The sequence below is a fragment of the Cololabis saira genome, chromosome 12 (genome assembly GCF_033807715.1).
Source record: "Cololabis saira isolate AMF1-May2022 chromosome 12, fColSai1.1, whole genome shotgun sequence".
Lineage (NCBI taxonomy): Eukaryota > Metazoa > Chordata > Actinopteri > Beloniformes > Belonidae > Cololabis > Cololabis saira.
The window spans coordinates 28,191,192-28,335,370 of NC_084598.1; the positions used below are offsets into that span (position 1 = coordinate 28,191,192).

General features: G+C 38.8%; 1 long non-coding RNA gene across 1 annotated transcript; it reads left to right on the forward strand.

The window, feature by feature from the left end:
- The first annotated feature begins 13,819 nt into the window (after positions 1 to 13,819).
- LOC133457292 (uncharacterized) lies at positions 13,820 to 115,560 on the forward strand. The gene is made up of 5 exons (XR_009783854.1): positions 13,820 to 14,019; positions 15,593 to 15,649; positions 49,726 to 49,785; positions 101,353 to 101,400; positions 115,440 to 115,560. It is a non-coding gene; the product is annotated as an uncharacterized LOC133457292 (long non-coding RNA).
- Positions 115,561 to 144,179: the final 28,619 nt, after the last annotated feature.

Here is a 144,179-nt window from a genome sequence, read left to right on the forward strand (position 1 = left end):
ACAAAAGCGCCTATTCCGAGGCTCATAAATAACTGTTCACATTTAATACATTTATTGCTTTTCTTGTAATCCCTGGAGGTGGTGAAAGTCAGACTCATTTGACTTAAGTAAGGGGGTTGGTGGGTTCAGCATTGATATAATTATTTATTCAGACAAGTTAAACAATTTGTCCTTCCTATCTTTGCTGATCAGAGCAGAAAAGCCTAAGAAATTCAGAAAACATTGATTTCCCAATATGTACTTGAACTCACCGAATAAAGGCACGTGCCATCAAACGGGGCAAGGTGTGCTTGTGCACACACATGCTTAATATTATCTCTTTTCTTTTCTTTTCATGAGCATTTATCTTTAGCAAAGCTTTGGGGAATTCACTCTGCCAATCTAGAAAAATGTTATTCATGTGTGACTACAGGGAATAGCGCTCTATCGTTTATAGATCTGTTTTAAATTATTCTTGTCATTGAGCCCCAAATTTATGCCGTCATTGATCCAGCAAGGAAAATATGAAACGAATTGGGGTTGCTATTTGATGACCCGCAGGTCAAGGAGATTTTAACATTGGTATTATTGAGCGTGGCATCTGTCGTTTTTCACCTGGGCTGCTGCCCTCTTCACTGTCCCTGCTCTCTTCTGCCAGAATGAAAACAAACGTCGCGTTCTATGGCGTGAAAGCTCTGAATCTGTCATTTGCAAGGTGACGGTTGTGGTGCCGAGTCTGCACATTACACTCAAGAAGAATCTCAGTTTGTGTGAAGCTTATTTACTGATGTTGGAGAAAGTTCTGCACGTCCTTATGTCCGTTTTCTCTTTCTCTAATCAAGAAGGGTGCTTATTTTCATGTTTTTAAAGACGTGCAGTATTTGAAACGTAGGGAGAAAACTGGTGTAAATCAGATCAATAAATGAGGATATTCATGTGCTCAGCTCTACACGATATATCACAGCTCCACCACTTTCCATTATGCATATGGTCAAGTTTCCATATAGGAATTTGCATGACACCGTCAACATGAAGAGTGGATCCTGTGTTATCTTAGAGCAGTCTATTTTTTTTTTTTCATTCCGATAGCCTGACTGTGTCATAGCGTCTCCACTCTGCCTCAGAGCTCCGAGCAGAATGAGCCAGGTGTTGCGGTAACAGACTTCCCCTGTGGCCCACTGATGAAGAACATCTGGAGCACTTCTGTTCCGCCACTTCTTTCCTGTCCCCAATATGACCAGGCGATGTAGATAACAGTGCGATACATGTCGACACATGGCTCCAAGGTCCCTAGATAGGGTGTGAGATGCTAAGATTTTCTTTCCTGACAGGGCAGCCCCATCGACACACGGTGAACTCTTTCCATATGTGGGGGTGCTGTTGGGTGCAAGGGTGCCGAGCCCAGTCAAGGGAGCCAATGGCAGTACAGGTAACTGCTTCTTTGTGCCTGAAAGGTGCGAAACAGAAGTGGCAGAACAGAGGTGTTGTCTGATAATGTGACAGTTTGTCACCAAGGTTCAAAGTGAATAAAAATGTGTAGCGGAACGTGTGTGAAACTTCCTTGAACTGCTGCAAAATGTGTGATGTGACACATACTTTGTGCTCATGTTTGATAACTGATTGTCTTGTTTTCGAGTCAGCATTTTTTCCACTGATTTTGCAAAAGAAAAAAGAAAAACTGTCGTTTAATAAAGTTCATCTGGTTTATCTCACGTCTACACAAATCACATTTTTTAATTTGATTAAACTGCAGCAAACATTGTCGTCGCTCGCTATACTTTTAAAACGGTCTACCTACATCCAATTTGACAACCAGCACTTACAATAAGATTTACCGCCGAGAATAAAAGTCAAAGGACAAACTAAGTAATGCAATAATACAACTTTTCTTTTACAGTGCTGCAGTACCATCTGAGTACATGGATCTTAAATCATCACGTGCCATTCACTGACAGGTGAGTGGAAGCATTTAAAGTCAGGTACAGAATCAGTTGGACACCTTCACAAAACTTTCAAATACTGAAAGTTTTCTGATTTTAAACTTCGTCTGAAGGCAGGTTGATTTGTGTACTCGTGTGTACTCCCTTTAAATAGTTTAACAGTAATACATCTGTAAACACCTTGTCCTATTTTTCTTCAGAGAAACAATGCCCCGCATCGTCCTTCTTTCCTTCTCTTGACAGCTGAGACAATAAAAGAGTCAAATTTGCTGGAACCCTGCCCTTGCGGCCAATTGAATGGCAAGTACAGTGATCCAAAACACCCGCTGAAGAAATAAAACGATATATAGAAATGTGCAATAGTGGGATTTAATTTTCGCACCACCATCCATTTATATATTACTTGAAATGAACCTCAAATTAATTTCCACCGAGGCTCTAAAGTAACAATGTAATCTCGGTGTTATAGCACAGTTGCAAATGGATTTCTGTCTCTTGTAATTTTATAAGAAGCACTCTAGGGGTCACCTTAAAAGATGTCGCTATTTTTTAAAAGCACAAACTATCCCCTGGCCTGTCAGCAAAAGGGAATCTCTGCAAAGCAATCTGTTTTGTGCCATCGATTTGTCTGGTGTTGCGCCTCGTCACATGGTTTGCCTGTTAGGTTTGCCGGTATTGGCAGAGATGACTAATATTATACCCAGATGTCTATAATAAAGTGTGGAGTATCTGCTTACTTGTGCGGAGTCTGGTCCTTACAACTTCCTGACCAGTGCAGAATGTCTTGAACTCTGCTAAATGTTAAGGGAACAACATTACATTACATGGCACAGCAAGAGTGATGGAGTGGGGTGATCAGCAGAATATGATGACACTTCTATTAGTGTCTTCCTGCTCGGGACCTGGAGCAGAATTCTGCAAATTACTGGTCAAAACTCTGGATTCTGACACCTCTGAAAATGAAATAATTTGTTTTTGTGTGTTTTTTTTTTTTGTCTTAGTGGTTGGATATAAAGACTCAAGGAAAAGAGTCAAAACAAAAAGTGACACTGAATAATAAAAACTCCAACGAAAACATCTTAAACTGTGTCTGTTTTCTGCTTTAAATGGGGCTTTATTAGACAAGCAGCACCTGTCGTGCTATCAGTCACTTCAGAGCTCTTGCCCACAGCCATAATGTGCTCCCTCTTGTACTCAAATCCTCTCAACATTTCCAGACATTTTCATACGTCACACGAGCCCACCCAGATATTTTTCCTGGGCTATAACTCAGGACCTAAATTTAGGCAATATGTTAAGATGCGTTCCCTTGGACCTGATTGTGACTCTCTGCCTTTTTTTAAGTTGCAAAGTGCCGCTTTTAACACAGGCAGCGGTTGTGTGGTGCTTAGTTTTGAAATGACCACAAAAACTGAATGAAGGTCACCCAAAGTACACAGTGGTGTGATTTCAAGATCATTTTCACGTCAGCAGTGGTTCAGGGTTGAATGCTGTCCAAAGACGCCAGGTTTTACAGCGCGAAGAATACAAATACATTAAAAACAGTGTAATTTTTGCTTCGTAGACCTCAGGAATGTCATCAGGGAGTCGCTTGGCCCTGCACGGATGTGGATCTGATTAAATGTTGTCCAAAGCTGTTGTCATTTCCCTTAAACGGCTGAAATGTTCTCTGATGACTTTGTGGCTCGTTCATGTCCTAATTTCATACGGTTGCCACTGCGTTCTTGAACAAGTTTTCCACTGACTCCCCCCTTCACTCTTTGACTGTCAGCGTTTTCTCTGAAGGAGGAATTTAGAGCTCAGAAAGTTTATAAATAAGCCTTCTATCAAGTTCCACAACAGGTGTGACCCCAGTGTCCTAAAACTGAACACTTTCAGTGGCTGGTAGCTATTTGGTAGAGAGGAGGGCTTGGACTGAATGCCTTATCTTATAACAACCATGTGACAAGTTGCTTATTTTTATTTATTTATTTAACTTTGTCTGTGAATTATGACAATGTTTTAAAACACAGTTCATGTGCAGCTGTAGTGAAGACAGACATGTCAAGATGTGTTCCTGCCAGGGGAGTTTGAGGTATTCAATAAAGCTTTCAAGGATAAACACTCTATCAGGTGATATACTGTAGCCAACAGCTCAGAATGACACACTGAAAAGAACGCAGCTTGTCCTCGCGGTGTTTCAACAAATGCAGTAGAAGGACGTGTGCAGGGGTTTGGTGGTGAAATCATGAGGGACTTTCTGACACTGAGACTCAGATTTAATAACAAACCTGTTTACTGCCGCTGCTGCTGCTCGAGTCGTAAACAGGCAAAGAAAAACTAAAAAGAAAAAATCTAAAAAAACAGTTGAGCAATTTTTAAGCTGAAGCTAAAGGGAACTGCAGTATCATGTGAATGCTTCTCCTTTTTTTATCCAAGCTCTCCAAAAGCTACAATCTCAAAGGAAACTATAAAAAAAAACTATTAAAATCATAAAAGAATCTTATCTCAAGAAGGAAAGTTAAAAACTTTTACATCCTTCGGGGATATTTATGGTCAGTGGCAAAACGGTCCCCACATATGAGACAAACATTTTGATAGATCTTACACTGATGGTTCAGATTCCATCTAAGTAAAGATGCTTGCTCATGCAAGACTGATATGCTATAATGTACTATTTTAAACCCCTTCAGCTTATCACTCTCCTGTCATCAGTTAGCATTTTTCTCACTCAAGCTAACGAGAAGTGGGACGTATTTGCATAGCATGCGAGTTGTGGAGAAAAAGAGAACTCACTACTACGAACTGTTACTGAAAATATTTTGAGGTTTATTGTCCATCTCACATGAAGTGACAGCAGTGTTGCATCTCAGGTTGTATATATAGATAGATGGATAGGTTCTTTTTATGTTGCTCATATTACTGATTGCATGTCTCAAGGTTTTTGGGTGGGGCGGGGGTTAACGCACCATTTTATTTACCACAACATCACTTGCTAAGATCAGTTGAGAAATAAGAGACGATGGGTAATGGTGGGTAAAATGTCCTCCTCCATGTTACTCCCATGTCCTTAAATGTCCCTCGTGTCCCCTGTCAGCTGAGAGTCGTCTCAGAATTAGGAGCAGGTGAGCCAAGAATGAAAGCTGGCCAGATTACTTTACATTATTTCAATCAATTATTCAAATGTCCCCATCGCCTTCATGATGGCTCGGCGAGGCATGCCAAATAGGGTTGCCTGCCACGTGCCCACAAGTTGAGAATGCGCACCTACAAGCACCCGGCCGAAGATGAACATGCACAGGTAGGCAAACAAGACCAAAACACTAATTTCAGTCCTGTCAACCCATCCGCAAGAAGATGTCTGGGCGACCTGTGTGAGGTCAGCACCGGTGGGTAATGGAGCTGGGGACGTTTAATGTCTCTGTCACCGGGCTCACAGGAAAGCAGCTGAAGCAGCACAGTGCGGTGGGGGAAACGAAAAAGTACAGCCAGACAAGTGCAAGAGGAACAGGGTACCCTTTGTCCCAGACTGCGCCTTTAAAGAGTGTTAAAAGCTAATAAATATTTTAGAATAAGGTGTGTGTTGAGGGCAGACCTTCTCTATCAGGCGTCTGCTCTGTTTACTCTATCAGGGAAACAGGTGCAGCCACATGAAAGCAAATTTCATTTCAAAAATAGCATTTAGCATTTTACTCCTCCTGAAGGCCTTCTCTGGAAGAAATTCTCATGTAATCATACACCACGGTGACTGAAAACTTCTGAAGTTGATCCACTGGGACATATGGTGTCTTAGGGAGAGAAGGACTACGGGAGCTTAAAGGGTGTAAACAGGATTTAAACTGGGTTTGGTTTGTCATTATCTACAAGAGGCAGATTTTATGTAACAGCAGCAGCAATCGATTCACTTTGCTTGCTCATAATCTAAAAAAAAAAAGAAAAGAAAAGAAAATCTAAATTAAATTCCTTTTCAAAAATCAAAAATACCTCAGAAACAATTTTGTAACATCATGCTCTGTATAGACTCCCAGATTACAGAAATGTAACATTTCCACCATTTTTCTGACATGTCTTCACAGTGAGGAGTTCATCGTTAGAGGAGCGCATCGAATTTCAAACATCCAGGTCCAGTTTGCACTCCCTTTGAGCCTTTCCATTTTACTTTTGCGTTTTTTTTTTTCTCATTCGCGTCATCAAATGCTGCCTGCAACATAATGAGAGATGCGGCAATTAATTTTGTTTTAATCAAGGTCGAAATGAAGTAAATTGGTGCAGCTTGGCAAGCCCTCATTTTCTATTTTTGCAGTGATGCAAAACAAATACGATAAAATTATGGCCCTCCTCACCTTCTGTAATTAGAAAGCATGAATGATCACAGGGAGATGATATGTGCTATACAGTACCTCCGACTATGCCTCCCCCCCCAACCCCAGAGATCAGATTTCAGCTCTTTTGAAACAGATGACCATGTTTTCCTCCCCTCGCCTCCCTTATTTGTCTGTTCTTTTTTTCCCTCCGCTGGAGTTACAGACAGAGGGAGCAGCTCAACGTGACATTGCCTCCAATGTTGTTGTAATGCCTCTCAAATCTTATTAAAAACGCAGCTGTGGAAGACCTTGCTGACTCCACACATTCCCATTAACTGTGTTGTTTCAGTGTTCCTCCAAGCTGATTAGGAATTTATTCAAATTAGATTTTACCTGCTCATCTTATCATCAGCATATGGTGCGCTGACCAGCACTGTTGACGACAGCATTTGTTTTTAGTTCAAACCTGTGAATGCTGCTTCTGTAATTATTCCTGTGAGATATCAGCTCACACAATGAACTCTGAACACAGGTATAAAAGGTTTTCTTATTTGAGAATGTGCAGTTTGTGACAGGAAAAGTTGAGATTGTTCTGATACCGCAGTTTTCATGGACGATCCACACCTTAATTTCCTGTTGGAAGTGATTGAGGAAGTAGCCACCTACCTCTTATTGTTTGCTGCCTAAATATGTAAATATCTTAGATGGAGAAATCACATTGCCTGTTAATGAAAGGACAAACAACCCTGTTGAGAACTTTAAAAAACATCTGTATCTGAATGTTTTATTTATTATTTCTTATCATGTTTATCCCCCACAGAAAGGGTGATTCACTGGTTGAGACGTTACAGCCCCTTGCTCTCTGCTGCTCATGTGCTGCGTGCATCTGTCACGCCAAATGTGTCTCTGTGCGGCCTCAAACACTAGATGTACACAGTGTTGAAATGTACTGGAAAAATATATACAAAGGCTTGATCGAGCGTTAGCTCTAAGTCAGCACAGTGAGGTGGGTATGGCGACAGCTGTCCGATCTCCCCCTCCGACCTACCCCCTCCTCCTCGTGCACGCCACCATCACTTTTCAAAAATGCTCCCTGTTTACCATACATAGGCAGCTGCCACCACTCTTAACTTCCATAAGACAGCCACCTGCTAAAGGACATTTGTACATGTCTTTATTTAATTAAGGCAAATGCCAGTTCATTGGCTCACTCATGCAACGTGACTGAAAATAAGTCGACCTTGATCAGCCTCCTGCAACTAGACAGTTTTGGAGCTTGTGGACGGCATACGTCTTCTTCACTGCTCAAATTATTGTTTTTGGTACGAAGATGTTGCACTTTCAAGTTTGTTTTTCCCTTTACTAAACAAAACCAAAACTATTTACAATGTTATAGTGTAGGAAAGGTTTTTTGATAAAGCATAAACCAGTTTGTTATATCACTAAGCCACATCAATATTTAACATGTTCTTGTTGCTCATGGTATCACCTATTGTAAAAAGATGATAATTTATTTTGATTTATCTTTCATTCAATTGGAATTTGCGTTTTTTGTTTTTTTATGAGTGATTCCTGAAAAGCTGTTGGATGGTGCAGAATTTTACTTTCATAAACTCTCCCATAAAAAATTATCAAGAAATCAACAAGCAACACTTTAATTGGAATTTAATGAAATATTGAAAAATACATATACATATTTTTCCCTTTCTTCTTTTTTGCAAACCTCAATGACTATGGGAGTGTATTGGTTGCAGATTTCAGCACCAGGTATTTGGCATTAGGTTCTCAGAGAAGCAGCTTGACATTTGGAAAAATACCTACTTTACAATTAGATCACATGTTTGATATCAATTTCAGATTTCATAGATCTAGACTGGGTGTGTTTAGGCTGGCAGTGAGGGTGCGTTTTACAGGGAGAGGCATAAGGGTGAGCTTCCCTTTCCTCCAAAGTATAAACAGCCAGTCTTGTGTCTTCATGAAGTGATGCTGCTATATATTTATGCAAGCCAGGTATGCTATAAAAATACTATTTTCAGGCTCTTCCACTCTAAAAAAAAAATTTTGTATTTATTTGATGGCATTAGGCAGCCAGTTTCCCCTGCAAGTATTTTCACAACCTTTTGTACTTAACATGTTCTAACAAATGTTTTAGCTAGAACATAATGTTAAAACTGTAAGTCCATTAGGTGTCAAGAGGAATCACATGATTAGCACCAAATCCATTGAGGGGCATTGCCCCTCAATGGATTTGGTGCTAATCATGTGATTCCAACACCCAAGAACCATCAAGAAAGGAGGGGCTCTAATGACAAGAGATACAAGGAGCCCTGTAAAAGATGCTGTGACCTCCACAGAGCACTGATCCAAACATCATGATATCAGTCTGGGATTGCATGAAGAAACGGAAGTAACTAAGGGAATATCAAAGTCGTTTTTTTCAGGTTAAAAGGTCAACTTTTATGTAATTTGAAAAAATTGCTTACTTTCAAGAGGTTTCATCCTACGCCAAAAAGTTGTACCTTTGAGTAACTTTGGACTCCTGATCCAAGCAAAATAATATAAAGCTGCAATTCATACGTGACCTTTTTGTTTTGAGTGACAGCTGCAATTAAGTCTATGGTGTCAAACAGCTGTCATCACTTTAGCTACTTAGCTTTTTTGGTGAATTTGACATCTGAGCTGTAAATGAAAAGCTAAGAGTAACTCCTTTTTTGAAGATAGGGCTTGTTTTTTCCCCTATGAATTGTAAATCAGAGCTCTACAGGACATAGTGTGGGAGATGCTTTTTTCCCCTCTTCTTTTCTTGTTCCATCCTTTTCTTACCCAATGAAATGATTGCGCTGACCTTTTGGCTGCGACCTCGGGCACCCGTCTACCCATGTGTTATGTCGTTTGTTTGTTTTTGGTTTTTTTGGACGGCTGTACAGGAAAGTAATTTTGTTGTACCGGGACGCTGGCTCGATGACAATAATAAAGAATCTGAATCTGAATAACAGACGACCAGTTGTAAGGTGTCCTCAAAAATTCCGAGGATGAAGGCCAAGTGGCTTACCGTTCATTTCCAGTTCAAGTTCTCCTTCAACTTCGTCACTACTCAGATAGGATACTGCTTCGGTAGCAACGTCAGAACAGAGCAGAGATGGACAATCGCAATGAATGTAAGGGGATGCTGATGAAAATCATAGGTTCCAACTGACTCTGAAGAACACCTAAGGGTGACATCTCAGAGGGTTTGTCCAATTTTCTTTTAACGACCTATCGCTTTAATTGAATTCAGTTCTCCAAAGTTCCAGATACTGCATTTCAACCCAAGCAATTGGTGCTGCAATGAACAGTCCCATCAATTATTAACCTACTATATTACCTAATTTAGGTTTCCTGCACTTTTTATGAAGTTACTCGTGTGTCTCTTCTAACCTTGGACTGCCATGTGATTAGCTTTTACTGTTTCATAATTAGTAGTACCAGTGGCATAGGAGTCAGCAGGGCAGAGGTGGGGTGGGTACGCCCTTGAGAGCTACCTTATGAATAAACGGCTGGCGATAAATGGACTGGATCATTACTGAATCAAGTGATCTGCAGAATAATCTATTGATTTTCTGGTCTTTCTTACTTCTTTATTATTCTGTATCACAGTATTGCAACATCAGGAGGAACCCTCTGATGGATGGGACGCTCGGACCTCTGCAGTGACCGTGGTGGGATTGTTTAAGAACATCGTATAAACAACACATCCCTGAGTTGGGGGCATGAAATGCATTCCAAAAAAACAGTAGATATACATCTCGTGTGATGTATTTTTCTGTAATTTATCACTTGTTTCATACTGTAGAGTCACAGACAATGGAAGATGGATGTGAAGTATGATACACTCCTAAAAGATTTATCTAACATTTTTTGCAAGATTTATTCAAATTATATGTGTCAGGTGATAAATGTTTTCCACTCACAAAAGAATGTCCAATTAAAACAACAATACCAAACAAAAAAGACAACCTTGATTGAATGATCCTAAAAAAAGTTATTGAAAATTATCAAATTAGTTGTAGATGAGTTTTTCCAGGTTCAAATGATGCACAAAATGTTTTTCCAGTTAATAAGAAATTATAAAATAGTAATGTGATAACAAATTAATCAACTAAATAGAGATGAGCTAAGTAGTAGTTTGTGATGCTTGAATCCTGAACCTCAAAGGTAGAGATTAAAGAGCACTGTCTACATTTTCAGTTGACTTTGCTATTGATTCTCTTGATTCTTTATTATGTACAAGAGGACACATTACAAAACTGCTAATTGGCAATAATCTGTTTGTCAATAGTTCACAAGAGTCCAGAATTTAGATAAGGAAAGTTCAAGTTTAAAATACATTATCAAAGCCCCACTATTCCTATGGGCTTTGGTCCTGGAATGGCGTCAAGGAGTCTCATGCTCAGAATATTTTACAGTAAATTATTGATGCATGTTGGGTGGAAGAAAAGGTGAGAAGGAAAGAAAACAAACAGCGGAGGTGACATGAGTGTTGAAAGGTAAACTTTAAATGAAGCATAGTAAGGATTAATTTGTAGCTTTTTTAATTATCTTTATTGATATTTTTTATACTTCTGATTCCACTGCTTTTAACCGGCGTATGGTTTTTCGGCTGAAACCACTGTGAGGCCTTGTTATAAGCAACAAAGTGTTCTTGTACATTTATGGGTTTTGTTCAGGGGCTCTAATTTACTCTTCAAAAAGGATCAATTTTAGGTTAAAACGAGTCTGTATTGATCATAAGTGTGAATGTGATTGTTGCGGTTGTTAGTTAGTTTGCCCTTTGATGGACTGCTGACCTGTTCAGGCTCTACTCCACTTGTTGTCCAATTGCAACAATGTTATTAAAGTCACTGGAATCTGACCTTGGATTGCTTTTTTAACGCGTGGGAGCTGGCTGAGTAAAAATGTTAAAAATCTACAGAAATTTGTACTTAAACTGATTTGGATATTTATTTATTTGTTTAATCAGCACTGGGATCCATTTAAATAATCTCTACAAAATTTTAAGGCAACAGAACATGTTTGAAAATGAACTCCCTACTTTGGTACTTTTTAGAAACAGTAAACTAATATTTCAAGTCTGATTTGCAATTAGCTAAAAAGGTCAATGGAAGGTGAAAAGTTATTTAGCTTTTCAGCTAGTACGTAATACCTGTAGAAATCCTAGGGCGGAAAAGCCTTTTGTCACTTTTCAGTATTGTTAGATCACTTTTCTCATGGATTTGTAAAATTTTGCAGATCTTGACGGATTAATTTCTGCAGATTTAGAGCTAGCTACTGGAAAACCAACGTGGTTTAATGGCAAATTCTTGAATGTTATACTACTATAAAATTATAGTGTTGTTTATGCAGTTAGAAAGATACATTCAATGGATTTTTAAATTCTAGATGTTAAAAATCCTGTGTACTGAACGATTCCCACAGTCTTATAAGATCATTGCATCTCACATTGTAAGATTTGCACCTACTTAATCTTGGGTACAGACATCAAGAATGGTATGTGCAGCCTGTACGATGATGTAACCTCCTAAATTGTAGGTCACGGCAGATGTAGAATGGTGTCATTACCGTGTGCTCAAGGTGAACAACCAATAATAAACAATACAAGAAAATGAACCACACTTAGTTGCACCGAGATTATTACAGACAGTGGAATCTGACATTGTATGACTTTAATGTCAGGGATCTGGCTGAGTAGAAATGTTAAAAATCTGCACAAATGTGTGATCAAACTGATATGATAGGCTATATATGATATGACTGATATGCTGTTTTTTTCTGGATACAAGAAGAGGCTTGTCACATTATTTCATTTGTCAGTTCATGTTGCATTTCAAATTGACTCGTCTGTAGATAAAGTCAAAGGATTTCTGACACTGTCAGAAAAGTTATTCCAAGGAATCTTTGGTTGCAAGACCGTTGATATGCCTGTTATCAAACCATTCACACTGTACAACTCAAAACAACCAATTTTAAACTACGACAAAAGATATTTCCACAATTTTCTCATGACGATCATATTTTGTCTGCAACGGATCAAACTAAGACCGTGTATACCAGGCAATTAGTATGATGTTCCAAGTAAGTAGTGCTAATGAGGCTAACATCAGGAATCAGGATAGCAGCATGCCCCGGTGCATGTTGGAATGAGAGTGGCATCTTATTAGGAATGCTATCTATGCCTCCACACTGGTGGACACTCTTACTCATCCAGGTCACGGTAACTCTTGAGCTTGAAACAAGGCAACTGGACTTCCTTTTCTTTTATTCTTGAAGAAGTTTCATCTTTTTATCCAGAAAGCATCTTCAGTATAATTCTTTTCTGAGGATGCTTGTGGTACCTGTGCATCTGTGCTTATTGTCGTTTTTGTTGGTTAAGCTTTGACTTGGCAGGGCTCAAAGATTCACCGAATTGACAAAACCTGGTGGAGAAGAGGAATGCCAAATACATGAGAAGAAACCTTCAGGAGAGACATTGAATTGGCAGCCAAAGAACAAAATAAACAACACAGGTCCATATGTTATACCAGATTACTGATCACGATGCACAGCTTCTATTCAGATTCCCTGCAAACTATGACCATTGTCAAAACCCCATACTATGTACTGTACATACAACGTAGTACAAAGTATGTACTTGGTAGTGGTTCGGAAGTTGTCGTTAGCAGTTTGACACTGTAAAACCCACTACTACGGCACGAATACAAGCCGGTCATGTGACTGCTCTGACTGGCTTCTATTGCAGTGACACATTGCATTAGGGTCAACTGGACGTTTACCCACTGGAAAACCATCTGGGAGCGTTTTGCAATATTGTGCACTGCAGGTTGTCAGTGAGGTTTTGTGACACAAGTGTAGTTTAAAAACGTTAATCCTAAAATTCTCAAGGATAGTTTTACATTGATTCATTGTAGGATGTGCTTATTAACAAGACCGTGTTCGTTTTCTGTAGATTTAAGTTAAATAATTATGCTGCAGAACTTTCTGATACATCCAAGAACGCAGTTGTTTTCTAAAGTTGGTGGTATTAGTCACAATAATGTTAATAGGCTACATATTTTCTATGACCTTGTTAAAAAAACGTTATATTTGTTTCAGTGGAGAGATACGTTTATAATTTTTCCAATGTAATTCAAATTTCACTTTGAGGTGGTTGCAGCAAACTCAATTACCCAACATTCAATGCTGCCTAAAAGCAACTTTTTATCAAGTTTTTAGTTAATTGGACATTGTGTTCAGCTGTGTTTATTTAGCTTAGCTAACTAGTAATTAAAATTAACTAGTGATTTTTTTTTTTTTATTAAAGGCGACTTTTAGAAGGCCTTTACCTAGATAAATCTTAAAATTATATAAAATCTCCCTAATAATATCAAATTCGACGGTTTTATTTAATTGTAAGCTTAAGGCTGATTTATGGTTCCGCGTTAAACCAACGCAGAGCCTACGGCGTAGCTGCGTCGATTTAACGCGGAACCATATATTCAGGCTTTAGACGGAGAACTCCGCTGAACTCCAGTTCAGGTTTTCCAAGCAGCAGCCACAAAGCGAGAAATTCAATTAAGGACTCCTCTTCCCACTTGGTGCCGGTCTCCAGGGCAGATCTTCCGGGCGACTCGCACCCATAAGAAATTAGAAAATGCTACAATAAAACCCGAAAAACAGAATAAAAAAAAATAAAAAAATGAGGGAAGTAGTTAAATGATGAAAGCTTCCCAGTCCGTCCGCCGTAAACACACACACACGTCCCTTCAGCGAGAAGTCCACGAGAGACAAGCGAAGTACCACAGGTAAGAGTTTTCCTTTTCCTCTCAACTAACTGCACATGCCCATTTCATTTCAGAAACACGCTCTGCTCCACAAAAGCAGATCAAAGTGTGTTATCATGAAGTATTGTGTAGCAGTTTGTAATGTAACTAAGGGAGAGATAGAGATCTGATGTGAGGACTGCCAGCAGCGCTGGCGGCAGCAGCAGGTCTGGAGCGACTCATACAGCCTGAGCCAAACACACTGTACCTCTGTTAAATGCCGGCGACAGGACCGACCGGGCTTTCACTAAACTAACACGCTTCACACAACCTAGGAATTAAAAAAAACTAAACTAAACTAAAAGCACAGCAAACAAATAAAAAAACAACTACAAAAAAAAAAAACACAAAAAAAAAAAAACAACCCACAACCTTCAAAGAGACCGAAGGGAAACTGCAAGCGACCCGACGCCACCAGCCCCTCTGCAAAGTTAAGACAGAAAGGAATAACTTTTTTTCTATCCTCTGTTTTGTACTTTTTCCACAGTTCGGGACGAGCACACACGCACCTTCCCCGCTCCGAAAATATGAAGCACACAAGGCGACGTGAAAACACCACTAATGCCTTGTTGTCTTGTTTGATTGAGCAGCGTGGACCTGGAGTATACAGTAAATAGGCTGCTGCAAAATTGGAGAAAAAGGGAAAAAGAAAACGGCCCAAATGAGCGACTTTGGGGTGCGACTTTAAACACCGAAAGTCCCACTTTTAGTCGAGAATGACTTAGGGAAACTCCTTTGGTTATAAACAGGTAGTAGCTTTCATACAGTATCATTTACTGTAAATAGAGGAACTACTATAAATGTAATCAATTTTTTCATGAAATGCGGAAGTTCTGCTGTTGAAGATTTTTCCTCTAAGGTTTAAAAGGTTTAAAAGTTTTTATTTGTTTTTGTTTTTTTTTAAATCTTTCACGTGCAATCGTGGGCGTCTTATAGTAGTCCAAACAGAAATCCCTTATATGCACAACTTAATTAAAAATTGTAGCCCACAGTATTAACCCTATTTTTTTTATCATCAGGAGTTTTTGTTTTGGAAACTGGTACCTCTCTGATATCAAACATGCATATAAACTGTTTTTTGCTAAATATATAAATACTCGGTGTGGGTTATAGTTTAACAGCCCCTGCCTGCAGTGGCTTTCTGACTTCCTACAGTAGCACAGTCTGATAAAACACTGTGAACTGAGCACATTTGGTAGTTGTGATCACTACAAAACACCACAATGATGTGAGATTTAATTTAACAGGCTTTTGTCAAGGATCACCGTTTGTTCTCTTGTACATTTATAAATGTCTGCTGTGTGCGTTTCTTTTGGTTTGTTATTATTCTCTGGCATGAAGATGAAGACAGGAATAGATCACTGGCACTTTAAGCCTGGATTTCTCATATTCTCGCCGGATCTTTCTCCTTTGCTAATTATTGTGTTGTTTTCAGAGCAAATATGTCATATCCATGGCGACCAGGCAGGTTTATTGTCTCTCCTGTGCAATAGCTCACAAAAGTAATTAATTATCCCTTTTTTCCTCCCTCTCCCTCCTGTCTTTGGTTAAACAGATCATTCAAGGAAAGCCATCTTCTACATTAAAAATGTCACTGCTGGTACAACACAAGGTAAACATGAAAGTTTTTTTTTTGTTTTTTAAGCTTTTCAGTTTGATGTCCCTTTTGTGCTTTAATATAGGTTTGTATTACAATCAGTTGAAGATTAGCTAATTTTATCTTGGCAAAAAAAGGATGCATTATGCTCACAGAGTGGGCTTTTGAAGTACTTTTTCATTATATCCTCATGATGCAGCAGCTGTTCAGCCTAACTGTTGCAGATGTATTCATGCATGCAAAGCAAGCACACACTCAGAACTTAAACACACAAGCTCAAAAACACGTTTAGACATGAAATAGCTTGGATTTGTGTGTGTTTTTGAATAGCAGCCATTAGCCAGTCTAAAGGTAAGTTTGTTCTAGTGATATCTTTTATTTTATGAGGTCACCGAAATAATAGCCAGCAGCAGGTGACACTGCAGGGAACAACAGTTCACCTCAATTCACTGCAGGGGCATTGTACATACACCTTTATACTGCGCTCCCTAAATAAGTTGTAAAGTGGTCAGTTGAAGGAGTTTCCAGCTCCTCATACTGTATGCTCCCTGAAAGTAGCGCTGGAATGTGACGGTACGTGTCTGCTGTCCAGAGGTCCATCTAGCTGGACACCAGCCAGCCTTCCCTGTCAGGCTGGTGGTAAAGGTCCTCATCTCTCTTCAACAGTTATGAGACACTGCAGTATCCATCTGTCAAACATACTGCTCCTCTTTCTCCGCTATGCTTCTGGCTGGCCTCTCTGCCTTTTTTCTTTTTCTTTTTACTGTATTTCCACAGTAATTATACTTACTGTACAATTTCAATAGATGAAAAAGCTTAAATGTGTGTATTTATTTTGTTTGTTTACTTTAGTTCAGTTTTTTTGGTGGGCTCTGTTGGGGTTCAGCTTGTTTTTCTCTTAAATAGACTCTAAATGTTAAAGCCTGTGATGCTTCATCTCTTGTTGGCTAAATTGGTTAAGAATCTCATTGGTTAATCGGTATGCAATGCCTCTAACATTCTTATTACTTGCAGCCCTATCAGTCAGTGAAATGCCTCATGTCTCATAAGTGCCATGTGCATCTGTCAAGGGGTGTGTTGAATTAAACCCAATTGTATCCCTCCTCTGTTTGACCTTGGCTGTGGACCTCAGGTCTTTGATGTCAAATGAGCATCAAAGCATCAGTTATCCCAAGCGGCATTTGACAGGCTTCAGGAGCCATTACTTTTGTTTCCACACCACATAAGCCTTATCAATTGCCCTCGGTGTAATGATTTTGTATACAAATTCATGCTGCCACAAGCATGGTGTTTTCCTTGTAAAAATATACTGCCTTTAACACGTACTGTTATACCAGCACAAATAGCACACATGTTTTTTTAATCATCATTATTGTTTTTATTTTAGTGCTGAGGAAATGTCCTTTTCGCATGCTTGATCAGCCAGTAGAGAAATCCAATATAATGGAGGTTCAAGGTGAATTGCATCCAGTGCATTCACCCCACCACCCCCCTCCTGCCCCCCACCCCCGGCTGTACGAATATTCCAAAGCAAAATAAACAAATCACACAGACAACAGTAATATAGGGTTGATTTTGAAGGCATGAAATAAGTATCGATTAAATCCTGCAGTTCATAGATGAAAATGGCCTTTTTGGTAATTTGTCCTGGGTCCTTTCAATACGATGAGGAAAGAGAGAGACAGAGGTATGGACTGCTGAGGAGAGTGACTGCAGACAGGGTGGAGAGAAAGAATAGAGAGAAGAAGAATAAGACAAAGTAGAGCTTTTGCAGATTTGAGAAAGGGACAAGCTGCCCATCTCCGAGCTCATTATCATTCTTAATAAGTCTTAAGGAAAGAAGGCGCATTGAGTGTAAATGCACGGTAATCCTTACACTTGCCAAGGTTAGGAGGGACGTCAGCACACGCGCACCGTTCCCAGCTGGCCACTTTGGGACAGGGAACACATTTAAGGATAGATGTTCAAGGAGAAAGTGAGGACAATTAGACAGTGTTTAAAGGTTATGGGCCCTTTACCCCAGCCTGTAGCTTTTCAGTGCCTGCACCACCTGGTATTTAATGAGTAAACAGAACAGCATCAGATTAAAAAAAAAAAAAAAAAAAGGAAAAAAAAGGCAGTAAGTCTGAGTGCAGTCAGTTACGAAAAGGAATAACTGGAAAGGTGAGAAGTGCAAGGTTTGATGAAAAATCTAAGTGGAAGAGCTTTGCACAAACGCAAGAGATTCAGCTTTCTATTTGTACTCAAAGTAACTGTGTATGCCCAACTCTTTGGGTGTGGTCCAAAAGCAAGCCTTAAGATGAATTGGATGAAGTGGTGACCAATTAACTAATCTAACAAATTGCCAGTCACTTGTAGTGGTTGTTCAGCCATGTTGCTTTAATGGAAATTCAATGCAGTATTTATGTATATACTGTACTGACTTTGCCGTCCAGTGTTGTGTCACACTCGCCCATACATTAAACAGTGTTAGGAATATTAAAGTATTGCTCTTCATTAATCAAATCAAATCAAATCAAATGTGAGAATGTCTGCTAGATCAATCTTAGTCTCGAGCAAAGCCGTATTAGAAGGTGTATTTTATACTCAGAGTAAGAAGCATAATGAGTGTCTTTTACCATTGCATTTGGAAAAACACTGCAGTAGCAAAACCCTGTGTTTTAAGCCCTATTTTAAAATGCACATGTTTGAATTAAAGTGCACGTGATAGTTAATTACAAAGGGAGTAAATGTTAAATGAATAATATAACAATATTTGTTTTTTGAGAAAAACATTCTCTGTCCCTCGAGGGAGACTGTTGTATTTTTCATAAATATAGCATACGTAGTCGGGTTTGTTTCCTGCTTTGATGGGACACGATTCTATTCTGCTAAGCAAAATGATGTAAGCATCTGGATATTCTTAACGCACATAAATCCTTAAGAATATCTTTTTAATAGCAAAATGAATACAATACAAAAATGGTAAAACTAGTTTTGATAATCAAAGTTTGCAGTGTGTGCACATTTTAACCTCCTGCATAATATTTCCAGCATGATAAAAAAGAAATGTATTGCATCAATAGAGAATGGTCTTTTTTGTGTTGGATCCTTATAATTAAAATAAGTGATGATGAAACATATTAAAAATTGCACTGTTTGCAGATAGTGGACCTCCTTATTAAACTGGTCACTGCAAAAACCAGCCTGAACTGTTATGTGGTTTGTTATATCGAAATGTCTGAAAAGGCCAGGTAAGTAAGAATTTGCAAAAGGTTAAGCCCTTTAAAACAAGAAAAATAATATCAATAAAAACTTAAATTAATGGATGACGCATCTAATACTATTCATCATCAAAAAACTTCAAAGAATCAGATCAAAGAAGCAACACAAGGCAGGCTACTTACTGAATAGGAGCATGCAGGATGATGAACAGGATGCTTATTGATCCAACTCTTTCTTTCTTTCTTTCTTTCTTTCTTTCTTTCTTTCTTTCTTTCTTTCTTTCTTTCTTTCTTTCTTTCTTTCTTTCTTTCTTTCTTTCTTTCTTTCTTTCTTTCTTTCTTTCTTTCTTTCTTTCTTTCTTTCTTTCTTTTCTTTCTGGGGGAGACAGTGGAGTGTTTTATTCTATAACCAATTCTTAGCTAATACAATTCTGGAAAAGAAAGCAAACTAAGGCTATGAGGCTTTAAAAAGTATTTTTTTCCCCCCAAAAGTCTATGTTGTAAATTTTGGAAGATACTGGGATTCTCTAACATTGATCCAATACTTGAAGTGTTTGATTAATTAATTACTGTAAGTTGATGTTACAGGGTATTGGATATTTGTTATTTACTAAAAAATGACTTCATACATGAATTTAAATGAATTAAAACTACTTTTCATACACTACACTGGGGAAGGAGCTACTCTATGCCTCTGACTGAGAGGTTATCATTATTTAGAGGTGAGGTGATTTCTTCTTCCAGTGCTGTTCTGGCAGCGGTGCTGAGGACTGTAGTAAATGTACACACTGTAGAAATAATAAAGTAGAAATAATTTCTATAACTTGAAGCAAGCTGTAATTGTATGCTTCCAGTTGTAACTATATTGTCACATGAAAAGAAGGCTCAGATGTGACAAGATTCTTGAAATAGAAGTTGAAATTTGATTAGAATTATTATTATTTTTATTTGTCTTTCTCTCTTTGGCATACCTTATGATTCCAGTCTGAATCTTGCATTTGCATTTGCATTTATCATTTGTTGGCTAACTTGTCCAACAAGGTTATGACAGTGAAATAAGCAGATGAAACTGGAGCTGATGGTGTCGTGTGGGTGTGCCTTTTTGTCTTCTAGCTCAGTATAGTGCCATGTCTGTCCCTTTGTGTCAGGCAAAGATGATTTACCAAGACACAGATGTTTTCAGACCTTTGCTCATGAACCTACATAATTTTGTTCTATTTTTGCTCTTTTAAAGGTTAGCAAGTGAAATGCTTTTCATGAAACATGTCTGGCTCTTTTGACTGCTTTGGTGTCAGTTTCTCTGTTCAGCTGCATGAGTTTAGATACTTCAGTTTTAGTGGACTTAACTCTGTCTGGCCTGTCATGTTACACACACAGAAGAGCCTTGTCGAAACAAGGTTTGATCTATATTCTTCTCCATTTGACTGCATCTTGTTTGAGGCATGGCTGGAAACCTGCTCCCTTACTGCCCTCTCCTCCCAATCACCAACCATCCAGCTCACCTCCAGGGAGCCTTCGAAGTCAGAGCGCCATCACCATGGTGATATGAACACAGATCCCGCACACACCGGTCCACAGTGACTGGCGTGTGCTGAGGTGAGAGGGAACAAAATGCCACAGCAACAGGTTTTTTCTGTGTTTTTGTTTTTGTATGAATCCTCAAAGGAACTTCACTCAGATCCACTGACTCGGTCACACTGGAGAGGCTGCATGGAGAGGCGGTGGGATTTAAGGCTGATTGGGGAGACAGGGGCAAAGAAACTGGAAATACAAATAAGTCTATGTTTTTTGGGTTTTATTTCTCTTTTCCCCCCTGTGGAATGTTTTACATCAGTGTAAAAGTATAAAAACAGGGTCACTGTCTCTAGAGCGTGTTTGGCACTCCCCACCCAATGGCAAAATGTTAATTTTTAAGGTCCTTCATGGCCCAGTGTCTTGTTCTGCTATAGTGCAGTGCTATGTCATTAGCTTGTGATAATTCCCTTTGAGCATTTAGTTCATGCTGCCCTTTGATCCGTCTTGATCCTGGCATCAAACCATAGGCTACACACCTCGGAGATGGAAGAGTCTTTTTAGGGCACTGAAAGGTTAGCACAGCTTTTGCCCTCAGCCCTGAGGAAGATGTGGACTGTGTCCGATGACAGGTCCAGGATTGCCCTCAGTCCCAGAGGTTGCGAGAAGGGGTCAGGCTGCGCCAGAGCGCCCAAAGGTGACTTCAGACATCCAAACGTAATGTCTGGCCCTCCTGCCCTCTCTCTCAAGTAAGAGGCCAACACATAGCTTATATATTATTAACTATTTAGCTCGTACTTGAGTTATAACAAAAGTATATGTACTGTACAGTACAACAATTTTTATTTTTGGTTTTAGGGTCACTGCTCTCACTCTATCTTGTTTTATTATGCAAGAAACAGAAGGGTCATTAATATCTGTTGATATGTTGCCTTAGCGATCAGGTTTTTTCATGCCAAGTCTGTAAGAGTCTGCTGCCTCTGCTCCCTGAGCAGATGCAAAGGTGCTGATCCTAAGAGATCCTTTTATGTTTGGAAACCTCTCCTTGCTCCTTTGACTGCGACCTCAACCAAAGCACCGCTCTGTCTCAATCTCTCTTCTGTAATCCCACTTCAGAGTTCCTCTTGGCTAAGAGAGTAAATAAATTTTTCAGCATTTATTAGAATAAAGCTTGCCAGAAGGGACTCCTTTCTCCTCTCTTATTGCTGCTCCAGTAATTAGTAAATTGATTAGGAGAACTTCAACACACCTCCTTGGCTCTTATCTCCCTATTCTAAGACAATATTGCTGTGCCATGGGATAGTGTAAATATTTTAAGGGAAACCCTCAGCGAATCTCATTAAATGGCTCTGGGGCAGAGCAGCTGTCTCCTGCCAAAGGTCCCAGCCAATTTTCTAAACTATGATTAAAGAAAAGTTTTGGATTATTTAAACATGCCATGTCCTGTGGGTCTTTTTCAGTGCCACTGTAGACCTGTGTGATTCCTTCACCCGTCCGTGCCAGGACCGCTCTTCTCCCGTTGGATCTATTAGTTTGAAATCATTTGGGTGATGACTCTTTGAAAGTGTTGGTCATTTTGGGATGCAGGATTCAAATGCATTGCAACAAAGACCTCTCTTTTGCACTAATGCTAATTAAAAATTTTAACCCCCCCCCGATCCCCAGGCAGCAGAGGGAAAGACTTGGTAGCAATTTGGCAGATAATCAAATTGCATTTTAAATGGAGCTGTTTAAAGATGACTGAGGTCTGCACACAGAAAGAAACAGTGGCACAAATTAAGCTCAAATACACTGCTATGTGCACTGAGGAGCAAGGCAGTATGATTCACAAACAATAGGCGAATGCTTCTATGTAAATAAATAACATGCAGTATTTGATTTATGATTTTTTTAACTAGGTAAACTCAGGTACACAGATTTGTTTTCTCCAAATGCATGCATGCAGAAATTTTGTTTTTCTTTTGATTATTATCTTCCGTTTACAAAGTGCCATCCTTTCATAATGTGTCTTTACAATCTGACCAATTTCAGAAAAATGCTAATAAGACATGATGTGTTAAAGGATTTGTTACCTTGGACAAATTTTGTCCTTAATTTAAAATTTTTAGCCTGACAGAAATAGCAAACTGGGTGGAAAATGTTGTCAACAGCTATGTTTGTCTACAGAAATATGCGCTTAGAAGCTGTCCCCCCACATTTGGTATACATCATTAAGTTTTTCGTGGCCAATCAAACTGTCTGTTCACACAGCATTCTAGTACATATTAGTGACATCTCATTAGCAGAAAACAGAAAAGTGACACAAAAAATTTGGGAAAGAGGCCTGAATTGTTTATCTCTCAGAATAAGTTAAAAGTGTGATTGCCACGAAATGATGGAATTGGATCAAACTTGCAGCTTCTCAAAGGTCTCTGATTCTGGCTTTTTGTATCTTACAAACTGTAGAGGCCGCTTTTTTTCCTTGCAGATCACATTTCCTGGAAAGTTATCCATTCATCACAAGACCAATACTGCCATTGCAACTGGTCATATCCATAAAACCCCATTATGAACAGCACAACAAGTGATGCTTGACTTGTAAGTTTAAAGGATTCTTAATTGGCTGTGATTTGCTGTCTGTACAGCAGTGACTGTGCAAGTGGCATAATGATCCACTGTGGATGATACATGACTTTTCAGTCAAATTAATGCCCCTTAACACTGTGTGTACCCGTAGTCTTTAACTCAGGTGTTACTGGCGTCTCACCATCGTAGCACACTGCAGGTTGCACACAGATAAGTAACGGGGGACTTCCTCCTCTTTCTTCTTCAGAGATTGTCACAACACAGACAGTCAAAAGGAGACATAAAGATGGCACAGATCTTTACGTGGCCCAATATTTCAGTTTATTTTTGGGATTGAAGAATATAAGATGAATATTTTTTTACGGAATTAAGAAACATCAAAGCAGCACGGTGTCAAAGGTTAGGTTGCTCATTATTAAAGCATATATGCACATTTATGAATGAATGATTCTAAAACAATTTAATGTCTTAGAACATATTTTACAATAACTAAAGGACACATGAAATCTGAAGGACACGTGTAGCATCTCAGCACCAATTTTAATTTCTGTATCTACTCTGCAGGCTTGTCAAAATGTGTCTTCCTTTTGTATACTCACAAAAATCTTTATCTTATTTTTATTTTCAATTAGCATATACAGAACTCTTAACTTGAACAGCAGGATTGCCATCACATGATGCTGATTGACAAATATTGTTGCAAAGTTAATGACACAAGAAGGATTTGATTGATCAAGTGGATGACTGATCATAAAGCTGCAGTCAATATTTGGCTGCAGCTTTATTTCCTCTCTGAACAATATTGTACCAGGACATCTGACATGTGTGGCTACACAGACGGTGATAGCAAAATGCATATTTACACTTTGTCTCGCCCCGATGCTGCCTCTGTTTGCCACAGAGTACATAATATTCCATGATGCTAAAATGAACAGTGTTAGAATAATTATTCAATTGGAGCAAAGGGTATTGGTTAAAGCTGACCAATTTTAGAGCAGTTGGGATGAAAATCTCTCTCTAATTACTGTTCTGTGTGGATCCTTTGGTCCCAGTCGCACTGATGGTATTAAGAAGTCTCCTTTATTTATTGAAATAAAAATTTTGCTTCAGAGACAATAGGCGAATTCTGTTTTACGGTACAGCGGACTAACTTTTTAATAAAAATTCCTGACTTGGTGAAAGTTTAATTAATAAGGGACTTAAAGCTAGGAGAATGAACAAGGGAGTTGGGTCTTTAAGGGGGTACTTATTTTTCCATCTGGGCTATCCTCCAAAAAAGTGTCAATTAGTGCATTAAGCTGTAGAGACAAAAAATGTCATTAGTTCTTACGAAAAATAATAAAGGTTTAAATGTTGTGCTTCAGAGGAAGACCAAAAGCACACTGAGTCTTAAGCATTTCTTACAATTATCAGAGTTTGAAGAAGGGATTTATGTTTTAAGGTGCATTTTTGAGGAAGTAGATACTGTGGGTTACTATCCTTACTTATCATCTACGGTAATAATGCTCTGAAACTCTTCAATATAGTTCTGCTTAACAGAGCCCACAGACTCCTGTCACTCTGGATATCCAGAGTTGGATTATTTTACAATCTGTTTAGAAAGCTGAGAGGAAAAGGCCTTGCCAACCTTTGTGTGGCATCGAGCCTTGAATGGAGTATTACAGGATGAGTCTGTTGTTTGACAGAATTTAAAAAGAAGAAAGAACACATTTTTTCCACTTGACAACATAAATGATACACTTGTAAAGTGCATCAACAACTTACATTTGACAAGTGGAAAGTAAACTGACTTGCAGTCATCAAAGGTGGGTTGAATGTTGTTAGGCGGCCTTTTTATCATTTCACCTGCATTCATCTTATGATCATTTGCATTATTTACATGGTCTGTGATGTTAAACTGTGATTTTAAACTATTTCAAGCACTGAAAATAAAATCTGTTTCACCTTGAACAAGCACTTGTGGTTAGATAATCCGTGACTGAGCAGGGTCCATTTTGTAACGAACTTTCTACCTTGACCGTGGCTGTTTTTAGAAGGCTTTTTCTGGAGGAGTAAAGTGTGACATTAGCACTTCAACAAAGCATACATTATTGGTCTTAGTGAAAGAGGTTTGACGGAGGCACTGAGCCCAAAATATGTCACTGACTTGTGCCACACACAACAGGAGATGGCTTTTGCATCACAGTGTGAGTGCTAGTAAATGATTGGTTACAGGAGATCCTCCAATAAATTAATTGTTTCCACTTCATGGTTAAGTATGTGCTACTCTTCCAAATCGAGTGCTGGTACTTGGTTATTACACTTTAATAGCTTGCTTGCCAAACTAACGATATATTACTCCATGTGCTGGCTCAGATCAGAGAAGATGAATTGGCTATTAATTAGAGTTGCACTGAGAGGGCACAGGGGAGAGACTACTCATAGCCTTGCAATCAGTGTCAACGGGGGCCCTTTTCTGCCTGGGACAGCCAGGGCAGGCCCAGGTCACTGCGTCGCATCGTGGAAACCACTGAATCTGTTGGAAGAAGCCGACTCAAACATGGCCATCATCTTGTTCAAGTCCAACAGAGGACAAGAGAGTTTTAATGTGAAGCAGCTGCAAGTTGATTCTGAGTACTTCAGTCGGGAGTGGGGACAGGATGGCAGAGATGTGTGGGAGGTAGTCTGGCTCTGTGAGGTTCCTTAACAAAAGCCTCACGTCTGAAGGACTTTGAAATAGAAAGTTATGGAAGGAAATATTTGACGGGCAGAGATGATTTGTGGGGAATATTATTGTTTGGCTCACTTTTCTTGCGCAGACTCTGAATTAGCCCTTTTATCACAATTAATTAAGCTTGCCTATAGGAGATGTTCCATCTTGAGCTCATCCACACAGGATAAATAAGTCAAAGCAGCAGGATATATGTCCTTTTATTGGCTGACTTGATCTCAGAGGCATCTGTAGTATGAGGGGGGGCTGTCTCTGTGGTGCGACTTTGTGGAAGAGTCTTTGCCATCACTCACTTTGAATGCTTCTTTTATGACTCGTTTTGTTAAAAACCTCTTTTTTTAATGCAAGGTATCAGGAGTTATGGCCTGTCCATGCAAATTAGGAAATTTTGACACTTTGTTATTCATGTCATCGCCTTTTTAAACACTTAAAGGCAGTAAATTTCACCGTGACAGACTGTTCCAAAATTGCCACTAAATATTATTAAATATTTTAACAAGTTCCTTGTAAATATGCCTTAAATGTTTGAATGATGAGCGAGAAGAAAAATGGCTCTGCATCAACTTATTAGAGGCTATAAAAATGGCAGTGATTTATCATAGATGTGGAACAACTTGGGCCATCCTTTTTTTGTTTTGCTTATTCGGGTTGGCTCGCTTTGTTCTGATGTGCACATAAAAGATAGAAACATTATGTTAAAAGCCCTTCAGTTTCACAAGTTGTGAAAATGATAGCGGCAGATACTCCTGTATCTGCAATCCTTGAAAGACAGGCCGATGTGATAACAGCATTTTAAAATTTTAAAGCTTCTTGTTTACAGTTAAGAGTTTTTTAAGTTGTAGTGTCACTGACTATCACACAACGCGTTTATTTAGTAGTCCAGATGATTTGACGTGGTGTAGAATTTGATAAGTCAGGCTTTTAGATTAATTACTATAATCATTGTATTTGAATTAACTTTTTGGACTATTCAAAGTGAGCATAATATGTGTAAAAATGAATAGTATCTGCCGTTGTGTCCGTATCTTTCACATTGTAATGTAGATTACACCTTTTACCAGATAATCAGAATCAGAATAAAATTGTCTGTTGTGCTCTTGTATATGTATAATAATCATTTTTTTCTCTACTGTAATAGAGTGAATCTAATGCACAGTTTGATCTTTACAATTACGAAATCAAACTTGGAACAGCCTTTAAATCAGTTGTGGCTTGTGGTGTATTTTCCAATTGGTTATGTTGTAACAGCGTCCAAGGTCATTTAGAGTAACAACATTATGATAAAGTGAAAAGATGCATTCCTTCATTAGCACTGATCCAGATTTTATGACTTGAAGTGTTTCTGCTTTTTTAATTCACGGTGCTTCATGTATGAAGTTCAACATATCAACACATCATCAACAAAGCTTCACAGCAGGGAGGTTCCCGGTTCAACTCCTGGCAAGAATCTTTCTGTGTGGAGTTTGCATTCTTGTGCCTGGGTAGGTTTTCTCCGTGTGCTCCGGCGTCCTCCCACAGTTCAAAAACATCTATGTTAGGTTGATTGATGATTCAAATTTTTCCTTAGATGTGAGTGTGAGCGTGTATGCTTGTCTGTCTATATGTGGCCCTGCGATGGACTGGGGACCTGTCCAGGATTTACCCCTGCCTTTTGCCTCTAATGAGCTTGGCTACAGCAGACTCCCGTTACCCTAGGATTAACTTAGTATAGACAATAAATGAATGAATGGATGAACACACACTTTTGACTCTATAAGTACCATCAACTGTGGAGTAAAAAGGCTCTCTTGGTGTGATAATCAGTGAAACAGATATTTTATTTTACATGAGGTACAATAAAGTGAATGTATAGATTTTAGTCTCTAGTATGAGACAAAGCAACTATACTTACCATGTTTTCACTAGAATGCACACACATAAACAAGTTGCTAATACAACAGGTAGTTTACTTCCCATTTGTGATTCAGACTCAAGTTTCTAACGTTGGAAAAGCAAACCTTCAGCGTTTATGCTTTTTGAAAATCCTTCTGTGTACTGATCCTGGTTCACAGGACACTTCCTTGTTGTGAAAAACAAAAGCGTTTGCTCTATTGTTAGCTCATTAAAAAAAGAACATCCATTGAGGCATGATCCGATAACTTTTCCCCTCAGCCAAAAACACATTTGTATGGAGAAATTTTGGGTACAAAAACAAAATGGTTGATAGCAAGTGTTTGCAAAAATATAACTACTGAAGGTATTGATCTTGTAGACCTGCACTGCCTGGAGGATTTGACCAAATATGTCCAATTTCTGTGATGTTCTTACCTTCAATCCTAGAAAGAAAAAAAAAGTTCTTCCTGAAAACTGACTATTTTTTTTGCATGGAAACACTACAGTACAACATAAATTAGCCTTCCTTTTTGAGCCTCTGGTCTCATCTAAGATGATAATTCATTGCAACAACATTGTAGACAATTTAGAAAATATGGAAAAGTATAATAAGGGTAATTTAATTATCCTCAGCAACCCCAAACTAAAGAAAATAGAAAGATTTGATTGATGTGAAACTATTAGACACAAAGCACAATTTTATTAATTTTATTTTCCATTTGTTTTCAATACCACTAGACCTGTGCAAAACCTAAATATTGCAAACAAAAACCTGTAATGGTAACATCTGGCGTTAAAAAAAACTGTCAAATGTCTTTGAAGTCTCTGGATGTGATGTAGTCGGTCATGTGACCAGATCATATGACCATTTGAATGACGTCTGCTGCCTTCTTCTCCTGTTGACTAAAGTAAAGATGTTCCCATCTATCTTCCTCAAATCAAGATCCTCTTCTTTGTTTTGAGGATGAGTCTCGCAGGTCGAGATTATAGGACAGTCAGTCATAGAAAGAAGTTTCTTGGGATGACATTTTATGAAAATGTTTTATTTGCAAAACACTATTCAATACAAACACTGGCCCTCCTCCAGCGCAACTTTATTGCAATTTCAGGATTGTTGCTTTTTTTTGCATAAAGATGTAAATGAAATCTACCTAGTGCTTAAAAGAAGAAAAAGCTACCAACATTTTATATGGACATTTTTTACAGGATATGCATATGCTTCAGTGGTGCTTTCACAGTAAGACAAGTAGCTCATTATATGTCTTTCATCTACGTTCGGATGCAGTTGTGCAAATTTGACTGACAGTAGTTACCTTCTTCCTATTGTTAGTGTACAAGAGATGAGCATCAAGCATAAAGACAAAGAGCTCAGAACAAATGTGCCTTCTAACTCATCCAGAAAATGAAAATTTGATTAAGGTTTTGTTTAATTTTCGAGTTATATTTTGATATTCTGGATTTAAATGGCAAGAATGGTTGTGTGTTAAGGCATAGCTGTAGCATTATAGTATGGAGGTATCAGTGGTTTTGTATCTTTAAATTAATGATTAGACAAGCAGCAAGACACAGGATGCTTCTTTATGCTCATTTTTGTGTATAAAGAAGGCAACTCAAGGGACAAATAATCCACTCACAGATTTGGCTTGGAGCCGCTACAGTAGGCTATTCTACAAATCTCAGTGCTGTCTGCGCTCATCACTCTTACGGGTTAGTATGACGTGACGGCTGCCATGTCAGCAACATGGCACATCTCTGTTCTCCTTCTCTGGAGCCCTCTGTGAGTTTTCCCTGGGGTTGGCAGAAAACAAGTGCCTCCCCATGTCTGAGTAGCTATAACCTTGCCATCAGCTTGTGTGTGTGTGTGTGTGTCTATTTTTTTCCCAACTTTAAAGACTTGAACAACGATGACTCAAGCCACGCAGAGCACACCTCAGGGAAAATTCAGTGGAAATAAAAATAACAAGTGGATTTTTGACTGCAGCGGGATGTGAGCGTGCTGGCACTGGGCTAAAAGCTTGAACAGATCTTGCCCCCCTCCCACCTCACTCCCCACTCCCCCAGTTCATTAGATTAGGCTGTCTCGTGTTCAGGAAGTGCTGAAAGGCACAGCAGATTGTATCTGCACGAAATGCCATCCTTACGTCCAGAGACAGTTGCCAGTCTCGGTCTTTGAAATTCCAAAGTAGTTTTCAATCCAGTTAAGGCTCAATATTGTGGTTATCTCTTTGTGCCCTCCCACTCCCGCTGAGGGCTCCTATTAGAGGGGTTAAATATAAGAAAGCCTGTGTTGGTATTTCTGTGGTTGCTCATCTGCGCACCGCACATGAATTTCTCTAAATTATTTATTTTCCTGACATCACCATATGGTGCTCTAACTTGTTTGTCTTGGAGCATACAGGAGAAAATGCAAGAGCGAGTTGGAATTACTTCTTGTGTGTATACATGGGAGACCCTCTTCAAACAATACTTGTTTTTTGTTATTTCTTTTGCTGGGTGGGCTTTGTTGATGCAATTCTTTGCAATGTGCTACAAGAGTTCTCTTCTCATTTACTTGAGAGCAAAGAGATGATAAACATAATTGGGCCAAAATGTGGAGATGTTTCAAAGAGAGGCGCACAAACTGTTGCCACTGGTCTGCAGTGGATGGGGCAAGTGTGCAAGACGCTTGAAAGGCCCTGGAAAAATTGGGTCCTGATCTTCTTTGAAATGCCACAATTAATTGCTATGCGCTGTCCCCAATGCACGGATGATTAAATATGCTCCTAAACTGCCCTGATTTGTGGGGGCACCTTGCCGATTTTATTTGCCACTGTTAACATTTTCATTCCTGCATTATGCATGGTGCTGTGGGGTAAGAAGTGCTGCAAACAAATGGCCTGAGGGATCGCTGTAAACACAGTGCTCCATCAGGGGGAGAAGACTAACAGTTCAGCATAGCCTCCCTCAAAGTCTTCACTGACAAAGAAGACACTAACTAGACACCGATCACCGGTGAGGTTGTGGTTGTGGATGTTGGTTACCTCAGATACTCAAACAAATTGACTGAAATTTGCTGAATGCAAATGGAGAATGTAAGTACAGGGTTTGCATTTGAAACAATGGAACATTCTGTCCTGTATCTTTATTAATCAACAATGATTCCACGTCTGGTTGTATATTTCTATCTTACTAATTGAATGTGATTCCTCCTCCTTCAGCATGTATAAGCCGAGGTCACTTTCACTAGTTAATTCTGACAGCCAATGCAATGTGGTGCTGACTGCTTTGTGTTAAGGGATTTTATTTCCTCATTGCAATAATCAGTGACTGATGGAAGCCGTAGTGTTGTATGAAGGCATGCCAAATGACATGAGCTCCCTTTTGAACATGAAACACTACAGAGTAGAAATATGAATTTTCACATTAAAGGCACATTAAGTCTCTGATTAGGATTTACTTGATCTGGGATCTTGGCTGTTAGAAGTGCAATGCTGCACACAGGGCCTGCCTGAGTTGTCAGCTGTCATGGCACTGGCCCAGAGCCGTACACTTGGCAGGTCTCCACCCTCTCACCTCTGGCTGACAATGCAAATACAGGCAAAGTATGTGTAGCTGCTGGACAGCTCAGTATACGCTCATGTAATTCCATATGAAAGAGAACTTCAGTCTGGTGCAAGCTGGTCATTATAATGATGATCTTATTCACAGTGGTAATCTACTGTTTTGACACTGGAATCAATTCGTCATTTCAAGTCATAAAGCAGTCTCTCAAGTTCTTGCCAGAATGTGCATGCCTTTTTTTTCTAACTTAGCTCCATGCCATCACAAAGTATCTAATGCAATAGACACAGGAAAGAGGGCATATATTGTTTTTTATAACCTGACCTTTGAAACATTATTATTATTTTTTGATGAATAACTGTTTACTCTCAAAGCGGGTGTTAAGCAAGTTTCCTTAAAGTTTTGAAGTCGTTTCCACCGTCAAGTGAATCCCACTGTCAGAGAAAATGGAAACTCTGAGAGGGTAGTGTTAAATAGATGACAACTGGTTCATTAGGATGTCTTTCAGAGCATGAAAAATGACCTTTTCCTTTGTAATTGTAGTTCGAGCTCATATATAGTTGACTGCAGCGGGAGCATACTGCTTGCTGACAAGGATCACTGGAAACGATTAGCATTGTATCTTACTCGTCAGCCTGCAAGGAGCCCTGTTTTCGCTTTATTTACACCTTTGCGCTCAAATGCCAGTCTGATTAGATTTCATGCGGCAGAAGTAAAGCAAACAGGAATGATGCAGCATTTAAATATTTAAGCATTGAATGCATGCAGGAGGATCATGGTGGTGCACTGGTTCGCCTCACTGCGTGATGTTTTCTGGTTCAAAATCCCCTATGGGTCCCTTTTGTGTGTGGAGTTTGCATGTTCTCCCTGTGTCTGTTTGGTTTTTTCTGTAGGTACTCTAGCTTCCTCCCACAGTCCAAAAGCATGCATGCCAGATTGATTGGTGATTCTTAATTGTCTGCTGGTGTGAGTTCGAGTGAGCTTGATTGACTCTGTGAATGGCGACCTGTGCATAATTCCCTGCCTCTTGCCTGATGAGAGCTGCTATCTATCTATCTATCTATCTATCTATCTATCTATCTATCTATCTATCTATCTATCTATCTATCTATCTATCTATCTATCTATCTATCTATCTATCTATCTATCTATCTATCTATCTATCTATCTATCTATCTATCTATCTATCTATCTATCTATCTATCTATCTATCTATCTATCTATCTATCTATCTATCTATCTTATTTTTGATTTATATTTTTGATTATAACCATCTTAAGGGGAGATGTTTCACACACTTACTTAAAGTTAATTCTTTCTTAATGATCTAATACACCAACAAACATGTGCAGCCAAAGTTCAGATGGCCTGTCGAGCATTCACTGCCATAAATTATGGAATCTTTGTGCCGTTGTGAACACATATTTATATTAAGAGCAGTAATGTGTGGTTTTCTGTAAGTTATTGGCAGTTTTAGGGATTTTTCTAAAATGTTATATCCCACAACCGAACCACAAATGACATGAGTTAACTTCTATCCACGATAGTTTCAAAATATTGTTTGTGCATCTTTGGTTCATTTACAGTAAGTCATGATATTTGCAACTTGCTCATTACTGAGGCTTCATATATCCAGGACTGTATTGAGGTAACTGATAAGATTGCAAAGGGATAATATGTTCAATGTGTATTTTCTTTCTCAACAGCTTTTCCATAATCTGGATCTAAATGTAATGGACACGCCAATCAAAAAAATGCTTTGAATATAACATTGTAATGATTACAAATATAAATACACATATTGAGCATACAGTATAACTATGATAAAGCATTTTGATAATTCAGGGTTTTGTATCAGTTTTCATCTTTTAAATCTTAAGTTGATCTCACCATCAGAAACTTCTCTCCCATTTTGTGGTGTTTTGATAAAACAAATGTGTTTGAAGAGAGCAAACATTTAAGATATCTGCAAGTGTGATGCACATCTGTCAAACAGCCCAAGGGTGAAAACCAGCACATAACAAGGCAACAAATGCTGATCTGGGAGTTCTCTGCAGCAAAATAAAATATGGCTCAAGTTTTCATTAAGGTGCTATTGATTAGCTTTTCCTGGCAATGAAATATGGACGACATTAAATAAAAGGGAAAATATTTTTATGACTTTGCTTAGGCCAAGCCAGATTCCCCCTTTGCTTCTTGTATGCTCCCTCTGACAGGCATTTTGTTTTCTCTCAAATTCTTCTGGCTTTTGAAAGATCAAGATTAAGTAAAAAAGTTTTTTTGATTTATAATCTTTTGAAAATTAAATACTTCTATAATTATTGGATGCATGATTTTTTTCTTAAAAAAAAAAAACAACTAACATGTTAGCTTGTTAAAGGTGCAACTGATATTTTTCAGTCTCTTCCTGTCAAAAATGTCCAGAGACTTATCCAGTTAGGCCAGTTTTGAGGCACTCTTTTGTGTGTTTATTATTAAACCTTTATATATTCATGTAAACATTTAGAATATATGTTTTTTTAAATTACCGCTTGTACTTGCCCAGAGTGCCCAGAATGCCCAGAGTTTCTACCATGACTGGTAGAAACTCAGTTGATGCATTGGCGCTTTACTTAGGCTTTATAGAGGATGTAGTCCAGCAGAAACAAAATGGTTATGAGTGAATAAAAGACACTGGCCAGAGAAAACAACAGAGACAGTAAAATGTTTGCGACCACAACTCTACAATGTGTCTACCATAAAACCTAACTCCCCCATGTTAATCGATCTGCGTCATTCTCAGCAGAAAGCTTCTGATCCAGAGACTGGAAAAGATCTTAGCATAAGTATTTACTATAAGTTAAATACCTTTTTAGAGTGGCTGAAGACTTGTACTCCATATTTGCACACAAGCCATGATGTTTTGAGTGTAAAGGCAGAGTTTTAAGGAAGAGTAGTCTGATATTTGAGCCTGATAACAAGAAAACCAGTTCTCAATACAAAATAATAAACTCTTGATAATAGATAGTGACATATCCTCATATGATATATCAAAATTACATGCATCTTCATATTTGGAGATGGAAAAAATACATTGCATGTCCGGACTAAAAGTTTGAAATAGAGGTCATTGCATATTTCTTTTTATAAATTCAGGTGCAATGAAGTATCTTGGGTTAGTGAAGAAATATCTTCAAGTCTATGGCAGAAAGTTGTGTTGCCTTGAATTTATTTATCCTTGGTTATACTTTTAAGTGTGAATCTTTGTAGTCCTTTTCAACTCTTTAAAAACTGCTGTTATATGTATATGAATCTTAATCTTGCTGTATATCTTCATGACTTGCTGCACCCCATGAGGCATCAAACCGCCTTTCAAGAGCATCTGTTTGTCACAAATGCTCATAACCTCCTGTACTGTATCTAAAGTTAAAGCACTCTGTTGGCCAAGAAGAATGACATAAAGCATGGTGACACAGATTTTGCTCCACATTGCCTTTTTTGTTCATATGTCTTCTTCCTGCCATGTGTGTTGCATGTGGCAAGTGAAGCTGTTTGTTGCAATAGCTGTTACCAGATGCTTCCATTGAGGGAAATTGAGGGGTCACCGGAGTCATTAAATTTGAAATTGTGACACATAAAGTGAAATATGGTTGTCATCAGGAAACAAAAAAAGGGGGGAACAAACACACACACACACACACACACACACACACACACACACACACACACACACACACACACACACACACACACACACACACACACACACACACACACACACACACACATTCTGGATCTACAATGCACTGCTCTCTTGGGGCAAGATACAAGAATAGGTTCAGCTCAGAGTTCTCCTTCTCTGCCCCGAGTCCCACAGCCACACAGACCTCACACCCCAACATCAGGAGGCAACTCTGAAACATCCTCCCCAAAGCTACTTTTAAGTCTCTGCCGGTCAGGTGAAGGGGAGCTCTAGAACCAAGACAAAATCAAGACTTCAAGTCCAGACGGGGGTCAGCCCCAGAGTCCTGAAGGCCTGCGATGACCGTCTATTTGAGAATCTGCAACATTTCCTCAAATTTGCCTGAGCCAGGAGGACATTCCAGTGCTGTGGAGACATCCTGAGACATCCTGCCTTGTTCATATACCTACCCATATACCTACCCTTCCCCCCCAAAAAGCCTTATCCATCTACCCTCACTAACTGTAGACCAGTTTCCCGAATGTCCCACATTCTGAAAATGATGGAGCAACATTACTTACCCTGGTAAGCAAAACAGCACCTTTCAGGATCCACTACAATTGGAGTTTAAGATGCCGTCATCTTTGTAGTTCGCTATGGACAAAAGGCAGAGGTACACCTTGGACGGGTCGCCAGTTGTGAGGATCAAACTCACTGATTTCTTCATTGAGTTTAACATGATCTAGTCTCCACTACTGTAGAAGAAACTCCAGAAGACACGGATGGGTTCCTCCACAAGTGCCTGGATTACTGACTATCTGACAATCAGATCAGCAGATATACTGAAATGATTCTGCTGTTGTGGGGTGAGTCATTTAGGACTGGAGGCTGGGGACAGAGAACTGGTGGACCTCATTGTAGCATGGTGCAGCAAATGATCATCCCATCTTGAATGTGAGTAAGACAAAGTGAATGATAATGGATTTTAAGAGGAATAGAAGTAATAGGTGCTTTATGCTTCCATGTCTGTGGTAGCTGGGAGCCTCCTGATGTGTACTTCCCCAAGAAATGTGATTAGAGAGCTACACAAACAACAACAGAAAAATTGCCAACTATGATGTAGGTTCTGTACAGTGGCTACATGTGTAGTTGATGTGTAAAAAAATAACACACACTTGAGCCACACCTGAATGTTTACCTGGACAGCACCTTGACACTGGACTAGAGATGCAACAGTCCGTGTGGTTACATGCACATCTAAATCAAGCTATTGGTAACAATCTAGCTTAGGGTTAAGAAAGAAATCTAATTATACATGCGGGAGAAGACAATCAATTATTGAGGGAGGTGTGTTCAACTCTGCGATGCTAGGTGGCGCCACACGCACTTTTGCGTTGGTGTTCTTCCGGTTCCTTCTTTGTTGTTCGTTTTCTTCTCCTACTGTGTTGATATTCTGGCTTTCGTGGTGTCACTTACAGAAGGGGGAGTCCCGGGGCAGTCAGTAGCTCGGCTAAGCGTCGGTTGCGTATACATGCCGGAATAACTCGAATTAGGACTGCATTATCTGGCACTAATAGCTCTGATCTCAAGAGCTTCAGTTCGGTTCGACTATAGCACGGCCTAGGTGTATACATCGCTTTTAAAAATTCGATAGCGTCGGATTAAGCAACAATTCGATTCTCTGTTAGTGCATGTAAACGTACTGAGTTTGAAGCTTCTTCTGCTCTGTCACAATAGGACCATGTCAGTCTTGCTCACCAAAATAAACTTACATTATGACTCAACTTCAGTTACTTTGTTTTTCTCTCATTATTAAATCATTTGTTTATTTCAATTTACTTTCTTTCTTGTTTTAGTGATGCACCGAATGTTAACCGAAATTGTTCGGCCGAAAATAGCAAAAAAACACTTTCGGCGTTCGGTGGAATAAGTGGGAAAAAAACCCAAACAATTAATAATGGCGTGTGATGACGCAATCAAACAGCGAACAACGTGGAATGAGGGGTGTGCGGTGTTAAATGCAGCAAACATGTCAGCACGCCAGATCATTAGTTGGTATGGGGAAAAAGCAAAGGACACAAGAAATGATCCAGGCTGAGTTGGATTTGGGAAAGCGGCTTGGTGATAGAGACGGTCACGGGACTGGGCAGGAGATCGGGGAGAGAGCGCAAAGAAAAGGGCCCGTACTACCAATGCAGTGCGCGAACCCTCACTGTCTGATCCTCCAAGAAAATAACCCAGATTTTTACAATTATTATACAAGGCTTCAAATTGCAGAGATCAGCCCCGCCCCACCGCGACTCAATTAATTGGATTTGAACGGGAGAAAATGAAAAAGGATTATGAGAAAAAATACAATAAGTACAGTAAGACAAATTGTGACTGGCGGGTATTTCACTGCACATTTATTTGATTTATGCAATGGTGAAAAAATTGGCAAAATAAATGAAAAACTGCGAAGAACCATTGTTTGGTATTATTCGGTTTCGGACACAAATTTTCATTTCGGTGCATCACTACTTTTTTTGGCAATTTTTTTGTTGACTGTAAGAAATTAATATCCTTGTGGGAACTCTTGTAGGAGCAAAAGCGTTGACCATCGCTCAGCATATGCAATTTTGCTCCAGTTTTGACATGTATCACTGGTATGTACAGACTCTCTGTGAGGCTGAACACTTATTAGAGTAATTTGATCCCTTTACAGTAAACAACCGTTCAACCTGTCTGCCCAGTTTTGTGTTCTTAAACATGTTTTATCTTTCTGCTCATAAATTGCCTGTTTTCTAAACGGCGAGTTGAGTTGCAGGGCCAGTTTTCTCAACTGGTACATGTTCTTCTCTTCAGTCATGTCCTGATTTATTGCTCTAATCCATTGAATGCTAGTATACTGAGTATATGAGTATGTAACACGTGGAATTTGTTAAAAAAAAAAAAGTCAAGTTTAGGTTTTGGGAATATAGAAGCTTGAAAAAAAAGATGACATTCAAGTTGGGGAAATCTGATATTGTTTCGTAAGCAAAAGTGCTATTCAGATATTGGGTGTATTATATACAAGCTTCCCAGAGGACCTTTTCATCTGATGTAAATGTAAAAATAAATTACAATGGTTTCAGGTGCATGTCTGAGAATGAACATTCCAGTCATTCTATTCGCTTGGATACTGAAGGAACAGAAGACGTGTAAAAATATGTCCTTGGCCTTTTGCGTCATTGAAAAAAGAATCCTGTACTGTTTTCAGATGTACAGGTAATAACACCCTTCTGCAAGATGGGCTCATAAAAAAGTATTTTCTTCCTCTTTTTTTTTTTTTTTAAACTGTCGCATTCATTAAGATGAGCACACTCGCCGACCTTTTTATTAGGTACACATAGTATATGAAGTGGCTGGTGAGAGTAAGAAACGTGCCAGACAAAACTTTGGCTCCTTTATGTGCGGTTTTGTTTTTTAATTGACAGAAATAAAAAAAATAAACAAAACAAAACCATTGTAAAAAAAAAACAAACCAGCGGACCTTGTTCAGGTGGAACATACTTTACAGGTAGATGTACTTTCTGTACTGCTTCTGTGCCTTCAGAAACCAAGCAAACATGACAGGAATGTCACACTCAGACATGCACCACTGTATTCTATTTTTACATTTACATCAGCGTCTTCTGGGAAGCTTGGATTCACAGAAATATGTGAGTCGCACTTTTTTATATTTGATGCATGTATTATTATTATTTTACAGGTGTTCAAACCATTTTCAAAGGTATTTGAAAATGTTCCCCTTAATTACTTGGACCTCTTAAAGGTGGTGACATTTAAAGGGACTTTCCAAAGTTAAAACGTCTATTATATGACATAAAGTGAGGCAGTTTTGAGTGAGAATGGAATATGTATTTAGAGCAAAATGGCAATTAATTTTAGTCCTGGGAACAATAGACCCACATTGAAAATGTGAGTTCAGTGATAGTTTGGATAGGGTCCCTGCGGACAAACCTCTTTTTATTGTTGTAAATTTACAAAAAGTGCATAATAGGGCGGCAGCACGGTGGCTTAGTGGTTAGCACTGTTGCTTCAAGTTCACAGCAAGAAGGTTCCTGGTTTGACTTTTGAGCCCGACGAGAGTCTTTTTGTGTGGAGTTTGCATGTTCTCCCCGTGCTTGCGTGGGTTCCCTCCGGTTACTCCGGTTTCCTCCCACAATCCAAAAACATGCATGGTAGGTTAATTGATAATGCACACATGCCCTTAGGTGTGAGTGTGAGTGTGAGTATGCCTACTGTAGTTGTCTGTCTGTCTGTCTGTGTGGCCCTGTAATAGACTGGCGACCTGTCCAGGGTGTAACCCCTGCCTCTCGCCTGTGATGAGCTATAGGCTCCAGCAGACCCCGTGACCCTGCAATGGATAAAACAGGTATAGAAAATGGATGGATGGATGGATAATAGGGATTCTTTGTTTATACACCTCTGTCTAGATGCTCTCATCTTGTTTTAAGTCGGTACAAGCATACCATCAATTTTGTGTAATAGACGCTAAGAGAGGAAAGTTCATTGCTACGACGGAGTATTAGGGCCAAACAAAAAAACAGAAAAAAGGAAATTACGAGAATAAAGTCATAATGTAATGAGAATAAAGTCGTAAAATTACGAGAATAAAGTCATAATATTACGAGAATAAAGTCGTAAAATTACGAGAATAAAGTCATAATATTACGAGAATAAAGTCGTAAAATTACGAGAATAAAGTCGTAAAATTACGAGAATAAAGTCGTAATATATTATAAATATATAAATATAACTTCACAAGATGCTCAATATTCCTCATTTTAACACAGGGAGAAAATGCTCTTCCTGTTAGAGTTCTCATAAATTATATTCTCATAATATTACGACTTTATTCTCGCAACATTACGACTTTATTCTCGTAATGTTACGACTTTATTCTCGTAATTTTACAACTTTATTCTCGTAATATTACGACTTTATTCTCATAATATTCCGACTTTATTCTATTACGACTTTATTCTCGCAACATTACGACTTTATTCTCGTAATTTTACGACTTTATTCTCATTATATTATGACTTTATTCTCGTAATTTCCAATTTTTTTTGTCTTAGTTTGGCCCTAATACTCCGTCGTACATTGCCCTTACTTCTAACACTTGCATATTTTTCATAAAGATATACAGTACAGACCAAAAGTTTGGACACACCTCATTCAAACAAATTGGAAAGTGTGTCCAAACATTTGGTCTGTATTGTAGGTACAGATTTTTTTCTGTGGAAGCAGAGCCCATGAACTCTCCTCCTACTAGTCTTTGGTCAGAAAATTATTTTTAAGACATTAAATATTTCTTTGTAAAAGAATGGTAGAATAAGAAATGACTGGTATAATGTACATGTTTGTACATGGTTATGTAAAAAAAAAGAAGAAAAAAAGGCTAATTTGGCTAATTTACAAGATAAAATGGATTGAAATGTAACTTTGGCAGTTCATTAATTCCCCCCATTATGACTATCAACAAATGGCAAGTGTGTCACAAAGCTTCAGTGCATATTTAATAGAAAATCCTTTAGAAGTGACAGCGCTTTATTGAAGATTGGCATGACGGCTAGCTGCTCTTCAGCGCTCAGACCGCAGGCACTTAGAGCACCAGGTGTTTTGCCCAAGATTTTTCCACAAGACAAATGGAAAAGTGCCATATCCTCTAAACACCTTATTAATACGCCTTACAAGACTCCACGACTGAGCACCAAAAGCTAAGTTTTATTACGGTTTCTTGTCTTTGTCAAGCATAGCTTCCAGTTTACGTTGTCAGGTAATTATAGTGTTGTGCTCTCCAGAGTGGCACAAACTAGCACTTTGGGGAAAGAATCAGTTGGCTGAATGCCCATCATTGCCTCCATGGTCCGGACATGATATACACACACAAGCACAAATGCCTGTAAAAGGCATCCAAAGTGTGTATCAGCAATTTAATTGAGTCTGACATGAAAAAGAAGACAGTTGTGTAGTTAAATATCCTTTGATTTTTCTCATTAACTTTGGTTAATATTGTGCTTTCCTGATGAGGTAGCGATGAAGAGCTATGTGTAAAAACAAGCCTTTATGAAAGTAGATGAAAAAGACCTAACCATGGAAACAAGTTTTGGGAAAGCGAGGAACAGAAACTCGTTCCTGGATGAAATCAAAACACAGACCGTGTCAGAGGATGTTATGCCACAAACTCTTTTTGTATATTTATAAGAGGGAAATTGTTTAACAAATAGAATCACAAGAATACTGAAGTACTGGACAACTTATGAAAATGCACAGTCAGGGCTGATTTGTAGACTTTGTCTGTGCATGTGCTTAACGTGTGAGGAATGATATCCGAGGTTTGATGTGGTATGAAGAGTTTTTCCTTCACAGATGCCATGAAATATATCTCATAGCTGTACTGTATACTGTATGCGATTCCCCCTTATTACATGTGGAATTTCCTTCCGGATGATTGAAGTATCAGCATATTGCTGCCATATTCCCTCCCACATGAGCCTTGAGTTTTAATAATTTGCAGAATGAAGGGGGCAGATGAGAGGCTATCAAAGTCACTTGGTTTAATCTCTGAAGCACTGCTATTCAAAAAGTTTTCTGGAACAAGGGAGAGGAGTTTATGATCTCACTAAAACGCAGTGTCAAAAGACAGCTACAGCTGTATCATTGTACCTTGTTTATCCAGTGAGTATGTATTGTGTATACCACAATCAATATGTGCCAGGAAGTACTGTATGTACGATGTTTACAGTATGATCATGTGGAGGAAAAATAACAATAAGTAATCTCATGTCATTTAGCTGTTCTATGCAAAGTTAATGCAATCCTCTAATGTTTAGTATAACACATCAATCATGCAAAAATCTATTGTTGCATTAGCCTTGAAAGAACAATAATAATAAAAATGCTGTAATGGTTTTAGCTTCCTTTTCATAAATCATGCTTGGAGGCAGAGGAGGGGGGGATCTTAACTTGCCATTTCAGCTCATCTGAGCAGTTGAAGGGATGCAGAATACTGATAGGATATTGAACAATAACCAGAGCCGCAGTTGGTCACTTTGAACCTGAAGTGGTTTGAAATACTGCTTGACACAGTCAGTGGCTGCTTCTTACTGAAGTTGACCCAATACCTTCTATAACGACATCAAGGCACTCAAGAGGAAACTGTAAATCAACAGTAAATGCATAAAAACAGTGCATAATGTGAGATTTATGTTCACACTGCAGATCCTTTTAAAGAAATATTAAAATGAGACCCAAATCAGCTGGATGTACTTTAGCAGGTAATTCTCACTTCAGGCTTTAGTTGCTCCTCAGTATCTGCTGGGATGTTGCAAGTTATATCAATAATAACATTTGATTGATGATACTGTCACATTCTTAAGAAAGTTAAGGCTCCATTTAAATGTTTGGGATCTTTGAACAAAATTAACACAATGCTTTTTCCAATGGTCCAACAGCACATTAAGATAAGTAGAGGACAATAATTCAATAATGTTCAATAATGTATCGTTATACAAACAGTCTTGTCAAAAACATGTATGAGTAGAGTAAGCTGCTGAACAGCACATCTTTTAGATTTGATAAGTGGAAGTGCATCTCTTCCTTGTGGTTTCAACCTGGGACTTTTTATAAGTGCTCCGAGTACTGACAGGAGAGGCTTCTTGATTTCACAGACAACACTCTTCCCACAAAGTGGGTGGAGAAGATAATTCTCCAAAAAGGAAAGAAAAAAAAAGAAAACTAGAGAATTAATAAACCTTTTTAGTTGGCATAATCGTTCATTTTGAGCTTAAACTGAACAGAGCAACAAAACAAATCATTTTTGGGGAAAGAATACATGTATTTTAATGCCCTCAAGCAAAACTAATTAAAGACGACACCTCATTTACATAAATAAGCATTATAATTTGCATGCATGCACAGGGGAATAGAGTCAGAAAAGAAAGCAATATTTTGCAGTCTGCTAATTTCATTTTATTCAGGATTTAAACTTAATAAAGATTCATTTTAGAGGGGAAAGGAAAATAATCAAAGAGGAAATTTGAACTATCTCCAAAGATGCAGCAGCCTTCTATTCAAAGGGCTGCTTTCGAGTCACCAGATGACTCCTAATCTGGAGTGGCACTTCCTGGCCTGGTTCCAACACCAACTCCTTGAAAGGTAAAAAAAAAATAAAAAATTTTAGAGCCCAATTTATTAGTATGCAGTTCTGGCTTCGGGTAGAGAATTAATGGCGGTGACTGATAATGACTGTAATCGTGGCACAAATGGGGTGTTGAAATAGCAAACAACGGGCACAAGGCATGTAATGGGGATTTTATTAATTACCCAAGGTCCCTAGCATGAGCAGTCTCCAGGATTTACTGTGACCATACCAGCCGGTCGGGAAGGGGTTGGCCAGTCTAATCTGATGAAGAAAGGGTCACAACAGAGATGCTGTGTGCTACTACACTCTCTTTAAAACAATTTAATTATATCATTGAAGTTTCTTGTATTTAAAATGTGACATAAGCTGTTATTTATTTTGGTTTTAGGTCAGACCAGAAATCAGAATCCTGGCGTACCTTCAAGTGAACTATAAAAAAAGTGAACTATAGCATGACGTATAAGTAAAAAAAATAAGTAAGAATGGAAACCACAAATTCAGATAAACTGCCCCCCCCCCACTATCACATGCTTCAGTTGAGTTATGCTGAAAAGACTTTCTCCTACCCTACAATGGCACAAGCTCCTTCTGCCTTTGTTGACTATAAGAAAAAGAAATCAACATATGGTAACCCTGTCAGGTAGGATACCCCATTCACACATCAGCTCATCAACAAGAGAGGATTGATTAAAAGTCCTTTTTATTACTCACTGCATCCTTAATGGACGCTAGACTTTCAAAATGGAAGAAACAATTAGAGTTTTACTGCTTTGTGGGCACTACTGATTTATATAAATCACTGCACGGGTGTAAATTTTCCAATAAAAGTCTGTACCACTCCTACTATAGCATACATAATCAACATGTCCATTCTAGCTACACAAGCTAGACTCGCACAATCTCTTTAAACTACCAGGACTCAACACTCATACCAGCTCAATCAGTTGATTGGCTGTACGGTGCTTGATGAAAAAACACAACTGTCTCCATGTGTTATTCCCCTACTAATTATGCCACTATGATTAGCAGTGAGTTACTTTAGGACCAGAAAAGATACTGTACACATATACCAAAGGTAGAGAAACTTAGACTGCACATTACCTTACCAGTCAAAAGTTTGGACACACTTTCTCAGTTAAATGACGTGTGTCCAAACTTTTGCCTGGGCGTGTATTTACTTTAATAGCATTTTTAAGGTGAAAGTGAACTTTGCTCTTTGAGTAGGTGCAGCAATAAATCTGGTGCTTGGCAAAAATGGTCCCCTCTCCCGCCCTTCTACAATCCCTTATCAGAAACTATTTTGATGCCATGGGAAATCCACCTCTCCTACTCCTCAAAACCAAACACAGCAATCTTTGCATTCGCGCAGACTATTATTAATGTCAGTTCCAAAATATTTAAAGTTTTGTCTTCTTAACTTAATTTTGTTGGTAATATGCAGCCACTTGTGTATATTAGGACCCCCCCCCCCCCAGCCCCAAATTCTGTCCATTAAATAAATAAAAAATAAAAATAAACTGGAATGCTAGTAGTCCTGACACAGAGTCCTGTTTGCATCAATGATGTGCTTAATGGTTTTGAAAATGCACTTAAAGCTCTTTTGATGGATGAAACTAACAAACAATGAAAAAATATGTATCAAAAAAGAATTCCTAAACCTGACTGATATTCCACCCAAAATCTTTCTTCGAAGCACCAAATGTCTTCTACTGCGTGTTTTTTTAGTTTTTGTCATTATTAAGAGAGCATTACTGTCAGCTGCAATAGACCACAATCATTTTTTTTCTAAAGAAAAGAAGAGGTTGAAGGTTTTGATGGGAGAATAATTATATATATGTATATATATTCACCTTGGAAGGATAATCAAAATTTAATCAAAAACGTTAGATCTACCCAATTGACTGTGATGTATGTGTTTACCATAAAATAGTGGTTTGTGTTTTTATATTGAAAACCTGTCTTGGCTATGGAGAATTGTGGTTACTTTGATTCCCTCCACTGAGGTAGATCACAGACTGGGAGATTGAAATTTCTCTCCAGTCAGCAACATGTTAAAGGGGAACTCCACTGATTTTACACAGCGCGCTCGCAGGTCTTTGGGTGTGTCCCTGCTAAGTGAAAACTGCTGCTAGCAGTAAAGTGAAATTTATTTTTTTGTAGTCTATTAAAAAGATAATATCTCTTGTTATCCTGCATTGCCATTTTGTTGAAGGGTTTTAGTGGAACGAGATCTCCTGATTTCTTTCATTCTCTCAATCTCTCTTTTAAAATGTTTTAAAGGATTTCAGATAAACCATGGATACTCATGATCTTAAATTTCAGACTAGTGGTGTAAACAGCTTACAGTCAACAGGAATCAAAATTGTCAGTGATTAATGAATAATCGACAATTAGGAGAGTTAAATCAAATTGATGCATAATTCGATTTCTTTTTTATTCTCTTAATATTAAAAGAAAAATCATGTCCAATTTTTTTCCTTCTATCGCAGCTAAGTTGTTTACCCACTGAAACTACACTGTTGCTTGGTTTTTATTTCAAAACTAGACTCATTGGGCACTGGATCACTGACTTGGATGGGCAAGTATTTAAAGTGGCTACGGCCTTTGCTCAGGTTCGAGTCCGGCCTGTGACCCTTTGCTGCGCATCTTCTACTCTCTTTCTCTCTTTGCCCCCATTTCCTGTGTTACTGCTTTCCATTCAGGCTATTAAAGCCACAAATCTAAAAAACAAAAAATGGAATCATTTTATTCCATACAGTAAGATCAGCACTCAATATATGAACAAAAAGCATGAATAAAACTAATCTCATCGGTTACCGCATGAGTGATGTACTGTAGATTAAGGACATGGTTATATTAACAAAGCACTAAATTTGAAAACCCTTTCTCATTTAAAACCCCTAACCTTTAATAGTGATGTGGATAATGAGTCGCGGTAAGACTTTTCTTTAATGCACGCTATATTCCAGTCATCAAGACTTTAAAACAATTCTTTTAAAAGGTGCAATGCGCCTCCTGCAGACTACATTTAAAGGAAGTACAAAGATCAACTTCAATGCATTCTTGTACGAGTCTCATTGCGTGACAAAGGTGTGTGCATTTTTTTTTACAGTATATTTATCTCGTTCTTATGCCTTAGGGCAACTGATGGTAACATAACCTTTGAAAATCTCACCATTCAGGTTCATTTTCTCTTTTTGTCTTGCACAACATCACTTTTACAAAGTGTTCAGAACCTTGTGTTTTCTTTCCTTCAGTGCACTCAAACTCAATTTTCATAAATTCAATTAATGACAACTTTAGTATCCCTTGACCATCTTTGAAACAATAAATAGTAATTAGTTGGATATCATTACAGCCAGAGACAGTGCAGGCTGTGCAACAGTCAAACCATCTACTCCATCTAAGCTTATAACATTTAAACAATGCCAAAACAAGCACCTTTTAGCAATAATAATGACAAAAATGTAAGTTTTGTCTTTCAATCAGAGGAATTGTTTTCATTGAAACGATAACAAACCTGTTAATGAATCTGATTGGAACAAATGGTTTCAGAGGAGCCCACAAGGCACTGAACAGTTAACACTTTTTAGCTCATGTGTTTGCAGTTTTATCACTAAAATCAAAATATGTACCTTTCAGAACCTTCCCTCATTCACATGTTCTGACAAGGTTTTCCCTTGTGGGTTGGCTCTGAGATGTGTTTATAGTTCTTTTGGTGTACTTTGTTGCTGTTTGAACATTGTTTTTATGGGCGTTGCAGAAAATGTTCACAGTATGAAAACAAGCATTACTCTTAAAGTGAAATACAATACCTCACAATCTGAACAGATGTTTTTAAAGTTTCTACTTTATTTTTTTTTTATTTCTTAACCCAACATTCTATCTTCTGTCTGATTATCAACATTAATAGTTTTCGTCATCTTCATTTTATATTAAAGTGTTTTCTAAGTCCTAGTAACAAAACTTGTTTCCTTCTGAAATACTGACAAATTACAAAGCATTATTTTTCTGAAACAAAAAAAAACCTTTTATGATGCCATCTGCAACTTGTTTGTGTTGTACTATCTTAGAAAAAGTAACTGCTTAATTGGAAAAAACCCAGTAGATACCACTGCGTGGCAAATTTACTTTTACCCATCCTCCTGGAGCTTTTTGTACGTGTTTTTATCACGAGTACCTGTTCCCTGGGTGTGTACATTTTTTTCAAATTATGAGGTCATGTGCAAAAAATGTATTGAAAAACAATCGTGCCATGACATATCAAAACAGGTTTTTACATAATGTTCCAGATATTTAGAGGAAAAAAAAACAACACCCAAAACACACAATGAATGTTTCGCTGGGTTTTTGTTTGTTTTTGCCCCTCCTCTGAGGTGAGAGCGAGACTTTCAAACTGAAGTTGGCAACATTCCTTGGCAAAGACTGACACACAAAAAGGGTTCCCCGCTAGTCGGAGACAGCAGTGCTGTAGGCTTTGAGAAGGAGATCACTCTGTTTCAGGTGTCGCAGACAGGCGTGCTGCCTCACCTGGCCCTGTTTTTAACTCAGATGGTTGGATTAGGATGCAACCATGTGGAAGATATGACACTAATCCATTGTGCCTTTACTTGGCTCTCAGCCACGGTCCTGCACAACACTTCCGCTCTCCTTAATTTAAAGCTACGCCCTTAAGGAATGTGAGGAATATCAACAGCATTTTGAGGCTCTTGAGTGTGACGGGGCTATTTTGACAAGTTACCTGATATATTTTAACTTTTTTAGAACGTTTTAGCCTGAAAATGTTGAACTGCCAGTCAATTCTTACCTGTTTTTTGATATATTGAGGTTCTTGACTCACGGTGTTTGGTTCTTTTCTGTCTTGGTATCTTACTTCTGCTTAAAATTGTATTTTTCTATTTGATCCGGGGAGTATAAAAGCTCTGTAGATAAAAATTCCAACAAAGTTTTGTTTCATAATGTTGAGAAGGCACTAGTTAAATCTACCCAATAAAACAGCCCCAGACAGCTGGCGAATTGATGAAAAAACTTGCTGTTACATTGTACTGATTAATAAATGCAGTTTTAACAGACTGTTGAAATTACTGGCCTTTGAAAACTTTGATAACAGATGAAGTTTTAGCACAGTTCAGACCCAGTCCTATAAATTATAAATATGATTAACATTATCAATACATCATTAATATTTAGGAGACTGTGCTGCCATGAGTGTTTATAGCTTTTTCTCGTGTGTTTTTGGTCAGAGCACTTGGCCTTCATATCGTAACCACATCACACATGGAAGGAACGAAAACTCTTATTTATCCAATGTGCTGATAATTAAGCTGTTCTCATTAGTGACATAATTGGAAATGTAATTAGCAATAGTAATAATTATTGCTTTTAATACATTTTCTCTTTAGTTATGAAGCTTATTCAAACTGGTAATTACAGTTCAATAGAATTTCACACTTTTGTCCTACTTCATTTTGGTCACCAGTTACGTTTGCTGTGTCTCATATTAATAGATTATTGCAGTAGTCATCCAGATTTTTCAGTAAACATACAAAGAGCATGCTCAGTCACTTTAGAAGGAGTTTAGTTTAGAAGTACATCTGTTGTTTGAAATGTTAAAGTATCACCACAGTGCTGTTTTGTTCGCTGCGTTTCAGTTTTTGTGTCACTTCACTATCCAATAATCAGCTACATTAATAACACCTTAGTGAGGTGTAGTCTTTATTAGGAAAAACAAAGAATGTGAACCTAGTCACCATAATAGAACAACTATCCATAGTTCTTCTTTTGCTTTAAGCAGCTTTTCATAAAGATTAGTTTTTACAGAAAGGTCAAAAATAATTCTCACATAATTAAATGTTTACCGTCAGAGTCTATTATTCTTTAGTTCTAATGCATGAAAAACATTTAAAGAGTATAAGACCACTTTTTTTGTTGTTATATATCAAAAAAGAAAAATTCAGGGGTGCTCTGTTTTTGCTTTGGCAGGACTTCAGACTGCAACGTTTACATTGAGCTGTGTTTATCGAATGAGCTTAACTCTCATAAAATGTCGTCCTGAGAAACTTTTTTTTATGAGCGACTCTTATAATTTCGTCTTGCAAGACCTTTATTCTTTCTCTGGACAAATTATTGTGAATGATCATTAAACTGGTCGTATAATCTGGTCACATGACCGGCTTATTCGCATCCAGGGATGCCTGAGACATGCAAATGCAAAAACAAGTGTTTCCATTACACTTTTGTGCTAAACTGGGCGATTGACTACCGCATGAAATTGTAAAAGGTTTTTGAGACATTTGAGTCATTTTGAAACAATTCCCACAGTTCCTCTGTATTCCTTGTTGTACTGCTGGCAGAGTTGAACTATAGTGAGTTCAGAGTGTTTGGCAATGATAAAGCGAGAAATGTTTCATTTAAAAAAGGACATTAATCAGCCTGTTGGGAGGAAGACTCAGGACCTGATATTAACACTCAGTCCTAGATAAAAAGCAGAACTTCAGACGTAGCCTGTGGTCTTGCTGCCTCACAGACTCAGAATTGAATTGGTTCAAATACAATGAAATACCCAGTTTAATGACTTGAATTTTCTGGTGTTGGTAGGCTTTCAAACATGCAAGAAAAAAACCCAACAATTTCCTGAGGAAACTGGTTGATCATGATTCAAACATGATACCCTGGTCAAACATAAAAAACCAGCCTGGCACACTTTGTACCTGCTTTGAAGATCCATACCTTTGCATTCAAACTGGAATTTCTTACATTAATCGTTGCATCTTTTGTGCGATCTGTTCAAATTCTTTAAATCTTCCATTTCAAAGAACTACATGCAACGCTAAACAGCTTTTTTATGTTTATCTCCAGGAATCAGATGGCAGTAGAGTGAGCATCAGCCAGAGGCAATAATTCAGCTTCAGCAGCAAGGTGAGTCTCAAGCTTCTTCCAATTTGTGTCATTTCAGACCGTATACAAACATTTGATTAAAATGGAATAAGAACAACACGTGACCCTGAGTAGAAAGAAGTGCATACAGTATAATGGATCCTTGTTATAAGGAATATTTTTTTAATCAGAAAAAAAAGAGCTACTGTAGATATTCTTCCTTTATGTTCAGCTAGAGAAATTTCTACAAAAGAGCATTTCACACATTTGTCATTTATTTTCTGTTTTCATCAAATTATTGGCTCTAAATTATTGAAAATGACTTTACTTAGGCGAAAACACAAAACGTGTTATATGATGTGTGATATTGGTGTCTCTGCTCATGTTGAAGTTGCACCTCTGTTTCTTGGAGCAACTTAATTGTCTCAAACATGCACGCCAGCAACACATACGAGTCATGATACCCCAAGGCACAGATTAATTAAGCTATGAAAACCCATGAGCAGAGAGCATTCAGCAGGTGCCTGTTTGCCTTGGTATGGGACTTGTTTTTGGCAGTGGTGCAGTGGCTCATTATAAATCTATAATTAAGTTACAATTTTATTTGCCTTTTTTTTTTAAACATACTGTCATAGGGGATCAGCATGGCTTAAACTATGATTCTGTTAAGTGCACTCTTGGCTATATCGCTTTTGTGTATTTTATTCTTCCTCAAATATGTGAATACCAGACTCTGAGTGATACTTTGTGCATCTGCTGAGCCTACAGGTGTTTATGTTTTCAAAGTACTATCCCAATGTCTTAAAACCTTTTGATTTGTAAATTCAAAACAAGCTGACTTACAGTACTGCCCTCCCCTTCCTTCCTTACCCCTGCACCTAAGCATAAAAACAAACATTTTTTCCTTGTGCCGGCTGAAGGGATGTTCCTCGGTCGGCTCATCTTGTGTTAGGCATTTTGGCAGCGCCAAGTGAAGTCAATGAAGCGATTCACTTAGACCAACATCTGCCAGTGTGAGTAACCAGCCTGCTAATAGGGATGGTAAAATGCACAGCAGGGCCTGAACGAGGGGTAAGTAGGGTTGTGGGACAGAAACCCAAAGTCTGCAGGGTGGTCCGTCACCACCATAGCAGTAATATTTGGCAAGAGCTTGCTCACGTTAAGAATGTGACCCTTGCAACATTTACAACATATATCTGAACACAGCAATCGCGATCGGAAACGGCACAAAACAAGCGAGCCAGGATCACCTCGGAGAGGTGGTTTCGGCCCTATTCCATTCGAGACCTGAAACGGTTCATTTTTTTTATTTGTAGTGATAACATAATCGACACAGCAACTGACACAACTCCAATCATTGTGTATGTGCTCCGCGGCACAAGGAAAAGAGTTGGCGCAGCCTCCACCCCCTTCTCTCCTATGTTCTCAAAAATGTTCAATTCGGGCAGGGTTTGCGCAGTGCACATAAATGAATGGGTAAAGCCTGAATTATGGTTAAATCGACGCAGAGCCTACGCAGTACCCTACGCCGTACCCTACGGCGTACCCTACGGCGTACCCTACGGCGTACCCTATGCCGTACCCTACGCCGTACCCTACGCCGTAGGCTCTGCGTTGGTGTAACGCGGAACCATAAATCAGCCTAAAGCCGGCGGCTGCGGTCTGCGCTTTGCGCCCTCACTGTGAAAGGGGCTTGTTGTTTATCCCGGGCAGAGCAGTGGATAAAACAAAATGTGGATAAAACAAAATGTTTTATCCACTGCTCTGATCCCGGGGTGCGGAAGACTCCTTCCGCGTTCATTTGACCAATCAGAGAGCAGCTGGTTCGCGCATGGCATTTGTTATCATCTTTTAACCGGTACAGAAGTTTGCCTTGTGAACACAAACCCCACGAACGAGAAACGAAACAACTGTATCGATTTAGCCCCTGAACCGGAACAAAACAAACGGGCCACAGGTGTGAAAGCACCCTTAGTTACAGGAGCGTAGCAGTCTCTTCATTTAATAAGAAAAAAAAGTAGGTGTATGTGGATCTGATTGGCTACAGCTAGCCCAGTGATAGGGAGATTCCCCTTCCGCTATCTGCATTTTGGCAAATTCTAACATTGTGTCAAAGCAAATCCCATTTTCTGTGAGACAAACTCAGACTTTGTATCTGCACATGGAAAAGCATATGTATTGGCAGGGATGTAGATTGTGCAAGAAAGCAGACCTACTTTGTTCCTTATTTCGCTGCAGGTGGTGTGGCACCACCCAAGGTCATTATAATTTTTAAGAAAACAAAACTGCCTTTAGGCACGGGCACATGTGTAGGTATAGTTTCGCCTACGCAAGTTATAGTGGTTCTGCAAGAATGATGAGTCTTTTTCTTTTTTTTTCAAAAGCAATAATATGCAACCACATTGATATTGTATTTCCAAACTCTCTTCTGGTGAAGCGAATCCTCTGCGGTTGTGGCCATGTGTTTTCATAGGTGGCAGTTGGACATTAAAGCACAGGACTGTGATTTGTTTTGCATAGCTCAGTCCTTTCAAGTGAATCTCACCACTTTCCGGTACTCTTTCCCCCACTGTGCATTGCCCACGGGAGAGACGCTTTCTACGTGTTGTAATAAGGGTAGCTGATATAATGAAGGTCATTGTAATCATAGCTAATGTGCCAAGGAGTCAAGACACTGTAGCTTTATTTGCCAGCAAGGCCCGGCATTTGGTACCCATGGGGATCAGGCTGATAGTGTTATCTTTGCTAACCTGACTCTAATACAGGCCTTGCTCTGCTGTTTGTGTCAGTGTCGACGCTGAACTTTTCCCAGTGATCCCCTACGTGTGTGGATGGGCATGCGTTGGTCTCGAGTCAGCTCCATCCCGGTTAAATCCCATCCCAAGGTGTTTGACTTTTCTCAATTCACATACTGCAGTTTTTTTTTTTTTTAGGAGCCATGCTCTGTCTTTGACTGTCTGTCTTGGAAAACAGACTGGGCTCACATGAACTTCAAAATACTTGACAGAAAGACATTACATTGGTGTCTGTTGAGAACCAGCTTGTAGCAGATGACCTCTAAATCTAATCCTGTCCCTAAGGGTATGCAAATGTCCTTTCTTCAAATTTGATTTGTTTTTGTCTATACACAACACAAGAGTTTGTTCACTCTTATTCAAGTGTTTAGGTGTTTAAAAAAAAGCTTGCTCACTTGACGTTGACATGGTACTATTTTATTTAAATTTTCCCCAAACTGGCTCATAAACGTTTCATGTTTTTTTTCAATAATAATTATTCCTGATGAAATATTTTGTATTCCCATGCATAGTTTTCTCAAAGTGAAAGGGGTTTGATGAAGCCAACCATATCAGAGTGAATCTTAATGAGACTGTCTTTGGTTGTTTTTGAGATCATTTGTAATAAGTGTTTGCTTCGGTGGTTAAACAGATAAATATCAGAAAGCAGATTTTTAAAGATATGAAATGTGAGCTTTGCTGCTACATTTCCCTATTGTCCTGCTCATCTTAACAATTACTTATCAACAGTCTGATGCTCAGTATGTGACCTAATATTTATCCTTAACCACGCAGTTTGTAGAGTCAAAGTTTATCAAGTTTCTCAGGAGAACATTCAAGTTGATTTTAAATCGTAGCATGAATATTTTTTTCATTATTATTACTGCCTTTAAATGTAGTGCTTTCTGCAAGAAATATCAAAGCCCCCCCCCCCCCCCCCCCCCACACACACACACACCACATACACACACATTTTCATCAGTGCACCTTCAGGAAAAAAGGCTATCTATATCACCTCCCATGAAAGTCCCCTGATCCCTTCATTCAAACTTCCAACCCTCTCTTTGTGGCTTCCTAGAGGACCGTAGTGAAATGATCTCTTTTGTTTCGCATCATTAGTTCCATCTGTTGTGCGAGCAGGCCTGTCTGTTCCGGAGCATGGCAACGTGATGGTTGCCAGGGGCAACTCGAGACGCTACAGTTGTGGTGGCTTGTGGCTCAACGTCCAGCACCGCCTTTGCCTCGTCTGTAATCCACATGACACTTTTACTTTTATTACAGTAGAGTTCTTATTTGTTCATATTTATTCAAAGAAAACATTTGCGTCCTATGTGTGAGATACTGTTAATTTAGAATTTTATTTTGTAGATATAAGTTTTACGATCCTTCTTCTTTTTAACCTTATAGCACCGTCACTTAGAAGAGCATCATTATCAGTGATAATGAAGCAGTATATTCAATACTTTGCATACAGTTTTTAGTATCTGTGAAATGATTGTGTTAATTTAACGATTATTTACCCAACTTGTTATTGCCACGTGTCCAGTCTGTGTTGAAAGCAAGCTTTATTTGGTCCAATTTATGTGTTTATTTTCCTGCAGTCAGGAGTAAATGTTGCCCCAAACAGATGTAGCATTTTCTCACAACAAGGAAATATTTTATTCATGATTTACATGACTGATAAAACTTCAAAAAGTCTTAGCGCTGATGGGCATACACAATTTAGCATCTGTCTTCCACAGAATAATTAATTGCTTACCAGAACACTCGGGAGTCACTGTTTGATTATTCCTTACACTTAACTTGGTCTAATTACTTATTTAAAAGTAAAGTATTGTTTAAAAAGGACTGAAAAGATAAACCTGCAAGCCATATGCTCTGCAAAAGAACGACTTAGAAAGATGCAGTAAAAACATGCTCTTGTAACAGCTGCTTCTTAGTCCTATCCTTGCGTAACTATGCTAACTCCAGCAGACTGAAGACAGAAAAATGTAGCCATACATTCTTATTATAACATGTAATTCCCGTATGAATGTTTCTATAATGTCCCCCAGGTGAGTTGCTCTCTTCCGTATGCAGTGAATCTGTAGCACAGGGGCATCTGTGTGCATGTGAATGCGAAGATCACCATATAATTTTCATTGAAGAAGGAGTCATCAAAGGTCATAGCCATCCAAATGACCTAACCTTGCAATGTAACACCTGGGTGTAAACGTGAACTCATCCTATCTGCTGGGGTGGGTGTAATGTACGCCTAATGTATAAAGTGCGGAAATAAAATAAGAGTTATAGGTTGGTGAAGGAGGTCCGGTGTGGGCTACAGAATAGTGTAACTCTATAGGGTGAAATAGCTGTGTTGGTATCACCCGAGGTGACAGTCTATTGCCAAAGTGCTATATTTGTTGGAACCATTATGAAATAAAGTCTGTGAAAAAGGCCAATATTCAGTTTGAATTGATTCCTGGAAAACTCCAGAAGTGAATATGCTTTCATTTTGATGGTATTACTATGGACAAAATGTGTTGTGTCAGTTTCACCTCACCATTACTTTGTTCCATTAAGGCAAAAGCAAGTGATTTTATTTTTGCCCAGTCTATTTTCTGTGATAAAATGAAAATCTGAAAGCTTTATTAAGTCTGAGTGACACCTAAAGCTGAGAGCCAACAGGAAAATAAGTCATGTGGGATCTGATTTCAGTTCATTTTTGCTCTATTCCCATCTACTGATCAAATACTGCACTTTCCAGTGAAAGCTTAATGGGAGTGTCAAGTTCACAAAGGCCTGCTCTCCTGCACTGACTCCATTACCTGATAACAGCACTGGTTTTGGCACTTATTTGCACTGCGTAGTTAAGCACTGCACATTTTTAGCAGGTTGTAATTGAAGCCGTGCTGAGACCATTTTATTAATTTCTGCAGGTCTTCCCAGCGTATAACTCCAAGTTACTACGTGCAATAACCCATCTTATTTTCTTTTATGTACCCGGACTGCTTGCGCTGCTTTTCTCAGTGTAGCCCTTGAATGCTGCTTCTCTTTAAGCCAAACAAACATGACCAGTGATGTCTTGGGTTCAGGGCCTTTCAAACAGCCTTTCAATAAAACAAGCTCAGCTGTGAGACATACAGGATCTCTCATGCTGGGCAGCCCCGCTGAAAATACCCTCCCTCCTGTTTCAAAGCCATCAGCTTTTGGTTCCCCCAGGAGAGCCAGCATTATCCTGCAGGGTTTATTTAAACTTGTTGGGAAGGTCTTGGCTTTTTTCATTCAGTAGGATATGTGACATTTAAAAGAAACTGTGTTAAACAGATTTTTTCCAGCTTACTGATCCAAATTTCAAGAACTAACGCACCAAACGTAAGTGGTGACAGATTTTTAGGGTGGGTTGGGTGAGGCTAGGTGTGTCACACCTGCACTCTCTCCGCTTTTACAGATGCATAGATAACGTCCGAGAGATGACGCCTGCATGTGGAAGACCTTTAGCACTTTGTGAGTGACGGTACCCTGAAAGGTGAGAGGAGGAGCAGACAAGGAAGGAAGGAGAAAGACAAATGAGGACAGATGACAGAAACATCCATTACAGCTTGATACCGCAGTCACTGACTTGTTTTTATTGACCTTTTCCTTTTCTTTCGCACATCTATCTAAAAGATATGCCACTTAAATAAATGTCATTTGACCATCTCTGGTTTCAGTGTCACACGCTGACATGTGGTATTTTGATAGAATTCCTTCGTATATGTGGGTAGGGCATTGATTCTAGCCGCTATGGTACTTCCCCTTATGCAGAGCTGCAGTTTGCAGTGCATCATTTTTTTTAATCACTTCTCATTAATTGCCTCTTAAATCACCAAACTGGTCAATCTCAGCGTGTTTCTTTTTTGTACAATCTTAGGAGGACTACTATGCTTTGACTGAGACATTATTGGACCATTAAACTGCCGCCCCTCCCACTCTTCCGCACTTTCAGTTCTGTATAAAGGCATCTGAATTACTTCCAGTAGGTGGGGGTTGCAAAAAGAAGGCTACTTATTCTCTTAATGATGTCCTGTCCTTTTTAAAAGCCGTCATCTTCATTCACAAATGGATGACTACGGCAGAGGGAACACATCAGGGATTGAGGTCATCCCAAACTCCTTGTCCCAGTACACAAAGTTACTCTCCAAGAAATGAGGCAGGACATTTTGCTTCAAAAATGGGATTTGTTGACACTGGGTGGAGGTTCTGTAAAGCCACATAGTAATTATAGTGTGGGGGGATTAGTTTAAAGGTATAACTGATTCATTTGCTGCCCACTGACAGCAGTGGTCAGACACTTTAAACACGTTTATGTTTCTAAATCAACATGTTACATGTCAAAACAAAATCTCTAACTTAATAAACTCTCCATGAAATGGCCATGTTGAATCTCTAATTGTGTTACAGATCTGCAATAGCAGTTTCATCAAAATTTTAGAAATGTAGTGTCTTTGAGTTTAAGCATGCTTTGAAAAGCAAATTAGGATTTTTTTCGTGGGAGTGTACAAACATAATCTTTTCATTGGCAGGCTGTGGCATTAAATTATCAACACCCATCTATTATGGTTAGAGTCATGGTTGCTCAATTACGTTGTTGCTACACGAAAAATTTGGTGAAAATTGGATGAAATGTCACATACTTGTGGAAGAAAAAATTAAGTGGATTTTTACTTGAACAGTCGACGAAAGATGGGAAAGTAAAAAAGAGAAAGACCTACCACCACTGTAGAGAAATGTTTTGCACCAGAACCTTTGGGCTGCCTACAGTACAAGCACACATCAAGCAGGTGAGGCGAAGACAGTGATACACATGACATGTGTCTCTAGGGATCTTCTGATTTGTATAATATCCTTCAGACAAGGTCATAACAGCGCCTACATCTTTGAAGACACAAGAAGGAGAACATCTTCCCCCTTCATTGTGTCTGTGGAATAGAACAAACGTGAGATCACTGTGTCGAGGGGCTTCCACTCTTCAAACTTGATATGAATCAGACATGAAACAATTTAGATAAAGTGATAGTTGTCTTGATTCTTTGTGCCATCTATTGAACAGACAGCGTAACGTGGAGGGAAGCTGAATGGCTGTGTTTTAGTGTGAAATCCTGGGGAAACGTATCCATCTGGTGTATGAATAATTTAGATGGCTCAAGTTGGTTCCTGTTGCTGTTGTGTTTGCGCACAGCCTTCTCTCTCAGCTCAGCACCCCCACCATCACCCCTCCCTCCTTGACATCACTCCTGAGGCTTGTTTGTGATGCTTAAAGGGAAGTTAGGCCACATGAGGAATGGTGGGGAGGAGAGACTCACTTACCCTCTCTGCTTTCAGTCTCCCATCTTGTTTCTTTCTTAGACCTAAACAAACCTCAGATAAACATTTTAACACCCACTGACACACATATTCACTCTATTTCTCACACTTGAGGATACCGCATGTGAGAAAGGGATTGTTGACATGAAGAAACTGTACATGTACTCTGTAGCTACTTTAATGACTTTCTTTTTGATGTCATCATGTCTTTATGGTTTTTATGCATTGTGATAATGACACTGGGGGTGCTTGAAAATACATTTTTAGCTGCCACCTTCAAATTCATTGCAGAGGGTTTGGTAGGTTTCTGTGAGATAAAACAGATACAATTTACTAGTTACCCTTTTAAACAGGTAGCAAATTATTCTATTCATTTCAATAGGAAATTAATGTCACATCTTACTTTTTTTTTGTCCTTAATATTTACTTTTTAAATAGGTCCGAGTCCTCTTTTTATGTAGAGACAGTTCCACCTAACAAGACTTTTACTAGTTTGTTTTCTATAAAAATATCCCAAAAAAGGCATTCCAGCAATGCAAAAAGGCACAAACCTACGTAATAAATATATTTCAAATATATGATTACTCAGCAAAAACAATCTATTTGTATGTACAGTAATACATTTGTAATAACTTGAAATGTCTTATTTTATTTATTTATCTAGACTGTAAATATATTACATACTCACTGCAGTGCTACATTGCCATTGCATCAAAATGTCATTTCCGATGCAAATCCGGAATGACAAATAAAGTCTGTCTAGGTCTCTCTAAGTCTAACTGTAGTTGATTACCATTATATTCATTAGGTATTTATCAAATATCAAATATCTTTGTATTCCTTTTGTAAGTTTTCATCCAATTCCGCTCTTGATGCGCCTAAATGATCTTATGATGTTTTAATTATATGCAAGTGTTTATTCAGTTTGGCTCTTTGTACCAGAATGCCTCAATAATTTTGATTTGAAATGACTTTGATTTTAATTTGTGTTGTACCTTTGTGCCTCTTGGCCATGTTTCCTTCAAAATAGAGATTTTATAATGTCACCACCACTAAATGCATGAAATGATGGTAACTTTAAACATGGAGGGGTTTTGATGTGAAACACAGCTTTCAGCTCATTTGCTGTTTTGCCTTCAGGATTTTAATGCCATCCCTGCATATTGTTGTAGCTTGCAGGTTTGTTTACCAAGAGGTAGTGCTAGTTACTGAATATAACATAAGCTCTATGTATGTTGTTGCCCTAAGAAGGTAAATATACTAATCCTGGACATGATTTAATCAGCCTAATTAAGTCACTCTTTTTGCAAGCAGTCAAGGCATGCCCTGTTGAACGTGAAATAAAATGCAGGTTTAAGGTGCTGCTGCATTGGCTTTGTATTTCAGACCTGGAGGCCCATATTTTATATGCAATCTGTAGTGAGTTATTGCCCAATATTAACTATGAAGTACTTGTTGGTAACAGCGACAATGTTTGCAGAAGTAAAAACAGAATAATCATGCAAAAAGCCCATATCAATGGATACGAGAGAGAGATAGAGAGACAGAGAGAGAGGAAGAGAGAGAGAGAGAGAGAGAGAGAGAGAGAGAGAGAGAGAGAGAGAGAGAGAGAGAGAGAGAGAGAGAGAGAGAGAGAGTATATTCCATTTGGTATGTGCTGTGTTTGTGCATAAAGTGATGAATTTCATTTTGGTTGATAATAAATAAGAGCTTGCATACCAGCTGCATGACTCGGAGGTCTCAGACAAGGCTTGAAGCTACATGTTGTCTAGAGCTTCAGCGTGTTACTTATTTTTCATACGTGGGGTTAAAGTCAGCCAATACTTTTATTAGTTATCATGTCCTTATATTAACAACATGTATCCTTTAAACAAGCAACATGTAGACCTTTCACAAGTTTCAGTTTTCAGGCAATATGTTACAGATATTGACAGTATATTGATTGATTTTCCGGTATTTTAACCAGTCGCATGTTCTGTACTAGAAATATACAACCAGTCTGGGATTGGGTTTGGCTATTGGACAGTATGTCGGGAGAATTACATCTTTTCCTACCTGGCCAAATTTGGCAACTGTCCTGCTATGGTTTTTGACTTCACATTAACCATGGATTACACAAAAAGTTTGTGTACACTGTACTGACTGAGTGCACACACAGCTGTGACACCGACATCTCACTGATGCACACACCTACCATGCAGCTGGTGTGAAGCTGAAATAATTTAGGTAAAGTTTCTTGACTTTTGCATTTCATGCCATTACCCAAGAAGGCAGCTTAAACAGTAAATGCAAGATCTTTATTTTGTAATTTGTGATAATAGAACAAAGTGCTGTTTGCACCCTATTAGCTCTTCAGTGTCTTCAGTTAATTGGACTGCGTGACTGTTGACAAGTCTTTGTTGTCAAAAGAAAAACAGTGAAGGAAATTTGGAATCATTCCTGTTTTGTTCCCACTCTGTATATTTAGCGCAATGAGAATGGAAAATGAGAGGATTTTGAGCTCTGATGTTCCACTTACAGGGCGTCTCAAATGCAGTGTTTCTCCTCTCTATCTTTGGCCTTTTTCTTTCATATTCACTTCTTTCATAATGCACAAATAAAAAGTAAAACACACAAGCACTTATAGGGCATGAAATAGCCACCTGCAATATCTGACTTCATGAACTCTGTTCGTCAGGTTTTGTGGGGATTCAAAGAATGTGCGATACTGGGATACCAAATCTAGATTTCAATATTGTAGTTGCACACATGCAGACATACACCTCATACCAGATGTGTCCACATGTGATGTAAAAAAAAGCACAGCACAAACCTATACACACACAAATTCATTAATGTTGCAAGCCAGCTACACTAATCCAGTCCCTGTCTTTAAAGTAACCAGTAAAGATCAGGGGGATGGCATTGAGGAAGAGGAGGGAAAGAGAGAGGGAGAGAGAGAGAGAGAGGGAGAGAAGGAGGGGGACGTGACAGGCCCTTGGAATCTCAACCTCTCTCTCCTGGCGCCCGCTCTAATCAACCCCTGTAATTTATGCAGAAAATATGATTTATATTTAATTTCACTACACTTGCATTGTTAATTTGAGATGTAATTAACGCGTCGCCACGGCAACTAATTTCTCAATGCCGTAAATTATCACCGCCTTTTCATCAAAATTCAGTTACTTTGGCTCCTGTGTGCAGTGTTGTGATGCAATTAGGTTACCAGGGCAACCCCAAAGTGTTAATTTTCTTTTGTTAAATTGCAGCGAGGCAGAAGTTTTTATAACACAAGTCATATTCCTTTTTTTTTTTTTTTTTGTGAACAAAGAACTTCTGCTATTGGTGTTGAATGTTGCCTGTGGAACTTGCAACAGCTTATAGCTCTGTATGCTGCTCTCCACAACACCTGTTATACTGGTGAGATGGGCTGAGTGATTGCTGCAAATGCTGTGCTGTTGCAGGAAGAGTTGTCACAAAGTTGTCCTTTGGGAAAGGGCATGCTTGTCAGAGGGAATCTATATAAGTGAGAAATTTGTTTTTCATTCAAATTTAAGAGAACTTCCTTTCTTTTCTCTCACTTTGTGTCATATATGAACATGCTCACACACACACATACACACACACACACACACACACACACACACACACCACAGCACATTTTCCTTTCTCGCACTCCTTTTATTCCCACAACAGTGACTGTGAAATGACTCAATATTTTAATCAACTGTATCTAATTTGCACTCTAGCAGAAGATAGGGCCACATGTGTGCTGTTGTTGCCGTGGCTGGCAATGAGTATGCCCATCGGACGGCTCTGAGCTGCCCTGGATTGCCACGCTTGGCAGTCTCTGTGGCCCACTCGGTGCGTCCGTTTCCAATCCATCCCCCCTTAGCTAGTCTTCAGTGGAAATATCAGGTCATTGGCTTCTAAGCTGTGGTTAACTGCAAAGGTAATTAAATTTGTAAGCAGGCTTTTTGAATCTTTTTAGCCTCTTCGGTAATACCGGCAGGGATTACAGCGTTTCTGAAGCACATCTCTGTTTTGACGCCCCAGAAGAAAGGGGCCGAGTCCCAGTTACCAGAAGGGGTTCACAAAAGCCAAAGTTGGAACTGCCAGAGTAGGAGCCATGGCATCTTTTTACTTTGAAATATACAGGAAGGAATGTTTGGGGAAATGTATTGCTGCAAAGATATTGTTTTCAAATGGTTAGGCATTAAATACAAAGGTGAACATATAATGAAAATATTTAGCTAAAACTGATGGTGGAGACTTTGTGAAAATGCTTTAAGAAGTCTGTTTTTGACATATTATTTGCAAAAGTGGTAATATTGGTGTCTATTTAGATTAAATAGCAGGTTGTTTGGATGGATTTTAGCTGAACTCTGCAGCGTGTTTATCCCTCTGTCTGATCTACAGCCTGCTCAGGAGTTTAAAACGTGTTCACACTTGCATGATTCTTCACACCTGTGGTAAATACTAGGCATTATGTAGAAACTTTAAAAACTATAGTGCATTTCAACATCTCCAGAAAAGTAATGTGAAGAACATGGTGCATTATGCAGTTGCTGTTTGATGAAGTAACATTGACAACAGTATTGTGTAACAGGATGCTGAAACAGTGTCTGGGCTTGAATATCTTTCTTAGGTTGAAGGCAGCGAACAATGCTACATGTCCACTGATATCAAACTTTGTCCAAATAACAATTATAGATCACAATGAGTCTGAACTGCCTAATCAAAAGTGGTGTAATTGGACATCTAACATGTGTGGTGTGTCTGGTAAGTCTTACTTGATTAGAATAAGATAAGCAAAAATATTCTTGCTATTGTCCTGATAGTGTGTAGAAAGGTCATCAAGGAAGTTTTTATGTAACTCGCTGTGTAAAATCACTAAGTTGATTAGACTTGTTTATTTATTATGGTCCAAAAGAGTATTTGCTTTTGTCGCATTTATTCCCATTTTGCCTGCACACAGGGCCCTGGAAGACGAGTTACCAAGGAACACAAAATTTTAATTAGTGTATTTTAATCATTCAGGCTTTTCAAGCTAATCCACAGACCCCTGAGAATTCCCAAGATGCAGCTCTGTGCTGCTTTACCATTTATTGTTGAGTCTATTATAATTACTGTTAGCAGGTGGGGGCAGGGAGACGTTTATTATGTTTTTCCATCTTTATTATAATTACGAGAAAAAAATGAAAGGATGCTGTTTCATTAAGTTTAGAGATGATGCCATTTTCCCCCTGTTTTCCCCTCAATCTCCTTCCTGCCTTTGTTTCATAAAGCTATTGTACTGGCTTTCATTCCGGGGCTTTCATACGTTGCACAGCTTTGTGAGGAAGAAAAGAAAAAAAACACAACAAAAAGAAACAAATCTTTTATTAACAACAGAAGCCGAGGAAGATGCTCTTAAAGAACTTAATTTCTGAGACACTTTTTCCTCTTGCTTTAAAAATATTATTATTGCAAGTTCTGAGAATGAAGTTGATGCATCCTCAAAAACAGAAATGTTTAATAGAGTTGGACTGGGATCAGAACAGAAAATCCAGAAAGTAGAATAATGTTGGCCTCTCTTTAACACTCCTCAGTAATGAAAGATAAGAGGCCTGCAGTAAATCTTTAAGCCCCATGCTTTTGGTGCTCTGCAGGGATTTCAGCATCTTCCAGAAATATTTTATGTTTGTCTGTTTAAGAACTAGTTTTCTTCTTTCTCCTCTGCTAGAGTCCCACATGTGTGGCATTTGTATATCTAAAGCGATAGCTGCTGAAGTGGGGATTCAAATAAAATTGAGTTTTCTCAATTAGGATCCTCTATGCCATTTCTGTTTGTGATGCTTATTGAAGATTTAATAAACAACCAACTTTTAGCACAGTTATCCTGTTCATTAACTGAAAAGGGGCAGCATTTAAGTGTATTTCCTGAATGACAGACAAACATGTCAGCAGTGTGTGGATGTGGAGGCTGAATGGGTTGACTAGTAGATCGGAGCTTGTTCTATGGTTATGAAGGAGTCAACTACATCACATAAAACTTAACGCTTGCCATCATTTCAATGTCTGTCAAGGGCACCATTTTGGCAATGGATCACATCAATTTTCCTAAGTGAACAGATCTGAAGCTGCCACTCGACTGAAAGCAATATACCCAAGAAGCATATTTTAGAGCATGATTTGACTTCCAGTTGACATGTTGTCAGTGATTGTTCATTAACACCTGAAGGGTAAAATTCATGGGTAGATAATGGAAAATAACTATTTTAATGGTCATGATAATAATTCAGCGCTTTAAAAATCCTCAAGTATGTGAAACTAAAGTGTAAAATACAACAACGTTGTTGTTATTTATGTATTACCCAACAGCAGTAATAACATTATTATTACTCAGGAGCTAAACTTGTCAGGTAACAACAACAGGGCCTTTATTCTGAAGAGGTAAGCAGACAGATTAACTCAAGAGATACAAATTAGGCCTCACTTTTGGCGCTTATCCACTAGTACCTACTCAGCGCGCCCCGACTCGGGACGCTTCGTCCCGCCTCGTACCGCCTCGTACCGCCTCCACCCGCCTCTTCCCCGTTTGTTTTCAACACCCAGAGAGAAGTGGGCGGGTTGGAGCGAAGCTGCAGTGACGTATTTGATTGTGTGATCTAAACGGAGAAGACAACACTAAAGATGTAGAACTTGGAGGAGATTATATATGTGCTGCTGGGTCTGTGGCTTGTTTTCGACATCAAGTTAAAAAATGAGAGTGAAAGAAGCTTCAAGCGGCGACGCTTTTTTTTTATTTTGTTCGTGTCGCGCTGATGGGAAGTCAGCTGTGAGCCGCGAGCGGCTGGGAAGTGACAGAGCGCCTGGTAGATCTGGTCGTTCCTTATCGCCCGTCTAGATCCCTTTTTAATTCTCTCCTCAGCCACCAGGTTTATGAACATCTGCACCTCAGAGGTGGATCACCAAACAGACGTTTGTGCTGCCATTGCCTGTCGGATAAAATGAAGAGCCGCGAGTCGCTCTCGCGCTGATATCCCGCTTCCTGATTCAAACGTCTGACGGCCCCCGACCAATCGGTGGCGTGTATTGTGATGACGTCAGATACAGGGCCGACTCAGCACGCTCAGAACCTCGGCAGAATAGGTACAGAAAAAGTATCTACTCGGCACGCCTCTACCCGTCTCGGCCCGGTGTGGAGAAGTGCAAGACGAGGACTGGTTGACTTCATGTACATCATTTTATTTATGGTTGAGTGGCTCCATTTTAACTAGTGATTTAAGGGTAAGGAGTCAGTTCGGACCTGTCGCACCTGCTTCAGTAACACAAAATCAAGATTTAGTACGTCAAATATTGTAGCTTCTCTGTAATCTATCTGTTTGAGGTAAATTTTTATATTTTTGTATTTTATAAGATTACCATACATTTATACAATTTCAAAATAACAGAGTTTCAGCATCCCTGATGCATTCTGGGAGTTTGTTCCATAGGTGAGGAGCATAAAAGTTGAACGCTGCGTCACCGTGTTTCTAAATCTGGGTACAGAAAGTAGGTGTGACCCTGATGACATGAGGGTCCTGGTTGGTTCATAATAGACCAGGAGGTCAGATATGTTTTTGGCCCAGACCATTCAGAGATTAAAAACCAACAGCAGGATTTTAAAATCTATTCTGTGGCAGACAGGAAGCCAGTGTAAAGATCTAGGAACTGGACTTATATGGTCCATTCCCCTAGTCTTAGTGAGGACTCGGGCAGCAGCGTTCTGAACTGACTGCAGCTGTTTGATGGATCGTTTAGAGAGACCCGAGAGAACGTTACAGTAGTCCAGTCTACTGAAGATAAAAGCATGGACAAGTTTTTTTAAATCCTGCTGAGACATTGGTCCTTTAATCCTCGATATGTTCTTTAGGTGATAATAGGCTGACTTCACTACTGTTTTAATGTGGCTGTTAAAATTCAGGTCTGAGTCCAGAATCACAGCAAGATATACTCATTACTTGCTTATTTTCTGTCTGGGGTCCTGGGGGTTTGCTGCAGCCTAATCCAGCAATTCTCGGTTGAAGGACGGAGGCAGACACAGGACAGGCCAAGTATGAAAGAGAAATAATTATTGTAATATTGTCTACTGTAGAGATTGCATGACTGGAGATGCTTATGTGATATATGTTTCTTATCACATTTTTGACTGCAGCAGTTGCAATACTTGGCCTGTGTCTAATCTAAAGCAAATTATTTGAATACTGACAGTCAAAAAATGAACTTTCAGTCAGGAAAGTTGTTCCAGAGGAACACCAACTCTTTGCTGCTCTCTACTCAGGAACTGTTCATGACAGGGTATTTGAGAGGGAAGAGTCTTATCAACAAGAGCAACTGAAACTTTTTGAATGACTTTGTCAAGTTAAGAAGAAAAACAAAATAAATATTACACTGTTTATTGACTTTTTCTCTCAAGATGAAGAAATTATGTCAAAATCGAAAAAAAAGAAATAAAAAAGAGCTTGGGCTATACTACTCAGTTTTCACAATAGTTATCAGCTTTTATCAATAAACTGCATGAGTTCCTAACCCACCATGTGCAACTTTTCAAACACAAATTGATAAACACAATACAATACTTATGCAAGCAACATTTGATATTTTATATCCTCTTTGATCGTCATGAAGAAAGTAGCTATATGTTTATGAATATTATTTACCGGTTAACCTTGCCATTTTTTTCTTCAATAGCGTATCTAATTTTAAATTCTGCTGCAGGGTTCAGTGAAATCAGTCCGGTGAGACTGGTTTGCGACATCGGTGGCTGTACTTCTAGTTGGCTCTGAAGCCAAAGCCTGACCGGTGCTTTCAAGCGTCTGTGATGTTCAACATCCAGTGTTTCCAGAACCAGTTGTTCTGCTCTGCTTCTCAGCAACTAGCCAGGAAACAGAACTGTTTGCAACAGCTTGAACCTCATTTGTTTCAGCAATGCACTGTAATCTGTAGATGCACAAGCCTGACTGACAAATTTGCAATGGAATCTATGGGAAGAATAAATAAATAAATAAATACATGAATAGATAACTTTGGCAAACATTGTGCACATGTACTTTAGTCATAATACCAGACAGATGCAGTTACACAAATCCTTTTTCAACATTTTATAGCTTTGTTGATGGCAGCAGGTTTTAGGGAGTGGAGTCAGCCATTCAGTGTGACTACACCTCTCTGCTACATGGTATACATCTTTGGAAACTGGTGATACAGCTTTTCCACAACCCACTTTCAAGCAAGTGCTGCATTATGTGTTCTTGGGTGGAGGAAAACATGGGCATAACATCCAAGACTCTTGAGCTTATGGTATGGTCACTTCACTCACCCTTATAGATCCTCATAAGTTCATATTTGCTCTCAAATGTTACAAAACATTACCCTTTTTAATAATCTGGTGCAGTTTTTGGTTGACAAATACCTTATGTGATGCAACAAAGCAGAATTGTTACTGTTGAGTTGTCGTACTGCAGTTATATACACTTCTACTTTCTTTTAAATATTCCTTTGTGTGTTAAAACAGTTTTGTTCTACCTCGGTTCTGTCTCTGAGATTCTTTGAGCTGCACCCTGTATTCAACACCACGTCGTTGGTCTATTCCAGGCCAGAAAAGAGACCGGAGGAAGCAGTGATCTCATGTGGATATTTTTTCATGTTTTCATGTAAAATTCCACATCTTCTCATGAGGTGGCTTTCAGAAAAAAAAGAGATATATTTCAGGACAGGTCCCTGGAAAAAATAATTAATAGATGTTTGAAGAGTGAAAGGGCATCCTGATGCAATTATAGAGTCTTTGTGAAGTGTCAGGATTTTGGAATTATAAAATCACTGGATTGGCAGCAGTAATTATGTTGGGGGAAAAAGACATTCTCTCACACTATTGTTGATACAGGCTATCAACCCAATTTTTCCAGTCTGTGTAATAGTTTCCAAGTGTATTAGGCTGACAGCATTGTAGCTTTTAGAGAATTTAGTTTATGTAATGTGTAATGATCCAGTTTTGATCCTGTGTTGTCTTTGCTTTTCTACTATTCATTCAGATTTTTTTTTCTTTTATGAATCAATTCATGAATTAATCCATTAACAAAAACCTGTAGATATTCATGCTTTTGGTGAGAAGCTGGGCAGTCGCATAATAACACAAAAGACAAACACAGACCTGAAGCATCACAAGTTCTTGTCAAAAGAGGCTGCCAGGGGTTCAAAACATCCAGAAAAATGCTGCTAATCTAGGAACCTGAGAAGAACGATTAAACAAAGAAATAACAAAATAGATGTATTTATTTTTATTTTCGTAAAAAAAATAAAAAAGAAATATATATGTATTTTTCAATCAGAGGGAAACATTTGTGATTGTTATTTCCCTTTAAATCATTGCCATGCAAGATGACATTTATGAAACATCCACAAGTGGTTGCAGTGCCAAACAAGACCACAAGCAGATACTCAACCAGCAGTTGGAAAAGAGGTGAAATATGGGCACATTTACATAATGTGTGTATTAATTCCTGGAATATTTACTTGTAGTGGTTGGTAGTGAAGAGTCCTGCAGACTGTGTAAAGCATATAACATGTGAGCTTCAAATCCATCCATCCATCCATCCATCCATCCATCCATCCATCCATCCATCCATCCATCCATCCATCCATCCATCCATCCATCCATCCATCCATCCATCCATCCATCCATCCATCCATCCATCCATCCATCCATCCATCCATCCATATTAAATTCATAGAACAAGGTGTATTCACATATATACTGAAATGAGATCATTAAAACGTGTTGTACTGTACAGTACTAGCTAGCACAGGTTAATGTAGATGTATCACCTTTCTTGTACTTGAGGTAGAAATTGTCCATTAGATAAGGTCCCAAACTACCATTGTCTTCCTGTTCAATCTCAGCTGAACATTGGTGAGTTCAGATGATGTTTAGGACTCATCGGGATAAATATGCGCATGCAACAGAGGCTCCAGTCCTCACGCAGGCGGTCCAGGTCCAAGTGACGGTCTGTGACCCTTTCCTGCTTCACTTCCCTGACTTTCTCTCTCTGCCCCTTTTTCCTGTTAAATTACTCAGTCAATTGAAACTCATATTTTAGCATTAAGAAAACAAAACATACAAAATCTTGTCGGTGTTGCTTTAACAACAACTGACACATTGAGTCAACATTGGTAAACTCATTAATGTGGATGTTAGACTTTTAGGGGATAGCTTACATTTTTAGCAACAGATTATTGCATGGATTACCTAACTGGCATTACAGTATCACAGAAAAAACTGTGAAGAGAAATGATCAAAGTAATCGTGATAAATTCTTCTTTCTGATTGTAAAAAAGGAAGAGTCTAGTTAGTTTCATCTTTTAAGATTTAAGAAGATATGAAAAGTGTTAGCACCAGAGCAGAGCATGAGTGTTGAAGCTGTGGTACAGTTACAGGACAGACTTTATTAGAGCTCTCAGTTGCTTGGCCCTGATAAGCTTTGTGGAATAATAATGAGTACATCTGTTCCTCACTAACAGAAAGCCAGGTGATGCTGAGGTTTTTGTTTAATAGTAGGGCAAGTGATTCCATTAACATCCATGATGGGTTTTTCCTGGGGTTATTTAAGACAGAAAACCTGCACGTTCTGGTTCTACATTTTATTTTTAATTTTTATTTTGAATAAGCTTGGTATCCATTTTCACCATTATGCAATACAGATGCTTTTTCCGAAGTCTGATCTGAAGGTTCATGTGCTTAGTTTGATTGAGGCAGGATAACCAGGCCTGATAAAAGTGGCATTAAACCATCAGACCCCCAGCCCCCCATACAACATCCACATCCACATCATACAAATTACAGCTCAATTTGGCTGCAATCATGCTCTTAACATGGAGCTGGTTTGGAGAGGAGCTTTTCTAATTATGGGCAATCTGTAAAAGATTGTTGTTGTGATTACAGTGCAGACATATGCCCTAGTGCAGAGTACATACAAAGTAAGCTAAAAATGAAAAAGAGGCCCATGATAATGCTTTACCTTTGAAGGTTTGATGTTTACCCATATTCATTAGATTCATTTTACATTTCTATTCATTGTATTAACAGTTAGAGCTCAACAATGTTTTGTCTTTTGACAGTTGATAACTTTAAAATTTACTGCTACACAAACATATTAGTGTAATAATGTTTTAGTGTACAAATGGAGGTTGTGAAACAAACAAACACAAAACAAGACAGTATTAGGTCAGGGACTTTAAGGCATAAAATAAGACAGGTATAGCAATAAGAATGGTACTGTCAAAAATTAAGTTAAGCTTGGTATGAAAGTAAAAAAATAAAGATGTTCCCAAATGCAAGAGCTTGTGAAAGAACTTATTGGTTTGATGCACTAACTAATAGAAAAGATAATTTCCATATCAAAGGGGATCAGGGACAGACAATTAGTCAGAGTAACCAGACTTAGGGAAAGCTTTAGAAAACATAAATTAAAACTTAGAAAGGACCTAGATTTCACTGAAGCCTATATTACAGAGGACAGAGGACAGAAACAGAGCTATGCTAGCACCTTTTATGTTTTTCAGATTTAGTATAAATTCATACCAAAGCTGTTGGATGCACTTTAAATGGACTGGATTTCATTTGCTTGAAAAGTCTGGTTTGTTTGGGGAGGTGGGAATGCGCAGTCAAACCCTAATCGTGATCAAAGAAGCGAACTTTGGTCCGCGTAAAAATTCTCTCGGCCCACTTCAAGTGAACCAAATGTAGGAAGTGGACTCCAAAGCTGGGCAAAAACTGGAAATCTGTTGCCTTGCATAAACCAATAGATGAGCAAGGTTTCTTGTTTATTGCCTTTCTTGTTTTCCCCATCACAGGCAAGGAGGGGAATACTTTAATACTTTAATCAAAAAATGTGATTCGTTTGACAAAGTGTGCAGTGTGAAATCAAAAGAAAAAACCAGCTGAATATAGCTACCTCAATCAACCCACGTCGCCAATCGTACCAAGTCTATCAGACTATTAGGAATGAAAACAATCTAAGTTTACATGTTTGTTTGTTTATTTATTTTTTGTACACCTGAAAGATGCAGGCCTACAAGTTTAACTTTTTGTGTCAGTGTTCAAATTGTTAACTACAAGTTACCACATTAAATCTTGCATTTTGTATAGTATTTACCTTAAAAAAACTGGAAAGCTACAGCATGTGGTATTTTCCTTCTGGAAAAACAATTCCTTGAATCTTGTAACCTATTAGATGTGGTAATGACAATGCAGACTTAGGGGAGTAAAGGCCAACGTTTTGAGTCTCTTAAGTGTAGTTAGCAGATATCCAGAAAAAACGACTTTTTGTGGTTCTGCTTTCTGCTTATGGCATGTGTGTAAAATAAAACAAAATAACGGATAGCGGAATATCGGATGATAATTACTTCAGCATGGTATTTTGGATCAGAGACTACTTGGACTACTGTTATAAATAATGTATATTTTCCATCCGGCATTTTACCCTTTCATGCCATTGTGGTTTGAGTTAGACTAAAAACTTGTTTACGATGACCTCTTGCTTTGTTAGTTTCAGCAGTAAATGTATAAAAAATAAAAAATAAATCTCTCTCTCTCTCTCTCTCCCTCTACATATATATATATATATATATATATATATATATATATATATATATATATATATATATATATATATATATATATACACTTATGCATACACGCACACGCACACATATATGTCTGGGGTCATGCATATGAGTGAAATGTATGCTGTGCCCCCTAACCAGAAGGATTTGGGTGAGTCACTGGTACAGCTTATAAAAAAAGGACTTTTGGCTCCATCTTGCCTTACAAAAACTCCACATCCACCCAAACCACCACACGTGCCCTCTTCCTGTCTCCTTTTATTACACGGCCATGATCCTCTTATGAAGGCTTCCTCTCCAGTGGAATACCATATGTTTCTTGTTAAGCCCAATTTCTTTTTCTCATCATCCAAGACAAGTATTCACCAAGCCAAAACCATTGAGAAAACCCCACTTCTGCCATTTTTCCCCCCCTGCCTGACATATCTCAAGATATTTCACATGGCTGAGGTTTCAAATTGATTTACAGCCACAACAAAAGAGCTCAGCATTTTAGTAGCATTGTTAGTAATTTTAAGTTAATTTCACAACCTCTGAAATAATGTTTAGTCAGCATCCAAATTATGGTTGCTTTTGATGAACAGAGAGGTCACACAGAGGGTTCCAGCTTATTCATCAAAGGATTAGTGTGCTATCCATTTACATTTTTTGCATCAGCATCCAAAGCATGTCACTGAATCTATGTGAAAGACTTAAAATCAATTGCCTATTTGGTTTAAATTATTGTCGTAACTTTATCATATTTGTGCTCACTTGCAGCATTTTTGTATGGCAACTGTTCAGAAGTGAGCGCATTGTTTCTTTGTGGAAGCTTTTACAGGACAGTTTCAGTGAATGGCAGTAGTTGTACACAGGATGGTGAATCAAGCCCAGCAGTTACACAACATTTCTTGAAAATTCTCTAGCAGCTGTTGCGTTATTTTGATTCAATAGTGAGAGAAAGAGACACACTGATAAACATTTAAAATAGGAATACAGCTTGTAATTAATCACAGTATCTGCTAGTCCAACCAGCACCAACAATGGAGTTATCTGCACTGCTTATAAAATGTGTTTTCACCCTTTACTAACAACAATGAATAAGAGACATTTTTCATAATGTATTTAATGATATGAAAGTATGGCTGTGGTGACAACTCCTCTTCACTGTGAATTCTCTCCGCCCCATTTTAAATGTAAGCTGTTATGGGGCCCAAAGGGGCTCAGTAGTCTATTTTCCAATGATGTTGTCAACCATGTGGCTTACACCCCTGAGAGGTGAAGATAATCAGCCTTTTCATCTCCAGGGTAGGGGTGATGTTGAGGTCCTGCCTGACTCCATATTTTCCTCAGTCATTGTCAGTGCTCGAGTGAAGCGTCAGTCTTCCCAACATCTTTTAGTGATGGTGAGAAATTGTTGTTGAAATTTGTCATTTTTTTTAAGATGAATGCACTTGAAATAAAATATCTAGCCAAACTTAAATACTATAACCTGTTTGTATGCATGGGTTGCTTGGGCATTGAAGCAGTCTACTATTTCCACTCTTTGCAGTCTCCACATTGTTTTTTAAACATTATACTATACAGTATATATTGTGTTTAGATATGTCCACATTCTGTTGCTGCAACATTTCAGCACCAAATAGCTGAGTGAAAAAAGTCTCTAATTTGCATTGTGAATACTGTGTACAAATGTGTTTATGCTTCAGTGTTTCTAGGTAAATGAACTAGAATCAGCACTTCAGCACAAGATCAAAACCACATTTTAAAAAAGATATCAAACCCTAAACTTTCTCATTAATGAGCAAATGTCTTTTCAGGCTTTAAAATCACTCTTCTTCAGAGACCACATCCATGTTTGCATTTCTTTTGTGTGGGAGTTGAAACAATTGCTCTCCTCCTTGCACCTCCCTAAAATAGCAGACGTACAAGGCTTGTAAGAAATTAGTCAATTTAATTTCCTTGAGTAATGAAAATGTCATGCACCATTTAATAAAACTGCAAGAAAAAAAAGTCTGCGTTTCAAACATTGGAGATAGCTAAGGCCCCATGGATTTGAAACTTTGACAGTTTTCCCTTTTGATGTTTTCTCTGAGTTTTGTTTCTTTTTTCTTGATGTGATTTCAAATTAATCTCAACAGCTTGGATGTAAATATGAAAAAGAGACTTGTTTGGTCTTCCCCTGACAACCCAGTGAACTGCTAGCTGAGGTAACTGATATCTCTTTCCCCTTTAAACTGCAAATTATTTTACGTTTATGAGTTTGTCTCATCTTCAAGGTCAAAAATGTAATTTTTGCTCTTTCAAAGGGTTATAACCTTAAAAGAGAACCTCAATCCTAGTTGATTAATGAGAGACTCCTGCATTTGATGTTTCAGCTGTGACATTTTAAACTTTAAATATTTTATATGCATACCTATGAAAAAAAATGAAGATATGCATTCATGTGGAATAAACGCTATTGCCGAGAAGAAAGGCTGGGCCGGGTATCATTTTAATAGAACAGTTAGAGTGCAATGGTTTTTCTTGGTGATTTTTATTTGAGGTTTTTATGTGTGCGCAAGCTGATTTAAAGGCACACTAAATCATTGGGGATGGGGAGTAGTGGATTATGCATTTAATCAAGGAGTAGGCCTTAGGAGAGTGGGCGGCTGAGTCGCTAGGGCATCAGAGAAGGGGTTTGCTCTAACATGGGGCCTAACCTCTTTGTTTCTCATCATAATGGGCCATTTTTGCATAATTTGTTGTGAAAAAAATGAACATGTACATCTGCTCCAGCTGTGTTGCTGCTCATTGCTGGAATAGTTGGCTTAAAGTGTTTCATTTAATATAACTCTATCTTTGGTGATGCGTAAAGTCTACATGAGCCAACTATTAAAGTATCATTTTGTTTTATTGCAACATGTTATTGTTTCTAGCTTTTTTTGCACATGTTCCACTGTGTGCAGTCATTAATTATGCTGAAAGTTACTTAACATAACAGAAAGACCTGATATACCACCCCATGGACTGAAGCGCAAAGATATATTTCTGTGTTTAACACACTTGGTGACTGCCTTCTTGGTGACTTCTGAAGCATATAGTCTTATGATTTAATTACATGCAGACAGTATAAGAGATGTTTTTTTTCCCTTGCCAGCGTGTTGTATTGTTTTTGGACAGAAATTGCCCCTACTAGCATTTAGTGGAGACATATTTTCATTTTTTTCATACTGACACAATTTTCCGAGGTTTTAATAAAATGTCTACTACATGCTTTGGGTCAAAATACCAAAGGGATACAGTATAGTCGATTCTCTTTCAAATATTTCTGTACAGCTTTACTCATCGTAAGACTTTTTTTAAGTGTATTTGGGTGGCTCATTTCATCTATCTCTTTTGGAACTGTGCCTTTTTAAAGATCAGTCCTTTAGGTTTGTGCTTTCCTGTAACAGATTGTACTCTATATTCCATCAAGTATTTTATATTGTATGAGATATTATGTTGTACCCAGCCTGAAAGAACTCACAGCAAACTAGACTTACACTGCCACATACCAAACTGAAAGGAAAACATTTGCCTGGCAATTTTATTGTCAAATACTAGATTTTTTAAATGCAGTGTGACTAAACATAGTTGGTGAGCCCTCTTTTAAGCACAATCTCATTGTGATTCATTCCTCCAACTTTCTAGGAAATTCAAACATCACACCACAGGTAGGAATGCTGAAGAAATGTAACTAGTCAGTTGGCTCTTTGAAATCACACTGTAATTCATCAGTTCCTCATTGTTGGACTATTCCTTTGTGATTTAAGCTTTAAGAGGCATCTTAAGAACTGTTATCAAGATCTATGGGTAAAGCTTCATACAATGTTTCTCTTTTTTTTCTACTGGCAGCTTCCAGTGCTGCATACTGATGGTGCACTCACTAACAACATAGAAAATTGGTATTTCTTAGTTAAAACATTAAGAAACATGAGACTAAAAACTGACAGAACAATATTAGTTAATTTCTTTTGAAGTGCTCAATATAATTTCGGATGCAAATTTGCTTTTAACAACAAAGTAGAAAGTAAATCCAAAGACTTTTGCATTATTATTCTGATTAACAGGGAATGCAGAATAATTTCAAGATGACGTTGGGTGGGGATTTACATTAATAGGTTCAGTAGTTCTACTTTGAGTTTGGTCTGAAAGGTATCATTGCTTAGAAAATCTGACCTGCTCACTGAATATTATGTAGATAGTCCCAAACACACTAAAGTTGTGTTAGCTGGCACGCACTTCATACATCCAATAAATGCTTTGAAGTGATTTCTTTTTCATAATACTTCCCAATTAAATGTACTTGTTCATTTTATCTAAAAAATAACATCATGATCCATCTAGTCATTTTCAAAAAATCCACCTTAACCTCTCACGGGTGACTTTCCAAGGCAGCTTTGGTGAACTAGCTGTGATTTACTGATAGGGTGATGGATTTCTTCCTCCGATTAGAGTATGTTGATTATTTCTCATCTCACCTATTTAGCTGCCAGGCCATATGCATAATTGGAGGACATGACTTTGTGGAAACATATATTTTTGTCAATAGTTTATCAAGAGGGTTTAAACATTTTATTTATCAGTGCATTGTGATTAGTACGTCCACTGTGGACCTGATCATCCGTCCAAATAGCCACATCACCTCTCGTAAAAGTACTTGTGCTGAACTGCTGAAATAATTATGAATTTGGAATCTTTCCAGATGACATCAGAGTGTTTATTATCAAATGACCAAGAATTTAGTGTGTAATTCTAATGTTCTGCTTTGGATATCTCTTTTTATTCTTTTTTCTGGTCAAAATGTTGGAAGAGAAAGCGTTTACAAATGGCAGCGTAGAGTTTCCATCAATGTGCAGTGTTTGTCTTGGTTGTGCCATTAGCCTTATCACAGCTCCCGCAGTGCTGCCCATGAAATTTGAAATACAATGCCGATACTTTTTTAAATTTTTGGATGTGGATTGGCTCATGACGTCATGTCAGATATTTGCACACTGTGATCCTGTATGTTTTGTGCAGAGGGTTTATGTTGGTTTTGTTTTTAAAAACCTTGGCAGAACTGGCCAGGTTAATGTATAATTTAAAAGCTGCAGTGTGCTCTGTACATCAGCTGTGCAACTGTCTCTGGTCTAAATCCGGATGACAGTAGATGCATCAAGGATGAATGTATTTTTCTAACCTTCAAGTTAATATAAGCAGAAAGTAAAAGCATTGATATTCTTTTAGCTATCATTTGTGTGCAGGTTCTCTTTCACTGCTCTGCTTGAAGTTATACTTACATATGAAGGACTTCAGCCTTCTTGTTCACAAGCAGCATTTCAGGATTAGTGTATATGTCAAAACACCAACGTGTGTGTTTGTGAGTTGCCTTTCAAAACATTGATTTAGTCAATTATAAAAGCTAATTTATTTTTAACGTGCCAAAAACATGTTTTGCTATCTTACTGCACAGTAGTTAGGTAGGTGGAATATTTACCTAAAGTAGGATTTAAACAGGGACATGTTTTCTATAAGGGCATGTTTTGTTTTCTCCTCTTTGCTCCTGTGGGGGATTAATAATGTCAATCACATTGACTGGCACCTCTCAAATCACACCCCTGCAGCAAAGTGGCTGATTTTGTCAGGGAGAGAATGGTGTTATCGGTTGAACCTTGTTTAGAGGCTCACAAAACCGCTAAACCCGCAATTCATGGGAGATCTGTTTACAATCTGCACCGGCCATTGCCTGCTAAACAGCCCGCGCAGATCCATCCTGGGCCACTCCGAGGAGGAGAGGAGCAGAGCAATTACATCCTCAAACAGCAATCTGAGGCTAGGTCGGCATGCAAACAGACATCAAGTACACACACAAACACTGACAGATTCAGACACAAGCAATACGTTTGCTCAAGACTTTGCAGGGTCTTATTAAGTCTTGGATTTGAAAATGTTTGACCTATCTGGTGTTGCATTTGCACATCTCTGTACAGGTATTGTGCTAGCATGCACATGCACACATTGAAAAGCATGATGAGAAGCTCAAGTACAAAGCCTGACATTAAATACTTTGAAGGTGAAGTCCTCGGATGTTTAAGATAAAAATCAGTTTTAGAAAAAAGAAAAAAAAACTTTCAACAGCTCTCTTGCTATTTTCCAAACAGCTGGCAGCATGATTTTTTTGTTTGTTTGTTTGGTTGTTTTGGCCAGTATATATACAGTAAAAGTGCCAGACATTTCTTGCATACATTCACTTAAAAGCAAGTTTCATTTAATGCATTTTGCAATACATTAAATAGGTTTGTTGTTGTGTATCAAACTTTTGCTTCAGTGAGACTTTCTGCCACATTCAATATTCAGAATACGACACACATCGACACACACAGACACACACAGACACACAACGACACACACAGACACACACAGACACACACAGACACACAACGACACACACAGACACACACAGACACACACTATGAAGTGAAGTAATCTGCACTCAGTTTTTGGTTTTCTTCACAGATGAATTGTTACATCTTCAAAGTATTAATATATTATCAAGCAACTATCTAAATATGGCTCTGGAGGGTACTTATAAATCTAATGTTTCCCAAGAAGGAATATTACGCATTTACTGATTTCTACAGATTTCCATGAGAAAAAACATCTAAACTCAGATCTATGTATGAGTACTGAACTTTGGAAAAAAACAAAACAAAACTGTAGATGACTAGGCGCTGTAATAGTCACGTTCGCGGGCCATCACAGCATAAACAGCAGTTGGCAACTCAAATGATTTTTCAATTTAAGTAAGAAGAGAGATGTAAACATGTTTTCCTGCAGCTTAAAAGAGCAATATTAATTTCAATGTGTTTTCTCTTTCCATGTATCAGTTCTAAAACTGGCATTGTCAGTTTTTTTTTTAGGTCAAGGTAATGTAGTTATAGCAATACAAGAAGATTAAAAGCATTACCGACAATATGAGTGGATCATTTGTTTTCATACCGTACTGCCAGTCAGCATGTTTGTTCTTTTCTTTGGGTTGCTGTTTTAAAGGACATATGGCCTTTTAAATTCAAAATGGCTGATTGTTGTTTTTACAGCCCTGGAAGTGCTTCTTGACTGAAGTGCACTAAATCATTAATTTGCTCGATGCTATATAAGATCCATCCATCCATTATCTATACCCGCTTATTCCTATTCAGGATCACAGGGATCTGCTGGAGCCTATCCCAGCTCTCCTTGGGTGCAAGGCTGGGGTTCACCTTGGCCAGGTCATCAGTCCATCACAGGGCAAACAACTGACAAAGAACCGCACATGCTCACACATTTACTCCTGTGACTGGGGAAGGAAGCCAGTGTGCCTTCTGAAAACCCACGCAAGCACATGGAGAACATGTAAACTTCACACAGTGAGACCGCTCCCGGGGGAGCTGTGAGGCAACAGTGCTAACCACCAAGCCACTCTGCTGCCGCCTGCTACTATATCCATCCATCCACTGTCTCTACCTGCTTCATCCATTGCATGGTAGTCCCTGTACAGGTCAGGTTTTTCAGTCAAAAAAAGTATTAATGCCTATGTAAGATAAATTTGTCGGTTTAACATAAACTTTATGTATGTTGAGGCAACATACCACAATAGGTGTCAATCACACTTTACGGTTCTTGAAATGTAAGCTTCATCCTGTGTAGTGCCCGAGGCATTAAAGCTTGAGGATGATGCAAACGGCTAAGTATATTGCTCGATCCATTAAAGGATTTTAATAGTTGAGTTGCATTATTGATTTTATTTTATAGTGATAAATACATCACTGATTGAAGGTTTTTTCACATCAAAGATGAATTGCATTAGTCTGGCATTTTGAGCAACTGGAGCAGAGATTGGATGTGTGAAAGCAATAAAAACTGTATATGTGACAACTGTGTGAGTGCAGCCTTTTCACAGCATTGTTTTATAAAGCAGTAATGAGTAATCACAGGGAGGGCCAATGTAGCCAGAGCCTTTATACATTTTAATTTGTTATCTAATGCAGTGTATAAAAACTATGGTACACTGCAAATATGCACTATTCTACTTCAACTTGGTGTAAATGATCAAAACTCCTATATTTTTCATGTTCACTATAATTATCCACCTGAGAGACTGTTGGTTAAGCATGCGCTCTCATCACGCCTAAACAAGACAAGGTGCACTCTACCGCAACAACAAACCAATAAACAAAGCACAATAAATATATCTAACCATGTGCATGTGATTTTTTTTTTTAATCTGAATTTTGGTATTTAAGAGATTCGGAGTGAATGATGATATGTGACAATCAGTCACAGCAATTAGTGTTACTGTTAAGAAGCCTTTTTGTTTTCTCTCACCCATACAGAATGTCACAAATAAATCCTCACTTACATTTGCATATTAATTGGATCTGAGACGTCAAGCATCTTTCATTAAGCAAAATGATCTGCATATTTGGAGACATAAAATAGTTTATTTCAATGTGGGAACAGAAGTCATTGAAAATTGACCGCATATGGGATGTTAACTTTGGCTGATCCATTAACCCTTCACCTTCAGGCAGCCTATTGAGCACAAGGCTACAACAGGCTGATTAACAATGGGATGATTTTTCTCGGGGTCGAACAATAAAAAGCCTGGTGCAATGAAGGAACAGTGAAATGACAATCGTATTATAAAGTATTATTTATTTATTTTTCATAGTGGGATATTTTTTAAATCAATGACATTTGTGACAAATTAATAGAATGGTATTTTGCTGATATAGTGTTTTGCATAACCTCAGTAAAAAAAAGCATAATTGGTGAAAGAAAAAAGATGATTTGGACATGAAACAACATGGCAAGTATAGTATAACTACAGGCTCCAAGTTGTAACTGGTCATACTTATTTTAGCTGCAACTTCATTTAGACAAAGAATCAGTACGGTCACCTGTACGGTGAAGTGAATTGAGCAGTGTTAGACATGTAGCGCTGAGCAAGAAGGAAACTATGGATGTGCTCTCTCTCTAGTGCTGTTGTTACAACTTTTGAGCAGGCGAATTACTCCAAGTAGTATTAGAAGTCAGTATTGAAAGGCTATTGGGACCAGGACTATGAAGATGGATTTGGTGTTAAGGAGGCAATTTAAAATTAAAGTTAAGCAGAAATAAATATGCATACAGAGTTTGTCACATTACACAAAAATGTGTCATTAACCACCCAGCCACACATGTATGATTAAAATGATCGCCAAGTGTATAAAATTAGGTTTGAAAATCATGTGAAAATAAGCTGTTGCCACGGCGTGCACCGTAGCAGGAGAGAGGATGAATCAATCCAGCGATGATAAATTATGACATCAATGCATCTGTTTATCTCAGATGTCTCTGGTAAAAGTTTATAAAACTACCAGGTGAAAAATGAAGCAGGTGTCAGCAGTAATCCTCAGCTTCCTATGACCAAGGCTTGGCACAAATTCAATCCACCAAGTTTCCACTTGCTGAGGTAACTCAGGTTTTGTTCAGAAGGTACAGACCTCTCGAGGTTCTGTGGTGCAACGTGTTATGTTTAATTGCATTAAAAACATAACAACTGCAGATTGAGAATGGTAACTTGACCCCTCAATCCACCAAACATAGATCTGATGCAGTATAGTCTGCGGTGCTGCTCCTCATGAAACTAACAGGGATGCACGTCTTCTCATTTTGTCTTTGCACTTTAATTACCGTATTTTCTGGACTATAAGCCGCACCTGCATATAAGCCGCATCCGCTCTATTTTTTAAAAAATAATAAAAAAAAGATATACAAGCCGCACCTGCATACAAGCCGCATCCGCTCTATTTACTACATGTACAGAACGATTTTGAACTGTAAATGATGTACATGTTTGTACCTAAATAGATCCTTTCCTAACAGTGTCTTTTAACACGGCAACAACTTTGCAACTTTGCTTCTACTTACTTCTATCTGCTAAAGAAGAAGTAGTGTATTCTTCTTTGCATTTATTTTTTCTTAGTTTTCTAATTCCGGTTAGAGCGCCCCGAGCGGTGGAAGAAAAATCCACAGAATAGCCGCACCTTTGTATAAGCCTCATGGTTGAAAACCTATGAAAAAAGTAGCGGCTTATAGTCCAGAAAATACGGTAGTCAGTCTTGTTGAGCCCTGATTTAAGTGTGATCTGAGTGTGTTGTTGCCCACAGTTTTTAACGTGTTTAAGAAACTTATGATGTTGATGCAGAATAGCAATACAATGACACTGTAGAATGTGTAGTGTGATTGTGAAGTCACCAAACTTTGAGAATTAGTCCAACTCTAGAATCCTTAGTGTTGAAGTCTGAGTCAAGCATCATTACAAAAAATGTGAGACAAGTCCACTCTTGATCTGCGTCCAAGTGAGGTCCAACACAAATTAGACAGCTGTCAGCTTTTTAAACACTCGCACAGTCTTTAAACATTTTTAGTATATCTAAGGATATGTGTTCTTGTTAACATGAATAGCAGTTTGAACCAGGTCGTGTTTTGATAATCTCTGCTGCAACGTTGGACATTTTAACATCGGAGTTGATTGATATTAACTTGCTTTTGGAGCCACTAGTGGGCAGTTGAGGGACTGCAACTTTTCCTATTTTTGCATTGGCTTCAAATTGGAAGTCCAAATGTTACTTGATGCGTAGCGACAGGCTGTATAGCTGATTTCCCAGAGTTAGACCTATTTTACCATCAGTAGGTTACAGCTCCAGCTTTGCATGCCAGCATGCTAGCAGATGAGCAGGCTTTAAAATAAGACTAGAGAAGTCGGTTTTAGTTGATGCTAGTTTCTTGGCCAGCAAGCTTCCTGCAACATCATTGTAGTTCTTACTTCTCCAGGTAAACTTTTCCCAGATAATGATTCAATTTGGACATTGTCTCCATCATCACCTTGATGGTTCTTTCACATAGATGTGCACTTTTTAGCACTACATGAAAAATCAGTAAAAGCAAAACGGACAATCCAAGGGACATTTTCTCCTGGCAATATAGCACCTTTCATTTTTCCCTAAACAAGATGCACATATGACCTGAACTGATGGTATGTTGGAACATGAATCTTACACAAAATAATATTGAAATGAATTATATTGATATTAATTTCAATTAATATAATAGATATTATCCAAATCATTTGTCATTTTACATCAAATAAAATAAATGGAGGATTTATCAGTTGGTTTATGACTTTGAGTCAAGTCAAAAGTCCTCAAAATTGGAGCTTGAATCAGACTCGTGTCCAGGTCCTGGACTCGAGTACCACATGTGTAGTTACGAAACCATAGCCAAGCAACTTTTACAGACACAAATTGGGCCATTAGTCGGTTTATCATGCATCTTTTTTTCACTCCAGAGGAATGTGTACAAATATCTATCCATCCATCCATTTTCTATACCCACTTTATCCTTTGCAGGGTCACGGGGTCTGCTTGAGCCTATCCCAGCTCATTACAGGCGAGAGGCAGGGGTTCACCCTGGACTGTTATCTACTATCCAGGATGTAAGATGTTGACTGTATACAGGTATAATCAAGCCTCATGGCAAAATAATGAATATAGTTAATTCCTACGCTAAAACAATTGATTTCTTTTGGATTGCACCAAAAACAGAACACTTAATACCAAATCTTTCAGTGGTGCTTACATTCGAGAAGTTTTGGCACTGAATCGAGGAAATCACTACAAATTATTGAAGCAATTTCACAATGCACAAAGGTATGCCATATTTTCAAGTTGGAAATTCAGTTGCTGCATAAACCATACATGGATTTGAATCAGCAGTTTTGTTTTTATCTTCTTTTCGGATTAGGAATTGAGGGAACTAGCCCCGTGATTATCAAAATCCCTTGTGTCATCTGGAGTTGTCTTTCCAAATTATTCTCAATAGCTGCAATCTTGCTCAACTCATTTCTTCAACGACCATCTTCCTTTGAAAGCGTCATTTGCACACGATGTTCTATTGTCTTAAAATTGTGTTCATTCAGTGATAACATTCTCTTTCTCAAAGTGCAGTCTGTTCTTCAAAAGTTAGTGTAATCCCTGGACATTAGCAAGTACCAAACAAAGTGGACAAGTGGGAAAATATGTTGTTAGTCTAAAATCTTTATGTGTCAGACGCAGCCGTGCTTTGTTAGCTGTTTCTGTTGACCATTCTAAAGGGAAAAGTGACATTGGTTGTTTCGATATGATTAAGGCACAGAAGCTGGTAATGGAAAGGCTGTATATCGCGTGGTCTACATGTTAGGGGCTAGACTTGTGAATAATTTGATTAAGTTGCAGGGGAATATATCTGGAGGATTATGTAAATGGCGGTGCCCCCATGCAGAATTCTTTTGAACTCTTCAGAACTCACATCTGCCGGGGTCGACAGCTAGACAGGATGGCTGCCTTCTTGTATCCTGATTCCTCTGTGTTAGAGGGTGGTGTTTAAAGGTCACTTTTAGTACAAACAGAATTGTTCCCATAGACCACACTCCTCTGAAGAACTTCAATTTATTTCTGTTGATGCCCATGCAATTATCATTTTCTTTGAGTCAACAATAGCTGAGCTTAGGACAATTATTGTTGTATACTAATTAACCAGACTGTGTGCGTGTGTGTCACCAGTAACCTCTTGCAAGCTCTGTATGTACACAAAGGAATAGCTTTGACCTGTTTACAATATATTTAAGGTTATATCTGCCTCTCCCTCTGTGCTGTCTGATTATGAGATTTTCCCTCAAGCCTTATTTGGTGTATTTCTGGGTGGGGATATGTTTGTGTTGAGCACTATGGCAACCAAAGTCAAGGTGACCAAGAGCATGTAGCACACATTAGATTACCAGAATAGAGGCAGGAGACAATGCAGTCAGTTCAAAATACCACTTATCTGCATTCTGATTGTAGGGATTTTAGAGACCATCCATGGGCTGACTGTGGATTTATTGTCTTGGTGAGTCTGACCACTGCACTGCACTATGAGAGCAAAGGGACCCCTGCATGTTCAGTGGCTTCTATGTATACTGTTTACCTGGTCACAAACACCTTAACAAAAGAACATTTTTAAGCTGTATTACCTGCACATTGCCAAGCAAACAGATTGAATATTGTGTGACGTGTTTTTCTTTTTTTTTAATTTAAAATGTGTTGAAAATATAATCTGTATGTGTTCTTATAAAAACCGTATCCTTTTGTACTGTTGAAAGGCCGATTGAAGGTAAAAATGAAATAATCTTACTTGAGATGTGTTTGCATTTGGCTCAAAGCTGTTCAGTTATTGTCTGTTGCATGTTCTAACGACTGGATCAGTCTCCAAAAAATCTGAAATGCTCCAATATTAACAGCTGGCTGAAAAGCTTTCCAGTTCAAAGCAGCACATGTTAAATAACTCTTGTGCTCTGTGGCTACATGTGAATGTTCGGGCCTTCAGGGAGGACTTTGTGTATGTGACAGCTCCGCAGAAGTCTGAGGCAATAGTGCCAGCATAGTAAAAACTTGTCGGCTTTGGCAGGCTGACTAGTTTTGGGATTCAGTTTCAGTTTAAAAAACATGGAAGACAAAAAAAATAGGTTGCCCTTGTGTTTTACTAAAAATCTTGGTGCACACGAGAGCTTCCATGATGTGATGGATGTATGAAATATGAGGAATGTCTGCCTTGGTGCTTATGAGTATTCTCAGTCACTTTGTCCTCTCTTAAAAAAGCTCAACTCCTGAAATATTGACTGAAAATATTGTAAGCCTGACAAACCTCCCACTTCCCTGGTTTCAGAATGTTTTTTCATTGCCAGGAATGTATCCAGGGCTGTAAGCTTCACCAACAGGAAGGATGACACAAGGACATGCTGTAATTATGTTCAAAGATACAGATTCAGCCCAGTTTTCACTTGTAAAACTTGAGCAATCAGTTTTGGAATCTAAAAGAATCCTCTTTTGTGGTTGTCTTGTGCTATTGAAAGAGTCTTCTTTGCCCCGGCGTGTGACCACTTGTTGAAGGGGTTGGGAGTGATTTAAGGAGGGCAGCTGGATAACAGAGATTTTATTTTTCTATTCTGAGAGCCCTTTATTTTTTGCAAACAGTTCTCAGCTTGCAGTTGCTTGGCTTTATGGCAGATTTTCTGAATTGTGCGATGTTAGTGCGACCAAAGGGAGGAACAGCTGAACAGCCGCATAAAAAGGGTTGAAAAAAAGTGAAGAAAATGGAAAATGGCAAAAATATGAACTAGAAGTTCATCCAAAGCTCATTTGAAAGAAAGAGAAAGAACAAAACATATCACCCAGGTCAGGACTGCTGAGTGGGTATAGATTTTTTCATATATTTTTTAAAGTCTGCCTGTCGAATTGAATTTATTATTTTTCATGTTATTTTAGTAACGTAGACATGTTGAAGGTCTTGAAAGAAACCATGGCAGAAGAGTGGCTAGAAATAGAACCTTGTTTATTCAACTCTATTTCTCACAGGTTTGTGAAACCTCTCCCGGCATCTGAATATGTGATTGTTCTTGTGCCTCTACGTGTGTGAGGATAGATATGGAAGTATTATTACCCAGGAGAGGTCATGGGTCAAGTATTAAGCAAGCTGCCTGTTTGGATCCCTGCATCAGAGATTTCACTCTGTTGGCCCAGGAAATTCTCCCGAGTCTTGTCTAAATAATCAAGGAGTCCTTCAGCGTACAGTTTTTAAAACTGATAAATAAACACAGGAGACTGAGATTAAGAGGTAGTACCACTGCAAGGAGCCCACAGTGCGAAAGTGAAGATTTTCCCTCTCAAGTGTAAATCAACAGAGTGATATATGCAGGCCCTTGCTCAGGAACAGGAATACATTGCCGGTGTGACGCTGTTACCTTTAGTATCATTTACTTAGTTTCACAACAATGTTGTTTGACCTTCTACTTAGGAACAGTTTGTTTTAGCCTCATTCCTCTAAAAATGAAGGAAAACAATGGAACAGACTTGGATAGGAAGTTACATCTCACCTTATCAAAAACAGATTAGAAGAAGAGGCCAAAATACAAAACACTCACTATTTTTCCTCAGATTTTTCCAGAAATCATGTCTAAATTCTGCTTCTGCTTTATACAATAATGTGTGGGCTTTAATATGCAGAAACACATTTACTGAATTGAAAGATTGTTGTTGTTATATATAGTGGTAGTAGTTGTAGTTGAGAGGGTAATAGTTCTCTATTTTATCCGATCAAACTGCTGTTCTCTAAACGTTTCTGGTTGGCCTGCTGTTAGAGTTTCTAAAGAGGGACAAAGTTAGAGTGAGTATTATCACGCAAACTTAAAATAACCCCAGAATTCAGACACTGCCTTATTCGGTCACGAATGTACAATGGAAAGGAAGTGAATAAAAATTTATTGACAGGCCAGTGTTTCTTTGAGTCCAGGCAGAGGACAAGATAACCTAAGTAGGAGCTGTTGGCCTTGGCTTTTTTTCTTTTTTTTTCCTCTCTGAAAACAATTAATAAGGTTTTCCATAGTTTAGGTTGGGTTTTAGCTGCATTAGTTTTGGTAAAAATATGTACTACAGAAAACGTTTTCTGCTTTGCGTACGCAGAGATTTCTGATGTTAATGCCTCAGGGTTAGGGAAGGAAATAAAACATCTGAGCAATAGAATAACCTCTCATTTAAAAGGTACTGTAGTTAAGCACAGCATTGTCTTTTTTCCTCAGCATGTCTCTCATATGTAAGAATATTTTGGTTTATACTTGCTCCCCAGTTCTATGATAGAGTAGCTGCACAGCTGTTATTACAGTAAAGTGCTAGTTGAAAACAAGACAGGATACTTTAATGAGTAATTGAGAATAAAAAACAAAAGAAAATCTTACAAACCATCTATTTTTGGATATACTTCACAAAGTGTCTGTGCTTTCAAACAACATGCCTCACTTGTGTTTTGTTCTATTTTTGATCTGACTCTGTCCTTGAAAAGGACGAGAAAACTGTCAGTCTGTGGGTGTGTGCATGTGTGTGTTTGTGTGGTAGCTGGATAGGGTGGAGTGTATGGCGTCACAAGTGCTCCAGTTTAGGAAAAGTGACACTTTGCCTTGAAAGACTCTTCAGGTCAGTTAGATAAGGAATTTAGTGGCTTTATCACAAATGCCACTATTTAATTTAAAAGGGTGAGGCACTTAGGATCTGGCAGCAGTCTTTCAGTCTAGTGATAAATTTGCAAGAAAGTGGAAAAGATTGGAGCCTGAGAGCAGATTAGCAGGTTACAAATATAGAAGTGACATTACAGTGGGTATTAGTCAGGTGCTGAACAAGTGGCTGGTTCCTGATAGAACTGAGAGTGGGACCCAGCTGCAGGCTGGGTTGGGTTTTTGCTGGACACACTGCCAAAAGACAAGATAGAGTAGATAGTAGTCCAGTGATAAAATGAGAACTTTTAGCTCCTGCTAACAGGTCATACATTAAGAATATTCTCTTTAGCTCAGTATCAGTGTGCCTTTTGAGTAGCTTTCTTAACAATTTAGATAGTTTGTTTATTGGTAACAGTTGGCTAAAATATGTAATCATTTAAAACATGAAGGAGAGTTAATATTATCAAAGCCCAGAAATAACTGTGATAATCCTATTACATAAGAAAGCCCATGATCTTGTATCACAGAACATCATACTCAAATGGCTTTGTGATATGATCCTCACTGCAAAACAGTTCATGCTTAGATTTGATAAGATAGTGCTAGATGATGTTTAGATAAATCATTCATACATATTCCGTGGATCCAAAATATTCAGATATCAACTGTGAGATCATCAATTACTTTTTGGACTGCTGTTTCTCACACTGGAATTTAGCATTTGGGCTTTGTCATCCAGGACTGAACCAGAATAACCATATGTGAATGAGAGAGGAGTGCTACATTGTTAATCCAAGCACTTTCTGTGTTTCTAAAATGTAAAAATGATTTCTAAAGGGCTCAGATTGGTTTTGACAATTCAATCCATTGCTGAGATGTGACCTTTCTTTCTATTGTCAGAATTTGTGGTGGCTTTGCATCATCTACACTGATGAAAACATTCAAGGTTTGGAGATTGGAAATATTGTATTACCCTGTAAAAATATTGAAATTTTCTTCATGAAATAAAATATATTCACTGAAAAAATCCTGTAATTCTTAAAACATTTCCTAATCCAAGTCATCTGTATAATTTTGGCAAAATTAAGGAAAGTTGATAAAGGCACCTGCAGGCCAACTGTAGCGTTTAAGTTTATAAAAGCAGACACAAGGCTCTTTAATATCTCATTATACCAAATATGTGGTTCAGGGGGCTGCCATTTGCTTCAGTGACAGGAAAAAGCCAAGAACACTCAGTCATTCACTTTAATTTTTAAGTTGACTTGAAATAAAGTTGACATACATACAGTAAAAAAACACCTAAATTGGGATCGGTTTAATGACTTTAGTACATTTTTTCAATCAATTTGAGTGTTCAGGTATTTCTGTCTCTTGAACATAAAAATGTCCATCATTCAGTTAAATCACGAATATAATCACAAATACAGAAATGAAACAAACTGCTTATCAGTCTCTTGTATCATTTTAAAAAGAACCACTGGCCCATTCTTCTTTACAGCATTGCTTCTGCTCATTGAGGTTTGTGAACATTCATTAATGCAACTCTTTCAAGCTTCCATCTCAGTCTTTCTACAAGGTTGAGGTCTGGTTTACTTGGTCATTGCCACAACTTTGTTATTTTTTGTTCTTCAGCCATGCAGTGGTAGATTGTTGTGAAACATGGTGATGTGCATTATAGCAAAGTATCCAAATACTTTAATCTCTTCTGTCAAAAGGAGATTGCTCCAGATGTCTTGTCTTTTGTTTAGTTTCCACTGTGGAACCTAATCAGCCTTCTCTTTATAGAAAGAGTAGACTCTAATAAGAAGTGTCTGTTTCTACAAATACTGTCAAGGCCTTTAACATTTGACAGGCCAACTGTTAAGTCTGAGATGTAGCTACCCAAGATGGTCTGATCTTGGGTAAGCTTATTGGGACATCTACTCATGGGAGGACTGGCAAGATTATTGGATTTTTTTCTACTTGTGACTAGGGCTGGGCGATTTTGGACAAAAATAAAATCCCGATTTTTTTCTCTGAAAACCCGATTTTCGATTTCAATTTCGATTTTTTTGGTAAAACTACAAAACACAATGGAATAAATTGTTTCAAATATTTTATCTTTATTTTTTAAAGAAAAATAGCAAACAAATTTACCTATTGGGAATGAAGTGCAATTGAAAGATACTGTAAATCCTCCTTGAGTTTAGTAAAGTGACAACATTTACAATTTTCTTGACCAAACAAAGATGATTAGACGAGCTCTGTCTGAAATGCAGCCAGCTGCAAAAAAGGAAAATCGATTTTCCGATTTTCCTTTTTTTAACATCGACTGTGATTAATAAATCCGATTTAGATTTAAAATCGATTAATCGCACAGCCCTACTCGGGACTAACCGTGATCAATGTTGAATGAGAAATGCGAAAGGTGTTTGGATATTGTGCTAAAACTCCTCCCAGATTAATGGAAAAGGACCAACAGCTTCTCTGAGATAATTGCTGATGTCTTTTCTCTACTTGGGATTTTGTTAACACACTTGTGAATGCTCTAAAAAAGGAGAAAAAAATACCTCCTGTGACTGCTTTTATAGAGGCGGACACTTTTGCTGACGGTCATTGAGGGCATTACATTGATCAGCAGTAACGGTGGAGCTCTTTTTTACACACTTCTTCTCCATTTATGGCTTAGTTTTTGGTAAATAAATAAAGACACTGTGTAATATATCACATTTTGTTGGTTAAATGAGTTTTATTGATGTTATTTTTAAACCAATGACAATATGATGATGTAATAAGGCATCAAATTTAAGAATAAAGAAAAACTGCACAAAGCAACATTTACTGAATGTAAATAATATTACCTTATTTTGAATGTGATGAACATTCATAATTTGATCATGTGATGGCAAAATTGAATAAAAATGAGTTTTTCATGAATGAATAATGATATCTGAAAACACTGAGAGTTTGTAATTGTTTTAACTTGATCTGCGTTTCAGATGGTTGTCTGGAGGTTTTCACTGGTAGCTGTATTTACATTCCCAATGTTGTTTGTATATTCATACCTTCTTTAGCAGAAGCAAGTAGTTTATACATGTTCTGAGTAGGTCGATGAAAAACATCAAAACACTGGAATTTACAGTATGACTGTTTCTACTGTCATACTGTAGAATGACAGAAGAATGTAAATTTTACTCTCTCATGACAGCATCAGTGTGTTTATATTGTCCTTTGAGCACGTGTATAACAATAGATTCTTAATTTCTCTCTTTCTCATTCCTCATCTGTAAGTTATTGTCCTTTTGAATTTCTATACTTATTATCCTGTGATCCTCAAATACACATTACTATTTTTTTCCTAAACTTTCCTCTTTTAATTTTTCTCCCCCTCCCTTTCTTCCTCCTCTCCTCTCTTTTTGCAACAGTTGGTGTGTGTGCATCTTGGCAGCGCTCCATAGCCTGTTTGATGTGGTTTCCAGAAGTCCTGAACTGCAGTCCCTGGCCACTCTTTCTGTCATCGGTAGACCTGCTGTCTCTTTAGCCTCCATTGACTTCTTTTAACCTCCTCCTACCTTCCTCACATTGAAGCAGCTGCTTTCCTTCCCGCCGCACATTTCTGCATGGAAATGATCTAATTCCCATTATTTGGTAGTAAACTGGATTTTGCTGTGGGCTGAATACATAAGCATATCCTCAGATATGCAGCATTCTCTCTAGACAGGCATTCACCTGTCGAGAGATTGCTGAACATCCTCCAGACTGCGATAAAGGCAGTGAAGAAAAATTAAATACGTTTTTTTTCTCCCTCATTGTACCAATATTTTATGAGTCCCAAATTTAAGATCCAATTCTTGATCCATGAGTTGCTCTATGGTAGAAGTTCTTCTGTCACAATACTGTAATATGTAAAACTAGATCAAAGTTAATCAACTCAGTTGAACCCTTTTTTACCAGTGACCTCTACGTGCTGTAATTTGAGTGATAGAGGAAACAGAGGAAGAAGAGACAGCCAGATAGTTGCTTCAAAGGAGGGCCCTGTAGAGGACAGTCAGTGACCCTATATGGGCGCCTTTCCTGCACATAGCAGCACGTTTAAAGGGAAACTGATAGTCGAGTGAAATATCTGCCACTTACAGAAAAGAAGCAGGGACTGGGGAGGGCAAATAGGACAGAATGGATATGGATTGGGTCACTAGGCTGACTAGGCCATCCTAAGGAAATGAATATTCCTTGCAAAGTACACTTGGTGACACTTTGGTATAAGGACAATAAACAAGCACAAAGGAAATCCATTGCTTATTTTTATTTAGAAGATAAAGACACTGCAATGTTTTTGTTTTATTTTGTTTTTCAACATCAAAAGCATGCCCTTACAAGCAATAGTGGACAGTTTATAGTTTATAGTTTATAGTCCAACGATGTATGATTTGCTGTGACAACCACTTGACAGCTGCAGATTACAGTCTCTGAACAGTTGTTGTTTTAGGTTTCTTTAGTCAGTCTGAAGTGTATGTTTAAAACTGTAAAGTGAAGGGATTATTCAATCAGCGTTTTTCTTCCAGTGAAGTCTGTATGTATCCACTTTCACCTCTCAAGCGGATATACATGCTGTTGTGGGATGGACTTCCACTTTGTATCAGATGAAAGCAGTGTGGTGGAGGCTGATCTAAACATGCCCAGGGGGCTCGAGTGAGATTGGTGTCTCATTTTCAGGGGCAAACAAACACATACAGGGAGCAGACATGGCTGTCACATCTCCCTTTGCTGGCCCGTCACCCCTGAGGGTAGTGGGTAGGGGCAACCTCTGCGCTCTGGTGGTGCCGCACAAATCTGCATGTACTCATGCAGGGACAAAAATGTGTGGACAGATATGAATTTGTACCACATAGAAATACATCAGCATATGCCGTCTGTGGTTTAGCCACTGTACAAACTCTGGTAAAATGCAGTTAAAGTATTCCTGGTCATTCTCTTGAGATCACCGGTTTGGCCTTACAAGATGAAAATCAGCACAATCGGTCCTCAAACCTGGCTCCTTTTTTAACTTTCCCAGATTGATCAGTGATTGTGCTGGCGCCAAGCAGCTGTATAGCTTTACATCAGCGAGGAGGAGGTTTAGCGGTTTTCAATAGTATTTCAGGATATCCTTGCTGCTGCTGCTGCTGCAGTTTTTGGCAGACTAACAGCTGCCACCAGCATTAGTGAACAAGTAGACACTTCTTAATGTTCCCCAATCCTGGCCTCATGTGTCACATGGATTACATCACGCTGAACCCGGTTGCTAGCCACACTGGCCAGTTTGGTCGAAAACAGTGCGAGACCAGCTGCTTATAATGTGCTTGAGAATGTCCTTTATCCATGCTTTAAGGTTAGTAACAACAATGTTTGGACTGTGGACCAGCCCTTTTGGTGGCCTCTGTTTGCCCACAGAAGGCAAACAGAAAGGAGACACCTCACTAATTATATGCAATTTATTATTACAGATGAAAAGTGATTACTTACAGTCTCTGGACCAAGGGAAATTAGTTATGTAGCGCTGTTGCTTATAATTTGACAACACTGCCTTGAATTCAGTGAGATGTAAAATTAATTCTTGCAGTTGTTTTCAATGGGACTTTCATGTTTGCGTTGCTCAATGTTAAAAATCTGAGAAAAATACAAATGATTGGGCTTGGCTCAGTAACTTCATTGTGCAGGGAAAAGAAAGCCAAACTGGATGGGCTTCAGTGGTTTTTTAGGCCTTTTGAGGGTTGATGTGTCAGGATTTATGTATTTAATTACACAGTCATTCTACTAATGTAAGTGGGGGAAAAAAGAAAATGGATAAAAAGCTCCATCAAGGCCATAAGCTTGGAGTTTCCCTCTTACTGAAAGTTGGCCACTGCTGCTGTTTAGCTCCCCTTGAACTGAGCTAATACTTGTCTATTCTGATTAGGATTAGTATGTGTAGCATGGGCTCAGGGACCTGGGACACGTAATCTAATAAATCAAGATAAAAAACTCTGAGATTGGTTTACAGAGGACTTGGATTTACTGTTGGCCATCTCACAGAAACAGGGATTAACACAGCATTTGGCACTCGAGTTACACCCCCCAATTCTGTTCATAGGAAGAGAGAGAGAGACGGAGACCAAAGCAGAGGGAGGGAGGAAGACTTAGAGGGAGGGAGAGGAAGAGGGCTTTATATTGCCTAACAGACAGCAAGTAAAATTTGCAGTGACAAGGTCAGGTTAGTCCTTGTACAAAAGCCTTTGTCCATAGTCAGATTAAAGGTCCACCTACAGTTTTTTATACTTTTCAGTCTTGTTATTCATATTAAGGGGTAATCGTGTTTGTTAAGGGAAAAAAAGCTTAGTTGTAGTGAATGGTGAGCATTAGTTAGGTAATATAAATTGCTATAAATAATAACAAGTTTTTTCAATAAAACGTCTCTTTAAATCTAAAACATAATTTCTTGCATGAGTCTATTTTCTTTTTCTTTTTTGTTTTCACCATATTGTTCTTAGTTCATTGATATTTTTCTTTAAAAAAAAAGTGAGATCCAATCAGTAGGACCCTTTAAAGCACCATCTATAAAATGTTTGTCTAACCTTTATTGTATTATTTAACCTTAACTTTTGCATCCTGTTAAAATCAAACACTGCTGTCTCTCACAGCCAGAAATAACATATCTGCTACCTCTGTGTAAGGTGAAAATCTCACAGTTTTTACATGTTACATAGGTTAAGGACAGTTTTTGCTTTTTGTCGTGCTTTTTGTTAACTGCAGTAAAGTTGATCTTTCCAATCAGATTGGAAAGTTTTGGTGTTATTCATTGTAATCGAAAATAAGGATGTCAGATGTCAGGATGTCCATGTCAGAAATACCCAAGTAAATAGTTTTTAGTCTTATGTGTAAGCACATCATGTCACCTTACTCTCACTTTGTCAACACAGTTTCACCTGTGTTTCTCTGAGCTGCAGGCCTATCATCACTATGAAATTATGATATGAAAATGTGATTATAATGAGAGACATTTCCATTTTTTGATTTATTGTAAAGTACATCTCAATGATGTTCCCTTTGTTGTGGTACTTTATTATTAGCATAAGATCATTATTAAAATTGTAGCCAACATGGTGGCAGTATTGACAGAGTTTTCATCAACTGTATAAGTGGAAGCACCCATAATGCCAACTATTGGTTTATCAAGCAATAAAACATAAAACCCTCTTCTACCTCTTCTATACTTAAAACGTCATTGGACAACAATATCCCTGTCTTATGGTAAAAATCTGCTCAGTTATGAACAATAATGACTTGTTAACAAAACCCAGAAACTTTGTATGTCTTGGAAGAATTTGATGCTTTTTGAAGGATCGATTGTTAGACTCATGGCTTCCTTGCAGCCTGCGCCTACAGATCTGTCATAATATTGCATTTTAGGTGTTTCTGTATCATTTTGCAGGTCAGCTTCACACTACATGATTTTAAGCCCAATTTACACGTTGCTAAGCTTGACAACAAAGAAACCCTTGATTGGAAACTATTACCATTTGGAACTCAATTGTTATGTGTGAACTACTCAAAGATGCTTCAAAAAAGCTTGCTGACCCCCATTCTGATATCTAGTATGTTAAACATCTGAACCTGTTGGTGGCCTCACTTTTGAGGCAGGCAGGAACAGACAGAATCAGGGGCGCTGGAAAGCTAGGAATGAACTCTAGACAATCTGGCAACAGGAAGGTGGAAATGGGCCGGTATATAAGGGGAACTGAAGATGATGGAAATCAAGTGTGGAGCAGGGTGGGGAAGCACAGGTGAAGGGAATGAGTGGATTTCTGGCTGATGAGGGTGGCAAGATCTGGAATGACAGGAGAGTGAGTTAAACAGTAAAAAACCTATCCCCAATTGGGAAACCATGACAAGATCATTGGATAAACAGCGTGGACTCCTTATATATCAATTTTCAAATGAATAATTCCTGTTTTTTGTGCGGGTTTGTGTCATTTCCCATTCACACTTCTTTTCTATTTTTTTCAACCTTACTTGAAGACCAGATAAGAGTCAATGGTCATGTCCTAAGACCATGTATTGACCCATTATCAATGATCAGTCATGTGAACACAATGATTTCAAGACTCCCATTACGCATCATATTTATGTCAAATACCAAAAAATGCTAAAGAGCAAAAAAATAAAAGAAGCTCTACCTGTGAAAGAGATCCAATTTTTGGTTTTCTGTCAAATCTGTGCGTGTAAGACTTGGCCGCACTACTTTGTCAGACAAACTCAACAGTGAGTAAAGGTAACTTATTTGGTAAACTGAGATTTTTCATTTCCATTTTTGATAGTCTTGAGAATTTGGTCCCTCTAAAAGAATGCATAACACCTAATTTTTGTAAAATTACTTTTCACAATTATTATATTATAGTTCAATTATTTGCCCAATGATAGGGATAGGGATGTCAAATTAGAAAAATGTTACAGTAAAATGGGTTTTATCAAATGATATGTATCTCTAGTAATGTAATATTTAGACGTTCTTGTTTAAAGTTACACGGCTGCATCCTTGCAAGATAAGAAGTCTTATAAGACGGTAGTTATGTGGTTCAGCTTCTTTTCTACTTATTGTTTTTCTGAGAAACAAGACTTAAATATATCCACCTGAAATTTGAGCTCTTTCTATTTTCTCTCTGCTGCCAGGGTTTCGCATAAAGTTTTACATATCAAAAGTGGAAGGTTCTTTCATCTGCTTGTATGTCTTGTTTAGCAATATCAAACAGAGGGAATTCTTTCTACATACAGATATAAAGGTTGAAAAATCCTAGCAACACATCCCAGCTTGTAGAAAAAAAAAGGCCTTTTCTTTCAGAGGGAACGGTTAGCAATATCACTGGGCAATTAGCAAGGAAACTAGAGAGAAATGGAGAAGCCAATTACTTCTGTGAGTTAGCTAAAGGCCATTTTAAACTGTGTGCCCATGACATAATAATGTTTATGGTAAATATTATAGTTGGAGACAGTGAGTGCATGGCGTGAGAGGCAAAGAAAAAAAGGCATCAATCTCATATCGAGAATAATTTATTAAGATCTGAGATGCGGCAATTACGTGGAAAGGACCAAAAAGAAAAAAAAAGAAGCCAACCAACTCTCCAGGAACCGCATACATGATTGCAATCTTGATTAAATCCCCCTGGATCTAATGAGTTGATTTTCTGCTGTTAATATTGCATTGGCTGATGATGGATTCGTTAAGATAATGGAACGAAGCTAAAATATAAATGACTCCCTGTCAAGGAGCAGATTTTCGTCATTTTCCATCTGACACCTCCGCCGTGGGGATTTGGTGAGGCCTTTTTGTGTTTAGAACCATCAGGATCTGGAATACTAATTGCTCATGTGTGGACGCTTCTAATGCCTCTCCTCCTCGCTACAGCCCCTCCACCCCACACCCCCACTCCTGCCTATCGTCTTGGTAAATATCTGCTCCACATCTCTACACAGAAACAAAGAGAGCAGTCTTCTTTATTAAGGCTCATGGTAGTCTCTCTTTTTTTCCTCTTATAATGAAACATAACAAAACTAATTTCTGTTGAGTTTGAAACTTACGTTACTTTCTTTTCTTATATTGAACATAAATTTAAAGCTGCTCAATATGACACAGAAATAGGAGACAAAAACAAAATCCTTATGTGGTGAGCTTCTTCTATTGACCTGTAGGTTTGAAATGAATTAATAATATGGTCTCCCTTTGGTGCTGTGCAGAGCTAGTCTTTCTCTGTTTTAAATGGTCTGTCACTCAGGTCAACTGGGGAAGTAACATGTTCAATGTATAGGATATTGATCTTATCACATGCAGCAGAAGCTAAAAAGAGTTTGTAAATAGTTCAGAGGAATTCTATTGTTTAAGATTAACTCATGCATGCCAGCTGGGTAGATTATGATTATCAAGTAGGACGACTCGACATATAATTATATACAAGTTTTTAGTTGTTTGGTACAAGGGAAAATCCCACACTTGATGTAAAAAATTACACAGAAACTATGTGCGGTTTGTGTGTTGGACCTACAAAATCCTCAACTTTTTCCATAATTATCGTAATTACCATTGTTGTCAACTTTTACGCTTAGAAAGGAAGGGTCACGCCCTTCCTCTTTGGTGATTATGATATTGCTCCACTTTCTTTGCAATAGTACCGGGCAGCCCGCCTGATTGGCCCATACCCAAGACCCCTTTCTTCTGTGTGTCACTTTTTGTGCCCTTTAACATGGTTTTACTAAAAAGTCTTTTTTAATCAATCAAGAAGCAGGCAGAAAATAGGCTTTGTCATGGCCAGGCCTGGGGTCATGTGATGCCTGCTCTGCCTGGTGACAGGTCTTCAAAAGGGATAAAAAGGAATATTTTGAAGCTAAAATGGGGGTTTCCATGGCAGCCGCACTTGTTGCACATGGATCACCATTCTTTGGTTTTGCATGAGATTGAGGTTTCAAAGGGCTGGACAACAAAAATTAGGCGAGGAGGGGACAGCAAGACTGTGGAGGTAGCTGCCCTCCAGCCCCTGACTCTGTCCTCTCCTCGGGGAGAGGGAGAATAGGAGCCAGAAGTGACAGAACAAAAAGGGGCCTACTAGGTGCTGTCAAATATGCATGAGTAAACGACCAGTTGCTCATTCTGCAGCATGTTTAAAATCTCTGAACAAAACACAGACTAGAAGACACAAAGTACAGACTTATTCAGTGAGAAGTGTATTCTTGTTGCGGCTTCCACTTCATGTAATTAGAGGTTGTTTCATGTAGAATGAGGTCACGTAAACTTGTAAGTTTCTGAGTTTATGTGTGGGAAATGAAACCAGGAAACTTAGACAATAGACTGGCAGTCATTCCACTGAAGTGGGTTATTATTTTAAAACATTCTGTTCGGTTGAGTGCATGTTTGCATGTTCCTGTTATTTAAATTTGTAATAATTGAGACGCTATAGTCTGATCTAAGATCTTAACTGGTTGGTATCCTAAAGTTAGAAAGACCTTTAACTTGTGTGGGTATTCTTTGTCTATGTCTTATATATGGATGCAGACACAAGGAGCTTTCAGCTGCTTCCACCTCCTTAAAAATGTGGAAGTTATTAAATATCACAGTTATAAGCTTTGTACCGCACCTCTAATTCCTCTTAAAATAATGCAATCTTCTGTCTTTGAGAAATGTCATTATGAGGTCAAGGTTTTTACATGTCAGGAGTCCTTTAAGTAATTTGCAATAATTTCCATAACATCATCATCACCTCCCTCAATAACAAACAAGGTTACGCGCACAGTTTACTCCTTATACTCACACAGTCAGTGTTGGTGGGATTCAGACGGTTTTACAATTAGATAAAAGAAATCCAGGGGCACGTTTTGTGTTTGTTGCTGATTAACATTTAACAGTTTTTAGTATATTAAAAGATAATCCATATCCGTGTCATGCTTCAACAGCAACTGATTGTGAGGAAATTTTAAAATATATGGATAGATGAAGCTGCATGTTTGTTGTCATCTTTTTGAGGTTCTCAGCAATGTGGTGGCAGCCTGTTTAAAAGGTTAACACAGTTGGGATATGTTTCTTGATGGGATTTTATCATGCTAGGCATGCTCTGTTTCCTGATGAATATATTAAAATTATTACTGTGCAAACAGAGTTTCTAATTACTGACCTGCTTGCCATTGTACTGTGCGTTCTGTATGCCCCCCTTCTTCTCCATGCCTTGTTTATTTATCTGCACCAGTGAATACAGAACAGTCTATGCAATGTCATTTCCATCCACATGAAAATGATTTTGAAAATGCCAATCTTGCCTATTATACAGTGTAATTACTTGTCTGCTTTTTGATTTTATCATATTTTCAGCCAGTGGGAAGATACTTGGAGAGGCTAAACATCTTAGTGAAGCTTTTCAGCAGATGATTTACTGTTGGGGGCAAGAAAAAAAAAACACTTTACAAATGAAAGCACTGTTTTCCACATATAAGAAGTCAGGCACCGTAGATTATTGAGGGGTTTACCTGCTGTGTGCTGGGCTTCTTTAGGTATTATGTCAAGTGAAAGAAGCATTTGTTTTGATGTCATACCTGAGTGTAGATAAAATGATATTCCCTACCATGTCCTGCATATTATTTGAATAATATTTTATGATATGGGTACATGGAGCCACCTTATATACTTACATGCGTACATATATAAGATTATATATATATATATATATATATATATATATATATATATATATATATATATATATATATATATATATATATATATATATATATATATATATATATATATAAGAATTTGCACTATAGCTTTCCGTGACTTAACACGGCTTTCAAAAAATGTAACTTTTCAAGTTTATTATGTTGCCCATTGCTGCACCTCTGAAATGTCATCCAACTGCTGTATTCCTCACAAGCAGGTGCCTTTATGTGTGACCCTCAAAAAGTATGTGCAGCGGGAATGCGTTACCCCCTGTTACTGGAGCATTTGCACTACATTATGGGAAAGGGCAACCCTGTTGTTTACTTGTCTGGCTGTAATGTTGCACAGGGGCTTGATCAGGAGAGTTGATAGGAGCTGCAATTTAAAGAGAGGACACTGCAGCTCTGAACAAAAACAATTAAAGGAAAATGAAAGACGGCCCCCAAGGGTTAAAAATAGAAAATTATCAACATGCATGCTGGATTCCACTATCCCCCACACCACCTCCTGCACCAGCACCCACCCACCCCCCTTTAAACTTACTGGGCCTGCATTGTTATGTATGATCAGATCTGCCAGTTCTTCCTCTAAGCTCCTTGTCACATTTTGACTTAATGAAGTGCAACTTAGAAGGGAATTGGGTTCATCATGCTAGTCGCACGATGCTCCCTTGTTGTAGCAAACAGGAGTGGCATGGGACCGAAGCGCTACAGCGCGAGTCGTTATCATTCCGGTCAGTCTGTTTAACACAAAATTAAACAAAGAACTAATTAGTGCCTCATGAATTAATAACTGCACTGTTGCCGAGAAGAAGTTAGGTTGCTGAGGGGAGATATAAAATAAGTAGCAAGATCAGGTTAGAATTATTATTACTTTTTTCTCAGATACATGTGCTCTCAAGGTTAGGAAAGTTTTGAGAGGATTTAAGAGAAACTCAAATGGTTTTGAAAAGTCTGTCCTGCTGCAACACTCCCTCTCCCTGTTAATGGTTGTCATATAAGAAGCCGTGTTTCTCTACTTATGTTGTAAGGAAGAGGCATCTAGTTTTAAACATCAGCCCTAGATTTTCAGCCATATGTATCTCTTTATATTCGCTATTTCCACTCAACAGTTTTTTTCTTCCGAATATATTAGTCTTTGTATCCCATCCAGGAATATTTTTTTTCAAAAAGTTTCATGAATAACGCTGTGTTGAATTGCCATCAGCTAAGAAGTAGGAAGTTGCTGTTAAAATGTTCATTTTGAGTCTGGCTTCAAAACTCTCAAGTGAACTATTTCTGAGAAACTTAAAATGGAACGGACATGGTTAACTGTACTTGTACAATTGCTCCCCATGTTTCAAAGGGCTTTACAAACTGTAGCCTCCTCCCTCAGTGCTTTCCCCCAGCTGGGACGTGGGGCCGGTGTATCTGCACATTTTTTTTTCTTCTGTGTATGAAAAGCATGAAGTGAACAAAAGCAACAACAGTCCTCTTTCTCTGTCTTCTTTTTCCATCATCTAGAGACTCGCAACATTCTGTCAGCCACCGCAGATTGCATGAGCTATGTAAATGCAAGAACCTGCATAGATGCATAGTGCTTGGAAATAATCAGTGTCCAGGTTTTTAATGTTTTTCCTTTGCTCTCTTTCTCAGATGAGGTGAGCCCCCGTATGGATTGACTCCCCAGGAAGAGAAAACGAGGTAGGGCAAATCCCCAACATGACTGATTACTGTCCCCACCATCTCCCCTGTTCATATCTCCAACAATATCAGGCATCTTCATTAATCCCAGTGGATCAATGTGTCTGGGGGTTGTAAAAATTGACAAATGACTTATTAGAATCCCACCGTTTTATTTTCCAACTGATTAACTCACAGCAATGTTGTACACTATGCAGGCTCACTGATGTATCTGTTTTCCAAAGAGAGCCCCCCCCCTCTTTTTCTCCATCACTCTCTATCTCTCTGTGTTACTGTGAGGGATCCATACTGAATAAAATGCATAACATCGGGTGTTGGAAGCCCTGTCAGGCTCCAACGATTCAAAATGACAAAAACAAAAAGGTGATTCATATGTAGTATAAATTTACTGCAGTTTAATTAGAATAGAAATATATATATATATGTATATATATATATATATATATATATATATATATATATATATATATATATATATATATATATATATATATATATATATATATATATATATATATATATATATATATATATATATATATATATGTTAATGAACACAAAACATTTACTTTGAAATATACAACTGCTTTACACTGCAAGTAATAGAAATACGTTTATTTACGCAACATAATATCTCAGTTTTCTGAGCATGTGTTGAAGGTTTTTGTTATCTAGGCTACACTGTTCTGTTATATGCAGCTGGATTTTCCTTTATGCCTGTTTTATGTCTTGTTGTTGTTGTAGCAACATCCCACATTGTCATCCTGACAAAATAATATAATTTTTTCCACTGTGTGGCATTTATTACTGTAACAGACATTTGACACAGACATCTAAGTACAGATGACATCCACCAAATTAACAAGAGTATAAAACCTTTTGTTGCTGATAAAAAATCTGCCTCTGTACAATTTGACTCTCGAGAGGACACTAATGACTTGTGACTTGAAGAAACTGGGTTGCTTTTTTTTCCCTCTCTGTGAGATGAAACCTTCTGCGCTAATGATATTAGCTGGTATGAGCACAATGCTGATGTGGGAGTCTGTCATGAGGATGCATACAACAGTCCTTGCCCCTGGCCTCCTAGTCAAGAGGGATCTAAACATTCAGAAGTGACAGTCTGGGCTGTCTCATGTCAAACTAGAGACCCTCGTTGTCACTGGGGGGTGGCATGGCCGTGAATTGAGGTGGAGGGCTACACCACACTCTTTTGTTTCTGCTGGTGTCACTCACACACCAGAAAGAAGACACACTCCTTGCATCAATCAGACCCCAGATTCATGCCCAGTGTACCTCATCCACGGAGTCCTACATGGACAGATGAACTAAGTGGAGACTCTGATGGGTGTAGGTACAGCCACCTGTGCACCTGAAAACGCACTCACAGACTGATACATAGCAACATACACATACGTCTTGAAACACTTTGCTCTTTAAGTCCCTTAAAGCAAAGTAAAGTGAGTTTCTACTGTAGTGTAGACTGCTACTGTTTGTCTAACCACAAAACAACAACATAAGTGAGCACAGTAAGCTTAATTGGCTTTTGATGTATGCTAATGAAACTAATCATAACTGGCTCTAACACTGGGCTGCCATGACATGCATTTGGCTCCCACAGACTTTTCTAGAAGATGGAGGCCCTCCCTTAGACAGTAGGAAGAAAATTAAACCACCAAAATTGTTTTCATTGGTTACAGGGATAATCTCAGGGGACTTCAAAGGTTTTAATTGAGCTCACAGAGCAGAAATTTGTATGACTGCTTACCAACAACATCAGTGCCTCCTTTTTACTTCTCAGTGAAAGATTTAGTTGCTTGGGTACGATTGGTAAATAAAATTATGATCGGCAAGACCATCATTGTTATAGTTTAGGACTTTGCTTGGACTTTCTTTTCTTTTACCTGTAGGGAATTTTGCAACCCTGAATTAGAAATATAGAGAAAATACAAAAGAAAACAAAAAAAAAAAATTAAAAATGATGATGAGAGTTGGGTTTTACGTCATTGGAGAATATCATGTCTTAATTTATTTCGTTGAAAACATCCATCCATTCCTGCATTTCAGACTTGCATAAAAATAAACAAGTTTGGATGGTTAAGCTGTTATAACTTTGTAATGTAGACTTTTCCCACAATGCTTAGAAAGCTTTCTGGCATTAATGATACTGCGAATGTTGCAATAAAAGGTTTCAGGTGTCAGTTTGTCCCATTGTTTTTAAAAAGGCATCACGGTATCTGTTTGATGTATAGAGTCGTGATTGTTGCATTGTTTATTTTATTTTTTTTTCACATGCTCTCCTGGGGACAGGTTAACACTGAATGCAATCCAGTCCAAATCGCACATCTTCTTCTTTCTCAGACAGGAAAACGTTTTTATTGTTTTTATTGGGAAATTAATGGATGTTCCTGGAAAATATGTAATCTTGAAGGCAGCATACCAGTTGTCTAATGTTGCTCTTAAATGTTGAAATGACATGTGTAAACGGTCGTCCAACCATCCCAGAAGTGTTACTTTAACAGGAATACTGATACAATCCATTCCCTCACAGACTCTGGTCTTTAAATTTGGATGCTCATTTTTTTCCATTGTTCCTGGTACAGTTTGAGTATTTCTTTCCAAAAAAGATCGCAAATAATCTTTTGACCTTTATTCGACAGTGTGAAAGATTATTGTCAAGTGAAAACTCTTTAGGGGAGTTTTTCCTTTCCGCAGTCACCTGATGCTTGTTCAGGATGGGGGATTGTATTGTAGAAAACTTTTTATTATTGTTATTTTATTGGCTTTGCATTAATTGGACTAATTTGGAATGAGTTGAGCTGTAGTGCCTTAAGATAACATTTGTCATGATTTTGTGCTATCACTGAAGGTGAATTGAATTGAATTGAATTGAATTGAATTGAATTGAATTGAATTGAATTGAATTGAATTGAATTGAATTGAATTGAATTGAATTGAATTGAATTGAATTGAATTGAATTGAATTGAATTGAATTGAATTGAATATGAATTGAATTTAGGACCGTAACCAATATTCCCAATACAAGTTGTCCCAGCAAGTTCAGCCCAAGGTTATTTCCATCCAAGTCAAGCCAAGAACTACATCGTAGAGACAAATATGGCAGTCAAAGACCAGATCTCAGTCTGTTAGAAATGCTACAGCAGGATCTTACTGTAAGAGTGCTATGCATAAACAGTTGTCCACAGAACTAAATGAACTGAATTAACTCCACTTCTACAAGTAATGGCATCATGGGGTGTATTTAGTTTTGTTTTTACACACTGTTTCTGCATTTTGGCTTAGTTGTTGTTTAATAGATATTGAACCACTATAGTATGTTTTCCATCTGAGATTGTATTTAGCAAAGCCCAAGACTTAATAAGCACCATGACTTTTTTTTAAATACATTTTAATGTGTAGAGTCAAGGTATACCTCCCCAACCTCCTGAGACCCTGCGTTCTCATATGAGGACATTACATTTCTGCTGTTCTGCGCCATGATACTTCATTTGTACGAACATTGACCCATTGTCCTCATCCGGGACCCCCGCCTGCACCATCTAGTGGTCTCATAATGAAATTACACTAATTTGGGAAAAAACAAGATGGCTGGGATCTCAATGAAAGTCTTCTATGGCAGCTCCCGACAGAAATATGGACAAGGTAAAAATCCTAACCTAATTTTATGATTGAAACTAGTATATTTATGCACAATAACGTCTGCAGCTTCACATGGCATGCTTTTTTGATATAATTGAGTAATATTAGCAAGCTACAACGTCTGTAAACATGAAGTACTCGTTTGAGGACATCAGGTCTATCTTCACTGCAAACACGTACATTCTTTCCAAGAACATTTGTCTTTATTTCTTGCCCAAATGTCCAATTTCTAGTCAAAATAAGTCTCATTACACTTAAAATACTTGTTTTTAGATTTCCATTTGTTTAAAGCACATTTTCACTAGAAATAAGTAGAATAATCTGCCAGTGGAGCAGGTTTTTATTTCCTTGTATTAGGAAAGAAAACAATTGAAAATGATATATAAATATAAATGATAGAGAGGTATAACCTAATACCCATGTTTTTACTCTGTAGCACTTTATTTCATTCAAAATGCTGAGTATATTGCAAATAAAATGTATCATATTTTTATTATTAGAACCTGACCAGGATGTTCAAGGATGCAGGGCAGGACCAAGAAAGGGAAATAGAGAGAAAATAAACCCATTGTCCTCATGTGAGGCCATTGGATTTGACATAGTTCAACAGCAAATAGAAAGCAAAAATTGAATTTCAATAAAAATTAGGTCCTACTGATCCCAAATAGTAAGGAGACATAAAAAACATGACATTTTCAGGAAATGTTAAGTTTTCAAATTTTGCATTAGATGCAATTCACTGTCTTAGAGCAGTTTTTTTTTTTATTAGTTGTACCTAATAAAGTGGCTGGTGAGTGTATCTCAGGTACATACAGTGTGCAATAAAGTAAACAAAAGTCAATCCAAGAATAAACCCAAACCCTTTTTATTTGCTTTTTATATAGGGTTCTAATTTTCTTTATTGTTTGTTTCAGATTTTGTTACTTTTTCAGTATTGTCTGAAGAAGACCAATAATTCTTTAATGAAAAATAGTTTATGCAGTCATGCATAAAAGTAAATACAGCCTACAGTCTACTGTAGAGAAGAAGATTTGTCTCACTGAGGGGGAAAAAAGCAGCAGCAACCCATGAAATTCTATTTAGTATTATTGTATCACTGAGTGATACATAATAATAATCCTAAAGTGAAGGGTTGCCTTTTGGTTTTCTACACTTTTCTTTCTGCAACATTTTTTTCTGTCCTTTAAAAATTTTCAGTGTGTCAAAGCAAAAGCTACATGGAAACTAGAGCCCTGTGTAAATATTTATGATGTAACATCTCCATGTGAATAGACTTTCTTCCCAATCCATCCATCATTACCGGCATATTGTGAAAGCCCACCTCCCGGCGGTGGCTCAGGGCCTTAGGAAGCTCAGACAGGAGCGGCGTGTCCCCCTCTCATTCAAAGTATTTGTTTTTCTTTTGACTGTTGGCAGCCCAGCTGTGAGGGCATTTCATGTGCCAGACCCTTCATTCTCATTCAGGGATGACTTCAAAGACCATTTTTGCCCATTGTTTCTGTGACGTGGCTGTTGGACCTGAAAATGCCCAAACAGAAAAATGTGATGTAGGTCAAATTACAGAGTTGTGCCCCTGAAAAAAAATTGAATTCTTATTGTGAAAACATAAAGCCCTGGTTACCGTCTAACCATTCTGCTTCTGTGCATGTTGTCCACATACCTCTTTATTTGTTTATAATGGAGCTCAAGGCTAGTTGGGAACTGTAGAAAAAGGCTGGACTCAACAGTGGTAGGCATTATTTATAGAATATATGTATATATATATATATATATATATATATATATATATATATATATATATATATATATATAAATACATCACATATATATATATATATATATATATATATATATATATATATATATATATATATATATATATATATAGTTTTTGCTTTATATCATATCATTTTTGCTGCTTTGCCTTTTGCTGCTTTGCCTCCCCCATTTTATAACCCTACTCAGTATCAAAATAACAAAACGCTTACTTATTGTGACTGTGTTATCCAATACTTTTATGTTGTAAAACATACTGAGTGTCTGTGTTTTAGGTTATTTGCCCATGCAAGGACTAATGAAGCGTACAGACTGACAGAGAGTATCTGTTTGGACCTGTGCTTGCAGTTTTTTTGCCTTATGCAACATGTCTTTATTTGGTATAAACAAAGTGGGATGAAGGTTCTGCTGCAGTTTTTTTTTCATTTTTCAAAGTTAACAGCCCTTAAGAATGCAAAGGTACAGTAGATTTACAAGGTTGTATGTTTGCAAAAGTAGGTAAGTCTGCTGCCTTACCTAAGTGGATTACAAGGTTTTAGGCTCTTCTCCTTGCACAACTTATTGGCAGAAAATAGGCGTTGCAGACGTTTGCCAAATATCGCAACCCTAGCTCTCATCACATCATTAGCCAGGGAGGACTGTTGAAATGTGATTAATACATCATCATTTTAACATACTGAAATACTGAAAAGGTAAAATGGTTCATTAGAATGTTTGTAGAGCTCAATACTGCCATCCAAGTTGATTCATTTATTTGCAATGATGAGATTCTTTTGTGATGTATTGCATTGTAACATCTATCTAAATAACAAAAGATATCTTTCCCATACACAGTTGTTGTGCTGTTAATATTCAGTCCATGCAACAATGCACACGGGAGTAGAGTACTGAGACAAAACTTAGCTCAGATCACGGGAAAAGTCCATGAAACATTATGAGCGTCATCAATCGATGTTCAAGCTTCTAGTACTGGGCATTTCTTCCTTGGCTTTTGTATCTGATTACCTTCAAACAAAAATATTGCTCATGTACTTTTCAATTACAACTGGTTGAGTGCTGAATGATGCAATTCACTATCTAAGAGCAGTTTTTTCTTTCTTTTTGTGCTCACTTTGTGTGTGTTTCATTTTGTAAGCCTTGGATGGTGTATGCTGAATAAATGCCTTTTTTTCCGTCGTTTCAAGTGCCTCTTTTCTCTCTGCATCCATTCAAGCTTTCAATACCTTTTCTCCCCCTCTCTTCTCCTGTCTCTTTTTCCACAAGCAGGAGGGTTTTACTTTACTCCTTTGTCATCCTAATTGATTGCATTAACCTTTTGAGTATTGAATTTCCTGTGCATCATGCCGAGCACAATGTGGAATATTATCATAATCCTTCCAAGTAATGGACACAGGGCAATCAACAATGCTTTAGGAAAAGTACATCTTTGAAAGATGGAGCATCGTATTATTTGCCGTCCAAATACCTGAATATGCTAAGATTGTTGAGCTTTGAGAAAGTTTGTCAATAATTTGAATCTTTTCCTTTTTTTTTTCAATCAGTTTAAGAGGTTGGAGCGCCATTATTAATTTATCAGTGCAGACTAAGGATGTGAAAGTTTTTGTGACTTCTTCCCTTAAAGAAAATAAATGATGTGTTAATGACTCTTATATTCCACAGACATGATCTTCTTTTTCTGACATGTTATTGTGATAATTTGGCTGCATAACACTAATAATCAATACATTTAAAACAACGGTATGACATTTTTTTCTGAACAGTGACATAAGTTACCTTGTAGGCCACCAGTGGCATTTACAGGATTCTGGCAGAATGAATTCTGCTCTTAATTTGAGTAGTTTGGAATATTAAGCTAGTATTACCTGCCGATGTTATCAGTTTAGTAAAGATGGTGCTCTTTCAGGTAAAACTTTCAGCTGAAAAACAAGCTACCGACTTTTCCACCCATTCGTTCATTATATATACCCTCTTATTTCAGTTCAAGGGTCACAGGAATCTGCTGGAGTCCAGCCCATTTTCTCTTCGGGCAATAGGCAGGGGTAAAACCTGGACAGGTCGTCAGTCTATCACAGTGCCACATATAAACACATAACCACTCACACTCACTCCTATGGACAATTTTGAATCACCAGTTAACCTGACAGACATGTTTTTGGACTCTGACGGGAAGATGGAGCAAACCCACGCAAGCCTAGGGAGCTCATTCAAACTCAACACAGAAAGACTTTTATTTTGAAAATTCTTTGCCTAGTTCAACAGCCAGTGTGAGACTTAGTGCTGACCCAAGGTTTTAGAACCCACATGTTTATTGGTTTGTGACAACGTTTAGGAAACCTTTACATGGTTAATGCAGAAAACCATACCAATCATCCTAATGAGCATAACACAAGGGTGCTGGATGGAACAGATGAGATCCTGCGGTCAGTTCTTTAGGTGAGTTCGTCTTCAAAATCAAAATAATTTTGAAGTGAAACAGACATATAATTTACTTTGAATCTAATGGCATTATTATTACCATTATTGTTTGGAGAAAAAAAAAAAACACTCATTACCTAACAACATTTTGGAGAATGTGCTTGAAATACTTGGTGAAATGGTGATAAGAAATGGCTTTTACTACTCAAGGTTATTCTACGTTGACACTGGCCTTTCACACAGTGCTTGTGGGTTATTGCCAAACTAAGTTATTATCATTATTATATTAAAAGTCTGAGTTACTAGTATGACTATATTAATGTTGGATTACAGCCTGTCCTAACTGCACGCGACGCGAACGAGCGTCAGTGGCAAAATCAATTCCATTGCTTTATTTTCTATTGGACTGTCCTAACTGGCGCTAGCGGCCAGTTAGGCTGTAGGAAACAGTCATGGACAAGGAACGGCTCATCCATTTAGTTGAAATGAGAAGTTATCTCTATGATACCTCCTCATTTCACTACAAAATCCTCAATAAAGTGGCAGAAACAGTAAAGAAACAACATTTTAAGAAATAAGAATAAGATAATGGGATAAGATAATAAGATAATATTTCTTTCTGCCACTTTATTGAGGTTTTTGTAGTGAAATGAGGACGTATCATAGAGATAATTTCTCATTTCAACTAACTGGATCAGCCGTTCCTCGTCCCTTACTGTTTCCTACAGCGCTTTCAATCGGCTTTCAACGCGAGCGACAGGAAGAAAATAGAAGAACATTTAAATATCACAATATCAAGCTTGTTTTCTGTTTAGAAAGTACAAACGTAGGAAGATAACAAGTACTCACGCATCTTTTACTTGTCTCTTTACTCTTTTAGGAGTTCTTTTAGGAGTTTCTTTCAGGAGCGCACGGGCGGGTAGTGCGGCGAGTAAAAGGCGAGTTTCAGCTGTCAATCAAAATAACATGGGGGCCCATAACGCTTTCAGTGTGGACAGAGAGCGTTCGATGCAAAGCAGTGCGACGCGATAGTCGGACGCTCGCGTGCAGTTAGGACAGGCTGTTATAGCAAAACCCCAAACATGTGCTAGGATTTTTACATGTTAGTATAATTTAGGATATTTTAATCTGCTTCTAAAAAGTAAGCAATCATGTTACTAGTTACTTGCTGAGAAAAGTAACTTGGGTAGAGTAGGGTACTTTTCCATTGCCAGATCAACAGTCCCGTGTAAATCCTAGCATCAAACTGAGAGCTAGCTGTTGTTGGCGCTGCAGCATTTTCTGTGTTGTGGAAAAGTTGTTAGCCTGTAGATACATAGTTACAAATACAAAAAAACTAATCTCCACTGCTACCACTATTAGTCAGAATATGCATTTCAACTTTCAACAAATCGTCAAAATATCTGGAGAACCTTTTGAAAACAATGATGGCTACAGACCTGGAAATGATGTGGAAAACCTTGTCCATTTCCATGGATGTATGCTAGAAAGGCAACTCTCACCAGTGGCAACTCACTGGGGTTGGATAAGATGTTGTATTGGGAGTCTTTTAAAAGACAAAAAAATTGTTGCGTAGAACCACCAATATAATATCCTTACTTGCTATTCCCATTAAAACAGTCATAATCTAGTTTAATCTTGTTCCCAAACAAACCAAGTGAAGTTAGTTGTCAGAAAGAAGTGTGGAAGTAACTTGGATCTTGTGATTCTCTGACAAAATGTAATATACATAATTTCTCTTCTACAGCGACTCAGGAAGTAAGGTATGTTTGTCCAAATGATGAAGAAAACTTGTCTAAGACTGAGACAAAGAAAGCTTGAATATAAAAACATCCTCAAATACTACCCTTGCGTATATTCGGCTTCAATCCGTTAAACCGATCAATACGTTTACCTAGTTCCCCATGTAAAACGGAAAATGTGAAGATATTTAAATGGATAATTGCAAATGCAACCTGTTTGTGACACTAGATGAGAATGGTTGATCTAAGCTATTGAACACTCAAAAAAAAGTCAACCTCATGATGGCACCACAGGAAAGTAGAGGATTGCTAATGGCAGAGGGTTTCTCTCTCTGGGGACCATGAATGCTTGTACAAAATTTATTAGTGATCCTACAAATAATTGATGAGGTATTTCAGTCTGGGCCAAAATGGGCACCAACTGACGGATGACATTGCCATGCAAAGATATTGCAATATAAATACATTTTCTAGTTTTGGAACATTTTATGTTTGACCATATATATATATATATATATATATATATATATATATATATAAATATATATATGTGTGTGTGTGTGTGTGTGTGTGTGTGCGTGCGTGCGTGCGTGCGTGCGTGTGTGTGTGTATACAGACGCGTGACGTGCACATTCATGTTGCAGCAGACGATCCATTTTTCATTAAATTTCTAAGCGATAGACACAATCCAGCAAAATGACAATATTACATTATAGTGAAATATGATTCAAAGCTAATTATTTCTTTGCTGCAGATATATTTGAGGGGTCAGCATAGATGAGCTTTGGTAACAAAGTAAAAGTGATTTACCACGGCACGGACTTTGATCTCTTTACCTGCTTTACAATAGCCTGTTTCGGTTTGGACAGTGTTAGTGGGTTTTTTTTGTTTTTGTTTTAACCATTTTTTAATTGTTTCTCCTTTTGAGAATAATGAGAGTGAACTTTCTCTTATTGGTTTATTATTACGTGTTCTCCTGGCCCAGAATGATATGAATGAGTGGGGACTTTGAAATAAATTTAAACAGGCATTACTAGTATATTCCCCTGTAACACTACACCTTAGCTACTTCAATAATATTAAGGCCCCCAAGCTTAAAACCTACAGAAGACACTCCAAGGATAACAATGCAATAATAGCCTGCTAACAAGGTCGGAGGTAGCCTATTGAGTTAAATCTGTTGCTGTAGCTATTCTATTTAAACACAATAGTAAAGGAATAAAAAGTAGTTTACGTTGCAGGACCAATGTAATACCCATAACTGTCTTATAAAGGCTTAATGTCAGAAGGCTTTAGGAGAAGTGTCAGTTGAATAACACTGATCAGCCTTGAGCTTGGGAATTAGAGACACCAAATCTTTGTACATAACGTGGCAACTGGTAGAGTTTAGAGCAATGCAGGTGTCCAGCATTATTTGCAAGACAATTTTTGTACATTTTAGGTAGGTTATCATAGTAATTTACAGCAATGATGCAGTTTTGAATGAACAAAAGCATAGTATCTGCTGTTAAACAACAAGTATTATGTGGTCTATACCTGTAGCTAACATTAGTGGCAAGGTAAGATATAATTTATGTGAAATAAAAAGTGTTGTTGGTCATCTACAAACAGTTTCAGAAGCTCATATCTTTATGCTATACAACACCTAGTTGCACTATAGGTGAGTTCTGTGGGCTGTTGTATGTTTATGTGCTAACATTTTACATGCATTAAAGTCATTGATTGCTAAAAACAAAACAGGCCAAAACTGTTATCCTGTTTCCCTGGAAACAGTCAGTATTATCTGGTTTGTGTTGATGAACTGAGGCAAAACAACCATGTAATTCATATCAAATCTATTATATTTTTCAGCACAAATAGGAAAAATCAATTGAAACATGGATAGATGTTAGCTGTGATCAATACTGTTTTCACAGGGATGGTGCCTTTGAGTTTAATTGAGGCCAGGTTGCACAAAGCTAGCCAGTGCTGCTTGGGATGCTTATGAACTGCAAAAATACATAGTCAGAGGGGATGCGCTCAACATTTGGGAAGATCTTTTGGTATCATTCACCTTAGTTTTATTGATCAGATGGGAATCTTGTGATTGAGTGAGGGTGAGGGTCAAAAAATAAGTCAAGGTCAGTCAACAGCACAAAGCATAATCCAGTACATCTTTTGTATTCAATCAAGCGTCACTAGTATTCCATTGGGAACTTCTGTGCCCTCAGCATATGGAAACTAAGAGCCCTTAGTTCAATTATACAAGCCCATTGAGCTTCAGAATATTGACATATCTCTGTATTCTGAAAATGTCATGGATAACGATCAACTAGTTCACCGGAAAATGCTTTCATAGAAACCAAGATTTGGAGGCAAGATGGAGAATGTATTGAATTTCTGGACTTGCTATAAGGTCAGGATACTAACTTAGACTGCAGGTGTTTTGATATCTAGAAGAACGTTTTACGTTTTCTTTTTTTTTTCCCTTTCTCCTAAGCAATAATTATTACACATATTTTGCCACTCGGAGTGATCACAGAAATAATACATATCATATTGTGAACCAGGTGTTTTGCAAAGGTGGTGATAAGTGGGCTGAGTGGTTACACAACAACGATCTGGTTATGCTCAGTGATCACTTAATTTCCATTATTGCCATCTGGTTGCACAGAGAAAGGCTTTACCCACAGATGAAATAAATTTAAAAAAATCTAAAATCTGTCTCAGTTCATTGGTCATACAGAGCTGTCTAATTGTGAGGAGCAGACAGTTGCTTTAATTAAGACTTTTCAAACATAATACCGTAAGAAGCAAGTTAGCCAGTTGGACATGTCTGTTTTGTCCACATGTCATTAGCACCTGTAATGACATATTACATTACTTTTCTAAATGAATATGCATGAACTTGAGATCAGAAAGCAAGTACAAGATGGCCCTCATAGTTGGAGTAAAATCTGACCATCTCTAGAAAATGACTTGCAAATATAACTCACTTTAGCTTTAACTCCAAACATCAGTGATAACAAAAAAAAAACAGCCAACATATCTACAACTATTTCCTCTGTTGTAAAGTTAAGTAGCTTGTTGCTTAAGTTTGAATTCTCAGTCTTTCTCTAATCAATGCCAACAACAGACAGAATCTTAATTGATCTAATCTGGTTACCGCTTGCTATTTTCAACAGTTCCATTAGAAAACTCCCATCCTCCCCCACTCCGTCTCTCCCTTCACCTCCCACACTCTCTACCCCCCATCTGCCCTGACCTACATGGTAGTCACATGGCCCCGGCTCCCTGGCTTGGCATTTTATGGAAAATCTGCAGGAGATAAAGCCACAGGGTTTAAAGTGTTATCCCTGCCTGTCCTTTGAGAAGGGCTAAACACTGAATGAGGTGTTATTGCATCAATGCTGTTGGACACACACAGGCACCAAAGAGGATATCTTCCACCCCCCTTCCTCCTCTCCCTGTCTCTCCTCAGTTTGATTGGATTTAGTAGAGTGCCACCACTGTGACTTTGGGGGATTTCTCTTTCCCTGTCACTGTCTTCTGTATGCTTGCTGGGGTTATTTACTTAACTTGTCCAGAAAATGGACTGTGATCTGTAGCTTTACCGTCAAAGCAAGACAAGTGCCTTATGGTAGTTAAGATATGCCAGACACCCACCTAGACACTTTCTTGCTCGTGCTGGCTTGCCGACTCCCTTGCCGGTGCTCAGGGCTTAGTTTTGCATTGTGACCGAGTCCCCTTCACACTGTTGTCTGCCTGTAAATTTTCTGCTGCCCTTGCTTTTCAGCCAATTACAGCAAAAGAGCTTTAGTGATTTTTTTTTCTCCCCCTTCGCTTGCTCCTGGTGTATGTTTATATATTTATTTTACAAGCGAATGACAAGCATCGCTGAAGGTTAAAAAAGAAAAAAATGCTGAATTTCATAGTGCGTGTAATGTCAATTCTTTTCCATAGCAAGACTAATCAATAGAAAGCGGTTTGATCTTGTGCAGGACAAATACACTCATAGTTGACTAATATAGCTTCCTTGCCTGTTGCATTTCAGTTTTAAGGCTTTTTTTTGTTGTAATTTCATGTTAAGCATACAAACAGAGAGAAAAAAGATAAAAGCTATTAGGGTTCGACTTAGCAAACTAAATTGGGATTTCCAGTCAAGACATTTTTGTAGGATATTTTTACCTTCATAAAGTCACGTGAAAAAAGTACAATCAACTTCTTACATTTCTAAAGTTTTACATGTTAATACAAATAAATGAATAAATAAAGAAATACATAGGTTTGTTCCTTAACAGGTCTAATTTAGGTAAGTAAAGCCCTACGTGACATTTTAAACTATATTTATTATTTATTATCTTTAACAAAAACCAAGTCGAAATACAAGAGGTGTAAGTGAAAAATGAATTACAAATCATGATTTGGGCCATTGCAGCACTTGATTGATTGATTATATTCTGTTTCAGTTCCTTTTGGTCGAGCTTTAGCTGTCCAGCGGTGGGCTCGAATTTGGAATATCTTTCGACACAGAAGATTTCATGATCGGCTCAAAGTCCATAGCAGCAAGACAAGCTGAAATCATCCCCTCAAATGTTACTGTCATGAACTTTAACATTTAACATGCTTAACATGCATCGCATGTTCAGATCTTGGGGTGAACTTTCTAAAACATCAACTGCTGGAAAGATTTGCAAGATTTTCTTGGATATTTTCCACTCATGGATGACCCGAGTCTGATTCTGATGGAAACGTTAGGGGTATACTAAGTATTTTATACACTAATTCAGATTTTTGATGAAGTTTTTATTAAATGAATGATGACACCATTAAAAATCTGGTGGCCTGTTTTTCATTTGAGGTTTAATTAACAGAATTTAAGACGTGTTTTAAACACCTCGACATATAAAATGTTAAGCATGAAAGGCAGTAGGTGATATTTTGGTTGTGTGTTTAATATTTTCACTTCTTTGAGAAGTAGTCAATTGTAATTAGATCTTCAGTAGAAGAGATGACTGTTGTTCTTGACATTAAAGTGACTTTTAAAGTTTAAATGCAGAGAAATTATCTAATTTTATCAGAGTTTATCAGAGTTTGCAGGCCAGATGGTTGGTCCCTCTCTACCTGTTTCAGCTTTTATGCAGTCAGCGTCTTTGCTTTCCTTCTGGCATTAATCTGGTCTGTCCCATACTCTCAACCTTCGTACTTGTTGCTGCATATTCAGTAATTGGTTTAGAAGCACACACACTTAAACCCATCATACAATAAGGAGGTATGCTGCATTTCACTGTACACGCCATATGTAGAGCTTTTTCAGCTTCCTTTCAGCCAAAATATGATGTTAGATACTGTATGCTTAACCTTATGTGTGTTTTAGGCCACAGAATCAGTATCAATACAATGTCAAATCCTATGGCAGCCACAAATGCGTCAAGGAATGCATCCAGAGTGCCCAGCCTTGTTGCATTCTGGTGCTAAAGTGACCAGAGCAAATATCCTCCTAAAATACTGGATAAGATAAAGCAGTCGTGTCAGCTTTGCGTCACTGTGGTGATTGGTTGTAGTAATGCTGCAGATATGCTTGACAGGGTGAGTGCAGACTTAGCCAACAGTGTGTCTGCCACCAAAAAAGGAACATCCCATAGATTTTATTGTTCTATCTCTCATAAAAACAAAACCAGAAGTTACACAAGTGATAATTGTGCATAAAAGAAGTTGCACCACAAAATGCACAGTGTTCCAAAACAAGAGAGCAGAAGAATAAAAGGCTCAATCCACCAGTGTAAATTCAGCCACGCCTAGCAGTGGGAACGGAAAGGAAAACTGCTTAATGTGAAAAATAAAGCCAGAAACACTCCAAGGGAAAGTTAGAATTAGGATCCTGAAAGATTTATGCCTCCTTTTTATTTATAATTTGTTTTCTTTTCCTTATTGCAATTGAGTTGCAACTGAATATTTGATGAAGACAGCCTAGAAGTAAGAATGTTATGTCAGCAAGGAAACAAAGAGTAAAGAGAAACTACTAAGAAATGTATTTTGCAAAGTTTGTGCTGTGGAGTAAACTAACATGCTTTTGCTTTCATTAGTGGCTTGTTAATTGAATGTGGGGGGAGTTTGCTATCTGCAGGTTGTGCTGAGCCCTGGCGAGGCTAGCTGCGCCTTTCCGTATGCACCGCGCTGAGTGCTGGGTACTCTCCGTGCACAGAACACCATCTGCATTTTGCTGTTAACGCGCCTTCATATCCAAGGGAGGATTAGGAGAAAATCCCCAGGTTTTTTTCAACCAGTTGACAAATATCAGATTTGTCTCTAAAAAATTAGCTCCATCTATATCTTCTACCATATGACACACAAAAAAGATTATCTTTAATACCCAGCCAGCTTGGGTGTGGAAAAAGCAGATTAAAGTTTCAGTTTGGTCATATTTACGCAGCCACTTCAAATACAAGACTGCCTGAATTACACAGTACACAGACCTCTTCACAAAAAGCGTCCCACCCCCACCCCCCCCAACAATACACCCACATCCACCCCCAAGCTTTACCTTCCAAAAACAAGATGTCTGCCTTGAAACAATTAGACATCATACTTAAATAATTCATCATTTCCCAGTCACTCTTTCTCTACTACGTGTCCTTTAAACAGACTGATCGAGCTGCCAAAGGGGCTAAAGTGAATAACAGCAGCAGGTGCCTTTTCAGATGGGGCTTTGTAGTCTGCAGAGGGTGCTGAGCTGTTATTTTGGTGGCCCACTGGTGAGGAGCAGGGGGTGGCTGGGAAATGGACCTGGTTGCTGACCCGAGACCCCTAAGCTGTCCTATTAGCAGTCATATATCTTAACATTGCCGGTAGTAGATCCTGGATTCATTTGCATTCACAGAGATGAAATAAAGCAACACAAAATTCCGCTGTGGTCACCTGTGAAGTTAAAGAGGCCAAAACCTTACTTTAATCTCCCCTGGAGAGTTTAAGAAACTTACCGGTACATCCTAAAAATAAACTCCTGTGACCCTGATGGAGGTCATTTGTGTCTGTAGTGACAGATTGTAATGCCGGACATGCATGATTATTACCCATCAGCATGCATCAGAGGGATTTAAACATACGAGTACTGTAAGATGCTCCTTAAGCCTCTACTAAGTCAGTGTGTTCTTCCTGACCATTTCATTATCAAATACATAATCATCATCTGCAGAGGACAGAACCAAAGGCCTAAGGCCCTACCTGGTGTCCTGGATGTCGACTTCCCTGCTTCCGCTCAAGACCACTGCCCCACCCAGAGGTTGCTTCATGAACACAGGAGCCCCATAAATGAAATTAAGGTGTCAATTAGTCAATTATGGCATAATAACTCTGAGGGCAGACATTTAGAGACAAAGAGAACCTCAGCTAAGTTCATTTCCTCCAGCCCAGGAGCCTAGCACTTGGCACACGTCACTCCCCACCCAGACTCGCTGAATAAGGGCCCCAGTGCTCTCCCTAATGTTATTTTCCCCTGGATATCTTTTTTGATCAACAATTTCCTTTCATGGGTTTGTTTTTCAGATGCAGGGGATATACTTTTTTCTCTCCCCAATTTGGCTAGGGAGAATTTTATAATTTAGTAATTAAAATCTTTGTTAGGCTTTAGAAATTGCAGCTAATTGAATTTAATGGGAAGATGAATTTCAATTTTATTTGATTAGCAGGACCCCTGGCATAGGTATTTATGGAAAAAACTCTACAAAAATATGCTGTGTGGGCTAAGATGGCATAATAGAATTACAGATAATCGGATTTCACCGTCATGAATTTCACTCTAATTTCACTATAATTTTCCATTAGATAGCTGGTTTACAAATATTTGCTCATCTGCGATGGGAAAGGCTATCTGTCTAAAATGATTACCAAGCGAGCCTTCAGAAATATGTCCCCTTTTTTTTCTCCTGCCTTTTAAAACCAGATTGCGAGGGATCAAAATTAGGAAGATTGCATTATGGATGTCTGCATCCGGGAGAGCAATGGGGGAGATATGATGATTACGGCTGGGGGATGAAAGCAGTGTCAAGAAAAATGTATGACTGAAAAACATAGGCCTGTTTTATCTTGAAAATCTTTGCACTCAGCACACGGCTACACAGAAATGGGCTATATCATGATTCATCAACTATCAACACACACAAAAGAAAGCATGTTGACATGCAAATATACCTTATACTTCATGCAAACTCAGTGTTAATTACAGTCGGCTATTGTCTGTGATGAGATTTTGCCATCGTGTATGTATGTGGATGAATATTGTATACAACTAAGGAAAAATGATGCGAATCGAATGTGAAACTCGAGAATCGTCGTCACAAGCGAGGCAAACAATGATCATCGAAATGTATTGTGTTGGTGTGATCATTATTCTGACTATATTTGTGAGTACGTTTAATATTCAGCTGCTTCTCTGCTTAAAAATAAATATATAATAAACTATGAGCAGACGTGAGAGGGAATAATATTCCACATCACAGGCATTCCTCGAATAACACCAGGGTGAACTCTTGTTGTAGACTCACTTTAAAAGAACCTGCTTGAGAATTAAGCTTTTACACATTCAATTTCCTGCCAATTTTACACAACATGACAGTGAATAAACAACAGCTAACTGTTGGCTGGAAAACACAAACTGTTTTAATTTGTTGTCTTCAAAGTTAGAGCTCTTGTTGAAGTGGCTGATGTTGCTTGTGTGACCTCATGTTTGTCTCTCTCTCTCTCTCTCTCTCTCTCTCTCTCTCTCTCTCTCTCTCTCTCTCTCTCTCTCTCTCTCTCTCACACACACACACACACACACACACACACACACACACACACACACACACACACACACACACACACACACACACACACACACACACACACACACACACCACCTGGACACCCACTGCTGGTTAGGACAGCACCCCACTCCACGACAACTCACACCCACTCCATCCCATTCGCTCGCTCATTTCTTGCCCTGCACTGCCAGAGAGCAAGCAGGGTTCAAAAACACAATCTGACTTTCGGCAGAGGTCAGATTTCTCACTCGGCATGTCTCTGGGCTTTAAGCACAAAAGCCACTGAATTCACATCTTTCAACTGGGCCGTAGCTTTTGTCCTGGGGAATGGAGGACTCGGAGTGGGCCCTGCAACCGACCAGCCCCTCCTGGAGTGCCCTGTCAGGGGCAGCCAAACGTCTGGCCCGGCAGCCCTTTGACTGATGTACCCCCACCATGTCACATGAACAGCAATGCACACACACACACTCGCATGCATACACACTCCACCTTGCCCTCAACATTCTCCCGCATGCACCATACAATACCCTCGAAGCACATCAAACGAAAAGCCCCACAGCTCCTTTTGAAAAGTAATGGTTTCACCCCCAAAGATGGCAGCTCGAGGTCCAGAGGGCTGTAATGCATGGACGACAAACCGACAAACCCCTCCCTACTGTGGACATTGTTACATGAAAACATGAACCCCCCCCCCCCCCCCCCCCGTGCACAAAAGTGTCCCCCGATATATAGTTTGCTTATATTGAGATCGTTTTCATGTACATTTATTTGACATCACTTTCCAAGTAGATGACTAGGATTTATAAACATGTTACCACTGTTGCAAAAGGAGTACTTAAGTCAGGGTTTTGAAGTAATGATCCACAAGGGTATTATGCTTTACCAGATCTCACTAATCCGACAAACATAGTATGTTGTTTATGCAATATGCAATGGATAAAGGAAAAGACTGACAGCAAAAGATTTTATACCCCACCTTTGTAACAGAATGGAAGTGCAGTTTACAGGTCAGGTCATAAAAAAAAAAAAGCAATTACAGTTTATCATAGTTACTTGGGAAAAGAAATGAAACTATTATTAATAAGCAATGCAAGGGTGGACCCTGATGGGAACTCTTATGGACGCTTACTTTATGCGGGTTAGGAAAGAGGAGACGAATGGTTTTTTCACCATTAACCAGAATGAGTCATAATAATTTCAGAATCCACCAAAACTCACTTTATGTGAATACTTTGCTTTGTTTTGACAGAAGTCAGGAACCGAAGCCAGACCTATTTATCACTGCATTATAGTCACAGCCATAAAGCTGTTCATTTCCTCTTTCTCTAACCAGTAAATGTTAGTTATACAACACCTTTACGGAAAAAAATACATAACTGCCGCGAAAACTGGAATATCCAGTTACCTTTGAAAGTTAAGACTTTCTTGTTATTTTGTGTCACTCTGTAAATTCCACATTCTTGACACGGAGCCATGTTTACAGTACATGGGCATTATGTACAAATGGCCCAGGGGCACTTTGCATGCCACTGCGGAAGAAACTGCCAGGCAAATAAGGGGTTTGTCTTATAAAGTATTCATTGTCACCTGGTAACGGCCGTCGTTTATCATTTCACCTGAAATTACAATGAAAACTGATAGCTTATCAGAGGGAGGGGAAGGAGAAAGAGTGCACTCTCAGGGAGATGAGCAAAGAGAGTAAACTACACTGCCCTGAAACGGAGAGGATTTCTGTTTTGTGAGAGAAGTGAAACAGTTGTTTGATTTAAGCTGAAGTGCTGAAATAATGTTTTAGTCAGATATTTAAAAAACTCTCAGCGCTTACACAAAAGACATACGCCTGCTAGTTTTATATTATTATGCCTCTTTTACTGAGTGCACATTTAATTATGATTTAATAAGTCTGCGAATTGCTTGTGAAATTGTCAAAATATACTTTTACTTACTGTGCTTGTGTTATATAAAAGATCAATTATGCGTGTCCCTTTTATATGTAATAACACTCTTGTTTCATTTGAATAATTAGCCTAAAAGCTTCAAATCAATAAAAGTGGGATATATTTTCATAAACGTCTAATCTTTTCGTCCACATAAACCTTTTTGTGAAGTGTAGTTCTCACTTCATTTGAATAGAAGCAGTGGAGGCTCCACCCCAAGAGAGTTGAAAGGCTAGAAGACCACAAAGATGGAAAGGCCAGCCCACTGAGGGAGGGAGAGAAAAAACTGCTCCGGTTCCTCTGCCATAATTTCCTATCAGCCTATTCAGACAACATCACCAACAGCTTGGTCTGTGTGTGTGTGTCTGTGTGTGTACGGGAGCAAAGCGGGGAGAGCGAAGTGAGAGAGCGACAGAGAGAGAGAGCAGGGAAGGGGGAGGCTCCGTATTCTTTCACCTAACTCCCCCCTCCACCTCGTCAAACCAAAGGAAGGAGGGGCCAGACCCTAAGCTGCCAATCAAAGCTGCTCGTGGCAGCCGGCATTATCTCAGCAACAAACTATTGACAGATTACATGTCAAGGAGTTTAGTGCTTGATTGAAGGAAGCTTTTTTTTTTTTATAAATCTAGTTACTTTTCCGCTTTATTTCCCCTTTCAACAATCAACATTCGAATGACTTTCTTACAGAGTTGAGTAATATTATGAAAGTTACATGCCTGAGAGGATTTAACTTCGACTTCCCTGAATATGGTGAGTACTCTTCTCTCTCTTTTTTTTTTATCTTTGTCAGATATGTTTTATTAGTTGACAGTTTAAGGTGTGCCTTTATCTCTGGCTAAATATACAGAGAGGGGAAGTTGTTCAGTATTAAACTATGTGCCAGCGCGTACGTATACTCAAGTGTTGCAACACCCTTATTTATAGCTCTTTGACAGTGCCCAAAGGTGACTGCAATATCAAATATGATTGCCCGTTCCTCCTCCACACGGCTCATAACGCTGTGTTAAACGCAGCACACATGTGAGGAAAGTTAACAAAGCAAGTTTCATTTTCTCCTGTCAGAGTATATGTTATATACTCTCCAGCACATTTCCCCATCAGGCTGTTTTTTTTGTTTGTTTGTTTTTGTGTTTATTTTTTATTTATCCACATTCCTCCTGCTTGTTCAGAGCTTTTATTTTTAACATTTAATATTCAGTTTACCACAAATACAGGTATCGGTTTGAGCCACTGAGGCACTGGCAATGCCATAAGGGCAGCGTGAATGGCCTAAGGGTTTGTTGCCAAGGGGACAAAGCAAACAAACTGTTGTGTTGCTTATGTTTTCACACATGTAAAGGGAACAGGAGCAGTGCTTACACCTTTCAGGTGCCTCTAATTAGTGTAAATACAGTACATAGGGGTCGTTACATAAACATCTCGTCGTACCGATAATTCAGATTTGTAACATTTAATCCAAAATGATCACCAAAGCGATATTCATTTAGGAATTCTTTAAAGCCTATTCCCACTGATCACCTTTTATGTAAAAATGCAACTGTGAGGCAGGTTACTTAGGTTTTGACGTCTACAGCTGCCAGTTTTACAACAGCCATTGTGTGCATACTTTCAGATAGACAGTCCCTCTCTAACTGGATAACTCTATAAGTTTCACTCTCCTCTTCACTTTACGTTAAAGAATGTTTTTCTATGTTTGTTTCAGCAGTATATTTTACAATCGTGTTTCGGTGATGTGTGTGTGCTGTATGTGTACGCGTTTGTTTTCTGACTGCATGTACTGAGTGGTGTCTTCCATTTGTAATGTGTGTATTAATACTGCCTGTACATATAATTACTCTATAAATGATAAAACTCACTTCTTTTTGAGGCATCATGGGCTCTCTTTTTTTTTTTTTACCGTGATCGGTTTTATCTGATCTATTTTTGAAACAGCTTATTTTAAACTTATACAGTCCAGAAATATTTAGCAACGGTTATGATATCTCTGAGTGGGGTATTTTTGAAATACATATGGAGTGGTTTAAATTACAAAAAGATTTCGTATGAAATATATCTACAAGATGTTTAAGTGTTTAGAAAAAGGTCTGTGATTCATACTTTAAGCAGGCTTTGCTCCAGGCTATTATTTCTAAATGTTTATTCTCTCTGGATTTTATTTTGATCCCTTCCATTTGTTTTACATTTTTCTCTATTTCACTTCAGAACTCTTGACACCACTACGCTTACTTACACATGGCAGTATTAATAACAAATAAAACACAACCTAAAGATAATGTGTCTCGTGAAACAAAACTGAGAGACTGTATAGCAGCCCACACGACCACAGGGACTGACAAACGTATGCAACAGAGAGACACGAGAGCTCGCTTATTATATCTGGTTATTTAAGGTGTCCTGCATTATGTTTTGAAATAATAACAAACAAGTCCGACTGCTGTCATGACACACCCTAATTTCAAACTTTTCATCAGTCTGGAAAATGTTTTTCTCCTCTCTTATGAGTCATAATGTTGATTGCCTTCTCTCTCACTGAGTTGTCTCATTAACCCTTTGTGGCCCTCTCCATCGTTTACGGCCTCCACAAAACCTGGATGAAATGAGGGAGAAAAACAAGCCTAGGTCTGAAGGTCCTCAATAACCTTTTATCACAATTTAGCAATAACCTGAATCAATTTGATGTCTTAAGCAATAAAATATGCTGTTGCACTCCTCTTTCTGCTGCTCCTTGGATGCCAGTAAATTTACATTTTTTAATTAAACTAGCTGGAATTTTTATTAGGGGGCTGGGCTATGCTAATGGAAATGTTGTGTACAGCAGATTAACAGAGTTTCGAAATAAATTTTACAGGGAGACGTTTGGAGGAGGAAAAAAATGCGAGTCATTGTCTTTAACTTCTTTCATGCCGATTTCTCCTGGGGCATCCTTGTATTCTAAGGAGCCTTGTCAAGGAAGAGCGCTTCTCAGCAACGAGGTGATTAGTATCGCCTTGTCAACTGAGAAAAAAAAAAGAAAAAAAACACTCACATTGTCAGGATTTATCTATTTAAGTCCTTGTTGGAATTTCAGGAAAATATATAATTTTTGCTATTATTAAAATTAAAATTTTTACATTACGAAAAAAAACTATTTGTGGTTAGAATCTTATATTTAAAGAAAACAGTCGTTTTTTTTTTCTTCTTTTTGTTTTCTTTTTAATTTAATTGTATTTCAAAATTTTCCTTTTTATTTGAATTCTGAAGTTAAGGGAATTATTAGTCTTAATTTTTGAGTCTTAATTCTTTTTTATATTTTAAAATTTTATTTTCCTATTTTACAAAGTGTCAGATACAACAGTTAATGGCATCGTACATGTTTGTGTAGTTTTATGGGCTGCTCTCAGTATGTGATTGATGTTGCGTGAGGCTGTGACTGTGTGTTGTGCTTGCTTTTAGCAGAGTGGAAGGGGTAGAAAAGGGGGAACTCAGACATCAGACGAGGGCTGGGAGGTGTGTGTGTGTGTGTGCGCACGTGTGTGTTTTGGGGGAGGAGGTGAAGAGAAAGAGGGACAGCTGAGTCCTGATTGAGCATGTGCCCCGTCATCAGACACAAACCACCCAACACCATAATTACCTTAACCCCCACATTTTAATACCTAAATCACACCAACTGGATTTTTTTTTTTTGATATGTGCGTGTGTGTGTGTACCAGCAGGAAGAGGCAACATCAGAGATCAAATGATCAAATAAACTCCAGATGCACGTGGGCTGCCATGCATCTTGCCGCAGAAGCCAAAGTGTTCGGGGCTACTTGATATGGGCCAGGAGCGAGGCAAGTGGCATTGCCACCCCCTTTCTTCACTCATGTGCACTCATGCAGTGGCCGGCACCTAATTAAAACCTCAAAGCTCCCGTCACCAATCTGGAGTAATGGCCTAATTAATACTTGGTGAGGAAATATTCCAGAATGATAAACAGGTTGCACCTTGGATCCTCATTGCCTTTATTATCTAAAATATAACTGCTAAAGTTTTTTATTATCTTAGACAGCTCATGTTTGTTAAATGACTGTATTAAAAAGAAATGAGGGAAGCGGTAAAATGTCATTTTTATTTATGCTATCTAAGAAATTAAAGGTAGTTGGTTGTAACGTATACAGCTTTATTTATTTTTTAAATCTACGTAACTAAGGGAATGACATCCTGCCTTTAATCTCACCGCTGACGCCGACTCTGACTATGCCGTGTCATGTATGCATGTTTGTAAAGCCAGAAGAGAACCTTCGAGTAACTTTTTTTTGTGGCCGACTTCATTTCCTAATCTTACATATGAAATTAGAATTTCATGCAAAGTCAGGGAGTGGAATAATCTCTAGTTGTTGATATGCTGTATAAGAGGGAAAAAAGGGAAAATGAAGTGGTAATTAGCAGAGTGGAAGACTTTGGCGCGTTCGTCTGAAAGCGTGGTCTCAACTGGCCATGAATGAATTTGCATGCTTCGCTTATCGAAGCGCACTTATTAGGCCATCTGAAAGAGAGATTAAGCCAGCACAAAATGTGGTGACTAATCCTTTTAAATGTGGCCAAGGGTCTTTAAGGTGCCAACCTGCTTGTACATATGTTAGCAGGGATGGAATGTGACGGACCACGACGTACAGCGCGATGTTTAGGAAAGCGAGCAGCGGGTTAACTGCTTAATGACAAGGACAGTGATTGACATGGATAATAAATAGATTTTCTCCCGATCTCTTTTCTTTGGGATAAATGCAGCGGGTAGGATCAGACTGGTTTTAGATAATGATGGGAATACTTTATGTGATCCAATGTCAGCAGTTTTTCCCTGGGTTTTTTTTTTCTTGTTTTTTTTTTGTTTTTTTTAACAACAATTGTAGGAAAGTTTTGTTAATCATCCATGAATGATAAGAACCTAAACGAAAGACAAGAGAAGAGTGGGTGTTAAACCTAATCTGTGTTCTCACTTTAAACCTGTTTTTTTGGTGTTGAGTACATTTCTCAGTTTCACTTCTCTGTCACCTATTCTTTGACAGGAATTTAGGGCCTGCTATAATGACTGCCTTTATTTCTGAAAATAGGAGAAAAAAAAAAGAAAAAAAATCAGAAACAAACATGCAAACCTTTTTTTTTTTCACTCTTATTTTGAGTCAGAAAATCTTTGCACTGCCGAGATACAGAGCCAGTTCCCCTGTCCACAGCCATAATTGACTGCAAACAGGAGCGTGGTGACGTTTAAACTCTGCCCCACTCTGCCTTTTGTGTCACACAGTCCCCAACCCGGCACCCCTCAACTTCAGCCCCCCTAATGCGGTGTTTTTTTCCTTTTTTTCATGTGACATTCTATTCACTTGGGTCGGTAGCAGGCAGCACCAGCAATAATTACTGTCTGTACATGATAAATCTGAAGCCCAGCTGTTCACTTCTGTCACAACAGAAAGAGAAGGGGAAAGATGGAGAAGAGGGGGAAGAGTTCAGCAGCATGCAGTTTGCTGGATTTTTTCCCCCCCCTTTTTTTTTTTTTCTTTTTTAAACTCTGTAACTTGATAGGATTACATGGTTCTGGAGCCCACACCTGTTAAGAGGCTGTTAGTAGAGCAGTTGGCAGTTCCAGAGCTCCAGCTTAACCATTTTGTTGTCCATTCTGTATCCCCTTTTAGGGATTTCACCCCACATGTGTAGCGCGAGGTTTCTCCTCGGGCTTCTGCCTGCAAGTGAAGAGAGGAGAGCGCTGCTTGTGACACGCGAGCAGTTTGATGCTAGAGTGCATACAATACGTTTGTGTGTGTGTGTGTGTGTGTGTGTACGCGCAAGTCGGCTGATATCTCTCTTTTCCCTCCCTCTCCCGTGAGATGTTCTGTGCCAGCAGTTGTGCTCCCTCTGCAGCCTGCAGAGCCACCCCCAGCAACGGCACATATACAAGTAACTCGACAGCAAACAAATAAAGGTCTTAATTCAGTTTGTTTTTATGTAAGGGTGGCGGACAGGTGTTGGCAGGATAAAATGCCCAAATACAGGTTAAACTAGACAATTTAAATGATTATGGGTTAGGTTGAGAGGTTTTGTGCATATTTTAGGAGTGCCAAAGCCATGCTGTCAATTGGGCATACTTGTGGAAGGAGTGGAGAAATGAGTAATGCATAAAATTTGTTGCTTGTTTTCTCTTGTTCAGTTATTATTAAAGGGGGAAATGCTCCTAAAGAGTGTGTTACCATAGGGAAGACAGTTCATGGAAGAATCTGTGACAGTCATCAGACTTAGAAAATCACATAACAGTCAGTTGTTTGTGTCTTGGTGCAACGTGCCTCAGTACCTTATTTGGCATTCAGCAGACACCCGGCTCTTTGGCTTCGTCACTTTCTGTGGGCCCTCAGCACCTGTTCCCCCTATTGTACCGGAATTTTCTATATTTGGCAGGAAGTTGGACTCGCACAATTTGTGTGTAGGTCACTGTTTTTTATAGTTAGAGAGCAACAAATGCTCCGATCTCGGAGGTTATTTTTCCTTTTGTTCTTTGCTGTTCTTGGTTTTCGGTTGACGGCAGCAGACAAAATTGTTCAGCTTGGGAGTACTACAAAACATTTCTCTCCACAAGCTCTAAATGTCATCTTGTCCCTTGTATGTTATTGACACGTTGCATCGCCAGTTCTGTAAATTATCTTTCCTCTGAAGTGCAGGAGAAATAAAAAAAGAGCAAAGTTGATAGATATCTCAGACTAACTTTTAATTGTTCTGATATGCAATCGCTGAATGACAATAAAAATAAAAGAACATGGCCACATTATAAGCTTTATCTCTGCTGCTCTGTGCCCAAAGTGTCATGTCCATAACAGCACCACCTGATCTTCAGAGTGAAATAAGCACTTATTGTTTGGACAATATTGGAGCTCCCACCCCAACGCACACCCAACCCTCCCGTTCCCCCCTCTGCTTCTCTCACCTCTCCCTTGATTCATTTCACCCACTGTCCTCGGCTGCTGGAAAATGGCGTTAATTTTTTTATTACCTGTTTGACTCTCCAGCCTTATTACTGTAGCCCCTTAATGTTCTCTGTAACCGTGGAAACCAGATGAATAAATGTCCGCCAAAGAAAATGAGATGATTAAACAGGTCACCCTTGCAAAACAAATTCGCTTGGTCGAGCGCAATTTGTATACCAAGCGGCTGTCTTAACAGTTTGCTAACAAGGGGATTGTTTGCCAGACTAACTGACAGGGAAGGGAGGGGGAGATGAAGATATCTGGGGAAAAGGATATGATTGAAGAGATAATATTTTAAATCACTGTGCTATTTGTCTCTTGTCTTATTTTTCATAACAATGTGATCACTGCAAAGGATTTAAAGTTCAGCCTTTGTGAATTGTGTTTTCCTCCAATATCAGAATGAGAAACAGTTACTTTGATGTGGATCTTTTGACAGTGCGTTGTGTTTTTAACCAACATTTACAAGTTACCTTAAAGCAGCCGTCCATATTAATGTCAAAAGCACTGGCTCTGTGATCATCCGCAAGTGCAGCAGCAAATAGAATTCCCCTCATTTATGTGGCAACCAATCATTACTGCTAATTGTCCTTGAGGCCATCTGTATAGAATAGCTAGCCCTCTATTGGTGCTGGAATGGTACTGGTCATGGATTTACTAGTCCAATAATGATACTTAACTCCTCCGTAGTCAGCACAACTTCAGTCACAACTGCAGTAATAAATATGAAGGAGGTTTTCTCTCTAAATTAAACAGTAGCCTGAACAGTATCCTGGTTATAGTGTTCCTAAATGTCTTTCCCATGATGCCCCCGCCCTTCCTTTCCTTGTCCAAGTGCAATGTTCGCACATAACTTGCTTAAAGCAAAGCTCGCTGACAGCCATATGAAACGTCTGGTGTTTTCATCTGGGAAAATAAGAGACTCGGTCAGGCAGATTTAGCCATGCAGGGATAGTGCAAACATGCAGACTTGAATTAGAATCAGACCCGTGTTACTGTGCTGACCACAAATCATAAATGTTGAGGACACAGTGGTGGTGTTGTTTAGGGAAGGATGCCACGCTGCGTCACTCAAGGGTGTTGCCTTCTAGCACTGATGCACCACCACCACTTAACGCCTCTTGCTTTAAAACAACTTCCGCATCCCACTCAGCCTCAGCCATTTTGTCCCGTCACCGAAGCGGATCCCAAACGCTCACCACAGCTTACATCAAGAGGGGGTTGTTGCTCGAAGCAGGGCCGTGGCTCCTTTGAGTCATTTGTGGGACAGAAGATGGCGAGCAAGAGTTTTTCCACTGTCAGAGGGGATATTTCATCCCAATACAGGGACACAATCGCTCAAAACTGAATTGCACTTATGCATTATTGATATTTTAATTCGTGCAAATGCAAAAAGTCTTTGTTAAGTGATTATAGTGCTAGGGAGATAACAGAGGAGGTACTCTATGAAACAAGAGCTTGCTTTGCAGGTTGCATGTGGCGGCCGTTGGACTAAATCTAACAAGTCTGCGCTCTTACTAAGCAGAGGGAGGGCAGCAGGGTTTGTGAGGGGGCTTCAAAGGGAGGGAGTGAGATAGTTCTCAAAAAATATCAATGTGTCTAAGATAAGAAAAAAATTCAGCCGTTGATCTTCTACCCCTCTCCTGTTTATGATACTGGGTTTATAGGTCTTTTACATCCCTTATCAAAAATTATTTGATGTAAATACAATGGAAGTGACCTGAAAAGCCCCATGTGTAAAAACTCCTTGTGACACACTAGAACCTGACCTTGGGAGAAGAATTCAAAGTTATAACGCTTGCAAAACAAGACAATAAAATAATACCTCACCGAAAGGAGGGAGTTTGGGTAAATATAAATGGAAAAGAAGATAAACCACTTTCTTTCGCGGTAATCATTAACTCAGAACGAAGCTTATCAAGGAATACATTTTTTTAAACTATAATTTATTTAATCACCTGTTACAGTTAACTGTACTAATAAATAGCACTGGCACTGAAGACTGAAAGTTTTTTTCTTTGAAGGTAACATGTGGAATATGAGCTGTCATATTGTAGTTGAACTCCAGCTCCATCTTAGATCGTCGTCACCAGTTAACAGAAATCTGCGTTTGCCCCATCGTGGCATCTGGTGTCTGTGATGCTTGTCCAGACGCGGCCTCAGTGTGGCTGCTCCCACACCTGCAGCTGTTCAGACAGCTCGTCTTCCTCCAACACTGAATGCATGCATAACCTATAAATTGTTCTGTGTTCATTGTGCACAAGCCGCGTTAATATGGGCACTATGAATGTCAACCCATGAACTAAGTGTCTTACTTTTGGCTTTGGTTTCAGTATTAGTCACCCTCTTTTGTTCACTGGCTTTGCTCTGTCTTCTTTTTCTTTTGGAAAATCTGCTTGAGTGTGTGGAACCAGGCTTTGCCTTCTGCTTCGAGGTCTCCAGTGGAGGCAGAACATGGTTCATGCGTGTGCACTTATGCACACACATGAACCCACACAGTAGGTTCTCAGGCTTCCCCGAGCAGTTACTGCTTTATTAAGCTGTCTCATGAACCCACTAGCAGAACATGATAATATAGGGAAAAAAATAAAAGCCCACATTACTTAGATGATTTGATGCCATTTGTGGACTACAAAACGCTAGACTTTATTGTGTGCACAGGGAGAAAGAGAATGAGCTGGGGACAAAAAGAAGTTGGCTTAGAAATTCAGAATTTCAATTAGCGTACGTAATCTGAACCTGCCAGCTTTGATAGAGGCTTTTTTTTTCACTAAGAATACAGCAGCACTTGTAAAACATTAATTAAGCAGACTTCTTTTTTTAAATAGATGGAGTAAAGTGTTCTTTATGCAAGCCTTTCTCACTAGAAAAAAAAGGCAGTTACCTCACACAGAGGACCGCTTCACCCAAACCATTTGGAAGAAAAAGGGCTATTTGAATTGGAGAAAAACACTAGAGACAAAAAAGACAAGCTATTGAGAGCAATGTCGTAAAAGAGATATCATATGAGTGCACAGCCCTCCACTGAAGAATTGAAACGTATCCCTGCCTCTGTGAAACCTAAGCTTGGCGCAGGAAAACGAGCCCCTATTTTAATGACTTTCTACCTGACAGATGACTTTAGACCGCCTTTTGGATCACATTGCTCTGACTTTGTTTCTTACATCATCAAATCATTGATTATTCATAGTTTATATGAATTGTTAATTCGTGGTAATATGAGTTATTATGGCAGTACACAGCGAAGGGAAAATAGAAGAAGATGGCCAAAAAATAGAATCAAAAAGTATTGAAAAACTCTTAAACTGATGGTTTTTGAGAAAAGCTGGTTTATGTCAATTTGTGCTGCATGAAGGCCTTCCTCTGTAAAGTGTAACTGCTGCACAAGATTCAACATTTTATTCTTTATGCTGCTGATTAGCATCAAATGGGTTACCAGATCATTCACATGCTTTGGTTTAGTTTTCTCTGAATTTACCAGGATACAAACAAACACACTAAATGCGTTTGATTTTTTTCAAACATTCTTTTTATGATGTCTGCTGCGTAGAATTTATAATAGAAAAAGAAAAGAAGGATCAAGTCCCTGTTGATCATTTGCACATGCTGCTGTATATGCATTTTCCACATACTATTGTAAATCCTCTTGCTGTGGGTGATGAGTACACATACAGATGATACATTAAAACTGCCATAACTCGCACACCCAGCAAAGCTAAAAATCAATTGGAATGGATAGTTAAGCTGGCCCCTAAAAATCAATGAGCAATTCATGTCCTTGATCACAGAGTGTCATTCCTCTCAATGTTAGAGGCTGATGAGGGCTCAATATACTGCACACACACACACACACACACACACACACACACACACACACACACACACACACACACACACACACACACACACACACACACACACACACACACACACACACACACATTCATATCCAACATGAACATACAATCAACATGCACACCATTTACTGTACTTGAACTGATTGTAGATTTCATATGCTGTGATTTTTAATTTTGTCCAATATCTTAATATCCAGTTCTTCATATATAAAGATAATGGTGTTCATTTTAACTTATATAAGCTAAAATAACAATGATAATAAAATCCTAGAGATGATTTAAATTTGAATTTATCTGTTTTCTTAGGTGAGGCTTGGATTATTTATCAGGCCAGATGGTGAATGCAAAATATCTAAAATAGCAGGAGTCACATTTCAAAGCTCGGCCTGTTGTGTTTTTCACCACACAAAATGTTGCAATCCACAGACATTGTACACCAAGCCTAGAAAATATAAATGACCTTACAGCCATTACATGGTAGGGATCACAGACACAGTCACTGACAGACACACACTAATAAACACACACAGCCGGTCGGCTTTTGTGTAGGAAGAGAGAGGCAACAAGATTAGCCAGATGAAGAGGATGAAAATTCTGTTTCAAAATAGCAATTTTGCCCTTATTAATGGCATTAGTGTAACAGTCACAATAGATCAAATCAACGGATGACCGAAGCAACTCCCCTGTCTCTGTGCTATGATGGGATCATGTCGGGAACCATTTAGGCATTTTCTGTTGATGAGTGAAGTTTCTAGTGCTGTAGTGTCCCACACACCGCCCCTAAATTATGCCAGAGTTGCCCTCTTTACCGCTGCTTCTTTCTGCACTTCTCTGCTCATTGAGTTTTTTCATTATGTGTCACTTCTGTCTTTGTTTTGGGCAAACTTCCACCAGGATTGACTCTTTTATTGGGAACTATTATATTTCTACCCTGGTTTAGCTAATGTAAGTCTGACAGTCATTTGCTTCTGGGGTATTTGCTGCTTTGAGGCCGTTCATGTCACTCACACTTTGTATCCCCCCCCGTTACCAATTATAACCACGCTGACCAATTCAGAGGAATGTCACATCAGAAATTATATCTATCTAGCGCTGTAATTTTTGCACTTTAGGCCTTTTCCACAAACAAAGTTTTCCTCATTTGTCTCTAGAGGGCACAAATGGTATATTAGTTATGAGTTAGCAGTTGCTTGACTTTAACAGGTGGTCCTCTTTTATGATTTGTTTCTCTGGTAACATTTGAAAGGGTCATTCAGCTCACTAGCTAAATACTTCAGATTTGGGGAGAGGTTTTTTTTTTAAACAGTTGTTGCCTGTCAAGAGAAACAGAGTATGAAAGACCAACAGAACAGTTGCTCGTCGCTTCTTCGAGGTGAGAAATATTCTGGCAGCTGTCGCTCGACCTCTTTACTTCGTGTTTTTTTTCCAGAGTTTTTTTCCCTTCTCATTTCTAATAAAGCAGAAATGAATGTTTGTGGCAACTGTAGGGGGGGGGGGGGGGACTTCAGCGCTGTGTCATGTCACTCAAAATCCCACTCGTGTGTGTCCTTCTCTACACGTTTCACCAGCCACCAATCATGAGGCGAACGTGAAACGACCCCGACAGAAGGGTCTTCTCTTTTGTGGTTCAACTGCCTCCGTGTTCGTTTTCTTTTTATGTTTGCTATCATAAAACTCTTTCTGTTTGGCCCTGTTAGAAAACAAAATGTTAATTTGCGTCTGTTGTTCTCTCGCTTCTTGTACGCTCCTCTCCTCCGTTCCCTCTTCCTTTCCTCGTCTCCCTCACTCCCCCTTTTTCCCCCCTCCATCCATCTGCATCATGTCGATCTGTCAGACTGCCAGTGTCTGTTCCAATTAGATTCCACTTAATACACGTAACCTCGATTAACACGCAATCAAGCCCAGATAAATCACGTCCTTTAAGTTCCCCCTCTGCTTCTCCTGCATTGCTTTGAATCACTCTGTTTTTCCCGGCGCGCTTTTCTTTTTTTTTTCTTTGCCACAGCCGTTGGTCTGAAAATCTATAAAATCGCACGCTGACTGCACGAGCAGGTGAACTCGTCCTCAGAGAGGACAGTTTTCCGTGGAGATGGATGAATTCTCCTTTAACCAAAGCTCTTTCTCAGTATAGAAAAACCTGAAGTTCCTTCTTGTGTTTCCTGCAGGCGTTTGTTGGTGGCCTTTTCACCTGTGAAAAGGAAGGTGTCTTAATTACATCTTTGGTTAGAAAAAACTACAAAAGACACCCTGGGGCTTTTTTTTTCTACAGTATGGAAAGTATGTAGTCTATTGTCTCTGTGACCTTTTTAGCTAGCGGACAATTGGTTTGACTAGATTACAAATTAAGACACAGCACCAGGCACTTAGAAAGCAAGTCTGTTAGAGAGCAGCTCTATTACTACCAGCCTGTGACAGCCACTGGGCCATACATTTTAAGCATCACTTAAATGGCCACAGAATCACGCATCCCCTCGCGCTTTTGCTTCAAGGATTCCTGCAGTTCCACAGAGAGTCTTTGCCGGTGGCGGAAAGGGAGAATCACACAAAACTACTAAAGAGGATTCATAGATGATAATTATTCTTTTAACAAAGTTAATAATTAACACTGTTTATGCTAATAAGAGAGAAAGAGAGAGAGAGAGCGAGATAGAAAAGGACTGCTGAATTACCAAACAGCAAAAAACAGTAAAAATACTAACCAAATGAAAACAACCTGGGGCAGTGAAAAAGCACACACAGCACTCTCGGGGTCTTCTTTTATTAATCGCACCTAAAAGTGCTAACATTGACATGTTGAACAGATTAGCCTCTTTAATAACAGGGCGGGTCAACGTATCCTCCGCTGGTGATCCATGAGGATATCCTGTCGGGAGGCAGATAACCTGTGTGTTTCATATACTGACCCCTCGGCTCTATGGGCTTAGTTCATGTTCTAAATATATCCTGAACCTACTGCATTCCCCAAGATATAATACTCAAACTCGTCTAAAACTCATCATCATTTCTAACATTTTCCTCACATTTAGTTAAGACTAATTCAAAAGCATGGGAACAGTTGTGTCGTGGAAGATGAGACAGTCGGAGGTCTGGTTTTGTTTTATACAAAAAACAACTTGTGATGTACATGTTGAGGCTGCGGCTTTGCAGCATTTATGTTTTCAAATATCTCAATGCTAGTTGGAGCTGACAAAGTGTGTTTGTGTGCTCTGTTTAAATAGGACTTGAATTCAAAATAAAATTAGACTATGAGAAAGGCTCAGGTTGATCTATTTCTTATCTCCTCTGCTACCTTGTCAGTTTCGAGCCCTTTTAAATTCTGCGGACGAGTTAAGTAACAAGCAGTGCTCTCTTTCACAGTTTCTAGGGTATTAGAGTATCTTGCAACATGTAACTATACCACACTCCCGCAGCTTCCTTCGCACCCTACGATCTCTGGTAACCAATAAAAAAGTTATGCATGCTTTATTTAATTAGTATTGGGTGCAAACAAATGAATATTGATAGCACATAGCCCTGTGCCCTGTCGTTTGCCTTTATGAGCTCTCTCCACCACCACCGTAAGGTTGTTCTGTTAAAAATGGGAGAGAATTTTGACTATAAGTTGAGCTATTTTCTTTTCACGTTCCCAGAGAGAGAGAGAGGGGAAAAAAAGGGAATAACACTGATGAGTTTTAGCAGCTTCAGCCAGGCGATGGGCAAATATAATAAGTGTTTTCGTAGACGTCACCAGTGATTATCTCATCTGGGTGTTTTGGGTGAATGTAGTGGATTTAGAGGCTCGTCTCTCATTGTGCTGACATCACCCCCTAACAAACCAAATTAAATCATGGCTAAAATCATTCGAAATTCTCCCAGAGTCTCTCATATGAGAGTCTGGGAAAATTGTCAAAGGAACGTTGTGTGTGTTGAGTGTCTAGTTGGTGTCGGGATTACTGTGGAAATGGGAACAAATTTACTCTCACGCTGAATAACGGGATAAGAGAAGCTAATATTTAACAAATTCCACTGCATTTAAAAGACAGATTTGTGGCACAAAACATACATGAAAGGACACAAGTTTCTATTTTGTCCAGATCGGGAAATGTATTTTGATACTCAATCCACCATGACACACTAAAGACCCACCCACACAAAAAAACATGATACCTATGTGTTTTATAAACACATTATATTATTCTCATACTTAGCCTGGACATCTGAAAGACACTTTTGAAATATAATTCATTGTCACTGCAACGCGAGAGTAAATACAAAAGGAAACACAACTTAATTTTTATCATTTTTTTCTTTATAATGTGTTTTCTTTTTGAAATCATAATATTTACGTGTGTTGTGCATTAGCCATAAGATAAGAACTCCTAACACTGCTGGAAAACAGAGATGCGTCATCTGTCCCGCCTCACCACTCGCATGCCGTAGTCGGCACTGAAATGAACAAAGGTAAGACAGAGAGCGAAAGTGAGTAAGAGGAGTCAGTGAAGGAGTGTGGAGGTGGTGATTAGTGTGTGTGTGTGTGTGTGTGTGTGTGTGTGTGTGTGTGTGTGTGTGTGTGTGTGTGTGTGTGTGTGTGTGTGTGTGTGTGTGTGTGTGTGTGTGTGTGTGTGTGTGTGTGTGTGTGTGTGTGTGTGTGTGTAGGATGGGGAGTGGGGGGTGTTGCTGCGAAAGACCTCAACTCAGCCAACGTGGCCTGATGTGACAGGATTAGCTAAGCCCCGGTGAACATGGCTGGTAGTGCAAGCCCGTGTGTGCGCGCGTGTGTGTGTGCGTCAGTGTTTGTGTGCGGCAAGCAGGAAGTGTGCACAGCAGACTGGGAACCCAGAACTGCTGCTTGCCACCAGCCGAGCCAAGACAAGACATGGTAGATCAACAGCGTGTCGGCCCATCACTGCCATCAACCCTCAGCTCTCATCACCTTCCCACTTCACCGACGGGAGCGAGCCAGACCAGAGGAGATACAGCCAAAGGAGTCACAGATACCGGAGGGGGGGGGGGCTCGGTAGGGGACTAGTGGGCGGGCAGCTGGGGCTAAAGTGAACGTGAGTTGGAAAATGATCCTATTAAATTGAATTAAAGAGGCAGTCTTCATTTACCCCACGAATGATGGATTTGGATAATTAACAGTGTTAATGGGGACTGGTTAAAGAGGGCAAGGAAACCAGTGGTTGCAGACATGGAAGTAAAGGGGCCAGGTCAGATCTGTATTGTATTCACCCTGTTCCTGCACACCACCACCCCCCCAACTGCCACCCCCACACAGACACATAGGCACCCCTTTCTATGAAATCTATACTTCTTGAGATTATTTTACAAATGTGGTAGACAAACTATGATAAAATCTTCCAAGATTCATCCAATTCCATGTTTCATTTTCACTTTTCTTAAACGACAACAACCGCACGATAGTAAGCGTCAATAGACAAAAAGCCTGTTGCATTGTAGCGTGGGTATATAAGACGCTCGCACGTGAGTCGGGGGAAATAACAGCGACAGAAAAGTGTCGCTGATGACCATTCAGGTTTGGTATCGATATATTCTGCGGTAGTGTGCTGCAGCAGTGAGTGCATTACACCAGTTTAATGCCCTCATCTTTAGACCTAATTATGGTGCTAGTAGTGTGTGAGTGTGTGTGAGTGTGTGTGTGTGTGTGTGCACAAGGGGGTGTGCTTCTGTGCTTGGGTTTTCACTTTGGTCAGTGCACAAACCCTATCTGCATGTCCTTAATTCTTGATGATGTGCAGGCCTTGGGCAGTGTGTGCGTGATGGAGAGGATGTCTGCGTGCCTAGTTGAAGTGATTGAGCAGTAGGGCATGGGTCCTCATCACACTGAACAATCCACTTGCTTTGTCCAGCAGCCGAATAGTGCTTTTGTGTCTCTTAATTTCTACACTCTACTCCTGACTAGTCACACCTTACTGCAAAGAAGCCAAATTCAAGAGAAATAAGTGTAACCAGGATGAGGGATAGCTATTCATTTCAGTTACAGGGCAATTGCCTTATTAATTTCTCTTATCCGTTATGTTCAGCCTATATTCGGGACGGCATTGTTTGAAACTGAAGAGTTTTTTTTCTCGTTTTGACAGAGGGGCTGTATTTAATTTTGCAATTTTGTAGAGAAGCCTTGGCTGATCTGCACCACAGCTTACCTGAGCCCTGATTAGGCAGGGAATTTCTTAAGTAATGGGTTCAAATAATTTAATGCTACTTTTCTCCTTTCAAAAAAAATTAACACCACAGTCACATGCATGTGTGTAACTGAGAGAGTGATAGAGTGTGTGGAAAAAACAATCTCATCAAGCAGGAGGCCGTTTGCTTAGCAAGAGCTGACAGTCTTTGTGTATGTAAATGAAGAATTTAGACTAATGGAGTTGAACCATTTCTAATTTTGTGATGGCAAGAGGATTTTGATTGAAAGTAATTAAGCAAGCTAGCTGTAAAATTAATTAAAGCAAAAGGAGGGGGGACTTTTATTGGATTGGATAGCGATATAGCTGCTGTCAGGCAGGGGGACAAATGGGGGTGACCTGGATTCTTTGCCCTCCCTCCTCCCACTCGGGACTTTTATGTCACTTTAATCTCCTTAGAGCGGCTGGTGTGCATTTGTTTGAAATAATCAAGGAAATATGGTCAGAAATTGTCAGCTTTCAGATCTAATTTACCTGACAGCCTTGCAAGTGTGTGTGCACGCGCAAGCATGCATGTGACAGTGGCAGGTCCCTTTTTTTTCCTTAGCCTGTCCTCAGTTTTGTGGAAAATGCTTTTGACAGTCTTGAAGCATCTTGGTTGTCGGAGGGCGGGGGAGATGAGGAACTTGGGTGGCTTTAAGATGGACATTTCAATGAGGCGTGTTTGGCCCGGCTTAGCACCTCTGACACTGTTGTGTGCGTGCACACACACCAACATGCTTAATTGCCTCTGTAACATATTCAGACTCCATTTGGCCACTGAACCAGCACTTCTCAGCCTCTGTTGACTGCAGGTAGCCTAAACGAGCAGAAGCAGATTACAGCCACGGCAAAGCCTGTTACGGCTTCTTAATCGCTGAAAAATAAGATTGGCCAATCATGGACAAGTAAAAATGGAACTTATTGATCTTTTAATTTTGAAAGGTAATAAAATCTAAAAATATTTAACATATTTGAAGTCAGTCCTAATTGACCAGATCTTTTTCTATAAAACTTTAAAAGTTCTTCCTCTTTTGATCATAATTCATGACTGAATGTCTTGAGTTGCTAGTTGCAACATCCAGCTGTGCGTGTGTGCTCGACTAACAACCAGTTAAAAATAAAAAAGAAAGAATTTAAAAAAAAGAGCCAAGCTAGTAATTCTGCAACCACTCTACGGTTCTGAGCCATACAATGCTCATGTTGAAGTTCCCCAGTATTTCCCGTGAGCTCACTTCCTCCACCTCCTCTCAGATGGTGTTTGCTGGTGTTTGTGACCTCAGTTCTCCGTGTGGCCCTCAGTGCCCCCTGAAGAGACAGTAAATTAAGTCATGGGTCCAGACAACATTGGTGCTCATGGGACTCTCGCCTGCCACACCATCGCCTGTCCCTGCATCCGCTGCTCCTTTGGGAAAGTGCAAGTTCAAGGATTGTGGTGCCTTTGCGGCCCCTAACGGGATTAGGAGTCCTGTGAAAAAAGCTCAGCTCCAAAAGCCTTCATCTGCCCCAAAACAATCCTCCTCTGCTTATTCCATCCACTCCTACCCCCAAAAGATGGCTCCACCCTAGTTCTGTTTTATCAATTAATGCTATAAAAGGTAGAACAAAGAGCTGTCTTTCTCCAGCTCTGTAATTAGAGGGGGATATCTCTTGAGGACTGGCTTTCCTTGGGCCTGAAAAAGCCCGATTCTCACTTCCCCCCCTCCACTCAGCCGCCATCACTCAAGCGGAACATGGCTCCTCGATGTATAAGGATGATAATGTAAATGCAGCGTAGTCTGTTCAGCAAAGCTGGCACAACCTATTTTGCACTAGCTTTATCTAAGTGTGAACAAATGAATGCAACATTTGGAAGAGTGATACGTTATTAACTCTAATTGACTTCTCTATAACACTATACATTCACTGTCACCTTCGCTTTGGCTCGCACGAGTACATGTTCCCCGAATCACTCTTGTCACTGTCCCTATTCTAACACGTTACGTGTCACCACACACTGTTAACAAATGCGATGAAAGCACCTCAATCTAGAATATCAGGTAACGGCGTCTGCCTGTGTGTGTTTTTGTCTGTTAAGGTGAGATACAGTCGACCGTGTGTGTTTGCGTAACTCTCTTGTGCTTAACTGTGTCTATATGGGTGTGAAAGTAAAAAAAGAGGAAAAAGCGTGCCTGCTTTCACAGCCACTGGAGCTTTCGATTGGAATTAGTTTTACAACATATGCAAATGTTCCCCCTTGGAAAAAAGGGCGTCTTTAAATGACAGGTTGATATGTGATTAAACGACAATTAGAGTGCTGAAAATAAGTGTCGGCAGTAGGTCAAGCACTGGGCGGCTCAGCTAAAAGGTAGCAGATTATTGAGCAAAAAACATTTCAGGCAGAGGCCAGAAACAAGACCCAAAACAAATTAGAGAGGTGAAGGGGGAACACGGTTTGGCACTGCGTTCCAATAAACCCACAACAAAAACAATTTCTGTGATGGCCTGAATGACAAAAGGCAGACTATTATTCATTAGTTTAACCATCAAACGTAGACGCATACCTGTGCTTTAAGTCCTCATCGTATACCTAACCCTTCACGTTGTAATAGCTGTGACTCTGGGAGCTCGGCGTGTCACACTTGACTGGTATGGTGCTAACCTTTAATGCCGCCAGCCAGGTTTAAACAGGCTGTCGTCCCAGTGTCCTCTCCACCCCACACCTCTGCTGCCCTTTAAGTTAAAAGTACATTGACACTGTCTCACAATCTTTTTTCATAAACAAACACACACACACACAAACACAGAGGCAGAAACATAAAAGGGCTGATGCTTATTCTGGCACCGATGGCAGATGGCCCTGTCCCTATAATCCCCTTTGATGCTGCAATGGGCATCAGCTCCTGAACTACCATGAAGCACAAGCACACAAAACACAAAACTTTAGCTACTTTTCCTCTAACGGAACCCAATTGGAGAGGAGCTGTTAGCTGTCAGACCTGGTTAAAAATCGTCTTTACTCGGGAGAGTGAAGGGGACAGACTTCTCTCTCCTGTTTCAGCTTTCTCTTGTTTCTTTTTTTCCCATTTTTCTGTCAGAGAAGGTTCATTTTTATGCCACAGTGCAGCTGTGATAGGAGGCCGACTTTGGTACACGTATTTCCTTCTTGTCTGTTTCACAAGGCAAAACAGTGAACCTGTAAGTGTTCTCATATTGGAGCCACAGATGGCAGAAGGTGGGCTAAGAGGCTTAGATTTCTTCAAAGAGCTCACCTTAATTATTTTCAGTTGTTTAAAAAGGGGTATTCTCTCTACTAGTGTATTGTTACATAGGCATGGGAAATTAATTTCAAAGCATCATATATACTGTAGAAGCAGTTTTCAAAACAGGTTGAACTGTTTTTTTCACCCGTCTTTCATTGGTCGTCCTCTGAGTAATCATCTGCGTAAGGATGGCTTAATTGGAGAGCTGCTCTGTTATCTCAAAAGAAGCTAAAAATACAATATCCTTATATTAAAAAGCTTTTCAATCGAGGCTTTTTTTTTCTAAATTTACTTTATGAGTCAAAGCTATGAACATGCTCTATTAAAGTCTCTAATTTACATATTTTGTAGATCAGTGAATTTATTTATTTTTGTTCAAAAGTTTTAAAACTTTACCATCTAACAATCAAAGCACATCTTTGGGGGCGGGGGTCTCTATTCAGGATCTCTATTCAGATGTTTAACTGAACTGTGAAATATTTTACTTAATACATTTGCACTGTAGAAATCCTGTACTAAACAGTCTTCAGTAATGTTACTATTTTAATGTGGGACTCTCCATTCTCCAACTGGAAAACACTGATTAAATTTGTCCTTTGGTGACTCAGACTTTTCAGTTTAAAAAAAAAAGTGAGAGATAAAATAACAGATTCTACAGAAATGGGGAAATCCATATTGACTGTGCAATTACAGAGAGAATTTCTGTTCCATTCGATTATGTATTATCATTTGTGAGAGCTTTGGGGGATAATCATCACTGAGATTTGCTCACGTTTCCAGCAGGTCTGCTGAGATGTACGTAGCTAATGGGATTGGGCTTTTTTTTCTAGCCCTCTCCTGTGGCGTTATGGAGCTGGCAGCTGAAGTTGAACAGAGGCGCATGGTGCTGAGTCGTGCACAGGACTATTTCAAGACTGAAATGCGATTGTTTTAATACTTTAATCCACCTGTCCTTGGCATTGAGGATGTTGGAGAAGTCGCCTAATTATTTCAGTGCCCTCTATCCTTTCAGCCTGAAAAACAGCAGAGACAGCAACACCAACTTCTGATCTTTACTTAAACAAATAAAATAAAAGCATGGCATAGTTGCATTTTTAAAGATGGGTGTACTGTATGTAAAGAGGATTTGAAATACGGCAAATCAATCTCAAGAGCAGGCCATTTGACAACCAGAATTCTCTGAATTGTTACAGGTTCCAAAAGCAGAGGTAGGCAAACACAAATATTTTCCTTTAATTAAAAAGGCCTCATCTTGCGTTAACATCCCCCAAGCCTGGTGCCAGCTCTCAATCCCCCCTCTACACACACACACACACACACACACACACACACACACACACACACACACACACACACACACACACACACACACACACACACACACACACACACACACACACACACACACACACCACCTGGTTCACCTTTATTTTCAACCAGATTTGCAAAAACTTGATTTTTCTTACTGCATCCTCAACAACCTCCTGACTGGCTGCTGTCAGACGCTAGTTGTCAGTTGACAAGTGGGGACACCAACAGTGAAGGCTGTCCCGTTCACTGATAGCCCCCCCGAGGGACAGTTACTGTAGATCCACACATGCACAAATACACACGCAGTCTGGTCCAGGCAGGGTGGACAAGGAGTGGTTGTCCATGTTCCTGATTTTGGGACGCTGCACGTTTGTTTGTATGCGTGCGGTTTTATGGGGGGGGGGCTCTTAGTGATGCATGTTGATGGTTGCAGAGATACTTCATTTCAGAAACAGGGGCCTCATTAACTGTCGTCTTCATCAGGCCAGCAAAAAGTGGACACATTAGGGGTCCACAGGAAGTTAAGAGTAGAGCAGGAGAGTGCATTAGGGAGGCTTGGGGAGATACATACTCTCCTCCCCTCCGTTACACTTCCACGTCCAGTGCTTTCCTCTGTCTTAATGTGCCTTTCAGAGGAATTTGGATAGAGGTCAATAATTATGCTCTTTAAATTATTCAGTCGAGGTCCTCTGTAATTGTGCTTTTTAGAGCTCGGACATAGACATGATTTACTGCACTACTTTTGGGGCACGGTCTGACCGGATGAATCACTATCGAGTTAGACAAACAGTTTGTTTCACTATTCTCATCATCAACTCTTCAGTTGACATGGCATTGATCCTCATTCTTGAAATATTAGTAGGTGTTTAAACCAAATGCACAAAATGTGTTTTTTTCCTCTGCAAATATGTTGCTTTTTTGTTTAATTT